This window comes from Rhea americana, unplaced genomic scaffold, assembly GCF_003343005.1.
Source record: "Rhea americana isolate MKP2758 unplaced genomic scaffold, rheAme1 scaffold_0, whole genome shotgun sequence".
Taxonomy (NCBI): Eukaryota; Metazoa; Chordata; class Aves; order Rheiformes; family Rheidae; genus Rhea; species Rhea americana.
The window spans coordinates 10,821,513-10,955,660 of record NW_028185037.1 but is presented as its reverse complement, the minus strand read 5'-3'; the positions used below and the strand labels follow the sequence as shown (position 1 = coordinate 10,955,660).

Below are 134,148 nucleotides of genomic sequence, written 5' to 3'. Positions count from 1 at the left end.
TGGCGGGGTCCGCCGGAGGGCGCCGGGCGGCTGCGGCGCCCCGGCGGGGATGCGCGTTTCCTCTCTGGGGGGCACCGGCGGGGTGAAGCAGGATGTGCGGGCGAGGGCAAATCCCCCTTTCTTCCCTGCTGTTGGCTTCTGACGTTCGCTCGCTCTTCCAGTGCTCCGGCGTGATGCATTGAGGGCTCCTAGGTTTGGGTCCCTGTTGCTCCCTTCTCTGACCTCAGCAAAGTTTCAGAAGTCCCTGGTGTGAAACCAAGCCATCTGTCCTCGTTGTCCTGTGCTTAATTTGGGATCTATATATGGTTTTTTTGAGTGCTCATCTTGAGACAGTCTTGAGCTTTTTTTTTTTTTCAGAGGTGGTGAGATCTGTGGCTCTACCTGAGACCACTGAAATCATGCTGAAGTTGTCTTTTGCTGGGTACCCGAAGATGAGCTGCATGTTTGAGTGTCCAGCTAAAACTGTGGATACTGAAGCCAGTGGACAGCTCAGCACCTCTGAAAACCAACTCTATAGGCCAACTCAAATCAGAGTAAATGAGACCACTAGCTGTTTCTTAAAAGGTGTCTGTGTACATGCAAAGTCCGTTCCAAACCTTACGCCTTTTCATGAGTCCAGTAGTTTCCTTATGCACAGGCCACTTTATTGAATAGCATTTTGAAGACTATAATGATACAATGAAAGAAGCTAGTGGTCCTGGAAAAAAAAGTGCTGCTCCTTCTGTGGAAAAAGACTGAGCAATGTGAACAGGTCATGCATGCCTGATAGTGGGAAAGTAAATGGACTGCCATGCACCAGATGGTTTACATGCCAGTAGCAACCCCTATTTTAGTGTACTGTCTGTATTCGCTTGAAGTCCTTCTCAGTTTGTTTGCTAGATTCTTTCGGGTCTGTAATAATTTCTGTCATATCTGCAGTGTCTTCCATCTGAGAATCTCTAAAAGCTTTGTAAATATTAATGAAAGAAAGCTTTGCTAAAGCTTTGTGAAGCAGTGCTTCTCCCTCAGAGGATATGGGCTTTTTTTTCCTCTTTAACCCTTTCTTTCTTTATTCTTCCACCAGGATACGTCTCTGTTGCAGTGTCTCAAAATAGTTCCACTTGCCTGTATTTTCCTCTTTCTCTCTGCATTTTAATTTTTCTCCCAAGAATTTCTTGCAATCTTACTGCCGTGTAATTCTGTTCTCCTCACTAGCACAGCAAGATGACTGCTTACTTCTCCAGGAAAAGTAGCTGCATGACTGTGACTACTCTGAATGCAACGTGTGCATGTATAAGGCCTATTCTTATCCATAATTTTCTGTTGGGACTATGATTCTTTGTGTGACTTATTTTTATCTTAATGCATTCTTCGCAGTATCAGAGTCATGGGTGTGGACCATGTTCTTTTCATGAAATGTGCCTTTTGGCAGGTGACACATGACATTACAGCTTCTGTTTGGGAAGCTGAGAGGTTACTTGTCCCTCACTGCTCCAGTCTCCACAGTGTGTGGGTTGTGCTCTGCAAAAACTAGACGAAAGTAAAATTGCTGTGGAATTTTCTAACATGATAGAGTTTTGTAGAAAAATGTCAATTCGCTCATTTTTGAAATGTTTTGGACTTAAGATACACAGACTGCTTTTTTTTCAGTTGTTTGGTTTGTTTGTTTTCAGTGCAAAAATGTTTTCCTGATTTTGTGTTTGGGATCTTGGGAACGTACCCTGCTGTATGTCAGACCTGGGCGCTTGGAAATACAGAAAGCCTAGAAAAGTCTGGCTCAAGCAGAGGTTATCTGGCCTTTCAGTCTCTGCAGTACTTAGGTGGGAGCCTGGGTAGGGTGGGCTCTGTGGGTCTTCAGCCCTTTTCTATGAAGTGTCACAAGGCTTTCAGGCAGCTGGGCAAACTGGCTTTTGGTGCTACTAATGCACTAGTGGCCGATTCTAGGATTCGACTGGTCCCTGGAGGGGGTCCCTAGGTACGAGCGAACCACAGATCCTGGAGAATGGGAGTTTCTGGCCAAAGTTGACATCCATTSCCTGACCAGCCCTTTGCACTTCTTAGTGTGAGCCCATTTAGATGGGAGCACTGCCAAGGCAGGTTTATTTTTAGACCTAACTGTTTTGATGATGTTCCTTTAAGTGTTTTTTTTCCTTCTAGTGAGAATGAAAGAACTAGGTCAGAGTCAGTAGAAAAAGGCTTTTGATCTTTGCTACAGTGTTCTCAAAAACATTTTTCTTCTTGCTCTTGTGCAGTGGAGGTAAAGGGGGAGAGAAATGTGTGATATTTTCCCCATGTTTATTGCATAGGAAAGCAAGAGACTGACAGCACCAGCCAGATAACATATGGATGCAGGTAATCCCACACAGTTCTGTCATATCCCCCGCAGGTCTGACCTGTGGTACCCTTGAGATTCCTGAGTGAAAAAAACGCTAGTTATATCATGGAGTGGTTTCATAGTAAGTTTAGTCTGCCACTTTTATCTTATTTATATACTTTCCAAAGCCTTTACACATATTAATTACTAGTCTTCTCTTAAAGGTTAACAAAAAGTTAGTTCTCTACTGTCTTGTGACCCTCATTTAGTGGTCTGGTGCTATTGAGACTCTGGATTTGTATGCTAGAGAATATTTTTCATGAACTGGTGTCTTGCTGGCTTAAAGGTGACAGAATAGCTCTGGCCTTGCTCCTCAGTAACCCTGAAAGAGGATAGAGACTCATAAAGGAGGTTAGAGCCTTCTGGGATGTGGAGGCAATGTTAACTGCTGCAAGACTGATGTTATTTGCAGCCTGTAAGCAACTCACGTCAAAGTAGTCCTGTGAATTTCAGCCATGTGATATATTTGGGTGGAAAGCCTTCAGTGCTTAGCAAACTTCAACCCATATTGAATGTTGCCATGTATTTCCCCAGAGACTTGAGATGCTGTGAGCTCATAAGCTTGCTATGCCAATTCTGCCAAGGATGTTAAAGTGAGTTTAGGACCATCGAAAGGACAACTTTGATGTTAGCGTATGTACCTGTTATGCTGTTCCAGGGTGTGCCCAGAATTACAAAAATCTTGACAAGTATTAAGATACTCAACCTTGCTTTATTTCTGTACACATTCCAGGCTCAGGCTAGATGCACCTACACTTAAGTTTCCAGGCAATCTGATCTAATAGGTGTGTTTTCAGCACACCTAATTACCTGTGGAGCAAAGAAGTCACAAATCCTGTCACTGGAAAAYGGCATGTGCTTCCATCATTTCTTTAATAGTTCCCAACTGCTCCTTAGCTTGAGGGACACAAAGAACTGCCAGCAGGGCTGAGATAAGTCTACCTTTCCAGTTGAAACTGTCACATTGGATTGTAGCAGAGGAGACTGATAGGACCAGTGGTGGAGGCATACAGAGGGCAGGGAAGGGGAAGACTTGAGTTCCTTTGCCTTTGATCACAATACTGTTTCTCTGTATTATTTAGTGACCATTTACTGCAAAAATGCATTAAGCTGTTATGGGTATTCGTACATAAGTCTCTTCCCATCCCCTTCTGTTTGGCAGTCTTAGTCTTGGGTTACAGCATCTTGTCCCTTCTTTCTTGCTCAGCAACAGCCTAACTTCRGAAGATGGGTCTTGCCTTCATGCCCCCTCCTCAGTGTGCATACAGCTTGGTGGTAAAACATAGTCTTCTGCCTTGAACCACTTCTTAGAGTTTGCCCTCTGGGTTACTACCTTTAAAAAAGTCAACTCCATTGCAACTCATTGCATCTGTTTGTAAAAGTCAGTGCTCTCTCAGCTATACCCAMAGGAATAATGTAGCTGTGTAAGTCCAGGAATCTGTTTTGGACTGCAAATTCTTACTTTGCTTAGGTACCCTAAGCATTGTATAGGGAGCCTGTGAGCTGAAGTTCAGGAGGTGCATTCCATTCTGGCAAGCAGATACCTCCAAATTAAACTTTGGCTACAAAGAATGTCACTACACTGAAGTTTCTTTGGATTCATCTAGGCTGAATAGCAGGTGGATATGACTGCTGATTAAATGGTCATTTTTCCCTTCCTTCTTGAGACTTTCTTTGAGAGGTTCCAGCATGGTAGGTAGCATCCAAGAAGGCTGTGTAGTTTTGTTCCTCTCAAAGGCAGCGCAGTGCATGAGGCCAGGGCCAGCTGTGCAGATGCCAGCCTTTTGTGCTTCTGAGCATTACTGTATCACATGGGATATCATAGGAGAGCAGCAGTGAGAAATCAAAGAAATCACTGTAGCTAAGTGGTGAGTAAGTGCAGAGTTGCAGATCGATGCATGCTGTTCAGCTCATCACTCTGGAGAGGATTCTGTCCAAGAAATCTGAAGGCTTGCAAGTGGGTGCAGACTTAGGTATCTGGATAGCACCATGAGCTATGGTCCTGCCCATGGGACAGCTAGTTTGCAGAGGTAGGGCAGCTGGAAGAATATTGGTCAGTGCACTGAGCAGTACACTGTTCCTGTGTTTGATCAGTTCTCATGTAAAGAAATGTTTTGTTGTGTTGGGGTTTTGTGTTTCAGTTTATGTCCATTGCCTCTTGTCCTGTCACTGGGCGCCACTGAAAAGAGTCTGGCTCCATCTTCTTTGCTCTTGCCTCTCCACATATTTGTACATATTGCTAAGATATCCCCCTGTATCTTCTCTTCTCCAGGCTGAACAGTCCTAGGCCAGAAAATGGAGTAATTTTGAAGTCTTCTGAAACTATCTAGTTGGTGATAATCAAAATAGAAAATAGARTTTCAGGAACTATGAGAAATAGTTTTCAGAACAAAGCAAAAACCTTTGTCTCTATATTGTTCCATAGTGCTCTTGTATTTTGAATGCTTCATGCAGTTTTGCTTGTCTCAAGAGACATTATAGGACTGGAAAGAGTACAGAAAAGGGCTGATCAGGGACGTGGAATATTATCTAAGAGAGATCAGGAAGATTATGGTTCTTCAGCTTAGAAGAGACATGACCAAAAWGAGAAGCATTAGACATTGAAAAATGTTTTGGAGAAGGTGAAGAAGGAACTAGTTCATAGTGCACAACAATTAAGTTGTAGGGCTGTGTGCTTAAAATAAGCTTTTCATACGACACACAATTGCCTAGGCGCAGCCTTCAAGCTTGAGACACTCGTAGTTTGCCTAGGAAAGATCAATTGATGTACAATCTTCTCTCACATTTTTTCCTTAAGCAATGGCTTACTGGGCTGACTGTACTTTTAGTCTGGCCGAACCTGATCATTTTTATGGCATAATTTAGTTCATCTTGTCTGCATCCAGGGCAGCTTCACTCATCAATGAAGCAGAGCAATTGTAGATTTGGATTAAGTAACTGAGAACAGAATTTGATCAGRACAATCTAGGTAAGCAAAAAGGGATGAGGACTAGGGCACTGAACTACAAACATTTTTACAGCTAGAGTAGTGATATGAGATACATGGAAAAAGAGATGCATATGAACTGATACTGCTGTGCAACAGGGTAACATCAGCTCTATCAGATCAATGGGTTACGGCACAGGAGAAGGTAGAAAGAGTGGAGGGCAGGTCTAGTGTTAGGCTGCAGCTCTAGAAGTGTCACCCAGAAGAGTGACAGTTCCCTATGGCAGGTGCAGTTGCAAACTGCAGTACAGCCCTGCATAAACAATGTGAAATACGGTCCAAGAGAAACCTTCAGGAAAGCCTAAAGCAAATCAGTTCTATGACTTTCACCATCTATGGCTTATGTCTTGGGTATGTTTTAGGTTCCCTCAGTTTCGGATAGGTCCTCTTCATCTTCAGAAGCATCCTGTGGCAAAAGGACTATGAAGAATGATGAAGGAGTTACGATCAGTGGCTAGATGTTACCCATGTAGCGTGAGCTAAACTCAGCATTGAATAACAGGTTCATTACTCAACTCTTCAGAGCAATAATTCACCCTAATGTTTGCTACTACTGGGTGAGGCCAGCAGCAAGCAGGTGGGCAGCAGAACTGAACGTGGGTTGAAGTGAACTCTGTGTTCAATTATGTGATCTAAAAACCTTACAAAGAATACCTAACTGGATAGGAACAGGGCTTCACAAMGATATTTGAGGTGGATTTTAACCTCTCTTTAGTGCAATCTTATTTATCTCTAWATAACCTGGAACCTGGTTAGCTCATACTCCTCAGCTGAGGCTTCAGATCATTAGTTATCCCACTCGTTTGCTCATTTGCTTCATTTGCTCTCCTCTGCTTTTTTTTTCCCTTTGCTAGAGGGGATTTTAGTTGCATTGGGAGTGATTCTCTGCAAATAACCCAGTAAAAGCAAGAAGCAGACTTTTAATAATGCTGTTTCAGAAACGTGAAGAAAGAAGAATTGTAACGTGTGTAAATAGAAGCTTTCTYCTGTATTTTCCTCCAGCAAAATAATTGCATGCTCTCAGCCAACTGTTTGTTGCTACAAGAATCAGCTAGGGTATGGGARTGAGTAGGATACAGTGGTATGAGTAAGCAGTAGGAGGTGAAGAATTTTGCTGGGGAAAGAAAAGACAACACTTTCCAGGCCTTTTCATTAAATATTTAAGGAAAGGGATAGCCTCAAGGAATGATGAAGGTGACTTTTAAGATGAGAAAAAGCCAGAACTGAAAACAGAAGTCAATTGCCAGATCACAAAATAGTTATGCTAGTGAGGATGTATAACTATATTTTTCCTTTGCATTTTGATGACTTTGTGCATCATACATGGGATGACAAATACAGCCTGGATTCACAGCTGAATTGCAGCCATTTATGTTAGTTTTGTTCAACTTATTCGTCAATGACCTGGATGAAGGTACAGAGTGCTGCCTCAGCAAGGTTGATGAAGACACCAGACTAGGAGATGTGGCTGGTACACCAGAAGGCTGTGCTGCCATTCAGAGAGACCTGGACAGGCTGGAGAACTGGACRGAGAGGAACCTCCTGAGGTTCAATACRGGCAAGTGCAGAGTCCTGCACCTACGGAGGAATAACTACATGCACCAGTACAAACTGGGGGCTGAGCTGCTGGAAAGCAGCTCTGCAGAGAAGAACCTGGGAGTGCTGGTGGACAGCAAGATAACCATGAGCCAGCAATACACCCTTGTGGCCACAAAGGCCAATGGTATCCTGGGGTGCATTAGTAGGAACATTGCCAGCAGGTCTACTCAGCCCTGGGGAGGCCTCATCTTGAGTACTGTGTCCAGTTCTGGGCTCCCCAGTACAGGAGAGACATGGAGCTACTGGAGAGAGTCCAGGATAGGGCTACAAAGATGATCAGAGGGCTGGAGCATCTGCCCTGTGATGAGTGGCTGCAAGAGCTGGGCCTATTTACCTGGAGAAGAGAAGACTGAGAAGGGATCTTATCAATATCTACAAATACCTTAAAGGGGAGGGGGTGTCAAGAGGATGGTACTTGGTTCTTGGTGGTACTAAGCAATGGAACCAGAGGCAACGGGTGGCACAAACTGAAACACAGGAACTTCCACCTGAATAGAAGGGAAAACTTCTTTCCTGTGAGAGTGACAGAGCACTGGAACAGGTTGCCCAGAGAGGTTGTGGAGTCTCCTTCTCTGGAGATATTCAAAACCTGCCTGGATGTGATCTAACATGCTCCAGGTGACCCTGCAGGGGGGTTGGACTAGATGATCTCCAGAGGTCCCTTCCAACCTCAACCAGTGATTCCATACATTCAGTAGATATTTGTTTTTATGAAGTAGAACAGGGCAAAGCAGAGGTTTGTGAAGCATGTTTGGGACAGTAAGCCTCTACTGCAGCAGTTGCCATAATAAAAGATTTGCTTGTGTGCAGCTGATAGGTATGTTATGTGCTAGATAGGCTCCCTAGCATTCTGAAAAGGCTTCTGATGTAACACTTAGTGACTATAGAATTGAGTAATAGTGCTAATAGGACCGGAGATGAAGCATTCTTAAAAATGTAGGTTGTGGTGAAATGAGACTAGCTAATCTCTTGAGAAACAATATTTAGAAGGAGCTTATTAGGTGATTGCAGGTAAGAAATTTGTTTCAGGAACAGTGGAACTGATAAAGCCTTGTTTCTTACCTCATTATATTCTTTATCTTTTCTGTCTCCTTTCTCTGTACTGTAATACCACCAACTCTCCAGGCATCTGTGTGCTCACTGTGAAATTCTCAGTGGGCAAGAAACAGTACTTTATCAGGCATTTGTATAAGGCAGTTAGTTACTGGCAACTGCAAGATATGATGGATACTTTTCTTTCAATGAGAGCACTAATTAAAGTCTCTCCCTCTCTGTCTACTTAGTGATTTTTGTATTTTTCGTATGTTTCCATCTTATMTTCTGTAGCACACTCTCTGACTGCAGATCTGTACATCTCGCAAACGTCTCTGAAATCCTGAAGACTTATCTTTTCAGAAGCATAGTAAATGCTAGCACAAGCCTTCTAATTAACAAAGGATGAAATTAGTTTACAAAATTAACTACCAGCCATTTTGTACTGTGGTCCATTGTTCAAATTATGTTCCTGTATACAAGTGATGCATATGGTTTATTGTCCTTTATTACTGTGTCCAGTAAGATCCATTCTCCCTGAGCTAATTGCGTATCTCACTATTCCCTTCTTCACCGTTATTCTCCTGTTCTCCTGTATCTGTGCAGGATTTGTGGTAGACTTGCCGTACTTATTCTCCAAATCAAACGGTTTCTCAATGAGTTTCCTTGCTACCAGTGTGAATTCAAGAACTGCTTGTATCCACTGTACATTTATTAAAAYGGAAGAAGAAAATTCCTCAGAAATAATTTGGCTGTCCGGTCATTTTTTTCTGYTTTTTAACACACATTTCTGTTGTTGTTACAAAAGGCAGAACTTGCATTGGTAAAGTGCCAAGGTCTATCTAGCATAGTGATAATGTGCAGCTTGTCTCCTCAGGTATAACAGTAACTTAGGTTTAGAGTGTTTGCTGATATCTATGAAATGAAAGTGATAAAAAGTGGTTATTACCATACATAAAATGAACAGGTAGTTTCTAGTAGAAAAATTGTCTAAAATGCAAGAGTAAATCTTTTAACTTAGTAGACTTTAATACATAAAATGCCTGTAGGATGATGGACTTTAAGACAAAGGAAACCTAYATAAGATGATTTCTAATTTGGGGCTTATTGTTCTGTGGAGTAATAGGGAGTATTTAATCTCTCTCAATGCTTAGGATTTATATAGGCTTCAACAGAAGCTGGAAACTTTTCTGTTCAGTTTGATTAAAGATGAAACTACTGAGTTACTCATTTCCTGATACAGTCCTGATGATGCTCCCTACTACATCAGCTACCTCTTCTTATAGCTGAGGTGAGTGTAGAAGATGCACGTGGAGTGTAGTAGATTGTCTAATCCTGTCTCCATTTTTGTGTTAACCTTTGGTTTTAATTATGGGCACCTTCTTTGCTTTTGGATTATTCAAAAGAGCATTTCATCTACAAGAGCGAATGGRGTGTTATAGTAACTGGCATGATACCGTATGGGTAACTGTGCAGTTGTTGCCAGCTAGAGATGTTCAGTGCTAGCTGGCATCAGTAGTGCAGTTACTTTAAACTTTGCAGATGATGATTCAGAAGGCAAAAAAGGTTTAAAGCCCCTAAATCTACAGTTACAAACTAAAATGAACAACCTTTCTCTGAACTCTTCATTCCTTTCTGCCTATATCCTCTTTGTACACCTGCCCTCCTTGACCCAGTCAATGCCTGCTTCCTTTCTGCAGAGCCATCTTTTCTCTTGCCCTTCAGTACATCTCTCAGCTCCCCAAAGATGGAGGGTATATCCCACTGCTTGGAAAACACTTGACRGTAAACTTTATATGTTGTAAGAATTTGTCATTTCTTAAGATGATTAATCTGGTATATGATTAATAGTCCTGATAGAGTCTGGAAAATGAGCAGCTCTATGGAAGGATCTCAGGGGTGCAGCTGTATGCTGCTGTGTGTCCCAAGCCTTGCTGTCTATGTCTGTCTGAGCTTTAAACTCAAACCTTGCAGCTCACCAACAGCAGTACTTTGCAAGGCAAAGCTTTTGGCACAGCTTATTTATAATTGCTCGGTGCTGTTTTTTGATGGTGACTAATAGAAGCAAACAGTTAGACACATGCACTACTTTGACAAAGTACTTTAAGACTTCAGCCTTACAGGAAGTTCCTGATAATTAGTCCACATGTTATCTATACTGAAGTAGAAGATATCATGCCTGATTCAGGGCTGCTTGGCTGTGTAAATGCTACTGATTTCTTGGCCATTAAATTGGCAGATTCGAAAAATAAAGATAGGCAAAATCTTGAAGGCACTTCCTCAGCATGTTGCGAGCATTCCAGCATGTTGCCAGCAATGGGGATGTTATTGTAATAAAATGCATTCAGGCAGCAAAGCGGGTTGAACAGAGGATTACAAAGCCCCTCACAAAGAGCAGTGCCTGCCACTTCCCAAGCAGTCAGGACTAAAAGCTGCTCATAGAAGGAGGAACCAAGGACACAGTACACCACAGAAAATGAAAAAGGAAATCTGACATCTGCTGAAGGAACAACTCTGCGTTAAACTTCCACTGGCAGGGCTTTGAGATGCAAGTAGTTTTGTATTACCTCTCAGCCACGCTCAGCAGGTTTGTTTGATTTTTCCATCAGAATCCTGCAGCTCAGTTCGCTTTAGCAGAGGGGGAAGTTGCTGGGAAAGGGACTTAGAAGCAAGAATCTGTCAAAGCATTGTTTTATTTCCTACAGCACTGGCTGACTCAGCAGGTGTTACCAAGTGGCAACAGGAGCAGCAGGTAGGATTCCTTCAGAGCTTGGTCTACAGGTGCAGGTGGTCCAAAATGACAGGTCAGTGGAACTATGCTGACTTGCATCAGCTGGAGATCCTATAGGGAGAAGCCAGTCAGGCTCTCAAAACTGGAAACTGGCTGATGAGGCAGACAGGTTATTCGAAAGCATTGTATTTGTTCATTCCTGTGAATAGCTTTCTGCCAGATAAAGTAGTCAAAATAATTCTAAACCTGATGGTAATTTTAAAGACTATCTCTAGCTTTTGTTTTTAATCCTGTTTTCTAATATTGTAGAGGTGGTAACAACTACTTAGGTCAGATGTAATCTCTAAATTTAATATATTCTAGAGATACTTCCAGAAGTTTTAAATTCATTGGTAGTTTTGAGTATCAGAAGGGTTTTCAATGTGGATATCTCTTCCTTGTTTGGTGTAAGCAGCCATCTTAGTTTAGAACTAGATCKTTATGTGAATATCTCCCTGAATCCTTGACCAGCTAAAGCGGACTATAAATGCTATCAAGCAAAAACCCTGGGGATGTTCTTTGACTACTTAGTTTTGAAAGGCAGCTCATAGAAGCTTGTAGAAACCTAACTGAACAAGTTAACTGCCTAATTGAACAAGCTGACTGCAGAATTTTGCGTGGCTGGAAATTTGGCTGACCTTTGACAAAGAATCAGGCAAAGATGGAACAGACAGGTACAGTGAGACCTGCCACCCAAAGGTCTTGCATGATCTCCKTTCCTGGAAAGACTTTATAAATCTTCATGAGCTTCAAGTAGATTCAAGATGACAAAAAAAGACTTTTGGATCCTTTATATAGGGTCCCTGTTAAAATTTTAGATGTATTGACTAACTTCTCTTTCTCAACTATGTGGCATTTTAATGATGGGACTAGCAGGTGACTTATATGGATTTATCTCCTAGTATTGTACAACAAAATCTTTGGTATGAGTATACAAAATGGAGCTTGTTTGCAAGTGTTTAACATTTGAAAGTTTTCTAAGGTTTGTTAGAGGTTGGATGGATGGCTCCTGTCTCTGCTTTTTGTCTCTAAAGAGCAAAAGCTAGCACATGACTGATGCACAGAGAACAGGACAGATGAGTAAGAAGATGCTATTTTTACTCGATCACTTTTCAGAATAGAGCAATTGTTATTGAATGTAACTCAAGCACTTGCCAAATATGCTTTAATGTAGTCTTAATTGATCTGCTTAAAATTTTAAGCAGCCAGCAGTATTCCCACTGAAACAAGTGGTTATGAAATGTTTGACACAGTAGGCAGTGGAGTGCACTGAGGCAGTAGTTGATCATAGGTTTATCTGCTAAGCCTTAGGACCACAGATGGAGAGGCTAAGACTTTCCATCTGCCCTTGCAAAACTCTTTGGATGTTTCAAGACTATCTTTTGAGAAGCCTCTGAGGCTTTTCTCAGGACAGGGTTCATAGAAAGTATCCTCTAGTAAAATGCGAGGCATGCCCCTAGATGCCAGTAGCTTACTATTGCTCTTGGTGACTTTTTAACGACATCAGGCGTGCTCAGACAAGCTGTCTCTTGGCTGCTTGCCATCAGTGAGGCAGACGTATGGGAGGAAGGCAGCTAGGGAAGTATAGCATTTGTGCTGCCCTGAGAACTCTCCATTGGAACGGCATATGCATGCCGTAGGCATCTGCGTGGGTACCAACGTCTGCCCACACAAAGCATCTTCTGGACGGCAACAAATTCTCTTGCTCTGTCTACTGAAAAAAGACTTAGGTTTGTATTCTAGCCTATGAAAAAAATACTTAGGGTATTGTTTTGTTTCTTCTCTAGTTTTTTTAGGGCAAACATGGTCATCTTTCCATTCTGGATGTTCCATCTATTGTTTTCTCACAGAATTTCAGACTTCTGTAACTTGACGGATCTCAGAAGCCTTTTCTTGAAAGTTCTGGAAAAGCAGATGTCTTCAGGCCAGTTCAGAGCTTAGAAATAAGCTGTACCACTGAGCTAGGAGTACAAGAGCTTTTAAGTACCTTTGTTTTAAGTAATGTCTGGTTTTCTAAAAGTAATCTGTGAATGTGTGTCATTGAGTCTGCCAGCAAAATTCCTCATGTAGCCAGTGCTGTGCAGACAGAGCTATACAGAACATCCATCTACCCGCAGCCCTCCAGAAAAAAATTGCCACCACAGAAAGTTTTCAGTCCAAGTTCAGTAACAATTGCTGGGAAGCACAAAGAGAAAGATGTTACCAGCTGTTAGGTGGGTTTTTTAGCACACTGTCTAGTCTGGACATTGGGGATAAGAGAATTTCAAAGTGATCTGAAACTGGATAAAGAGTTACTGAGACATGTGGATGATAGACTATATAGAAGAATATTAGAAGGGGTTCTGTTTCAAAATCTAATAATACTATTGATATCTAATGGTATTAGGCTGATACAATTGACTCATTTAGAGGCAGAGTTGGTGTCTTGATAGATTTTTAAAGTCTGGGAATTTTAAGATTGGTTTGATATGGTAGAATGAAGAGGTGCAGAGAAAGTAGGAATATTGCCAAAGTGGTGGTATAAGGAAAATGGTCTGATGCAGAGGGTGTGTTGACATCAGCCAAGGTCAGGGCAAGGAGAGGTAGGAACCTAAACAAGTATTTTAGCAAGAAATTTCTGTGTCTGTAGTAAGTGAGAATCTTTTCCAGGAGAATGCCATGAAGTCCTGAAAAATGAGTCCTACAGTTAAGAAGAGTCAGCTGAGAAGATCATAGAGCACAATGGTACTTGTATCTTGGAGAAGGTTCAAAAGTAAAAGTTGACTTGTGATGAAGTTGGCAATTTGTGGCAGCCACGAGACTGATAATAGTATACATGCTCTTCTGTAAGAGTTTCTTAAATTCAATTCTATAGATTTTTTTTTTTAACCCAGGAAGCTGTCAGCCCTTTATATTTTGTATAGTTCATCCTGAAGTTTTGAGTTGGTATTATCTCGCTAAAATGATCTAAAAGGTACTGATTTAAGACGAGGTTGGATAGGTTATTATGGACCAAACCTTGACCTTTTCCCCTACTTCTAACAAATCTTGAAAGGGAACAATTACAGTTTGTGAACTGACATTTAAAAGGGGTGGAGAGCTCTACCTGTGTCTGTCATGGAGATGGAAATGATGCATMTGCTGTGTGGCAACAGGAAATAACACATCTGTGCAAGCAAATGCTCTTTCCTGCTTAGTCTCTGTGTGCCTGAGAGATGGAGGCAGCATTGGAGCGAAACGAAAGAACCAGCCACCAGATGATGACTCCTGAAAAAGAGAGATTAGCTTTGCCAAGTGACAGATAATACTTATTCTCACCTCTGTTTTCTCCTCCCCTTGCCACGCTGGGGATCTTGTTCTAGAGTAGTCTTCCGAGGGAACACAGTCAGTCGCAGCTTTGTCATTGGTAAGCTAAGCCTGTGACAGGGCTAAAGAAGCAGATTTCTTTTKTTTTCCYCCCCCCCCCCCCCAGTACACATGAAGATTTTTTTATTTCTTTTTACCCCCATTATTATATCAGTAACTTTGGAATGGCGTTTTCTGAGGCCATCTGCATTTTGAGCAGCATCTTGCCTTATGATTTATTTTTTTAACCTATCCAAGTGCTGCTTTTACTAACGTTATCAGGAATAYTGGGTCATTTGCTTCTTGTAATGCATGGTAAATCTTCTATAACCCAGAAGGCTTTTCTTTTGGTGGTGCCCCCTCCCTGTTCTGCGTTGTTTTGGTGCCCCTGGGAAGGGAGGAGCTGCAGTGCACAGGAAGCTCCCTGCTGGCACTGGGTCCCCCAGGGCAGTGCCTGGTCCCATTGTGCTCTGGGATTTCCTTCGAGGGAGCACGGAGAGGGGACTGGCAGCCAAAAGCTGCCTGGATTTGGATTAGGCTGAGGTTTATTAGTGGTTAAAGGGTATGCACAGGAGTCTTCCTCCATTGCACCATTCAGCTAAGCAAGATCTTTGCAGAAGATAGTTTGAGATTTTTCTTTTTTTCTTTTTTTTTCCCCCCCAATTTCTTACCAAGTGCCTTTCACTGCTAATTTCCAGCTGCTGCTGCTGTTCTGGAGCAGGGTGTGCTGGAAAGAAACCTTCTACAGGATAGTTGGGATAGCTCTCATTTTTTGTGAAGGAGGGGAACTGCTGACTTAAGTCTGTCTGGCTGCTAACAGACAGTTTCCATCTGCATCAGGCTGCGGAAAAGTCTGTTGTGGCAGATCGTATCTGTCTTTTTCTGTGGTCTGGAGCATAAACGAAGTAATCTTTACTAATTACTTGTTTCTTTCTGATAGATCTGAGCTAGGAGAGATCAGGTAGTTTTCTAGTGTCTTAAGACATACGAATGTAAATACAACCACAAAATAAGATCTCATTGAAGCATGCCTTGGGAGTTTAGAAGCCCCAAAGAGTCCTTCATTGTARCAGCTTGGCAGGGTCTAGATATCTGCCCATGAAGGCAGCACAGCTAGAGCAGGTGAATCCTATTAGCGTCACTGCAGAAATAAAACAAATTTTGCTTTTTCTCTGACAAAGAAGGAGATCTTGTAAGGGAAGAATCCAGCAGCAGCTATGCTCAGGAAGTTTTTTTCCCCTGCAGGCTTGTAGCAATGGTAAGAGCAAAATCAAGGAAGGGTAAGTGTGGAGTGTAACCACAAATAAAAGACTCTGAAGTTAAATGCCACTGCTGAGATTATTAAGATTTAGGTATTCACACTGTGATTTGACTCAGATGGTATGGCTGGGAAAACCAGTAGGTAGAAAGGAGTGACTGAAAATAGTCACTTATTTTCCCTTCTCATTGATGAGGTGCCATGGCAGAACTATGAGATTTGGTTTTGTGTTGTCTTCAGCCAGCCTACAAAATTGATTTGAACAGGGAAAGAAAGAGGCCTACYAATAACAGCTGAATTTAGACTTCGGAAGGAACTCTTTAGAGTTGCTTTGGGAAAGTGGGATCTGTAACAGCTCTTGAGGTGTCAAGAAGAAATTGCAAATGTCTGGCCTTTATTAAAAGGAGACAGGATGATATCCATAAACRTATATGGAAGCTGCTGTAGACCCCTTTTCCTTCTGTGCCCCCCCCCCCATTGATTAAAATAAAGTTCTAGTTTTTGATAAATTTGTACCTAAAGGAAACACCCAGGTTCCAAAAGACCTTGCCAGATGCTTTTCAATGATTTTTAAGGCAAAACTACAGCTATCTATGCTAAGCCTAAAMAAATGGAGGATCCCATATCGAAAAAGTGATTTTTAGCTGGAAAACCTCCTATGAATGTCTAGGATAGCCAGTAGATACCCTGCTTCACTTCTACAGACTCTGCATGGTTCCCTTCTGTGTTTYGCTCCCCAGTGGAAGGCCTCTGCATGGCTCAGATCTGGGCATGTAGGGGGAGACTAGATGTAAAGATTCCTCCTCTCCTGTTTCATGCTGTCTTTTAAGTGCATTAACTATTCCAAGAAATATCTCTGATGTTTTTAAACACTTGTAAAAGAAGTTTAGGACAAATCCTGATTGAGCCTTTGGGTTTCCTTACAGCTACTCACAGTAATACTGGAATTTAGTTCCCTTTCTATTTTTGCTTTAATTTACTGTTTCTTTGGGGCCAGTGATGGATTCCTTTTTTTCTATAAGGGGGAAAAAAGTAATAGCTGCGCTTTGTAATAAAATACATTGTACTTTACTGCTTTCTATCACTTACTGTTGTTTATGAACAACAATATTCTTGCTGTTAATGAACCCTTCATGATATTTCCTTCACTTGAAGATAGGAGACATTTTCATCTCTAATGTGCTGATGAAGTTGCTCAAGTGCTTGTCAGATCGTGCATATTTCACAAATATTTAGATATTTTTGCAAGTCCCAAGGAAAAAAGACAAACTTCCTGGACTTTGGTGTTTGCTTTAATCCTTCTCTAAACAATTGCTGTTATTTAACAGGCTCAGAGTTTTCGTTGAAGACTTTGGGATTTCAAGTATATATATATATATACACACATATATATATATATATATATTTTAAGTGCTGTAGTTGAAGAGCCCTCTACCTTCTCAGACTGCTTGAGCCTCTTTCCTCTGACAGGCTTTCAGGGCTCATCGTTAGGCTAGCAGAAATTGGCAGTTCTCCTTCCTCCTGCTTTCCATGCTTTGGCCAAGCAAGTGTAAAGTGGTAACTTTATTTTATTTTATTTTATTTTATTGGGGGGGGTCTAGTGAAGTCTGTGAAACATTGCACCACAGTATTTGAGCAGAGTTTTTTTGCATGCGGAGGAAGTTTGGACTGTTAATTATGAGTGGCACTAGAAGCAGCACAATTATCCGGAAATATGAAAAGAAAATTCAGATACTTGCATGAAGGACAAGTTGCTTCAGGATCTATACATTTGAAATTCTGTATGCTCACTAAAAGGGTTGTTAAGGCTGCCTTCTGCATGAATACTGGGACCGTGAAATTCCAGACAGAAAACAAAAATTAAACTATTGCTGTAGTTCTGTGTGCATTTCTGTGGTATGGTTTGCATTTATTTATTTTCCCCCTGACTGCTTTCCATATTCTGCTGTCATTAGTCCACATCTCATTATATTCTCCTAGAGAGTGCATCCCTCTTGCTTGTTAGGATGGTGAACATGGTAATTTGCAGTGGTACAAAGTACTGAAGGGGAGATAATCATCTGGGTAAGTCTTTGCAGGATGGGGAGACTGACCTTCTGACTTGCTGTGCACAGCTTACCTCATGTTGTTTAGGACACAGAATACTGCAGTTAAGGAAGAAAGTAATAGAAAAACTCTTATTTTTTTAGAAAAGAAAAAAAAAGGTATGTCTGAATGATAAATACGTGGAATATATTGTCCTCCACTAGTAACAGCTGTAAATTGAGAGTCTTGGGCTCAGCAGTAATGCCAGTAGAAAACAATTCAACACAGCAGCCTATTTTCTTTCTAAAATAGCCCTGAATCAGAGTCCAGCTACGGACAATTATTTTGCCGTGATCCAACCTGAGTCTAGCTACCATGTGGCATTTATTAATGTTTTGTGATAAATGCTTGTAATGTCAGGTTGTTCTTTCCTAAGTAGTATTTCCTCTTGTATTTTTTTTCCCAGCTATCCATTGCAGTCTGAATCCAAATGGTATTGATCATCCTGTCCCCACAGAAGGTATTAACCTGCAACTTGAAGGTGAAGGAATTGAATCACCCTCTGTTAAGAACACTTGTACGCCGAAAGGGCCTGAGTCAAAAGAGACACCCAAAAGACAAGTGGAGCCAGAAATATCTAAGGTAGGTTGAGCTGGATCCTTATTTGTTTGGGCGTCTTGAAGAATCCAAACACTTTAAAGTTCTTGTTCCTGCTTGAAAAGCATTTACCTTTGTACCTTTATATGCTTTTATCAGAATGATAATCATCTGAGGGGAGTGGATGTTACAGAGGGAGATACAGCAGCTGAGTTTTGAGTTCTAGCACACGCACTTCTTGTTTTTTTTTTTTTTTTTTTTTTTTTTTTTTTAAGATGATAGCAACAATGGAGTTGTTCTTTTCCTAGCATTGTGAAGTCCTATTTTTTTTTAAATTACTTGACTAGCAATCAGAATGGGAATAGATTTGGGGTGTTTGGGATTTTTTGTTTGCTTTTTCTTTTCTTGGGACAGAAAGKTTCTATGGATATATGGATATGTGGATTTTATATGAATAACTGAGTTTAATAGGCTGTGTTAAGTAATTTTAAGTAAAATAAACAGGGTCAGTTTTTCTGTATTTAGTGTGTCATTGAATAGACATACTTCAGATGTGAATTCTTTGAGACAAAATGAAATGTCTACACTCATTTGTAAGCTGGTATGAATTCTTCTGTTTCTTGTTCATGCACAATAGACATGACTATGAAATGCAGATGCATGTGTGTRCTGCAGTCATTCTGGGTATAGGACAGTAATTTGTTACTAGATATGTGTTTAACTAGAATGRAAAATAAGAGAATTTAAAATATATTTTAGGCCAGATTCTATAAAAGGCCCCGTCAGTCTTCTTGACCATGCAAGCTCTAAAAACATGCATTTTAGGGRTAATTTTTGCAGAGTGGAAAATTGGATTTTTACTGAATCTGACACTTTGGGAGTTAGTAGAGCAAATAAAATACGATTTTTTTTTTTAAGGGGGAAGAAAAAATGGATGCTATAACAATTATTTCAATGACTGAACAAATAAGAGTATTTCCCAAAGTCACCCATACAATAAATTTAACAAATAATACGCATATAGCTGTCATGAATTTTACTTTTAGAATAAATTAGCATTAAATATTTTGAGCAGTRGCCTTAACAATAAAGACTTGATATGAATTCTTTATTCTGATATTTATCTAAAATATCTAGTTATAAATGAGTGCAATTTCAACTCATTTCATCCCATCTTTAAATCATTAACTAGATCTAATTCAGGCTGGCATTGATCAATATCAGTGCTACTTGTAGTCTGTTTTATGGCTAATATTGAGCAAGTTCCTGATTACTCTTGAGCCCTTAAATGGGAGGTTTGTGCTTAATGATTTTAATTTTCCCTTTGGTAACAAGGAGGCCAACTTTTGGCTGGGCTTTGAGACAAAGCTCAGCTAGTACTGTGTTTACTTGGTCTTTTGCAGACAAAAGCAAGCTGACTCTGCCCATGTTTCAACTTTGCCAGGAGCAAACCTGCTCTGTGTTGAAAGCTGGAGAGGTGTGTTAAACACGAGCTTAAAGTCAACGCTTAGCTTGGGCATGAACTGCACTAAGTGAAGCAATGGGGCTTCTGATTAGGCACAGGCTAATCTAGTGGACTTGGAGCATAGACGGATGAGGCTCATCTTTGCAAAAGTTTCATCCTAACTGACAGTCGGAATCAAGTTATATCAGTAGGTTAATGCAGTGGAGCCTGTGTTCCTACTGTCTGAGCTGTACCTGTTTCATAAATAGAAAATCATTTCCAATGCTGTGTATCAGGAGATGGGCAGGGAGGGAGGAGAGAAGAGGAAGCATAGGTCTCTATGTAATTAAATTGGCCATTGGATTCCTGCATCTGATTGCAGAGGCCTTACGTAGAAAGAGTTGGGCATGCTTCAGATTTAATCCACAACAACAACAACAACAAATAGGCATTTTGTGTGATGAAATAAGCTTGGCATAACGGCATCAAGCGAATGAAGTTGATTACTGCTTTTTGTGCATATGTTGCTACCATGTTAGGTAACTTATTTTTTTTGTCTCCTTTTCTGTGTAGTATTGACTTAGTAGCATTTCTTATCTTGATTCATACCTTATAATGCGAGATAGTATAGTATAGCAAGCCAGAAAAGACAGACTATAAATTTCAAAATTATGTTGCTTTATCCTCCAAAAGGTGGATATAGAATTGGGTTGGTAACTTGGATGATTTTAGGAGTTGAAGTAAGCTGGTTGTTATGAAACTTGATCCATGCAATCATATCTGTCCAGTGGGAAGATGAGAGGGAACAGAGGAAGGTATTATAAATAAAACACTTCAGGCAGATCCATTTGTTTTATATTTCCTCATCACTCAGTTATTTGAATGCATAAGATTGCTAAGAAACCTTTTTTTAAACAATATTAACCCATACCTCATATCCACAGTAGAGAGATCTATATGGTACACAGCAGTGCAATATGTTAAATGCAATTTAGGATGCCTTATAGACCATTTTCTGTGCCCTTGGCCCTCTGATTTGTCTTCATTGGGCACAACTGCAGTACTTCAAACTGGAGGCAGCCCTAAGGTTTTTGCTATCCAAAAGAACAAACAAAATCTGCTCCCTAGTGGAGGGTGTCCTTCTGTCATCTGTTGTGGACTTGCAGAACAGTAATAATCACTCAGGCACTGCAGATTTAAACTTTCCTTTTATACAGCTACTGTATTGAAAATAGGGGAGTACAAGCATTTGCTTCTAAATTYAGGATGCACTAGCAGAAAGTGCAGCGTGGGAGAAGAAGCACTCATTTAGAAGTTCCCAATGAGTATGGCATTTAATTTTTAGAGACTGATAGAGATGAAACTTTAAAGGAAAATGCTTATATTCCCCTATGATATGTTACAAATATAAGCAAGTCGAGAAAAAACTGTAATTATTCATATCTGAACTGATGAATGCAATCCATTGAGACTGAAAGTACAAGAGAACAAATTAAGGAAATTAAATGTAAAAATACTAAGCCTTTTTTACTATTATTTCTCTGTATGTAAAAATGTGTGTTTTATATGTATGCATATACATGTATGTACACWCTCTCTTAGTTGGTAATTGATTTTTCAGTATTCACAATACATCAAATATTATAGGCTGTTGAGTGGATGGAGCATAAAGCTCTCTTTGAGAAAAACAGAGGATGATTTAGATATTTCATTTCTTTAATTACCACCTTCTGCATCTAACCTCCATTGTGTGTATATTTACTGGAAATCGTTATTTTGTTAAGATGCTACTGCAGACTCCTATATCTAGCCTATTGTCTTTTCTTTTTTTAAACAGAACTAGATTTGCAGATCTCTGCAACCCCAGATTTCCTGACTTATTGTGTTCATCCAGAAATAATTATTTATGATGCAGAATGTTTTTCTATACTTCTGAAGTCCCATACTACTCTGAGTTTTAGCTTGAACAGAAGAATGCTTTCCTAACAAGATCCAGAAAATAGTTTGTCCTACAGGAATGTTAACTTTATCAAGGCTTCTCACATATTACACTCATAAAGCCCTGTTCAGTGTGTACATGAGACCTGCTTCTGATCTGTCGCTTATTAAAAGAAGCATATTTATTCAGGGATTTATTCTTACATAAGGTGTGTATGTTTGATAACATTGCTTGCATTATACAGTAACCTCATAACAAATAACACAGCCATTTTAATGGCAACCACTACAGCTGGATTTTTTTTCTTTGTGATARTAATTGCAGTTTTATATCGGAGACGGACAAATTAACACTCCTTTAAAATGTTCATGTAAACTGTGAAAAGAAATAGTAGTAAATGAAGTGAGGTGTTTTTTCTTTGCCCTCTGTTGGAGTGCTTCATATACAGACAACAAAAAGTATAATCTACTGGTATAATGTGGCTCATTAAGTCTTTGGGTTATGTTTGTTTGCTTTCTTAAAAAAATATATATAATTCTTCAGAGTTACATCAAACAATGCTGGAAGACTGACTGAACTTAAGAGGATGAGAATTTATATGGGTTTACTGGGTCCAGTTCAATACTGATGGGGGTGGAAGCATCTGCTTTGTCTTCAAGAAAAGTTCTGTCTCCTGGGAGTAGCTGGTGTATGTGTTAAGAGTGTCTGAAGAAATATGCAAGGAGTGAGGCTTTTGAGTAACACGGATAAATAAAGATATTATAAAATTGTTTTTTTTAAATAGAAGTATTATTTTGTCAACTATTTTAAAAAAAAATKATGTTCAGGAACTGTTCTCTAGTGGAAGAACAAAGTTGGGGTTTGTGGGCTTTTTTTTCTTTTTTTTTTTTTTTTAAGGATCCTCTTGGTTTTTTAATCAGTAGCTATTGTTTCACAGTGATGTTCTTTTTAATCAAGTTTATGAAATGGCTGAGATAAGGAGGATTGTATCTGCCAAGTGGTAGTCCTGGCGATCTGTAACATACACATTCCCCACGCAGCTGCTTGGTATGCTCTGATTGTTTTGTTTTTGTTTTAAATTGGCTGAGAAACACTAGGGACCAYTGAGTTAATTGGGGCAATGCAATTTTACTATTTTGCTTTGTTTCTGGACTATCTCCTTAAACTTTTTAGTGTCTGCAGTAAACCTGAACAAGAACCCAGATGCGACTGGCTGAGGCTAACAAACATTTTGCCTGGCAAAATGAAAGTTCAGCAGAGCCCTGACTGCGCCGTCGTTCTTCTCTAAGCTTTGCTCTGACATGATACTAGGAGGAAGTTTGAATTGCAGACCTCTACGTGTATCCCAGTAGAGGTACACACCCTGGATGGTGAAATGAGTATTATACTGACAGAAAGTTTGCTTTTCTTAGTTTTTTTTTAAACCCCGGAGAAGTTGTAAATGGATTGCAAGTGGTCTAAAGGCACTGTATGGAATACCAGTTACTGATAGGAAGGGGTGTGTGTGTGTGKGGGGGGGTGTATGTGCATTTGTTGCTTCTTGGATTGTAATAGTGAAGTAACATCATTTACTGTATTGGGTCTTTTACAGGAGTAGCAAAAATAACTATAGAATCTCAGTGTGCAGTGTAGCTGAAGATGATTTAAAAATATTTCAGTTTGGTAAATATTAATGTAATTGGCATATACCTCAAGGCAGTGTGCCTTCCTAATGCCTTACGTGGTAGTTATTAGTAATACACAACAGTGGTTTGGCTTCTTTCTTCATTTTCAGTAGTACTTTATATCCTGTGTTACTTAGAAGTATCTACGTTGTCTTGCTTTCAAGTGTCTAAATTGGAGGGCTGAAGTGCTTGATACGTCCGTGTGTTTTCCTCGCTCTGCTACATTTGAGTCTGAGCAGCCTGGTAGTAATCAACTTGCACACACCTGCACACTTTTTCTCTTTAACTAAATACAAATTGTAACATTGAATTTATATGACTTACAAGGGCAGGTTTTTAGGAAAGATTAATTTTATCATATGTGCACAAATAGGTAATAAAATCTGGCTGGGGAGGCAAACTTTTACATACAAAAAGCCAATGTCACATTCACAAAAGCTTTCAATTTTTCCACTTTGAGAACTTTTTTTTCAACAAAATAAGCTTGCAATTCAATAAGGGATTACAACTTTAGATTGATACAGGTACTGTGTAAATCCCAGATGACTGCTTATTTCTAAGACAAATGCTTAAATGTTAAATCATGAGGCTAATAAAGAGTGAAATATAGATGCTCATGGGGGAGCTTCTTGCTTTTGTGTTCAGTCTCCCATTTCTGTAGATGAGCACATCTGTTTCCTTTCAAAAGTAAGTAATGTTRTTTTCACTGCTGTTATAGGAAAGGCATTTTGGACTCTAACTTTTCCACTAATGAAACATGTTCTTTCGGGTTTTGCCATTAGTTTTTAACTGTAGCCAACTTATCACTCATGATAGTGGCCTCCATCTGATGTCTAAAGTTGCAAAAGCATGCAGTGAACTCTTCTGCTTCTGTTCTGAGCAGTGAAATAGAAATGGAGGGTGACCCTGCATGTTTGAAGCAGCAGAGATTGATTGTTTTATTTTTTTCCCCCCCTCTGAGGATTTTACTGGTGGGAGTGAAGTGCTAGAGTAACCCTACCTGTAATGCAGAATATAGCTGCCTGTTTCAGAATCTGAGTTAGAACTAGCCAGGAGAACAAGAAGTTTTTCCGTCTGGGTCTTTAAAACCAGCTTACCGTAGGAGGAGAAATGCCTGATAGAGTCTAAGTGTGTTCACTGTGTAGCATCTTTTCCCCCTTGTTTTATCTTCTGCTCTTTTAATAAATCATGTAATACAATGACCCACCGTTTYATAGCGAAGTTTGTACATTCATCATAAAAGATCTGGCATCTCCTATTCATGCCTGCCCTGGCTGCATACCTGGGGATTCTGAAATACCAGCTACCCCGAGAGGAGCTGTGTATTAAGCAAGACATCTTGTGTGAGTTGCCTTGTTAGCCCTGCCCAGGGATGGCGAGGGGGAAAGAAGAACGCCAAAGAACCATTATTCATTTCTGTCTCTCTCCCCTCTTTCCCCATTTCAGATGGGATTAGTCTCCTTATTGATTCGTTTTTTCTTAATTGTTACCACAGTAGGTCAAAATAACTAGTTCAGGCTTGTACTTAGCTCTTTAGATGGCTGTAAGTAGGATAGCTAAAGTTTACCCGTAGAGGGCATGACAGCTATTGGCCTTACAAACTTTTTTAAAGGCATCCTTTATAACAATTCATCTGTACAGGCTAGTCCTGTCAGTGCATCGATATAACTTCCTCTTCTGTGAATTTCAGTCCATCAAGTCATACTAGGAACTGAAATTCCCCTGTTTGCCTGGCCTTTTAGAACTGGATTTTTGCCCCTCCCCAAAAAATCAGCAATGTAACACTTTCAGTGCCTGCACGTGCACAGTGCACGCGTGTGAAGGAAGGCAAGGTGTTGGCCCATGGGCATTGGTGTGGTTGGTGATCCTGGCTGCTGCGCTGCACTGGGTGCTGTGCAAGCACAGGACCAAACGGTGGTTCCTACCATGAGGAGTGAATGAAGCCCATGTATATGATAGGAACAACATATGGTTGCAAAGAGACAGCTGAGGGAGCATAAGGAGGGAAATGCAGGCTGTAGTGGCTCTTAGTGTCCTGTGAAAGCCATCAAAGTGAAATTTGTCATCTTTCCCATTATGCTAGCATGAAAAGAATCAGCAATTGCAGTATGTATTAGCAAACATAAGCAGTAAAAAGCAATGGTAGTACTCCAGAAATAAGTGGGATGTATATTTATTTATGTAATACTACAGACTCATATCGATGTAGACAGGTTTTTTTAGATGAGCTTCCTCTCTTCAGGGAAAAAAGAAATACAGATAAAAAGTTGGAGCAGCTTTTAGAGGAGAAAGCAATTCCATACAGTGTGCAGATGCATTATGTACTAATACTGCCACTTCTGCTGCTTAAATCTTTCTGAAGCTGCTYGACAAAGCCATCCAGAAATGTTCACTTTGAAGACACTTTATAGGGGTTCACAGATACTGCTTTAAAAATAAATCAGTATTTTAATGACACAGCTGCCTTGATGGGGAAGAAAAAGTTTAAAGAAAATTCTGATTAGAGGAGTTAGAAAATGTGTTATAGAATCAATTTAGCATTTAAAATAGGAAAACAATTTAAAGCTTCACTTCTAACTCTGCAGGTTTTGCAAATAGTGCATCTCATCTGTTTTATGACAATAATTTCATTAATCTACCACGTGTGTTCACTGGAGTCTTCTGACAAAACTAATAACCAGTTGCTGGAGGACTGTTACTTCTCTCTACAAGTGGGATCTTTCTATTTTGAAAAGTTGTATAATTGCTTAGCACTACAAGTCAAATGTGTCACAATTGCAGGAGGAGTGTGTGAATCTAATAGCCTCGACAAATATCTGAAGGGCATTTCTTGCACTATTATCTAGTCAAGCTTTCACTTAGTGCAGAGGTGCACTAAGGAAGGAAATGATTTCATTAATAGTCTGGAAAATGGTTTGGGGCAGAATGGAGCCTCTCCTATCCTCAGTTGGTGGGATTCATCTTGCTGATCAGGGCAATTTAATTTAAGTGTCTATGTGTAAACTACATCCATCTAAACTGCTATTTGTGAGAGATCTAGTAAACATACATAGCAGAGTGTAGGGAGGGATTAGATTCACCCTGAAGTGAGCAACAGCCAGCTGAATCTGGCTAGGCTTTATGAACTGTATTTACACCTGAAATTAAGTGTACTAATCTCAGATTGAATTCTGTCATATGCCTCACCACCTAGCYAGTGTTTTTGTTTGGTTTTGAAATAGTTACTAATGTCTAATGGAGGTGAAATCTTGCTTTAAAATATAGTATTTCAGAAACCACATTTAAACACTATGTTTTGAAAACTTAGGATAGACTAGATCCATGTATAAGTGTATGCTCGACACGTTCTTCCAGCAAGTAAATATTGCTTAATCTGAAAAAGGTCTGTTCTCTGGGTTTAAAAGGCATGATTGGAGTGTTTTTTTCTTTTGTTTTTTTCCTCCATTTTGATTGGTATTGGACTTCAGAAACCTGTTGCTCTTCACTGGAGGTAAAGTTCTTGATCTGTAGCTTAGTTTTTCTAAGAAGGTAGAAAAATGGTAATAATTAGGACTAGTTAAAACTAAATCTCAGAAAACTGAGATTGGGGGTAAAACCAATCAAATTTGCTATCAAAATTTTCTTTCCCATGTGTTTGTGTAAAGGTGATTCAAAAACTCTGCAGTGTGTGCCTGAAAACTGAAAAGCACTGACTTGTCCAGGTTGCCTGTGAGACTAAGAAGTGTTGCAGTGTGTTTGCTTCATATTCCCATTCTCCTCCACTGAACAGAGTGTCCAGCTGGGCTTGCCTTCCATGGTGGATAATGGTGACTACCTCCACTGGTGCTTTGTCCCCTGCACATCCAATTGAAGCAGGGGTTGGTGTATGATAATATTTAACCAGTTCCTAAAAAGCACAATGGAGCTTGAAAACACTTATTAGTATGTATGTTCTTCAAATCAGTATTAATTATTGATGAAGAATATAGATGGGATTTTTCCATTTTTTTTTAATGACTTTCCTTTGGGGAGGACTTTGGAGAACTTCAGTGCTTCCTGTGTGTCTTGCCTTCTAATTTAGACTGGAAGTATTTGGTGTATGGGGACTATCTTTACTAGAGTGCATAGTGTGCCTAGCTCTGAGGAATATTTTATCTTGCTTTCGGCCTCTAGTTACTGCAAAAATGCCAATCATAAAGGCCTCTGAAATGAAGGAGGCTTTCGCAGTCTGCCTTAATTTCACATTTTGCAAATACTGGTCCTTTTGGCTAATTTTGAATGTGCACTTAGGTCAGAACTGTTCCTCTTTCAGCTGTACTCCACAGTCAGCTGGAGATTAGTGTGTACTTGATGGGCCACTGCAGGGAGCAGGAGAAGAACTGTCAGAAGTTGAAGCAGGCAGTTTCTTTGAGGTTGTGTTTTACCAGTGGGGCAAGCAGGAGGCAGGGAGAATGTCATGTTTAATGAGAGACAGTTCTCCCCTTTTCCACTTCAAATTTTTGACTGAGTGATTTATAAGTATTAGTGAGGGATTCCTGTGCCATGGAGCTGTTAAGTGGCACTAGATAAACCTGTTGTAGTGATTCAACCTGGGGGTGGACTTAACATGCCTCCTTCCTACTTTAGCTCTCTTGGGTCAGTACTTAAAATTATGTTGACAGGAGTGCCTTTATTTTGTTATCTGAACRTTTTCAAGGTTAGTTCCAAAATGAAGAATGATACCAAAGTATGCCAGACTCTCAAATTTAAAGAAATGTCGTAAGTTTGCAGTAGGAGAGCAGAGAGGGAAGCAGCAGTGCAACAGTCTGTTTTTGAATTTTGGGAGGTGGTAATTTTAGTGCACAGTTGAAGCATTCAGCATTTGGGAAAGACAAGTGCTGTAAATGAACTTACACAGGATCAAACATCGCAAGTCATTTCCCTTTAAGAGGTTAGAGAAGCTGAATCCATTTCCTTCAACAAATCTCACAGTTTAGGAAGTAAAAAGACATTGCCTTTTGTTTTCTGGCCATTTAYTTATTTTCCCTTTGAATTGTCTCTGGCTCCGTATATATATCCATGCAAATTCATGATGAGTTCCATTTCCTAAATATATCAGCTGTTGTCTTTGGTCTGCCAGCTCAGTGAGAACCTACTCACTGACACATGGCCCACCAATATAGCCTTCACCGCACCTACCAAACTGATCCTGTTTTCCCCTAGTGCTTGTACTTTTTCTTGCTCACCCATCTTGCTATGGAGAGCAAGGAATGGGAATGCCCTGCGAGAGTGTCTAGAGTGGAATCGCGGTAGTGGCACTGTAGGCAGGGTAGGCTGAAGAAAAGAGCGACAACTGAAGAAACACATGCGTTTAAGGGAGGATTACTCAGAGAAAGACCATGTGTTTGTACTTAGAGAGGAAAAGCCAAAAGATTGACATTTTAAAGGAAAGAATAGAAGCTGGGATGAGAGAGTTCAAGAGAKAACAATTTGGATTTGTGGGGCTACAGGAGTGTTAAAACATTTCCACACTGATTTAGACCAGTATTATAAGGGGTCCTTTGCACTTCTTCCTTTGGTGATTGTAAAACAAGATGTGATCCATCTGCATGGCAGTGTCCCGTTATCAAGGACCTCCACCCCAAGGATGGGTGGAGGAGCAGTGCTGCCCTTTTGAGTGTCCCCACACTTCCTGCTTACCCAGAGATCAGCCGTGCACCTGCTAGCGGTCATTAACACCTCCTGAAGTGACAATTCTGCTGACTCCGTTATCCCCTAATTCCTCAGCCACAATTCATAGTTATTACTGGTGGGAGCTGTTCTCAGAAAATATATTTGGGCGAATTAATACTTTATCAGTGTCTAGGAATGAGTACTGTGATGATAGATCAGGCTGCACCTCTAGATTTAAATGTGTCCTTGACATGCATATCCAGGAACAGAAAACCTTCTACTCTGAACAAGGTGGGGTTACTACGCATCTTGAGGCCTTTGTTCCAGCCTTAACATACAGCATCTCTTAAGTGSGTATTAAGTTCTGCCTCTTTTCCTTTTCTCTCTAATGTTTGTAAGTGCATCCATCAACTACTGATGACTTAGCTGACCTAGACACCCTCTCTTTCTTTGTTTTTTTTTTTTCTTGCTTTAAACGAAAGCATGACAATAGAGTCTGCATCTAATGGTTTTAGAACTGCTATTAATTCATTTTTTATTCAAGGCTGACTGCTTTCAGTCTTAGCAGTATACCAGATTGTCAAGGATTTTGTGGATGTTCTCATTATGAGAAGGTAGATGTGACTGAACTTGAACATTTCTAAGTTGATGTATAGTTTTTTTWAATCTAAGTACAGTTTGCAAATAGATTTGAAAATACATATTAACTAATCAATATCCTTGATTAATTTAAAAATTTCTGAAGATAAAGGCCATTGCAGTTGTGTATTCTGCTTCACATAAAAGACTCTCTCAAACTTATTTCTGTTTTGGTGACTCAATTTTGCTTTTTATATAGGTTTGTCCTGAAGGAAGAAAATRTAGCTTTAATGTCAACATTTTACTATTACATGTAGTTTTTTGAAGTTTTCGACTTGATAAGGAAAATAGAGTGTTGTTTCATGTGCAAAGCCTTCCTGATACCTTTATTGTGGACTATAGAAGGAGAGTTTTAAACAGAAGTGATTAAGATTCATGTGTATTGAACTGCCGTACTGTTTGTGCAGAGGTCATGAAGCAGCCTTGCTAACTATAGTTTATTACACGTAGTGACTGATGGCTGAATGATTATTTTCGAAAAGTTGTTTTGGCTGAATGACTATTAGCYTAGCTTTCCTTACATGTTTTTTCATGTCCCCTTTTGTCTCTGGTGAAGTAATATAGTATGTCCAGGTTTTCATTTTTAAATAGTATTTTTGAAGGGGAAAAGAAACCCCAGGGCCAAATGACTGAGATGTTCAGATCAGGTAAGTGTTCAGAATATTGATAACATCTCAAATTCAGATGAAGTTCAATTAGCTGCATATGTTCATTAGAACATATTCATTAATCAAATGTCAAATATCAAAAATACTGATATTGGCCAAAAAGAAGAAGAATTGAAAAGGGAGTTGTCTCAACTTTTGATTCTAAAAAGAATGCTACAGAATGCAGTCAGATTAAATGACAGATGAGTAGGCCTGACAGTTTTTTTTTTTTTAAAAAAAGTACAGAGTGCATCCTATTGCTGTGCTCCGTAATACTTTATGCAAATTGCTAGTGGTTTTAAGAACCTAAAGTAAAAACAGCAGATGAAGCTGGACTTGAAAATAAAATTAGCTCTTCCATATATTGTACAATGATGTCAGATGAGATCAACTAGTTGTTGATGACTCTATTGTGTGATCATCTTCCTCTTCTACACACCTCTTGTTTCCTCCCTCCCYAGGGCAGGGAGGAGGGCTAATTTTTAATTCTGTGTGGATTCTTGTTTTGTTCTSTTTCCAGAGTTGATGCCAACAAACCTGGTTTGCTTCTGGTCCTTAGAGAGGTTCSTACCAGTGCGCCTTCGGGAGAGGGAGCAGAATGGGGTGGGAGTGCCAGTGTCTTCCAACCAAACCAACCTCATAATAATATATCACTAAATGGAGTGTTCCTCCTGTAGCAGTTGCAGTCCCCAAAGTCTGCTTTCTCTCATCTTGCTGAGCTGACAGCACTGTGTTTTGACTTCAGTGAGTTGATGATGAATTTATCATTCACCTGAATTGTATCACTCTGGCCTCTGTTAGTGATATAATACCCAGCAGCAGTTGGTCAAGAGCATCTGGTGAGAACTGTCCCATGTGGCAGCATTTCCTTGTTAATTTGACCTATCTTAGTCAGCTAGCCATACTGTAGCAGCTCTAAAGGGTGTTGCTCTGCTGATTTTGCTGCTGAAGAAATGCCTGTGGAACCAGTCTAAGTAGACCTAGAGAGAAGACTAAATCAAGATAAAATGAGGAATTTAAGGAAGGTATAAATCTAAAACAATAATAACCTTGTTAACCAAATGTTTTCTGATTTTTACACTGCTTCACTAAGCACTTCTAGTGTACTAGTGCATAAAAGAAGAGATTTGGGTGCTCTTGTAGGGCAGGTAATTGCAAATGTCCTTTCTTCAGAGATGTATAGCAGGTCCTCTGCGTCCGAGACCATAATCAAATAAATATGGGGAACTACATGTATTATGTGAGCACAGAGAATGGGAAGCAGTGAAATCCTACATCTCATTGCCTAACGTATATGATTGAGCTCAAAAGATAAAAGACAAAGCTGATGGAATCATAGATTGCAAGGTGGATGACAGCGGTCGGGCAAAATGATAGAGTCTGGGCAACAAAGGAAAATTGGACTGCAGAGGATGAAATATGGCATAATGGAAAAATAATTTGTAGAATGAATCTGAATATCTCATTGTATTTATATATCTGAGAGCTGAGGAAGAAACAGAAAATTATTGCTGAGGCATACAAATAGACTAAAAGAGTAAAATTTGACACTAACCCAAGCAAATAGGGCAATAAAACATAATGGAGCTTGAAACTTGTCCAGCTATTATAAAATTCTTCTCATTATTTTATTAATGGACATTAATTTGCCATGTGTATAACCGAGATTGACTATAACTTTTCCCTTAGTAAAAGTCGTATCAGTTGTCTGTCTTTTAATCCTGTTCTAAATTGATTAAGGAAATTTATTTTATAAAACCAGTGTATTGAGTTCCGCTGACCTTCAGAATTGAGATGAAATATAAAAATGTAACTGAGCTTTAGATGCATTATTAGTGTTTTAATCAGTGAAAATCACTGAAACACCACAAAGCAAAAACTGTGTGAATATTTCCTCTCTATTTTCACTGTTAAAATTAATAAGTTATCACAAGTGCTTCTTATGTTAGCAATTTGAAGGCCTGCCTTCAGTACCAGTGAATTGTGACTATTTTGTTTTTTTATTATTATTCTTACTTAATATTTTTATCTTTATATATATATATATATATATATATATAAATCTAGCTCCTATTGTGTTGTAACACAAATGTTACACAGTAACTAATTGCAATAGTGCTAGGAAGTACTTTCAAACTATGTGGCTTATAATTTGGTTCATTGCCACTGTATAGTATACCTGAGTTTAGAAGTGATCAAGATATTATATAGTATTCCTAAGGGATATTTCTGATCAGATTAGTCAAGAGAATAGCATCAGAACCATTTGCAGATAATGATAATACTTTCTTGTTGTGTCTCAGGAACCAGYCTTATCTCATGTTTCTCACATGTAATAATTTTATGTAGTAAAAATAATAAATCATTATTCATGTTATACTTCTGCATACTAAAATAATACAAGGTTGTAGTACTATGTTCAAAGAAATAAAACAGAAGTAGGAGAAAAGTGAGGAAGAAACCCACATCTCCATATATTCTCCTTTATGAGAAAATAGAAAGATATTCCATCTCATTAACTATCCCTTGAAGCTTTCAGTAGTCTTGTGGCAAATACATCTCGCCTAGGGATTATTCAAAAGCAGTTGACTTGAACAGAAAATTCTTGTTGACTCAGTAGGTTTTAGAAACATGTCTATGTAAGCCACTGCTAATAAAATGTTGATTTATAATTTTAAAATCATAGCAGAGTCACTGTTCTTATCTGTGYAAGAGGGAAGAGTATATAAATGTGGAAGGCTTCAAAGAAAGTGTGAAATTGGGGGAAAAAAAGGAAAGACGGGGGAGACTCACTGTTAGGACCGAACTGCTTTGTCTTGGAGGGAGTGGGATGCCTTGAGCCACAACTGCGAGGGTAGGTTAAATCGCATTGGAGAGACAGGGCAAGTGAGAGTGACAACATGACAAATATTATACCTCACTGGGGATAAAGTTGCATTCCTTAAAAGCTAGGTTAGCTGGGAGCCGTGTGCAGCGCCTTCCAAAACTGTTTGGGTCTGTCAAAATGCAGCCTGTCAGTAGATGGTGCTCTTTATAACAGCTGTCTGCTTATGCTCCCAGTGCTTGTATGTATTTTCATGTAAAAGGCCTGGTAAATTCCTTAACAGTTAATTTCTCTTATTTCTGATGTCTAGTAGATTAGAAAACTTGAAGACTTTGGAGGGAATGCCAAAAACAATTGCCTGGATTACTTTGAAATATCATTCATCTCTGATTTTTCTTTTTTTCGGTGACTACTTTTGCTTGTGAATGTATATTGGTTTGAACTTGGACAGATTCAGAAGCTTACAACATAGAAAACATTGAACAAACATTGAGCAATGGCAAATATATAGTAGGCTAATTCAGTTTTGTAGCTGACCTGGGAGGCACTGCAATAATGTAGCCTAAAATAAAGCTGCAAAATGGATTTGGCGAGTGATCTGCAGTTCTTAAGTTTTTCTTTTGCATATCAACATTGCAGATTTACCTGATCTTTCTGGCTAGATAGAGATTAGTTTATTTTTAAATGTTATGCTGCTTAGAAAGGACTTAAATGAATCAATAGAACTGTGAGTTTCATATGGAGTCATTTGTTTATCTGTAGCTGCATGGATATAAAAAGCAGGGGGGAAAATAAAGATGCCGTTTTACATGTGGTTGAAGTGTTACTGGACCTGCTTGCATTTTTCATTAGTTTTTCAGAAAATTTGCCAACTCCAGAGGAAAAAAAGTTAAATGTGTTAATTGTGGGGAGAGAAAAAAAATCAGTTGCCAAAGGTTATTGGTTGAAAGCAAAGCCCTGATCAGGAAAGTAGAATGACGTTGCAGATGTGAAGTGGAATTTGAGATGCTTAAAGTTTTATGTGTTTTTATGCAGTAGTGTGTGTATRGAGCATTGTCTACTTAATCAGAGTTCAGATTCTGACTTGTGTAGTGATGAGATGAATTTGCTCCTGGAGTAACTCTTGACAATGGCCTATTTGTTGCCTGATACTCTTTTTCTTTTTGCAAGCAGAAACCAAATAAATGTGAATTTTGCAGGTAGTCTTAAACTGCAAGCACATGATTTCAAAAAGAGAAGTGAACTGAATTCCTTTCAGAAATGTAATTACAATATTTTTAGTTCTTATTTGGGGCTGGTTTGTTGCCCTGATGCATTGATTCAGATGTCCCTTTGCAGRTCTCCCTCCAGCAGGGAAGTGTTGCATATACTCAACACATCACAGCAGATGAGTACCTGCCCTCACAATTCTTTATTTATATTCTGTCTGCCCTTCTTTCACACCAAATGCTTAAGACCAAAGTTCCTTACACTTAAGTGATAAAGTCAGTGATAAAATAATTGGCATAATGTTTGAGCTGGATTTACAGCTGGTACTTGGAACTGAAGACCTGAATCTTCACTTTACCATCATTTCTCCTGTGCTTAGACTCCGCTTGTTACCAGGGTGTTCCTAGGGAAGTCCCATTTTCCTGTGAATGGCCTAATCTCAGAGTTCAGAGCACAGCAATGGTAGTAATCTTCCCCTCTTCTTTTCTCCTTTCTTTTTTTTGTTCCCCCCCCTTCCCCTCCCCCAATGTAGTCTGCCAAGTTCTATAGACATGGGCTCTAGAGCTCCAAATCTTTTGATTTTTGAGAAAAGATGGTGCTACTGGCACATCTTTGTTTCCTTTTCAAATATGGACCTTTCTTTTGCTTTTGAGTTTATTTATATCACTAGAAAAAGAGGTGGCTCCTGTGAACAAGAAAAGAGGTCTCCCTTTGGCCTATGCTGGTGCTGATGTGAATATAGGATTTGGGCTCTGCCAGTTTCTCTGTATTTTCTTGTTAGCTAACTTAGGCTGCTTCTTAGTCAGGAGGGGCTGGCCTTCATGAATCTCAGTTTGAGATGCTTTGCTTTCCCTAATAAATGGGACAAAAAGTGCATTGTAATGCTTAAGCTCCCTGTACTTTCATAGAGGTGATAAAAGAACTTCTCTTATTAGGGAAAGAACATTATTTTTTTCAACAGTAATTAGCAAGAAACTAAATTGAGGTCAAAAGTGCCCTGAATGTTTTGAAAAATAAATATCAAGAAGGCAGGTATACTGAAGTTCATAAATCCTTTATGACCTTCTACACAGGCAGTGCAGTGCGCTTGCTTGAATCAAATAGCTGGAGTAATCTGCCTCTTCTAGCAGCATTTACCTTTTTTTCTCCCTTCTTTGCTGGAAGTGGAAGCAATATCACACTAGGTAATACGAGGTTGACCTGTCTGTTGAGGCTTAGGGACTTTTTCTTATTTATGCTCAGGTACATGTCTGGCCTGTAACAGTTCTGCTCAAAATATATTTGGCTGAAGATAACGTAGTTAAGAGTCAACTGGCAAAGATACCCAAAAAACTTGATTGCTGTTGGGATATAAAACGCCTTGGCTGCTATACTTACCTTCTGCATATGAATGAGCCTATCCATAAAGATTGGAAGTTGGCATAGAAAGGTTATACTACTTCATACAGTACAATCCTCTTAATTGGCACATCTGCTGGAAACAAAGATGCCAAAAATGTGATTTACTTGGAAGCAGTAAACCTTGTAAGAAAGCAACCTGTCATTATTTAATAGGGATTAAGATCCTCTCAGGATGTTAAATGGTCTCGCAGTACAAACATGCTGTTGTTGAGTTAATGACAGAATTAACCTCATACCTGCTAGTACTGAAATAGTAATTTGCTTTATTGTTCTCATCTAGAAATGCTTTGCTGTGTATGTCTTCAAGAACAAAAAATGGACCATGCCCTTCACCTCTGACATACAGCAACTATTAAAAAAACACAGCTACTGCCCAAAGCTGAGGCTGTGAGATGCAGAATATTTTCTCAAAAGAATACTGTAATTAGAAGTAGAAGGATTTAGGTGTGGTGTCTGTGATGGACAGATTTGTTTCGTTGGAGTAACTTCACCAGTAAATCCCCAGAATAAAAAAAATTCTCACAGAATAAGTAATTAAAACATCCAGAGAGACACTTACTCTCTTGGCAAAAGCAACTTTTATGCCATAGATATTTTTTCTTTAATTATGTCACCAAAAAGCACACATCCCACACTGACCCTAAGGAAATGTTTCTAAGATAAAATTAGCCTGTGTTTGAAGAACTTTTTGCCTAGCTGTTCTCATTTCAAAGCAGCCTGTTCTGCAATTCTTATTGCTAACTACTGCTTGTTGAGACATATTTGAAAGAATCCAATTAAATGAGTAAAGAATTACAGATGATGCATCACCAGGTGTGTTTGCCTGTTGCAAACAGTCAGAGGTATTGTCTGACCAACTTCCTTTAACTCTTAATAAAAATTTTGTAGTGTTCTYCAGACCTTACCATGTTTAGCTCTCTTTTGCTCCTTATTGTTCAGTAATTAAAGAGCAACAACATTTCAGTGTAATATTAGTATTTTCCAATGAATTTAAAATTTCTTCCAGTCTRGTTTGGTCAGTGGATTTTGCTTCTGCTCTAGGTTGTGTTTGAGCAAAATTCTTCTATATCACTTTAAGTATGTGAGGAATTCCAAGAAAAGAAGTGGACCTACTTATGTGCCTAGMGTCAATCCTATTTGTACTTATTTTAATGGAGTTACTGACAAATAATCTCTGTTTAGTTGCATTTTAAATACAGCTGTTTAGAATGCAACTTGTTAAGTTGCCAGGATTGGTTTAAAAAAAAAGGTAATAAAAACTCCTTTGTGATTGTCAGTTTTGTAGTATAGGTTGACTTTGGGTGTTGTTATTCCTTTTTTTTTTTAATTTTTTTTTATTATACCAGGAGAAAATATTTTGACAAATAGTGAACTTCCCCTGAAGTGAGATTTCAGTTGCCCTGAGTGTGTTTTTCAATTCAGGATACAATGTTGGAAAGGGAGACTTCTTCTCATCGGTGTCTTAGCGGTTACACTCCAGTTTCTTATTTCTTTCTGAATGAATTTGAACCTACAACTTAAATCGAGGGGAGGCATTCCTCTGTGCTTGTTATCAGTSTGAGTGAAGTATTCTGGGGATAAAGACTCATACAGTAAAGCTGATTCATACCGGGTTAAATATCTAGTCCATAAGACTGAATGAAAGTTGAGCTAGCCAGCTAACTATGGGCTCCATGTCCAGAGTGGATGTCTCTCAAGTTTCCATTCTTGCTAAAGTGGGTGATTATGTGCAATAAAGAACATATGCTTGTAATAAAGTTTAGCTTGTAATAAAGTTTAGTTAATTATTTGATGTCATTAGTACTTGGCTCTTCATTACACTTCATCTTGCTTCTTCTTTGGCTCAAGTAGGCTGGAGAAGTTCAAAGAGGAACCTTTTCTCTTTGTGATTGCACAAGCACACTTACGGGGCACTGGTTGTGTGAACAACTATTATCCCTTCTCCAGATTTATACAGTGTCCTGAGTAGGATTCTGTACGTTCATTTTATGATAATTGCAGCCTGTGATAGAAGGCATTCGTGGTTAGAGCTCTGTTTTGGACAGGGACTGTGTGGTTTGAATTGTGACAGGTACAGAAGGGGAATCAAATTCACATCAGCAAAGAAGTATCAAACAGCTAGTCTTGCATGAATAGAAACTCCTACCCTGACAGAGCAAATCTCTTCCTCTACTTTCTCTTGCAAATATCCAAAAGCAAATACTCAATGTTTTGATTGAAAGGAGTGTTCTGTACTGAGTGAAATGGATCTTCRGTTTGGAAAGATTAAAATGCACAGTGTTTTTAAATTTAAGTGAACTTTAAAACATTACACTCTTTGCTTTCGATTTGACTGTCAAACCAAAAATTGATTGTCCTCCTGGTCCTACTTGTGATCTTATTTTAAGCATTGTTGGCCTGTCTGTCCCTGTAGTGGTTTTCAGGGCTTTGACAGCAATTAACCTGATTCCAGACAAGTTTATTGACAATGCTGAAGAGTGCTCTGTCTTCACTTTTCTCATCCTGACACTTCAGTTCTTCAATTTGCTGATAAAGCCACTAGAATTTATCTCAACACCAACATCTGCCAGTCACGATTCTTGCATTCGGAGTGTAATATCTTATTGAATGAGAGTGCTTTTGCCAAAACATGTCATGTTATTTATTTCTGGTTTTAGTCTGKATGTTACCTTTAACCCAATCAGGATAATGCCCAGTGATACTTTATTTGACAACAGAGGCTTTCCTGTTGACAATTATGCTTGTGACAGCCTTTTAACTAGTYTAATCCCTCTATTACTTGTTTGCTTTCCAGATCAATCCTGTTGTTTTTCATCATTTGTTTCATTTTTTCCCCTCATAGTCTGTTTGTAACATATCCAAGTTGGAGGCACAAGTAGAGAAAGTAGTGGATTGGGTCAATCCAGGTATTGCTTGAAAGCTTGATAAACCAGCAGACAGGTCTTATCAGTCTTTGAGTAGGGAGTAGTGTTATGTTGATCTAGGATCCTGGTGTAGAAGTCACTCTTGCATAGGGCTGACTCTGCTCAGACGTCCTCCTGTCATGATTCCCATCTGTCGTGCCTCTTCCCTCCTGTGAGATCAGAGGGGTATTCCTGTTTGTCCAGTGGCTGTAATGAGGGGACCGTGATCTGTCTGAGTCCATTTTGTGTCTCTCCTTGAACTGCAGGTATGTACGAGGCAGCTAGGAGTCACCAAGGCCTGCAGTGTTCCTGGAGCCTTGAACATCTTGTCTGGAGTTCATTATGCTTGTCAGACACAGAAAGGTGGCTACACAGAGTTGCTTGCCTTACAAACCTATATATTTTGAGAACATAGATTTAGGTGAACCAGAAGGCACTGTGGCTCTACTTACTCTTCTACCATACAATGATGAGAAGTAAATCCCTTTTATATGTATAGGAAGTCGACTGTTGTTTGTGGGACACCACACGTGGACCCTGATGGCAGGCAGCGTGGTGTGGCCCTGCACCAGCGTGCCAAGCTAAGAAAGGAAAGAGCACTTGTGGGACTCTAACRTGCGTGACCAAGGTAGGGAAGGGCTGCGGTGCAGTTTGGGTGCCACGTCCGGAGGCACACCTTTCAGCATCGGCCGGCACTAACAGATGTGAACTACCTGCTGGCTGTGCAGCCTCCAGTTCCTGCCCTTGTGTTGTTGTATGATGCCCTCCACCGTGCTGAGGACATCACGAGTTAGGCCAAGCAGTTGCATTTTATGCATTGCTACGTGGAGCAAGCGAGCTTGGTGCTGGGATGCAAACATGAAATGCAAGCTTACTTCTCAGAGGGTGCAAGGGACTAACTGAACRAGTTTCTAGCATGATTGAGGAGACCTGGTAGGTCTCCCATGGCTGTGTGGCGTTCATTGAACACACAACATCCACTTTCAATCTTAGGTGTGTTTGTGTTGTACAATGGCCTCTAGAGTCGCTGTTTTAATCCTTCTTGGTGGCATTGATAGTAATTTATTTCCTGTTTAAAAACAAAGCTATTGCAAAGCAGGCCTTTAAAGCAGGCTTTGTTTAAACTAAATTGCAAGGACTTACTTAAAAATCTTTTATCTACTATACTGACTTTGGTTTATTTTCTGCAGTGACTTAAGTAATAAATTAGAATGTAGGCATTTGAATTTCTGATCCAATTAAAGTTTTAAGTACTCCAATTTTGTCATTATAAGAGGCAGTGTCTCGTAAAATGTTTTCCTTTATTTCTTTTTTAAAATAGAGGAACACACTTCCTTTTGTTTGTCATTTTCCTCTCTTAAATAAAATTCTATTAATTTATTTCAAATTAGATTAAATGAATTAAAATTCTGAATTATACCAACTGGAACATAACACAATGGAGGTTTCAGTGTTTTATGGGGTGTGCTTATTTATGCAATTTTTGTTAGTCTATGTTAGTCTGTTAGTTTGACTATCTGAGAAAGCGTATTTCTAAAGCAAAAATGTGTCCTTTCCAAACTCTTCAATATTTTAAGATATCATATAAAAATACATTCACAGCCCTTACTCATTTAATCTGTTCTTTCCAGAACTGAAAACTTGGCTTTTATGTTAGTCATTAATTCTGAATTTTATATAGGCAGTTTAACTTTGGAGAAGTAATATGGAAATACATGAAAAAGATTCTTACTTTCTCAGTTTTAGAAATACAGCCCAAGTATGTTCAGAAAAAAAATGATTTAGTGATTTTGAGATTCTTATTGGGCATTGATGCTTCTGCTGCTTCTTATAATAAATTATGAAAATGATGGTGTTAGTCTTGCTTCCTGAACAGCCTGACAGATTTGATAGTAACTTACCTTTTGGAGTTACATAGTTTAAGTTCACTGCTATACCTGCTTATATCAAATATACAATTTTATTTTTATAATTTTTAAATATATACATGAACCTTCATAATTTACTTGCAGAARGTATTTGCATTTTGATTAAAATATATTTCATTACTTCTCAACTTCATGAATAAAGTGATCCCACTTACTTCCTCCCATCCTCTTTTTGTCTGATCACAGACAAACCAGTGCTTTTCTGCCACATCATAAGGTTTCCTGCCCTAGTCTGCGTTACTCTACGGGTCACAGTCACCCATCGCGTACTCTCTGTCCCATCAGGTGGCAGTGACCTTACTGGGTTCCTTTGCTACTCCTGTGCCTTCTCTCGCAGCGTGCAGCCTCCCGTTCTCTCAGCGGCCGCGCTGGGTTAATGCCGAGCAGGTGTACTCGAGGTGTGCGCAGCGTGGTGGCTTCGTGTCTGAAACAGCTAGCAGAGCTCAGCTGGTAAATGATGGTGTTTCTCCTCCCAGCTTTGCCTTGCTCGTGTCCTTTGACCAGCAGAGCTGTAACAAGAGCAGCGCAACTTTGTCCTTTGCTAGTTTAACTGTAAACTCTGGAGCCGAGAGAGTCTCATGATGTGTGTTGGAACAGAACCTGCCTTCGTGCTTTAAGAAGCATCTCTTTTATTCAGGCTCTGTTTTATATAACTTTATTTGGTAGAAAGTATAGAGCCTGACTTTGGATAAATTTGTGGGTAAATGTGCATGGACTTTGCTTATGTGTCGATGATCACACTGTGATCAGTGTGCAGGCAAATTGGATGTCACAAATGGTATCAGGCCTGCAGTCTTCTAGGAGACTCGCTTCCTTGCTCAAACGAGGAACATGATCTCCAGGTTCGCTGGATTTTGGAATCCAAGCACACTCACAAATGCACAAAATACTTGATTTTGAAGCGATTTTTTCAAATAATTTGAATCGCAATGCGTGAAGTGTTTTTAATAGTTATGTTCAATCTGTTATCACTCAAAAACGCAAGTAGTTTTTTTTATTATTATTATTTTCCAGTGCAAAATACAGTAAGTGGAGAAATTCTGGTGAATACATTGACCTGACAATTGGAAATTGGCTGTAAGGCTGATGAAAAAACTTGTTTGTCACTGCTTAGGAAGAACAAGGCGTGGTTGCTAATGCTATTCTAAACACTGAAATACTCTGTCTAATAATGCCCGAGCTATTGATCTGGTTTATGTATTTATTTATATTTTTCTTGAGTTAATGATTTTAGATACTGTATGCTGTGCATCATGGAACACAGAGTGTGACATTGTGTTGTGTATTAAATATGCTGGGCTTTTTTTCCTCTTGGTGTAGTCATTTTTATAGCTAGATGTACACATAGCCAAAACTGTGTTTAGGAAATTTAGAGGAGAGTTTGATGCAAAATCTTGAAGAAACAGATTTTAGTTCAATATACAAAGAAAGATCTGAATACTGAAGGCTTTTATACATATTGGATCTATGTATGGCGCACAACTTGCATAGCGTTCTGCAGCATTAAAACTTATTAAATCATTGCTAACAAAGGGCAATTTTAGGATGAGTTTATGTTAGGAAAAAGAAACAGAAAGACCAATTTTTATCTTTTTATATCAGTTTGGCCCTACTGTTTGATTGATCTGATGATCAAAAATAAAGTATAGCATGATGTGTCTTCCACCTGTCTAGATTTTTCTTAGTGGTTTCTATACACTTAGTTTCTATATGCTTATTTTGTAGGTATGTTTTTATGGTCACGGTGGTCATGGTCATGTTCCTTGGATACTGAGAATCTTCTAATATAAATAAAATCTAGCTTTAGAGCAGGTTAGAAATTCACAGATGAGTATTGTGGTAAAGAAGGTTGACTTTATTAATAAGCTTAAATCTGGAGCGTCTAGTTAAAGAGCCTTTGGGTTATGACAACCCTAATAAAGGTGATGACAATACTATTTATAACCATTGTTTCAAAATGCCAATATTCTTCTAACTCATCAAGCCCTTATGAATTAGAAAACTAAACATAATGCTTGGTGTTGCTATAGTTTCTATGATTAAAAAAAATGCCCTATTTGGAGTGCAGTTACAGGCTTGTTGGACACTACGGTATCACAGAAAAGTGCAGAGGAGTTACAATTCTGAGCACTGACAGTAAAGAATTGCAGTGTATATTCGCTGTACAGTGATTTGTATATTACACTACATAACAACTACATTTGTAACCACATTTCAGTTCCACAGGCATAGAGAGAAATGTTACTTTGGTGCTCCAGTTGCTGATAAACTTGGTTATTTAGATATGTAATACAACAATGTTTAAGCCTATTAAAAGGAGAATAACTGCTGAACTGAAAACAGCATCCTCCCTCCAGTTATAATAAACATTTTCATCACCTGTGTACTTCCAACTAGGAATAAATAGCTTGTAAAGCTATTGTCAGTTATGTATATATTTGTATGTATATATTTATAATTTAGACATTTTTATGACACAAGAAAAGCCATTAAAATTTTATTTTTCAGGGGCTGACAGCTCTAGTCTTAAAAAATTTGAAAAACAATACTTCGAAATATCTTTAAATTTCAGCAGAAATTCTTAGAGATTCATATCTTCATATGTTAGTCTTCTAATCCCCAGTTATTGGGGATTTCTGTGGAATCAGAGACACTGCTACTATTATACAGCTATTTTTACTTTTTTTTTCCCCCTTTGATGTATTTGTAAAGGAAATGCATTTTTATACGCCTGTAATAAAAATTGGTTAACTGATTTCTTTTTTTTCTTTTTTTCTTTTCTTTTTTTTTTTTTTTGATATTGGACTCTTCCTTGAAATTCATTCTCTTTCTTGTTTGACTCGAGTAGCAGTAACAAACAGACTGGAGCCATTCAAAGAGGAGTCTTGTGTCTTCATAGCTGAGCAAGGTACGCTGATGGGACGTTTCTGTGCACGCAGAAGCTGTCCCTTCTCCAGATCTCTGCTGCGTCCTGTCTATCCAGAAGACTGGTCTCTTTCCTGGAAGGGCTAGCGGTAAAGCAAGCACCGTCCCTGTTACAGCATGGAGTAAACAGCCCTCAAATTTGCTGTTTCTGTGGCTACAAGTCTGTCGATCACACTTTTGCCTGCTCTAGGTTGGTAGGTGCCAGTGTACGACTAGAAACAATTATTTGAGGGGATATGTGGTTTTGCCCATTATTTTGAGAGCTACGTATTTCAATGGTGTATGCTTGCTTCTTCAGAACAGAATCCATGTTTCTAGTGAGTGTTTTTATTTGAAACAAACAAAAAAGGTTAAGCTAAGGGGTGTGTGTTTTACTATATATTCAACTACATTTTTTGTGCCATTTATTTAACTTTTACCCAGGTGGTGAAGGAGAGAGAGGGAAAGATGACACAAGAAATTCACAACATATTTGCCAGTCAGAATTTTAGTTCTTACATGTTCCCTGGATGTATGTTAGTATTCCTTGCATGATGTCCTTTATGGACAAAATAAGACGTGCAAAACACTAGCTTAAAATTGCTTCTGTCCTTTGGGTTTCTAGTAATGAAAAATTTCAAAGCAACTTTGAAAAGGTCTATCTGACAAAGTAATCTGCATAAATGTGGTAATAAACCCTGTCTGGCAATATCAAGGGAATCTGCCGTGGAGAAAAACGGTTGAGATGGCGTTCTTCTTCACCTCCAATCTTTACAGAAAAAAAACTCTTAACCATGTACCACAGCACCCAAGGAGCTGGAGGATAGGTATTTTGCATTTACAACATGGGAACAGATACTTTGAAACTGATTTTATTCTGGAGACCCAGTTCTTTTAAAAAATCATGAAGTAAATGGATACAATGGTATTCTCACTCCTATATATCAGCAATGTCCAATGTTAAATACTTACTGTTAGTAATAACTGCACATTTATGTAAAGTTATTTAGTCTGCTGGACAGAGACTGTTGCAAAAAAGATGGAATCACTTTGAATATATTTTCTGGGGTTTTTGTTTGTTGGGATGTACTGGGACTCACTGCCTGGAAAGGCTGTGGAGGCGCCATCCTTGCAGATACTCAGAAGTCGTCTGGACACAGTCATGGGCAACTGTAGGTGATCCTGTGTGAGCATGGGGGTTGGATTGGATAGTCTCTGGAGGTCCCTTCCAACTTCAGCCGTTCTGTGAACTATATTCCTGTAGTTCTGTTCTTGTAGAACTCAACATTTTTATATTTTTTAAAAAAATCTTTTATGTGGAAGTGAATTGTTTGATTAAATGAAATACAGCTTTATACATACAATAATACGATTGACTTAATCTGTGTGGTTTATATTTTTAAACTGTTAATCTATTTATTCAGCTAGTGTATTATAAAAACTATATTTTAATGAGAGAATGGATTGAAGTCTTTTTACTTCTTGTAAGGAGGTGACACTTGAAGTGGTAAGCAGGAGTTATTTCCACTTTGTATAACAGTGAATGTAGGAGAATTAAAGGATAAAAAGGAGGCTTAAAAACCTGAAGTACTCATAAATATCACTCTAACTTGGAACCATGTCAACTGAAATGCTCAGTGTGAATAGGTATCACTAACTCTACTTTCATTGGTGTGTAGTCTGCTATTCCTTGACAGAACCAGTCTTTAAGCTTGTTAGAAGCAGAATTTTGTAGCAAAATCTTTTCTGATTGTAGTTGAGGAACATGCTTGATGTAATAATGATACTCTTGATCCTTCTGTGGTTATATCAAAACTGAGACACAGAGATAGGTCTGACTTGTGAGTTTGGAGGCTTCAGCCTTGTCAAAGGCTGCAACTGTTGCCCTTTAGGTGCAGTCAAAAGTCTGACACTTCTRCGCTGAGGTTGAGTTTGCCTGCAAGAACACTTGCTTTAGGCTAATCTCTTTGGTCTAGTTACTGGTCTTAGCTCAGAGCTTAACAATGATTTACTTGGTGTTGATGACCTGTCTTTGTATGATTAATTTCCCACATTTGCATAGATGGAAGAGCTCAAGTTGCCTGAGGGTCCTTTGGTTTTGGGTGTTGGAGATGGGTGAGGAGGAGTATGTAACTATATTTAACTGTATATGTAGTTGTGAGAGAGAGCACCAGGGTTTGGCTCACAATAATGATTGCAATRTTGAAACAGTCATTAGGGGGGCAGTTATTCCATACCGTTCCTGATTGGTAGTRCTGATTGTAGTCATGTGTATCTCTAATTTTTCTAAACATTTAATAGTAAACTAGTCAACCCTCCAGTTGTTTGTTTTACAGCTAGTCTGGCTATCATGTGAGAATAGCTGTATTTTAAGAAAGTTCTGATTTACATTATAATGTGATTTTGGTTTGAAATGTGATTACCTGAAATGGGCCCTGTGTGGGGATCAGTTGTTCAGTGGTGCCAGATTTCACTAGCTTCTGACTTTTCATAGGGCTGCAGCTATTGTCTGTCATACAGTTAACAGATCAAGAGATTGTTCTCCAAGCCAGCACTGAAGTTCAGGCTGGCTTCTTTCCATTAGGACTGTTCAGTTCTCTGTTTTTATCTCTCTGCTGTATGTAATCTGTTCCTTCTGCAGCAACGGAAACTGCACAAGTGTGATGAAGAGAAGAAATAGGCTTACATTTTTAAAAGTCTRTTTTTCACCTGTAAACTCACTGTGTTTGTTACAAACCATAAAATGCAAAATCCAGAGCTTCCCTATGCCAAATGTACCACTGTTATTTTGAGCAAAATCACATTTTTTTTATATATTTATCTAGGAAGTTTATGAGTAGGTAACAAATAGATTCTGAACCAGTAGTTATACTTAGTAGTTCTGAAATGACTTAAAATACAAGACTGTAACAAAAACATAAAAAAATACTCTGCTGTGCTTTTTTTTTTCCTTTTTTTTTTTTCCCCTTTTTTTTAAAATAAGACCAGGACTTTTAACATCTTGGCAGTCCATGAAGTAAAATACTTCTGAGCAACGTATAGCATTTATTATTTTAATATCTTACATGGATTTGACCAAGCCAAATTTCTGAAATGTGTGTGGACTAAATATCATTTTTCATTCTGTGTTTCTAGTCTGGCACTGTGAAGCTGACCAAGCCAGTAGCTCTGTGGAGCCAGCAGGATGTCTGCAAGTGGTTGAAGAAACATTGCCCAAATCAGTATCAAATCTACAGTGAGTCATTCAAACAGCATGACATAACGGGTAAAGTATGCAATATCAGAAATATTTTACTTAAAATGGGGCAAATCATATTTTACATTGTTGTTTAGATTTTAACTGTACACTAAAGGCTTTTTGTTAGTTGTGTGACTCAAGAATTGTTTGGAGTAGTGGGAATATACCATCTTGCACTGACTGTAGTGAGTGGGTGAATATTTACATCTCTCAAAAAAAAAAAAAAATCAGATTGTTCAAGGTTAATATAATGAGAAAAGAAGATGACAGAGTATGCATGTGGAAAGGAGTTGGACCTGAGACTACCTACTCTTGTGTTTGCAGCTTGTACTGTTAAAAACTTGGAATTTGCTTTTGAAATGTTCATCCCAAATCAAAACAAAAGCCAAAACATTAAGAAAAGTCTTATGAGGAAAAATGTAGAGGGAGGGGTGGGTTTCCACTTTTTTTTTGAGGTGTTTCACTTTAAAGAGATCATATTCTCTTTTGAGTTTTTCTTTTGTTTTTTGTTTTTTAATTCAACTTAAAATCTTTGACATGTAGGATGCCAAGGCAGCCCAGCTGAGCTCCTCCCTAAGAGTGAAGCAGGATCAACATATCAGACTCATTTCTTAGATATTTGTCTAACTTGTTCTTGAAAATTTGCAATGAAGATCTTTACATCTCTGTATTCCAGTACCTTATGATCTTTAAAGTTAATATTTTCCTAATGTCAGTCTAAACTGTTATTTCCTACCAATGAAGCTGATTTCTGTCTCAAGTGTAGCTGGAGTAAAGGCCATCTTCTTTCCTGCAGCCTTATCTATATTGGGTGGGAGGGGGTCATCTCACTTATACATGCTTTTCTTCTCTAGTCTAAAAATTATTTCATCTTTCTACCACAGCTTGTCCTTAAAATACCACCAACACCTGCAAACCCTCAACACTTGGTTTCTTGTCTTAAAATAATACATTAAAAAAAAATTGTATTGTATCTTCCAGTTTTGTTCAGAAGCTAATACTGATTTTGTTGATCTAGTTGACTTGTTAACTCTTTTTCAGTTTGCTGTATTAGTATTTTAGCTGGCCACTTTGAACTGACATAATTTTGTTAAGTAACTGGGTTAATAGAAACACAAATGTAATTTGGGAGTTAATGCCTGGGATATAGGTAAAAAATGCTATTTAATTTATCTGTAAAAAGTTTGATGTATAATATTAATTTGTTCTCTGAAGTGATGGTATCAAACATTGGGAACTGACATTCAGTCATTTAATATCAAGCAGAGATTTCAGTTTTGCATACATTCTCTTAACAATAATGTGTTAACTAATATGTGTTTTAATCAGTATCTGTTTGTATACGTGTACTTGGAGTGTTTTGTATTTTTCATTGACTCCCACTGCTGCTCTTTACTTTCTTGTACTATATGAGTGATTGCCAACATGGCAAACTGAAACTACTGATCTTCATTGATTACATAGCCTTATACATAGATATATGCTTATGCAAGAGAGAAGTTTTGGTGCTTAACCATGGTGCTTATTTCCTCTGTTTTGTCATCTGTTTCTCAGTATCTTAAATGTAATCCATAAGAATGTGGTCTGTGCCTCTACCCATGTGTGTAGAGCTGACTGCCTCAAGCTACCAGAAAGAACTTGAAATTAAGATCTTTTTCACTTTTTCTATACTATGTTACATGTTGTCTCTTTCTGGAATTAAAGCATTGTGAGAAGAATTTGAAAGGAAGAAAAGGTTGTTTTCCTTTTGATATAAACATACATGGAAGTCCTATAGCGTCTTTGTAGATATGCAAAAAAATGGAACTTTATAGACCTTTATGAGAAAGGTGAATCAAGATCAATCTTTGATACTTTACACAGAAGAGATACAAGGAGAGTGTTAGTATAAGTGTTAGAAAGTAAGTATGCAGTAAAGAAAATGGCTTCAATACAGTAACTGCCAAAGAAAGAAAGAAATATGATCAATATTTGTAAAGATTTTAAGAAGTATACTGTGAGTATATTAGTGTACTATGAATGAAATCAATAACTCAGATGATATTTACAGTGCTGTTGGTCCCTGTGATCACAATTATTTGAAATCTAACAAAGTGATAGAATAGTGGATCGTGACCCAAAAATGCAAAACGTGAAAAGAGCAAGACAACTGTTCTAGCTAATATGTAGATTAAACTGAGGCAGTGTAACTATTTGTGTACACATTAATATGTGCACTATGTACCTTTAATATGGCTATGGAAAAGTGATGTTATTGTTGAAAATTCTTTGGAATTTTAATGACTTTTACAACCTTCTTTAATATGGAAAAATATGATGGAAACAAAGTGAAAATGATTTAAAAAAATGGTATTTAGACCTTGCTTGGAGATAAAAATCTAAGGCATGGTTATAAGCCAGGAAAATACTCTTGGGCAAAAACATAGCTAGCAGCTGTTAGACATACGTGTTGAGAAGTCTGGCACCTTAAGTATTTGAGATTATTAACAGCTGATTATAGTTAGCTGTGTTAGGGGCAAAAATACAAAACAAAGTGTATTTTTTTTTTTTGTATAGAGCTTTTTCTTTTATACCACCCCAGACAAATAACCAGCTGTAGATGCGTAAGAAAAAGATGCTTACTCTGTTGATACACACAACAACAAAGAAGAAAGAGCTTCATATTATCAATGGCCTTGAAGAGGTGACTGGACAGAGTGCACTCTCATCAAGTGTGCAGGTGACACCAAATTCTGAGGAGCAATCGATACACTTAGGGGCAGGGCTGCCAATTCAGAGGAACCATGAGGGCAATCAGGCAGTGGAGCAGGTTGCCTAGGGAGGTTGTGCAGTCTGCATCCTGGGAGAGTTTYAAGCAGCAGCTAGACAAAGTCCTGAGCAGCCTGCTCTAGTCTGATGGACCTGGTTTTAAGCAGGAGCTAGTAAGCTTCTAGTAAGAAGCTGAGTGTGGTTTTTCTTTTATTATTTTTATTTTTTTATTATTTTTTTTTATAGACTCCTCTAGAGTTCAGTGAGTGGAGCATCTGGTTAGGTTGACTTAGCAACAGCTAGGAGACCATTTCCATGGTGTTTATCCCAAAGACAACCAAAACAATTTGAAGGACTGACAGTGACAACTACCAGTGGAGAAAAAATACAACCATAAAAAGGGGTAGGGACAAAGGTGATTGTGGAACCAAGAAAGCAGTGTAACATTAGGACTTGTCACCAGAGGATTTATAACTACTGGTGGCATTTACATTAGTGTGGGGGGTATAGAATGTTGCTGCAGTTGGCCAGCTTTTTACATCCACTTTACACCAGTATAGTCCAAGGAATAGGACAGAGGAACTGACTTGTGCTTTCAGTGTTTGGTTGTGGATTTGAATTGGCTGGATAGCACTACTTTTCAATGTCAGGGGAATTATTTTTGAGAGATGAGTTGTTCTTTAATAATCTTATCCACCACAGAAATAATTTAAGATTTTTGTTTTCAGCTTAGTAGGAGCAAGACTGGACATAGAATGACCATTTGGAGGAAGGTGATCCATTGAAAAAAATAATAAAGATGCCTACCTAAGTGCTTATTGGTGTGTRATTTTTTGAAAGGAAGCAAGGAAAAGGAACCTTGTTTCACCTCTTGTTTTTAGATCATGTTTCCCAGTGTGTTAATGCAGGTCTTCAGAGCATAAGGCTTTAATGCTTTTATTATTAAATAAACCTCATTCTGTCAAAGTAATACCCAAGAGATACCTTGGTCCAAGTGAAGGAATTTGATAGGAGGTACTTGAAAGGACTCAAGCCTTTTTAAATTAAACTTTTAAGGAGAAAAGGAACAGGACTCAGAATAATCTTTTTTTAGTTTTAGAAGGGAACAGAACTTATGAATATTCATTAAATACTAAACAGCATTTCAGAAAACGAAATATATGAAAACCTGCTGCAAGTAGACTTAAAATCTTGCTAATTCAATAGCCTCCAAAGATGCTTGCATTATATCAGCTGTATTGCCTTATATTTTTATGAAATACCCATTCAAGTCCTGCTTTTGCTTTAATTTGTTCTCTTGAATAATATACTTGCAGAATATTGGGGGTTTATCATATCAGCTTAAATAACCCAGGTTATATAACATTTTGGTGAAAAGATAGTCTTGTGGTTTAAGATAGTACACTGGAATTTGGAGAATTCCTGGCTTTGTTTCAGGTTACTCGTGTATCCCTATGCAGCATATTTAATTCTCTTTCTTTTCAGTGTTATGTGGATGTATGGATATTATCAGAGTTAYGTTTGCCACAGTCTTCTCTGTTTTGTCCCAAAACTTTGGCAGRTTTTGAGCATTCCTTAGTGTTCTCATTTATCTCAGAAAGCATCTCAATTTATTTACAAAGAAGAAAAAAAATGTTTTTTAATAGAAACAAGAAGAATCTTCATTGTGTCCAAATGGAAAGTATTTCACATAAAACATTAGTTGTCTTGCTTGTTTTGCATGTGGCAGTGCTCCTAAGCACAATAGATCTCTCTTCCCAAGCAGCATTCATCTGATAGTGGTTTTGTAGAAGACACTTCGATTTCGAGCCGTCTCTGGGAAGCCCTTCGCTATGCAGTGGTGCGAAGGTGAAGCCAACCTTGGCCACGTTCCTTCGTTGTACCTCTGTTCCCCACTCTTTCTGTGAAGTCTGAACAGCATTGTTGGTTGGTAGGCTGTCAAAGCAATCTAGACTACATCCGTCCGTGATTTAAATAAATAAATAAATAAATAAAATCACTGCTTCACACTGGAGAGAGGTTATATTTTGCTACCTGGATAAGATCAGTCTTATTTGCAGCATTCTTCATGGACATGTGATGCTTGTGTTGGAAAATGCGAGGGATCCTGTGTCATATTTGTCTGCTCTCAGACTTTTAATATGGAAGTATTCATCCTTCGGGATAAGGCTCCTGTTTGCATAATACGTGGCAAAACTGTAACTGTTCTTTTTGCATAGAAAAATATCAGAAAAATACTAACTTAACCTTGTGCTGATATAGTGTAAAATTGAAAGAAATTGGATRAGCCAAATACTTGGAAAATGTGAGTATGTTTTTTCATTACTGAAGCTCTTACTGATAAAGAAAATTTTGCATGGAAATGGTCTTCTGTCATGTCTCAGCAGCGGCTCTTGTGTCCAGCTTTTCAGTTAGATTATAGCTCATGCAATATACAGTGCAACTCCCGCAACAGGTGGCAAAACTATAATGACTCGTGAGAGGTCTAGTATGACCAGGAAAGCTATTCTGTAGTTGAAAATGGAACAACGAGGTACCTAAGTTACAACTTCCATGAAGTGTCAAAGTAGTGCTCCCATACTAACATAYTTAATTTTTTCTGACAAGTTGACTTTTCTGTGTGGAAAAAATCTATGGACTGTTCTGGTAGAAAGGCTTTTATTTTTTATTTTATTTTATTTTATTTTTTTTAAGCTGGGACAGTAGAATATTTTCTAACTAGCTGCTGTAACAAAATGTTTGTTGTTAAAGAGACCTGCAGCTTGTGAATAGGGGGAAGTAGGCCCTGTGTGCATTAGCTGAAATTTAGTGAATTAGTCATGGGCTAGGCCTAACTTCATTTCTGTGTACAAGCCAGTGGGGAGGGTCCAGTCCCATTATTTGTTAAATAAAACTGTGTGGAGGAAATGGTATCATCATCTGCTCAGTTGAATGTGAAAGGGAAATTGCTGAAGGACGATTGAGACTTTTTTTTTTTTGGCCTTGCTTGCCAATGACATATTAGAGTTGCTGCTTCTGTATCTACTAAATTTGTAATGAACAGTTTCCATACTCGTCCTCCATTATCTGATGTGAGAACTGCTGTGCAAGTAGTTGATGAATGTTTAACATTGTTTCCTGTCTTGATATTTCTTGGATAAGGTTGTCTTGCTTTGATAAGGTCAGTTCCAGATTTCCATCATGCTCTCTCCACTTGGGAATACCTCCTGGAAAGATCTTGGTTTCCATAAAGGATTCCTCTGCCCTCAGAAGGGCATTGCTCCCCAGCTGCCTGCCTGCCTCTTCTTTACCCTATCACTGTGTATGAATTCAATAAAAGACATGGTGGCCAGATTTGCTGTAGCTTTTACTTCTACCTGATATATAACAGAATCCAATTTGTCTTTGATCTGAAAGGTATATTTTTTGCCATTTAGCTTAGATTTGCAGTTCTCTGTCACAGGAGGTATATTGCTCTTCATTTGAAGCAGTGTTTACTTGGACTTTTGCCTCAGTACTTATTCCTCAAGTCCTATCAGATGCTGGGGAATTAATGCTTTGTAATTAATACAGAAATAATATGATTATTCCTTCCCTGTAACACAATCTTTTTTAAATCTAATTTTATGTTAGCATACCAACTAGAGATCATACCATCTTTTACTCTTCTCCTTGAAAAATCTGACTTTAGTACAGGCTCTTTGTAAACCTGCTTCTTTAAGGAAATACAGATCCTCATTAGTATCATGCAAAACTTGACCCCAGAACCTCTCCCCTTAGCAGTCAGTTTCAAAATGTTTCCTTACTCAGAGGGGAGCTGAAAATGGGAATTAGGGTAAGATATGGAAAGCCATATCAAATGTCTTAGCAAAGCCTATTTCGGAAATTTTCAAACCATATTGTAAAGCTTTGTGGTATTTCCTAGCTTGCTGATAAGGCTGCACAGTGTGTCTGCAAGAAGAACTGAATACTGACTGTGATCTAGTGACAGAGCCCAAATGCTTAGAAGTTACTCACTTAGCTGTGGGACGTTTACCTCATTGTATCTTGGGTGTCTCAGATGTTCAACTTGTGATTCAGAAGACCAAGAAGAGAATAAATTGCTGAAATAATCAATGGAGGGGAGAGAGATACCTCCAGACAGATTAAATTAGTGGACTAAATGTAACCTAAAGAAATGAAACGTTTTATGTTCACTTTGTTTTCTCTGTCCATTTACTTCTGTCTTGCTTCAAGTGGGTTTTCTTTTTTTTTGCAAACTTTGAAGCAAATTTTTTTATCAGCTGTTTTTTCTTTACATGCTTTAGGTAAAGTATTGACTACTATATTAATAGTTACAATACGTTGCCAAATATTGAAGTATCACCCTCTAAGTTTATTGTCAGCTTTTTTTTTTTTTTTTTTTTTTTTTTTTTTTTTTTTTTTTTTTTTTTTTTTTTTTTTTTTTTTACTGGTCTTTGGAACAGTTTCTAATTGTTAGTGATTAACACTATTACTTTACTATGGTTCTTGATTAGTAGGCTGTGTGATCACGTTATCTAGAAGCTAAGCAGCAAGGTGGTTATTGGGAAATCTGGGAGGCATAGGTTGATGGCATAGGAAGTAGCACTGTTAACTCTCTTGACGACASTTCATTTCCTTTTGTCTTTGTTGTTAATAATGATGGAACTACTTCAATATAGTGCTTAAGAGATTGGAGCATTTTTATTAAAACAAAACAAAACAAAAAAATGGAGTCCTTAGTTTAGAAGTGGTCATTTATAGGCTCTCCTATGAATAGCAGCAATTCGAAGTGTAGTGCTCCAAGCAAAGTTTCATTAAGCTGTATTTCTCTGTCACTTTCTTAAAACTTTTGCTGTAGTGTCTGTTGAGTTAGGAACTTGCATTTTGCTAGGCAAAACTGCTTGTTTGTGTATGATAGCATTTTTGAGGTTTCAGTTCCCTTTCTCTTTGGAATCAGGAAAAAAAGGGAGGTGTCAGAAGATCTCCTTCCAGATTACTTGTGTTGTTGTCTATGAAGAGATATTTATTTTCTTGTTCTGCAGTGAAGTCAGTTTTATGGCAGAGTTGTAGAGTAAGGAAACTTGGATGGGGAAACTGCTTCAGTGATTAAGTGGAGGAGTTGTTAGAGGGCATTAAAATACTCCACTTTAAAGAAGCAGTGAATTAATTTGCTACTTAGTGGGTGGGTGTTTGTGATATCAGTGAGCAGCTACAGCTGATTCTTTTTATTTTAGCTCGTTATTTGCCAGTGCTATTCATGGTATAAGATTATAGCCTTAATGTAATCTTATTATTTGGCAATATTCCCCAATCTAATAACATGGCTAACTTAATGATAAAACATAGAAGGAAACTCTTAGAGCAGTCCTGAAATGCCAGACCTGGAGGAAGACAGCTCCAAGGGCTGGACTTGTTTTGTGACGCAAAAAGGAAGGATATGTTTAATCTCACTCATCCTATCTGTCTGTAATTTCTTGTGTCCCTTCTTTCACCTCAGATTTTAACCATTGTCTAATCTGCTGACTGTTTCCTAAGCAGAAGCCCTCAACCATCTATGCTGTGATTCCATCTTCTGTGCTGTGTCTGTGATGTTATCTGAGTATACTTCGTTAAACAAATCATTTCTTGTTCTATATTTCTGACACATGGATTTCGTGTCTTTCATGGCCTCGTGTTCTCAACTATTTCCTTCTTTCTTTCCTATGGACAGTTTGTCAGGGTTGTCGTGGAATTCCCCCCCCCCCAAATCAAACATATGCTGTGCAAATGTTCTGCTCCCTGAATTCCCCCGATGTTAGTGAATGAGAGGTAATAGCTGTTCCTAGCTTTCAGTACTTTCCAAGTGTAGTTCGACTGATGCTTAGGAAAAAGTGGAAGTACACTTGGGAAGACAGTTTTATTTTTACCTCTTTATTTTACAAAACTTGAACAAAAGTTCTAAAATGARCTGGAGAGACCTGATTCTTCTTGTCTCACTGCTAAATGTGATAGAAATATTCCTTCTATAGTTGAGTTCAAGGACCTCAGGAATACCTGATGTACAGTGCAATAATTCTTAGTTCCTCAGGGGGGAGCTTACACACAAGCTACCTAACTGATTTTAAGGCTCTGAGTTGGGCTTCTGGTGAACTGTGTTTTCAGTAATACTATCCCTTTATAATCCTGTATTGKGAACCTGCTTTCCAGTCTGAAGCAAATTATTGTAGCCGCTATAGGTTACTGCAGCAGGCTTTATCCCTACAGAATATCAGCATTTGTGCAATCTTTGGTCTGTGACAGCTCCGCTCAGGATTGTGTAAGCCAAGCCAATATCTACTCCTACTTTCTAAGTCTCTTCCAATTTGTAGACCATTGCTTGTCAGTTTGCAATTTTTTCATGTCCCTCTTTGAAAATGGTTCAGTTTGTGGAAATCTCAGTCCAACTAGCTGAGCCTTTTACAGAGAACAAAGAGACTAGAGGGAAAAGCGCTCCTTTCTTCCCTGCCTCCCACATATTATAATAAAAATAAAACCCAAAGCTGCTACTTTTTTTTTTTTTTTTAACAGCTCACATACTGAAACAGCTGGCCTCTGAAAGTCAAGATTTTCCAAGGGAATAGCCTTCAGTGAAGAAAAGTGTCTCCCACTGTTCCAGTGCAAATTATTTTGTGATTTGATATAGTTAATTGAACAGGTTGAAAGTCTGACAGGGTCCACTGCGGTGCACTTGACACTGAATTTTATCCTTGTTATTGTAGATTGCACAGCTAACGGAGGTCACAAATATCTGGCTCTTTTAGCAAAGATGTGAGCGCCCATCTCCAGTGCTTACCTCTTAATTCAGTGAAAGGAGCTCTTGGAGCAAAAGAAACTGGATTCTGTCCAATCCCTTACTGCATTCAGGAATTTTTTTTTTCAGCCTTTCACCCTGCAAAGATCTGCACATGCTCTGTGAAGTGTTTAGCTGATTCTCCAGATCCTAGAGATGATCAGTGCTTAACTGATACAGGAGAAGCCTTACTGTCATTTCTTTGTGCAGCAGGTTGAACTGCTGCTTTTTTAAGAAGAGCAATTGAATGCTACAAACTTGGGCCTTTCCATTGACTTTGCTACTCTGAACAGAAACCCTGCACACATAAATGTAAGCCTATGCAAAGAAGTGGAATCTTATTAAGTCGTTTTTGTCTGAAACATGGACACCTAGGTTAAACCATGAACCTTCTTAAGCAGTCACATGCCTTTTGTGCATCTTGCTAAAAAACAATGGTTTCATAAAATGAAACCATTAACCTTACTGAGCCCAAATGTATTTGTCAGAGGTGAATTCCGTTATGCAGCAATCAGTATTAAGTGGTTAAACTCAGATAAAATTTGGGAGATTCCCATTGCAATGGCTAATTGTTAACGACAGTGACTGTCTAACATAATCCAATAGGTGAAGTCCTACTTTTAAGGGCTCTGTGTTGGTGTTGAAGATCAGGTGTTCTGTTCTCACTGAACTTCAATGGATACTGGTACATTTTACTATGCATTCAGAAATATCTTGCTACATGTTTACTGCAGAAGCAGTGTTAAAGGATAATAAACATGTCAGAACATGAGCTGTCCAGCAAAAGTCTTGAGGTGCTCTTTCATCTTATCAGACCTCWTGCTGCTCCTGAATAGCTTGACAGGAAATAGGGAGAAAATCCTCTTCGCCATGTGAGTGAGAGGAGTCTCCAGGTTCCTCAGACAGAAAGAAACATCACTTCTAAATCACTGGCTTAAAACAAACAAACAAACAACAACAACAAAAAAAACTCTCCCAAAGGGAATTTGAGGTTTTGTTCTGTTTCACAAAATGCTTAACAATTGTACACAGGAGCAAATAGGTATCTTTTTGTCAGTGAACTATGGATTTAAGACAAGCCATCAATGTAATCCAAGTCTTATCAACTGTGTAGACTGGGCACCTGCATTCCATAGGGCCTGGTGACATTATGCTGTGATTGGAGGAAGATCTTCTAGAAATTATTTGATTTCCCCCAATTAAGTTTATACATGTAAACCCCGGTTAATTTCTCTGCAGGTTCTGTTGTGTGCAATGAATTGCAGAATTGAGATGACGTACCTATTCTCAGGTCAAAGTGATATATTTGCCACAGGTTTTCATCTGTGTTGACTTTATAATTTTGAATGTCCGCTTTTTAATGTTTATTTTGCATAGGTTACATAGTTTTCTTTTTTTATCTTGCAGAATGTGTTCTTAATCTAAATAGAACAGCACTTAAATAAAATTTGAAGATGGATTAATAGATTTATTCAAAAAACAGTACCAAATATATGACACGCTCAAATGGCTTACAAGAAAATGTTTGTTATGTGTTTTATTTTTTTGGTGTCGTTGTTAATGTAAACACCCTCTGGAAAAATGCTGAGAATGTGAAAATGTGTTTCAAGCATTTTAAATATATGAAAGTACAGTAGTCCAGTCTGTTGTCAAGTACTAGTTAAACCACAGTGCTAAAATGCTTGTATCTATTGGTTTATGAATGTTATATGCAAGTAAATAAAATTTATTGTATATTGGTTTATCAAAAACAAACAGGAGTGTTTGATTGTGATGAATGTCACCTGTACCCTTTATTGTAAGCTAATCTGCTTCTCAATTTGCTGTTCACAGATGTATGCAATCCATTTTGATGTCACATATTCAGACTTGTATTATATTGACTCTTTCCAAAAGCTTCTGTCTGCTCAAAAATGATCTTTGAGATTTTTTTGTTTTAATTACACTCAACACAAGGAGCTACAGACCTGTTAACCTCCTGTCAATTCTGCCAAAATAATGGAACAGTTAATTTGTGTTTCTGTCTACAAAGAATTGTATTGTGAGCTAATACCAGTCATCTCGATGTGCAACCTGTCAAACTAACCTGATACTTTTATTGGTCATTCTTTTTTCTTTTCCTTTGGCGAGCTTACAAGTATAGTAGTTAACAGGTACCATGTAGAATATAATATATTTTGATTTCTCATTGCCCCCACAAAGCTTGCAGCTTAGGATCATGTCACATCTTAAACATCTGGCTTTTAAGTCCATATACTGTGCATGGGAGTCAAATTGGTTCACTAACAGATGTCTGTGTGCAGTAATGAAAAGGGTCATTATTTGTGTTTCTTGGGTTGACTGGCTGTGCGGTGCCATTCAGATTTTTTTATTGGTTACCTACATTTTGCAGCCAGGAGCAGGACAGGTTAAGAGTACAATGTCATAAAAATAATATGGCTAAGTGATCCTAACAATTTATTTTACTGTAGTCAAATGTAGTGTAATATATGAAAAATCATTGCATCCCGCAAAAAAATAGCCTGTTTCTTCTTGGAAAGCTGTCTTGAAGGAGAAGATGAATTAAGAGGTCTTGTGAATAGCCAAGTTACATGTACTCTAAATGTAAAGCTAATAGGACTAATTTAATCTCTGGTTTTCTAGTGAATAGCAGAGGCTGTTATGACATGCACAGGTCAGGTCACTTAAGACCTCTGCTGGGATACTATGTGCATTTGTGGTGTTTTAATTCTTAGAATAGCACAGAAAGAGATAGAAATGGGAACCCCAACTTTTCCGAGGCCTGGAAGATAAGCCTTGTGTTGTGATGCTAGAGGAGATGAAACTATTGAAAGGAACAATGATAGGTGACTTGGTAACTGGGTATAGGGGCACCTAGCAGGACAACAGCATATGTTTGAAAGCTGAAACTGGAAGGTTGGATGACCCAGTAATTGGAAAATGAATTCTGGCTTTTCTGGTCACTCAGCAGTTGAATGGCTTACTAGGAGAAATGGTGGACACTGATGGAATTGAGCTTATAAAAGGTGAGGGAGATGGGTGGAGAAATACCTGGTAACGTGTTACACACAGCACTCGGACTGCACAATCACAGGGATCCTTTGGCAGAAATATCTGGAGTCTGTGTGCTCCAGTGTACTTTACAACCTTTTCATGTGAATTTGGAGAGAGCTGTTTTCTTTTTGTGGTTTTGTGTTTCTGCTTCTTAAGAATCTAGTCCTTCAGAAGCAAAGACCCCTGGGAAGCTCAAATGAGCAACCATGCATGCCACATAGTGTGAGAAACTAATTAGCAAAACTACAGATAAAATAATCTGCCTAGTTACCAGCTGTTGTTCTTGTTATCTACAAGTTTTTTTTCCTACTTGCTTAATCAGTAAGTCAGACTGGATGCAGGTAAAACTTTCAATATAGGGCCTTTGTGTATTCAATAATGTGTGTGTAGTATATGTTCTTACATGTTCTTATATGTTCTCCCAACAGTTCTCCTAGGGCTTGAGTCTATTATATTTTTGTCTGTGTGATCAGAAAGCATGTAGGTTAGATTCATATATTATTTAAAGGCTAACTGAGATTTAAAGCCTTTCTCATGTTCAGTTAGAAGCCCCTTATGACTTGAGTTTTGCAAAACTGAACTGTGTTCAGTTTTGTTTGTCCTTTTTTTAAGGACAGTAGGCTTCCAAGAGATTTTATCTTGATGTGTAAATTTTCTTTAATGAAAACAGAAATAATCACCTATTCAGACAAGGTCGGTAGTGTGATAATTGTTAATTTCTTTTGAATTGAGTCTAAATGTTTCTTCTTATTTCTATGAGAAATCTCAGGTAAAAGCCTCAAATTGACAAAATATAAATGTATTTCTGAAGTTCCTCCTTGATAGGTGACAAGTTTAGTTTAAAGACCATTCAAAGAATCCAGGGGAAAACGGGTAGAAAACGTACTGTTGAACTAGAGTAAGTGCTCTATCTTGCACTGCATCTTTTCAGCTGTGGCAGAAGCCCAGCACCTGGGAGTTCTTCAAGAGATGTTGTTTATGGGGGGGGCATTTTCATTGTACACAAGTTGTGCTGCGACACTAACCTGAGGAGCTGGAGTCTGTGTGTGATGCATTTGTGGGCGGAGAGGCAAGGATAAAACAAGGAGTTGTCTCTTCCACAAGGCCTTTTAGTAGAAATTGTGCTTTTGAGATCTTTTTGCTAACAGTCAACATGCGTTAGTAATGAATTAAAGAGCTCACAGCTGAAGGGTAATGTATGTGAACTTTCAGACTGATTTGTTTCGATGTGGACTTCTAAATCTTGGATCCCGTAAGTGTTTCCCAGTCAAGGCTTTGATTGGACAAGGCAAAACACTCCAAAAATGTGGGAGAATTCCTTTATAACTTCCTTACAGTCTAGCTATTCACAGCCCTGAGTATGCTGTCAAAAGAATACAATGGCCTTAGAGCTGCAGAAGACCCTTTTTTTTTTCTTTCTTTCTTTTTTTGTTAATGAACAAGCTAAATTTTAAACTAGGACATGAATTGTTCAAGGAAAAACTCTAATGCTGGGTCATCCGAGTCAAATTTCCTGCAGCTTTAATATCGCTTTCATAGGTTGTAAGATCTGCACTATTGCAGCATGACACAGCTTTGCCTGAGAACTGCTCTCAGTCTAGATTAAAGGTTGCATAGAGTGTTCATAAGTAGTCTTTTCCCTGAGCTTTGAGGGAATATGTGATACTGTAGTGGAGGAATAGGTATCGTAATGCATATGCACCAGCAAACTGCAGCTTTAACTCAATATTGAACTGCACTGACTCCCATATTGCTCCTCAGCAGAGTTAAATTCGATGGGGCTGTTCATGACTGCTTTTGGTGTTACAGATGTGGATGGTGGCTTCTAAGCTTCTGCAGGGACCCATCACTGCAGAACAATGAGGGATTCATTCTTGCCAGTGAATTTTACAGTAACTGGCTGACAGTAGAGGAGGTCTCAAAAGTCTTCTATTTCAGGTATTGATTAACGTCCATTTAAAAGATGGCAAACTCWTGTTTTGACTTGGTCCTCTCAGACTGGAACTGTCCACCCTTTCCCCAATCTCAGTCTATTTCAACCTTTTTTTTTTTTTTCCTGTGTTCAGATTTTTGGCCTTTATATTGAACAGTTGTCTTCTTTCTACCTAAGCTCCAGCAGTGGAAACCTTAAAAGTGTGGGAGAGAGAGTTTTCTTCTCTTGCTTTACTGTAGCGGGTTCCACAAAGGCGCTACCTGACTTGGATAAGCGATTGTGGATGAAAACCATCTCTGTCCTTTAGCCTGGGGTTGGCCATGCACAGTCTCTTGAAATGATGCTTTGAGTGTTTGCAGGCAGAAATGGTGTAAAAATTCTAATATGGAAAAATTTGGGTAGATCATCATGAAGCCAGCATGTTGGCACAAAGGCAATTCTCTTTCAAGTCTTGTGTTCAAAATAGAAATTTTGATTTGTTTTTCTTCCTCCCATGGTTATTTTACTCTTTCAAACTCTTAAGTGTGATCATTTTCCTTGACCTTGTGTTGGAAAAACATTGAAATTTTGGCAAAACAATTAAGTTAACAAAAAAATCAGTCTAATTGCAAAATAAATGACAGAAATTTTCAGCCTCAGTGGTTGTGGTTCAAGAATACTTGGTGATTATGAAAGGTGTTGAGTAGCTGTAATTATAGTTATCATGGATCATAGTATCTTTAAACTAACAATATAGGTGTGGTGATGAGCAGGCTGCCTCAGGCCAAAGGTCCATCTAGCCTAGACTCCTTTTTGGCCAAAAGTATGTGCTTAGGAAAAAGTATGAGTACAGGGCAAGCATGTATAATAGTGCCAGATGTTTAAGATGTGACGTGATCCTAGTGTCCTCCTGTCCTCCAATAGCTTGTTGCTCACGGACTTCCACCAGGTTAGRTAACTCTTACATTTTTGAGGAGCAGATAGTCAAAATGTCTGTGGTAATACGTATGAGCAAAGGATGGGGATAAAACTGCTCATGTAACCTGAAAGCTGACATTTCACAGAATGGTGGAGGTTGGAAGGGACCTCTGGAGATCATCTAGTCCAACCCCCCCCCCCGCTCAAGCAGGGTTACCTACAGCATGTTAGACAATTTCCTGATTTCTAAGATCTGAGCAGTGCAGCTTTAGTATGTTCATATGTTCAGTAGTGATGGTGAATTTTGTACTGGAAAAAAAGGACATTTAAAGGTGAAGATGTAATAAGGATGTTTTTGGGGAAAAAAATAGCATCTGAAAAAAAGACCAATAGAGTAGAAAACTGCACGTCTCTTCAGTCTATAGTTTGTAATCGCGTTATTTAATGTTTTATTAGAAAAATGGGTTGTCCAGATTATTTGCTGGTACAACTATTTTTACTGCCATAAAGTGCCCACTAAGTGAGCACCATATATGCCCATGTGAGTTTTATCTGAGGTTTTGTATGTGATTCAGACTTGTGTTGTTTGAGACATTTCTCTGAATGTTGTTGGAAGTCCATTTTGAAAAACTTGCAATGTTTACTTTCTGTCCTGACGGCTGCATTAAGTTCTGACCTTCAGAGACACCACTTTTAAGAACTCAAAGAGCCTTTTTGCTTTGAATTTGATGGGTAATGTCTGGTTTCATTTCCCTGACAGACTGTTTTTATTTTTTACCAGGTGTGTTTCAGGACTGACTCTTTATTTGTTTGTTTTTCCCCTTTATTAGAGAGCTAAGTAGTTGTCAGTAAAATAACAATTACAGCACCTGAGCGTTTATTACTTGTTCTGGGACTCTAGATGTCAGAATATAACTTACAGGAAGAGATGGAAACTTGCCTTCTTCTTAGTCAGAATAGTCTTGAAAATTTAAGTCGGAGTAGAATATGGTTCTTTACACCCCATCTAAGTGAAGCTTTCAGTAGTAAACAAGTATTTGCGTGCTCTTTATGTAAGCAAACTCTGGCTAAACAGCATCTACTAAATCTTGTACAGTCTATTGCTGCCTTGCAAAAATTGCTGAGAACTGTTACACCAATGTGATCATCCATCTGGCAGAAAAAAAAAAAAAAAGATGTAAACTGCAGTGCCATTAACACTTTTGTATGGAAAAAGCTCTGATGTACTGGATCCATTTTATACCTGAATGAATTGCCCACATTAAAAGAAGGGTATAAACAATCATAATTTGAAACAGACTCACTTGTACAAACCTGCAATTATATATAGTGGTGAGAGAGTACACGGGAAGCTGTATGTTTTGATAGTATCTCTCAAATACATGTAAAAAAGATTTTTAAAACTGTTAAAAAATTACTTAGCTTCCCCAAAGCATTTGAAGTATCTAGACCGATACATAATTAAAACAAACAAACAAACAAACAACCTCCCCAAATAAAACAGGTTTCCTCTTTTTTACAACAATTAATGGCTTTCTTTAAGCACAGAAAAGACAAGAATTCGTAGCTGAACTCAAACTGCAGTGACCAGTCATGTAAATTCTCCTCTGCAGGAGGCTATTGAAAGCACTGGAACTGACTGCAACTGCAGCGGCCCAGCACGGACAACCCCATGCGTCGAATTAGTTTGACTCTACTTTGAATTGTTTTGCACTAACACGCCTTGTGTCCATAAACTTGGTATGTCATCTAATTGACATTGGAAGTAGATTGAATTTGCGCTCAACAAAGTAGGTATGGATGCTCTTGCATCCTCTTGTAATTCCTGCAAGCCTATCAAAATTTCCAAGTAGTTTCTTATAACCCATRCCATCAGTAAAGCAGCGTCTAGTTGTGAACTGATGTGTTCTCCTAGTCCAGGGTCATCCAGGCAAGATTTCATCTCTACTGTTAGGTATCTGTGTGTGGCTGTTACCATCCTGTGCAATTTTAGCTTGTGGGGAGATCACGTATGTTTGTCATACTCCCAAGCGCTCCCCAGTTGTGCCTCAGGCACCTGCATTGTGGTCAGGTACTGGAAGTGCTCAGTGTGTAATTGACCCCTGGAGAGCAGAGCTTTATCTTTGCCAGGTGTCGGACAGTGACTTCACAGAGAAATGAAAACAGGAGTCAGGACATGTGCTGAGTAAGGGGATAACCAGGACTCACTTCAGTGCCTTTGTGAAATGGAACGGTTGTGATTAAACTACAGTAGCTGTATTGACAATTGTCGCCTAACAATTCAACGAGACGCACAATGCTGTAACCTGAAAATCTGTGTGTCTTTGTTCGATGGGTCTCCTTGCTTTCAAAGTTTGGGGCGGTATGAATAACATAACTTGTATCCGAACCCAAGATACTGGTAACCTACCAAACCGGATGGAGTCATAAGAATCTTCAGTGGTTCCCAGTTAGAGCAGGAACAGAAATCTTGACCATAGGTACCAATTCAAACTGACATACTTCTAATTCCTGTAAGTGTTTAAGACTATGTAGAAATAGAACTTAATGGGAGGAGAAATAATGTATGAGGGTTGCCTTCCTTCCATGCCACCACTGGATTGAATGTAACAGCTATGCTAGAGATGATACAACTTCTTTATTCCTCTTTTAGGGTGATAAGAAAGCTTAGGAGGAATTATACTTATTTGTCTTCCCATTTCTGTGTGGTTTTTCACCACATTACAATAATAATAATAAAAAAATCATCTAAGATTTTTTTAAAAGGCACTGAAGATAACTTGAGTGATTTATTTTTCATTGTACTATCAGTGTGAGAAGATAGAAACTTCCGTGCTAAAGAAGCAATTTAGCCGCCTTAAGCTAACATCATTCTAGCTTTGCACAGCCTTATGACTCTACAATAAAAATGTTTTAATGTGAACAACTTTCATGTTGGTGTATTATTGAGTTTTTTATTAAAAATAATAATAATCTGAAATTTCATTGCATTTCTCATTTGAAGGCTTTATACTCCTCTCTCTCCCTTTTGAAGCATTACTGCCATAACATCCAAGCAAACCTCATAAGAAATTCTGAACAAATACTATGTGAAAATAACTTTATAATAAATAGCTTATTAAAAATGGGGATATAAAATACAATTGAAAGCTTGAGCTTCTCAGTTATGATTGATACTTTGCATGCATTCACATACAAATAGAGAACTATACGTGAACCTGTGAAGTATGCAGTATTTATCACACAAGTAAAATTTTCTTATCTGAAAACATGCATTTCCCACTAGCTGCTCCTGGATTTGAGGTAAGAGTATCTCTCCCTGTCTTTTTTTAATCACTTAATTCCGTAGAGACTGTTTCATGTAACTGAGATTATCTGATACTCTACTGAAGTGCCTCTCTCCTGCTTTCAGGAAAGTCTTGATTGCATTGCAGCAGTCAGTCATAGCAAAAAACATTGCTGTGTTAAGAGCCTGGTCAGCTAGGTACTGATCTATCCTTTTAGCTTTCTAAAAGCCATTTCCACCAGTCACTCTGAGATTTTTAAAGGTAGATTTGAATTATTTCTCTTTTTTTAAGCAAGTGTTTAGTGAAGGATTTTGTAAGCTTAGAGAGTACACTGAAGAACTGGCAATTCCAAAATGCTACAAGTGTTGAGATGCCATCTCTCTTCATAGATGCAGATGTTCCGTTGTCAAAGTGTGTGTGAGGCAGTGAAAATCAAGAAATTTCTAAAATCTTGGCATTATAGCTCTTTCTAACCTCTTCCATCACCCCTCTAGTTAAACCTTTTGCAGTGGTCAGTACAGTGTTCTAAAGCCTGATTTAAAAAAAAAAATCTTTAGGTAAATCTCAAAACTTTTTCTGTGTGACTTGATGATGCTTCAGGAGTAATACTCACTTTCAGAGGTTAGAGTTGCAGAACTCATTAAAAGTGCACCAAAGAGTTAGTGGTTTGGCACAGGCATATCCTACAACTAGTTTAATGATTCCAGTAAAGCACGCAGAATATATATGTAGAAATCCTTAGTAGGTCTTCTGAATTGTGCAAGGCAGTACGTAGCATGTTGTCTTTCAGAAACAGTCCAAAATTGGACTCGAGATTGCTGCTGTTTGGGCTCTCTTTCACACATTATCTCTTTACAGGACATTTGAAAAACAGTATTTCTAGAAGAACTGTGATGTAGCCTTCTTCAAACACAGTATCCCAGTCATTAACCCCTCTTTTCTTTCTCTTCTTGATTTCCAGTGTTTGGAAATGTTAGAATCTCTTTCTCATGTTGGATAAGTTAAGAGCTGAGACAGACTTGAAAATAGGAGGATGCATCAAACACTTGGATGTGAACTATTAGATCAAAATTAAATCTAAGGAAAAACTGCTACAATCACAAAAACTGACCCAGACATCTACTCTCCCATTGTCTTTCTTCATTTCCATTGTTAAGAGAACTGAATTATTTTAATGGATAAGAAATAGCTGAAGGAATCCTTTGCAACTGCTCTGACTTGTACCAATGGGCACACTAGCATTTACATAGAGAAAGCAGTTTTATCTGATCTCTGAATCTCTGAATTCCAAGAAACCAGCCTATTTTCTTAGTTTTTTAGGAAGAAGCAAGGAATGCTGTGAGTCCTCCTGTTTTTAAGATTGGATAGACCCTATGTAGCAGGTATATTATGTCGGTAGACCTGGTTGGGTTTTGCCAACAGAAGTGGCGACTCTGTAATATTGCTGTGTTGATGTCAGTGACATTTCCATGAACATCTGCCACTGAAGCTAATGGGCTCAAGTCTGTACTGCTAAGGACTTGTACTCTTCTGAACATGGTGGCTATGTCAGACTATCCAAGAGGAATAACCCCCAACCTATGCTTGCTGCTATACTAGAAATTTCCAGGGAAGCGTTAGGTTAATTTTCTGGTATGGACATAGGCAAAGAATTCACATTTTTGGAACCAGCAATAGCTGTTTTTAGAGCATGCAAGATTAGGTGAAGTTGAAAGGACTGAGTAAAATTTCAGAGTCAAAAAAGCCATGTTTTACATGCTTAATATCTCTCATCCTTCTGCCCCTCTGACCTTAGTATTCCTGTAGTATTTCCTTTATTAAAATCTGATGTCTGGATACTCCTACTGAAGAATACAGTATTTGGCTTACACTGTTATATGAACAATTTTGAGTAAGGTTCCAATCAGATAGGTGTTGGGTTTTTTTATCTGTCTCCATAGCTTGCACATTTCAGTCAAATATATTGATATAACAATTATGTAAGACTCTTGTATTCACTAGCTGCTAATTGTGACCTTGCTAACTATTGAAGCACAGGCAGCCAGATTTTTACTGCTGCTGTGTATTTTCATAGAATAGAACCATGGAATCATTGAGATTGGAAGGAACTTCTGGAGAATGTCTAGTCCAATCCCCCTGCTCAAGAAGTGTTGAGTAGAGCAGGTTGCAGAGGACCTTGTCCAGTCAAGTTTTAAATATCTCCAAGGATACAGACTCCACAGCCTCTCTGGACAACCTGTTCCAGTGTTCAACCACCCTCACAGTAAAAGTGTTTATTCTGAAGTTTAAATGGAATCTCCTGCATTACAGTTTTTGGCCATTGGCTCCCATCCTGTGACTAGGCACCGCTGAGGAGAGTCTGGCTCCATCCTTTCGAATCTCCTCATCAGCTATTTAAATACATTGATAAGATTCCCCCAGACCTTTCTCATCTCCAGGCTGAACAGCGCCAGCAACCTCAGCCTCTCCTCAAATGAGAGATGCTCCAGTCCCTTTGTGGCCTTTTGCTGAACTTGCTCCATACCTCTCTGGTATGCCTTTCTGGTAGCCCAGCACCAAACCCAGCACCATGCATGTGTCTCACTAGTGCTGAGAATCACCTGCCTGCACCTGCTGGCAACACTCAACCTAATGCAGCCCAGGAGGCTGTTTGGCCTTCTTTACTACAAAGGCACACCGCTAGCTTGTGTTCAACTTTTTGTCTATCAGGACTACCATCATGGAAGATGTTTCCTACAACACTATAGATGGACCTTATGTGATCTCCAGCTTATCATTTAAATAGCACCTAGCTGCTCTGAGCAGGTGAATGGGAGTGCCTGTGGCTCTCTATATGCTGCAAAAGAATCTTGAGCTTCCCACCTTTGAAGGTCATCAGAAAATTGCTTGGGAACAGACTAGGGCTACCTTGATTTAGATGGGCATCTCATGCAACTGTACTGAAGAAGTAGTAGCTCATATTTCAATGTGTAGATAGCTATGATCCTACTTCCTATCTAGCTGAAATGACATCTGTGGTATTGACAGGATTTCACACTGTCAGTGCTCACATGGCCAATCCATAATGTAAAACATATTCCTTAATCAGGGGAGTTTTGCGAAACTGGGGAAGTCTGTGAAAACTACAGAAAATAAGTGGGGAAGAAAAGYAGTTAGGGAAGAAAATAGTGAAAAATAATGAGGAAAAACAGGCATTAAATGTATACTGAAAGGGACTCAAAGGAGAACATGAAGGAGAAAACACAAGTGAATTAAGCAGGGAGTATTTACAGATATGAGTATTTGTTTTAATATTTTAATCGTACCCTGGAAGATGAACTAAATAATCCTGTAGTATTTGTTATTGCTGTTGGAGTGTGTATTGCTGCTGTTCAGATTTGCTCTGTGAATGTTGTTACCTGCAAGTGTCTTGCAAAGCTTGCGTCTACAGATGAGGAAAGACAACTTAAATGTTCATTTAGTATGCAGAAACAAGAAATTGTTTTTCATGCATAAGCAAAAGTACTTTTGAAACTAAATCTGAAGCGATTTGGCTCTTCTACTGAAGACTGAGTGCAAGCTAATGAACGGTGATGGAAATAAATAAACGATTTAGTACTTGCCTAAGAATTAAATTTATGGCTCAGTGGTAGTACTCAGAAAACGTTCTCCAGATCCTTATGGCTCAGGAAAGTTTGGCCAGGCTGAAAATGTTGTGTTTCTTGTCTTTCACTCTGTGTGTACACCAGTGGAAAAATGATTTTGTGTGTTTGTGTCTGAGCTCTGGAGGAATTTCCACTGAAGCTGTTAGAATAGTCTCTGTTTGTGCCAGGAATGTATCTGGCCCTAGACTTAATCAATGTCCCACTGCTATCTAATATATATTCCTTAAGTAAAAGGACTTAAACAGTGGACTTAAACAGTGTGTCATCTGTTCTTTTGGGTAACTTACATAGCCAGTCTTTGATATTACTGTGAAGTATCGATTGTAGGAAATTTCTTTGATGATAGTTTTCAATTTTACTTCTCTGTATAAATTACTACTTATAAACCATTGATATGGACTATAGTATATTCACTAGCCAAAATTGTTGCTTTTTCTCTAGTTTGATTTTAGTGGCTGATTAATATTTGTTGAACTCAAAGCCTCTTTTGAAAATAAGTTAGTAGTTCAAGTCATGTGTTCTAATGTGTCCCCTTCATACGTTCTCTGTTAAAAACAAGGCGTAACTGAAGATTCATAACACAGTGCTTTAATGTTTACTGTTCCAGAGCAATGTACACTTTCACTGAAGAGTTTAATTTATAGTAGAAAGAAAACCACTTAAATTTTCAGAAAGACAATAGTTTATAAAGCAGAAAATATTTTTGAGGTTTGGAGGTTCACCAGTACTTGTTTTCTTTATATTAATTTCTCTATCTTCCTCTGTTACTTTTTCCTACATTTTTTTAAAGCCTTTTGGAACATGAGGTTTTATGCAGAAGTAAACAACTTCCCAGTGGTGCTAGCTCACTCTTCTTTGATCCCAGTAACCTAAGCTTGCCTCAGTTGTCTTTTCCAGAGGCTTGATTTGAAGACTGAAAGGAATTGAGAGTCACACATTCACAGCTAATTTGCTCTGATCATAAATTATTCTCGTTATTGAACTCTTGTGCCTATTTTCTCATTTTAATTAGTTTATGGTTACCTTGCAGCACTTGATTCTTGTTTTGCCCCTTCCAACTAATTCAAAGCATATTCAGGATAGGGGAATTATTCTACTATTTTAAGTGTTGTTGAGGCTCCTCTCACAAGCAGCTCAGTCTTTCTAAAGTCACTGGAAGCCATTCACTGACTTTAAGCTCAGCTATAGCTCAAATTAGCCAACTTTACTTACACTAAGTAGTCCCTAAACCACAAGCTTTTGGAAGCTGAGAGAGTATTTTGGCAAAGTATTGCTATATTCTTGCTTTGCTCCCAAGCTCTTTGCTAAGCATCTGCTACTGAGTAGGCAGAGGGTGAGCTGGAGGGACCTAGTATGGCCATTCCTGTGTTTGAGGACAAATCCAATTATGGACTTTGGTGTCTAACACAGGACATAGTGGGATGTTTTAGACTGCAAACTGAAACCCTAATTTATAATCCAGAACAGTCATTTGGGTGGTTGCAAAAAAAGCCTGGAGGTGCCTGTACACCATATTTTCCTTTTTATTTTAGCTGTAAAATTTCCTGGAGTTGCTTCTTTAGGTGTGTCCAAAATTGTCTCAGTCTCAGCGGAAGAGCAACTCTGTCATATTTAAATCTGGTGGTGATTCAGAAACCAAGTCTTTCTGTGCCTGAGTCACTCAAGAGCTCAGACTAGCTTAGGTGCCTGGTCTATGTCCAATACAGGCTGTCAAGATCAGACTCCAGGCGAAATGCCGTTGTGCTACTGCTTTTGGTAAGGGAGGGAGGAAGGCAGACTTTGACTGCACAGTTTTTACATAGCTACGTAGTTGTTAAAATATTCATCTAGAAACTAGGAGAAATAACGTTGGTTTCTTCCTCAGCCCTGATACGTTGGCGCACGGATATAGGAGTGTGTGATTGAGTAGCTCAGCCACAAGGACACTCTTCCCTCAGGCCTGGAGTCCTGCTCTCTGCTTCTGTTCTTGGAAATACATGGTGTATAGGACACAAAGTTTTTGGAAATAAGGTCTGGATTCTGTTACAATGCCCCAGTGTTTACAAATTAGATATAGTAAGTCATTGTTTCTGTTTTATTTCTGGTCCAAAATGACCATAGTCCCTCAGGCTTCTGTAGGTCTAGTGTAGGTATTTTGTAGAAGAAATAACCCAGCCATATAAAACCCTGATTTCCTGATTCTCCTCGTAATTCTAGTGGTAAAAGCTGGAAAAAATGCAAAGGAGCTCTTGCAGAGTTTGTCATAGTACTAGAGCAGCTACGCACCAATAGATATTAGTATCTGTTGTTGAAAGACTGTGCACATAGTTGCCCAGAGGTGACTCTTACACTAAGAGAATAGGTTTTAAATTGATCGGCATACCCTGTAAACTGAGGGCCCGTCAGAGATCGTGCATGCAGCTTGACGGGTGCCAGGCTTCCACTTAAAAGCCCCTGAAGAGAAATGGTAGCACTTTTAGCACTCCACAGGGGAAAAGTGGACTATCCTGCAGGTTAGGAGAGTTGAGGCAGTCTGCAGTATTTAAACTATGAGCATACTGCTTTTAATTTTACATTTTTATTGATGTTAATTATTAACATCATGAATATTAACACAAAACTTTTCTCAATTTAATTTTTTATTAAAAACAATGAAAAGTCAGTGCAGGCATGGAGGAAAGCAGCACTGAAAGCTGTTTGGAGATAACAGCATGGAGCAGAAGGGAGCTGGGGATGCAGCTTAGGAAAAGCAGCAATAATGTATGTTTCTCAGCACTGGGATATGAAAGCTGATTTTAATAGGGTTCAATTTTACTTTTTTAAAAATAAAGCAGTAATGGAGAAAATCTTGCTAGAAAATATAGGTTCCTAAATGGTGGTTTACTGAACCTCTGAGGGCTCACAGGATTTAGGTAAGGTATTATAGTAAGTTATTTGGGTACATGATATAGGTCCTCCTTGCTTCCAGCAAGTTTTGTGTTAAAAGTTCAAAAAATTTATTAAAGATACTCCATATACTGCTTTTTCATATAGGTCTTTGCCTAAATGCTGCATGCTGCTTAGAGTAGTCAGGAAGAAGAAGGGCAGACTGTCCCCAGCATCACAGAAAGAACGGAATGGTTCTTGAGATAGCTTTCTTAGGTATTGCAAAAACATGAAAGATAACTGCATATAAATGGATTGTCTTCCCCCATCCTTCCATATATACATAGCAAAGGATCTGGATGTTGATACGTATTTTGTGCTCTTAACACCTTTGGGTTATTGTTCGGATTAATTATTAACAAATTAGAGCAGGTCACAATACTTAACGATAATTTTTGTCCCTTGGTTCCTGGAAGCCAGATCCCAGAGGGTGGTCTTCAGCCATATGAGTCTTCCAGTCTTGTGCACTTAGCTTAAGGGGTACATGTGTATATGATAGAAGCAGATGTTCTTCCTCACTTAACTAAATGGCAACTTTTTGAATTCATGTCTATATTTCACAGGGATTGCTCACCTTTACTGGGTGCACACACCAGTTCTATTTCTAGAACCACAGAATCACTTTTACTTTACAAATGTCAAAAATTAAGTCTTTTTTCTGTGGTTTGCAGAACTTCCCAGTTCCGGTTGGGTTGGGCATTTCAAGAATGAGGCTCTTTTTGTGTTTTGTGTCTGTGTTTGTTTTTTTTTTCTTGTGGTATTAAATTATGCTTTTCTGCTGGTGGAAAGTGATTTTTGTAAGGTCCACAGCTAGTAGTTACGGGAAAGGTTCTTGTTTGAATTTTCTGTAAAGAGTTCAGTCAATTCTAATGCTTTCCAAATTGGCTTGCCCTTTCCTAATCTATTCTGTGTAAAAGCTACTCATTATAATATATGAATGTGTGTTTACTCCTGAATAAATTAACAGGAGTTTTGCCAGCAGGCATGATCTAATGTGATTTTTTGTAATTAATAAAGAAATGGGATATCTAATGCATAATGGGTTGCATACTGAGCAACATTAGATTAACAAGGAATCAAAGAACTGTGTATCCTGCTGATGATAGAGAAAATCAAAGGTGTCGACAGATTCACTCTCTTCATCACAAACAAAAAAAGACCTTGAAGGTTGTTTATTTGAATAGGGAGACCATAAATTTACCACACTGATACTAGCAAACAATAGTCCTGGCTTTTGTTTTTTTAAAAAATATCATGTGCAATACAAAGGAAGTCCGTTATTACATGTCTTAATATTTTTATATATAGCTGCAGATAATATATAATTTTGTATGGCCAGGAGATAGGTTGACAAATGTGTATACAACAAGTAATGTGGATTTATAGGCTACCTACTAAAGGTTTACATTTATCCTTAATTTACTATGTGAGTCCTGTCGAATCCTTCCTGAGAGCACTAAAAATGGTCGTCTTGCATTTTACAGTACGTTTTAAAAGTGGTGTAATGTGATTTGTGCCTGAATTTATATTTCAGAGGGGAATTCAAGTTATTACTATTTCCTCCTATTAAAATCATCAGGTCTTGAATATGTTCAGCTGAAAAACAGGACTGTCTAACAGTCTTTTACCCAGGACTGGTAAGGAATCAATATAGTTCCCATCAGTAGAGTAAATTACTTACTGAACCACTTCCAGTAATCATGATGCACAATTTCTTGTTAACCCCTTCCCTTCTCTGGACAGAACCATTATTGTCTTAGAATAAAATTATTTCAGAATACATCTATAACTCTTTGGACTCCAGAGTAATTAATTCAAAGTGTGATAACTCAGTTTGCTCTATGTGAGAATGTGTGGTGCTCCCGGCTAGGTAGTACAAGATGAAATACTTTTATGAAAAGATGTGGCTGAGTCCAAGAGCAGGAATTGCTGGCTACCTTTGTTTATGGGAGAAGTTGGGAGTCAGGAGGTTCTCACCTCTGGAGCAGGATTTTTGTCTTTAGTRTGACTTTTCAAGATACTTAGACAGTTCTGGGATGTCTGGCTAGAGGAAAGTGTCTAGTGGGGAAGGAGTAGGGGTGCACTACTGATTTTAAGCTGTTCTTATATTTTAAAAAATATGATCTCTAAAATTAATATATTAGCCCCACACTCTAGCAGTTGACTGTCTTTCAGTATTTTACATGAATTCACCATTATCACAGGCTTGTTGATTTCTTTCAGTAGCATAAATCCAACAGCTCTGTGACTACATTCTTGACCCTGCCCAGCAGAATGTAGCAGCACCTAAGGTAATGATAACTGCAGATGAGAAGCAGGAAATTGCTAGCTGGGAAAGATGCTTGGGAAAAGCCAGGTGAAACCAAGAGTGCAACCGAACGATCTCCTAAGGTGCTTCATTTTCAGAGACCATTGAGGAGTAGAAGATATATTAGCTCACAGGGTTTAGTCCAGAATTAAAGTAAGATATAATAATGGTAAAGCAATGACAGCCTACTGTGTGGAGGGAATTGGGAAGGGCAAGGGCAAGGTGAGAGGAAATTACCCCAAACTAAGTAATTTGAGTTAAATAGCTTCACACATTTATTACTGACCACTTAATAGAGTTGGTCAGAAACAGATAATTTCAGAAGCAAAGTCTTACTTTTGCTGTTGCTAATTTTGAATTTGAAAATGCAGCTAAATTAATGATGTATTGAATTACTTTTCTTTCATGTTGTGTTCGTGTGTCTACTTCAGAAGGATAGAGGAAGATCAGAAAGGTGTTAGAGAAGAGTTGAGACTTGAGAGGGATTTTAAAGAAATTAACTGGTTTTATTGTAGACTTACTGGCAGTAGTAACAGTAGTCATCACTTCCTTTTGTCAAAAGTGTAAACAGACATGACGTGAAGAGAAAGGATGTAAGTAATATTCAGAAAGTGCCATTGTTTACATAGCTGCTTTGTTGAGTTTAACTAGACATTAATTAACCAATATGACAATATGTTTTCTTGCAAAAAAATTACTGTAGAATTGGCCTCATACCGCTCCAACAAATCATGAATGATAAAAAGCAATAAAGTCATTTTATTCTAGATTGATGATGTTATTAAATAAAGGCGAGTCCAAAGCTGTTTTGGTTTATGAAAGAGACTGAAGTGCCTTCCTGTGCTTTGCACTGGAGGAACTTTGGTGCCATAGGTATCTCCCATTCCTGTGACTTTCCAGAAAGTAATTCCTATAGCTCCGTGGAGGTTTGCTGCATTTGCTAGCAAGATGAGAAAGCACAAGATTACTGGCACTGGTGTTAGAGAACTTCCAGAACTGAAGATCTCTGATACTCGTCCGGGTTAAATAGGCTTTGTTCTTTCTGTTCCCTATCATTAGAAACTGTTGTTCCCTCACTTTACCTGAAACAGTACCCCTTATGTCTCTTATTTAGCAGTTCATGGTCTCTGTGTGAGTCCTCAGTTGAGAGCTGTTCGTTGTATCAAGAGTAAAAATATCAGGGGTCTGATCACAGTTTTGGAAACTAGTGGTCCTTTGCCTATGCYGGCAGCTGCTATTGTAACAGGTAGATCAGTAAAATGTTTATTGCTATGGTGAGTCCAATCAAAAATGAATCCATTTTTACTTTTGAAGCAAGCGAGTCTTCCCTGATTAGGGAGATAATAGGTAGCTAAAGCAGAGCAAAGATGGTAATGAAAGCTGCAGTTTGCCTGCTGCCTGCACCAGTCTTAGATAGGGCTACAGCAGGTATTGAGACAAGCCGGATCTAACTGCCTTTCAAGAAAAACTATAGGTTTGCCAAGGCATTCATGACCAAATGACTGATGTGTCCGGTTTGACTAGTGATGAGACCGACATGCAAAAGAGAGACATGCTCTTTAATTCTGATGTAGGAAAAATGTAAGACTGCAGAAGATCTCTAGGTTATCAAGAACAGCCCTATGAGGTCATGTCAAGTTTCTCCTGAAAATTCAGTTGATTTCTGTTTTTTGCTACCTCTTCAATTGTATTCCTATCTATTTGTTCTCACTAACTTTGTTCTTTAATAGCTCTTCTCTTTCCCTTGTGCTCATCTCCCTCAACTGCCATCATGAGGTCATTCTCATTCTGCAGTTGACTTACTACATTTTTCTTAGCTCCTCTCATAAAATAAGTTTACCATTCCTCACTATGAAGTCATAGCCTCTCTCTGTGCCTGTTCTTACTTGAGTTCAAGAATAGCACCTGACCAATGATATCAGTGTGTCTCTCTCTCATGGAAGTCTCTTCTTTGATAAGTCCTTGGACATTTGTTTTTAAGTACTGAAGTGAGGAGAAACAACCATCCACCTGTATGGGCAGGAGAAAAGCTGTGATCAGACTATTTCAAGTAGAAAAACCCAGTGAGTTAGAAATATTAATATGTCTTATTAATATGTCTACAAAACTAAAAAGACAAATATGGAAGCAATATGTTTGAAATTATTCTACCCAAAAACTAGTTAAGGATGTTATTATCAATTATGTAAGAATATTCTATTGTGTCAACAAAAAAACAATTTAAAATGGTGTTTGTAGCTCGTGAATATTTTTTCAAGTTTTCAGCTTGAATAGTTTAAGATCTTAGTGAATCTGTTCTTGCTTTTCTCAGTTTGTCAGCTGAGTCCATCTGGAAATATGATTAAGAGATATATGATTGAGTTTTACAAAATCATGGAAGCAACTGATAAGCTGAATGTGGAATTGCTCACCAAATATTGGAATGGAAGAACTAGGAAGCACTCCATACAATTAAGTAAGAGATCAATATAAAATGGATAAAAATGGGCAGTGAGCTTCTAGAACAGGAGATTGCAGAGGTAGACAGTATCAGCAGGATCAAAAAGACAAATTTGTAGACATGGAGACAATAAGGGGATGCTAAAACGGATACACTGTCTAATATCCCTAGAATAATGTTTTAGATGCTGAGACAGTACATCAGTCCCTTTCAGAAGTAGTCTTCCCGGGAGTCTTCCTAAATACATCTCCCACTGTCACTTTGAATACAGACCTGGATGGGCTGTTAGTCTGGCCCAATAGAACGTTTTTAATGTCCATGTCCATTCTTCAGTTAGATCCTATACGCCATGATAAGTATACTGAATATCTTGTCTTGATATTCAGGTATGCCTATCATGTTGTACTCAAGAGACAAGATCACTTTTCCCAGCCATATTTCACAAATGCATCACTTTCTCCTACTAGTGATTTGTCATCTTCATCAACTCTAAATTAGTGGTAGTTTCTTTACTTCAAAGTTTTGTATGAGACTAACCTGTTACTATCTACTCTCATTTCCTTTCATTTCTTCAATTCTTGCACACTTCTAATAAATCCTTTTTGTATTTATTTATTCATCTCCATTGCATTCTAGCGTGCTATCCCTCTAGATATCTATGGACTGGCAGTCAATTTGGCTTCACAGGCTTGGAAAAAAGACAAGCAGTAGGCTGTGACAACAGGGGGAGGTATGAGCGTTTTTGAGTGGGTACAACAGACCCTGCCACATTTCTTGCTCTAGGGCCAATGCCAACCTCAGTGGACCAATGCTTATGCTCATATTAATGTTCTATGGCATGTGCTGTTTCTCCATCCATTCAAATTTTCTTCTAATCTCAGCTTGATCAAATGAGATCTGGAACAGCTAAGTGATATTAGAAAAAAATTAGGCCGTCAATCCATTATTAAGCTGGAATGTATTTTATATTCTATCTCTGCCCTCGGGGTGTCTCAGCACATTCCATGACTGATCTTTTCTGAGTATTAAAGGGCTGGGTTGTAGGTGCTAAAAGATACATGTAGATACTGACTGAGATCTTTTTGAAAAAGTTATTTTCCTGCCTCACAGTAAACTAGAACTAGCACAGTTTGTGAATGTCCTGCTATCTACTGTTGATTTTTATGGTTCTTTTTGTCAAGATGCTTTTGAAAAAAATCTGCTAGCTTTTTTTATGTATACAGCTGCTACTTCTGTGTATATAGCAGCCTTTAAAGAGGTAGCACCAGTTCTTTAATGTTGGCGATTTTTAATGAGAGATGAGTAAAGTTCCTTTATTTGCGTCATAGGAAAGATCAGAGTGCACTGTTTGAGAACTTTATGTTTGTTATGTGCTCTACACTGGATAATGTGTCCTCTACAACATACTCTGAAAATTAAAAATCTATTCCCAATTTTTACTGTATACCCGTCTTTTTGTTTTATCCCTGATGCTTGCTGGAATGACTGTCTTTTGTGTATGCTTCCTAATTTCCTTCATTAATATCTTTTTCAATAGATTTTAATCTTGAGATCCTTTATGAAACCTTATTTCTGAGGAGGCTGAGTCATAGAATCAGAATTACAAGACAGTTGAGTTTAGAAGGCAACTCTGTAGGTTGTCTAGCCTGACTCCTATGCTCTAAGCAGGGTCTACTAGAGCAGATTGCTCAGAGCTGTGTCCAGTTGACTTCTGAACAACTCAGAAGGTGGAGACTCCACAGCCTCTCTGCACAATCTGTTCCAGTGTTCAGTAACCCTTACAGTCTTTAGTAACAAATGCTAACTCTTTCTGATATATGCAGTAAAGAAAGCAAGTYATTGAAGCATCTGAAATCACTAGCTGGTTGTGAAAATCTTGTCTTTAGTAACTATCTCTCTTTGGTGATTGTGATCTGTGCATTAGCTATATCTTTTCAAAGGTGAAAGCATGACTTAGTACCATAACAATAAATTATTCCAGTTCTGACTTGGATGTTCTTGTTTTGATGGTTGAGGGGAAAGAGAGCATGCGAAGGACTGAATTTTCTTAGTTCAGGTCACTTACTGCATTCTCGAAGTGCCATCTTTTGCCTTTGGATGTTTGCCTTCTTGCCTCATCACTGCCTTAACATGTCATACTGGATTTGGTGCAAAAAAGAGTTAATTTAAATCAATTTGTAAAAGCTACTGCAAATAGTACGAGTATTTTTTTCCCAATAGTATTGTGCTTTGAGCCAAATCTGTGGAAGAACTGGCATGCCAGGAGTTGAAAAGAGATATGTCCGTGTTGTGTGCGCTCAATGTCCAGAGGGTTAGGGTAGCAAATCTACCTGAATCTATCTGAATCTATCTGAATATGAAATAAAGAAGTACCCAGAAGAAATAGAGTAGTGGCTAAACCCTTGGCCAAAAGGAGGTGGAGGGAGCTGGATGAGATGCATAGCCTCTCTGTCCTGTCATATTAATGTTGCTGAGTCCCTGCCCTAAGATGACATGCATGCTGGCAGTCTTTAAACTGATGACTTGTTTACTTTTTGCTTGCTTTCAGTTGCTAGATTGACATTACAGGCCATATTCTTAGACTGCTGTACATCCTTTGTAAATTGCTTTGAGATGTTTTAGTGTGATAAGACGATATAAAAATTGAAGTCATTATTACTATCTCTACCACCAGGGGAATTGGACAGCTGGCATTGATTTGTAAGAGAATAATTTCTGTATTTCGATATTACATTAACCCATAGAATTCCTCTTGTTTAGGACTACAAAGAAAGTTTTCTTAATCAGAAGGTCATATTCCTTAGCATAAAGGAGTGCTTGAGAAACATGGGAAGGCAGAAAATGTATGAACACTGCCGTTTTCTTATCTGACCAATAAATCTTATTTTTTTAATAGTGATATCTCAGTTTTATATTTGCATCATACCAGGATTCCAACCACGAACCACTTTAAAGAATTGACCTGCTTATGAGTTAAATCTAGTAGTTAGTGATGAAGATACAGCTAACTATTGGGTTTGGGGCAAATACTCCTTTAAATCATTAGCATTTGATTTATCTTTAATTCTTTAATTAAAGTAATCATAAAAATTCTGTATCCATATAGCTGTTTTGTAAGAAAAGAAATTGAGTAAAGGCCTTATCTTGCTGTGTTGAGTAATACTTTATTATGAGCTAAATTGCACCATTCATCCAAAAGCCACAGTAATGGGTAGCACAGACGCTGTTGTGTTGTTGCAGAGGGAGTAACTACTCTTTACTATCCTATTCTGGTGTCAGAATAAAACTTGAGAAATCAAAGAAGGGATTTTTAATAATTAAAAGAACTGGAAGTCAAAACTAGAAGAGGTAAAAAGTTCAGTGTATTTAAAAAAAAGAATCAAGGTGACATTTTTGCAGGTAGTATCCATGTAGCTCCAGTGTGCTTTGCCAGTATTGACCAGGGCACCTTTAGATAGGCAAATACATATACTGCAAGGTTCAGTGGAGGGCCTCAGGACACAGGTCCCTATAGTAGCTTACAACACCTCTGAAGACCAAAAAAAATAAATTTTGTTGCTCTGCGTTATGCTTTGGTTCTCTGCTTGGTCCAAATTCTTTGTTAGTGTTGGCTCAGCAAATGTAGTGCTTTCTTCCTGTTTGCTTATAGCATAGTGGTGCCCAAAAGATGGAGTCACAGTTCCACTAGTAGCATCTGGAGAGTTTGGATTGTTTGGTTTTGTAACATGTCTTCTACAATGTCTGTGGGACCAAAGTTCAACGTTCTCCTAATGGAAAACATAAATGATGAACTGGGAGTGATTGCCTGCAAGGCTTTTACACTCTTTAAGAACAAGCTGGGCAGACATCTTTTTCAGGACTCGTTTAGATAAAACTGATCCTACCTGGGGCCAGAGAAGGGAAACCTGGATCTTTTTTCTGTTCTTCTGTGATAGTTGACTGTTCAGAAGGATTTAGAAGGCTGTTTCACAGACCCCTCCTGAGAAATGTCATCCTCAAAGTATCTAAAATTGATTAAATTGGTCACATTCACTTCACTGGTAATTTATGGAGAGTAATTTAAATGATGAAAATAATAGATGTGAAGAGCCATTTTAGACCTGGGCAAATAGGAGACTTATGGGGGTATTCTACCTGTGGGAGACGAGATGCCACTCCTGAAGGGCATGTATTGTATTTATCTACCAGGCTATGGGAATGTATAAATACCATTGTCATCTAAAATGGCACAAGTCACCTATTTTACATGCTTAAATGGCTCACAGAGCATCAAAATAAAATACAACTTCAACAGAAAAAGAAAAAGTAGAACACGGATCTCTGATTGTAAGAAGTTATCTAGCTGATGAAACAATATCCTTTCAGATTGAAGTATTTCAAGGCTAAAGATTTTTGCTGTGGCAAATCAACCGGTCAGAGTGAGACTATTGCATTTATGGAAATCCTTGGGTGATTTTTCTTTTTACCTTTTTCATCTAGGCCGTGCTTTGCTGAGGCTCACTGACAAAAAGCTTGAACGAATGGGCATTGCCCAGGAAAGCCTGAGACAGCACATTCTGCAGCAAGTCCTTCAGCTGAAGGTGAGAGAAGAAGTCCGAAACCTCCAGTTGCTTACACAAGGTATGAAAAATAATTTTCATGTGGGCAGCTATTTGGATCAGGTAGGAGAAGTTTGCCTGAGGGCATAAAAGATGACTTGGCATTTTCCCACAAGAAATGATGTGTGAATATGTCTCACAGATTCCACATCCAAGTTGGGAACAGAAGGTAAAATAATGCATAAATAAATAAGTATATTCAGTTGCCTGTTTTGCACGATAAGTAGGCTCCATCTTCAGCTTGGTGGTAGCCTTACTCAAATGCCTGCTTACTAACATGAACATAATAACATACAAAGGGGACTATCAGACAATGTACTGTCTTTATAGACATTATGCATTTTGCATTAGTTGTTTACTTTCAGTGTTAAATAAAAAAAGTAATTTCTGTAACTTATTTTATGGTAAGAGCTGTCAGTGGAAAATTACCTGTTGGACTCTGCTTTTTGCAGATGGCTGATTCCTTTTTCATGTTGGAAGAATTTTATTGACTTGAATAGAGTTGTTTCTAATTTATGTTGATAAGAAAGAGCAAAATTGGGCTCAATATGGAAATCCTGATTAGAAGACAGGGAAGAAGGAGTAGCAGAAAAGCTTGTATATATTTTCCAAATACAGTTAAGACATTTTATAATGGATTATTATATAATCATTATTATGTAATGAATTATTAGTTCTCTAATAAGTTTTTTCACTGCTCTGGTAACAGAACAGAAACAGTCATTGTGATGGCACTATAAAGTAAACTTTAGATATCTTCCAATATATATCTGCAGTGATTTCTCTCTGTTTAGCCTTGTTTCTTAGTCCAGCAAGATCACATAAACCACACACTTCTGCGTTTCACAGAGCCCTCCACACTTCTGCGTTGTTTTGGTTCAGTGCCCATTATATGTCACATCATATGAAAAAAACAAAGCTCTTTAGTACATGCAGTATATTTTTAACAAAATGTCCTTCACACATGACATTATGTTCCTGATGAAGCATTGCTTACTGTGTTCGGGGATCAACTCCCTGATTAGTTTGAGTAAGCTGTTTTTATCTGTCTCAACTGAATTGTTCTTTCAGACTTGGTTTCATGTGGATTCTGATGAGGATAGGATATAGCTGTAGGGCTCCTTCATATCACCAGAATCTGAGAATGTGACTTCACCTTATCTTCTGTCACGTCCCAATGTATGTGTTGCAGCACTCCTTTACTAGAGGTATAGAGAGCTCTGCTTTTTCTCTTCATCCATTATTCCTACATCCTTCTGTCTCATATTAGCTTGTTTCTGTCTTCTCCTATATATGGAATGTTATCTGAGTTTGTTGGGCTAGTAAGGTTTGGTCTACAGGCACTACTGGTTCAGGCCTGCTTACAGAAGTTGGGACTGTGTGGATATGGGACAGTGAAAATCTATTAGCTATAAGTTTGGGCTAGTTGCTCCCTGTAGTCCAGTTAGGATTCTCCATATGTTGTATTTGGTATTGAGGATTAAGCATTTCCAGGCTTTTCCTTTATTGTTCTCCTCTGGCTCACCTCTGGATTGGACACATCAACTGGTGGTRTGAGTCATGAACAGTCAGGCATGTGATGGCCATTTCCAGGAATTTAGTGCAACGTTCATTGAGATTTATTCCTCATCCGTGCAACTGAGGATACAGATTTGGGTTGTGGTAAGAGCAAGAATAAAATCATGCTGGATCGTAAAGGTCAGATTAGTGATAGTTAGATATCTTTTGCCTTGTACAGATGTGCCTTTAATGAGATCTCTCTCTGGCATGTAGAGAAGGTAGTGTAATTTAGTCTGATCGTATGAAGGCGTGCCATCATTTGCTTTATGAAAGTAGGCACAAACTTACCAAAAGATGATGGACTGCAGCTCTTACTTTCTTCCTCTGCAGTGGCATTCAGCTATTGCACAGCACTTCAGTTCCGTTCCAGCCTTTTTAAACAGAGATGAAGGGATGCAGCTGCACAACAGTCCACAAAATGGTACCCTGTGCAGCAGATCTGTGTTCATCCTTTGATCCCAGAAGTGGGGAAAGGATTGGTGGCAAAGCAGCGGTGCTTTTGTTCCGTATTACCTCATTTATAACACATTGGAGTGTGTATTTGTTACAAGTGCAAGTACTAAGGTTAAGATATAGTTTATCAACCACAGTGCAGTCCAGAAAGCTTTGTGAATTTCAGATGTTCTCTGAAACTGGTGCTGTCTCTTTGCCCAGTTTCTTCAAACTCTGTCCACACTTATTATGGCTTATGCATTCCTAATCAAGCCTGAAATTAGAATAACTTCCTTTTAGCATTTTTCTATTTCAGACAACACTTGTTCTCTAACAGTAAAATTTTTACATGCCAGCAGTTTCTGTCTTTTAGAAATTCCACTTGCAAAATACAAGTCACAGTGTAGCCATGCGTCTCCTTTGTTGTCCTCCAAATTGTCCTCCAAAAAGGGGAGGGGGGGAAGGAGGGGAAATACCCTCTACCTCTAAGTGCCCACCTCAGGAGATCTTTAGGTCAAAGAGATAGTTAACAAACTCTTTCTGAATTCAATTAGTGCACGTGCTTGCTTGCAAGTAGTGAGGTCCTAAATCAGAGTCCATTGATGTCAGCAGAAAGACTTCCACTGACTTTAGTTCATAACCTGATTGAAGATGGAGTGAACACGGAAGGTTTTGGAAAAAGTATTATGTAGTACTTATCAGATATTTTAAGTGGTTTTCTGTTCTGTTGTTCACAGAGAAAGTTAACCCAATTAAAAAAAAAACCATCAGAGAAATACCATCTACTCTGTTCTGGAGATCTTAAAGCTAGAATAGTATGTGACTGTGTAGTTGAAGACCTATCTTCAATTTTAGGAAGACTTTTTGTAGGAGTAAGGACTGCTTGATTGAGGTTATTACCAGCAGAAATGCTGTTCCAACTTCCACCAGGCTGGAAGGGCACAGGCCCAGCTAATGATCTGTGCTTTTTTTCCTAGACACTTAGTGAAGCAGAGGAACTAATTTGACAAAGTATTTTCCATTGTCTCATGGGGAGAGCTTCACACTTTCGGAAACATTGTTATTGTACTGTTTCCATTCTAATCCTGAGCTGAAAGATAATTTCAAAAAAAGAAAAGAAGAGCTTTACATAACTACACAGGGAGGAAGTTATTTTGAGATTTTCAATATGAGCCGTGCTTTTGGCTAGCATAGGAAAGTCTCTGTCTCAAAGTGGCAGAGCAATGCTATGTGTGGTTCTGAGGAGAGTATCCATAGACAGGAACCTGCTAACAGGGCTGAGGTTATGACGCACGATTGGTTTTTGGATCATACCTGTATTTAAGATGACATTGGCCATCCTAATCTTCTATGCGAGTCTCTCTAAGGCAAAGTACTACTTGTATATACAGCCAGCTCACATATACTGACATTTTTTTTCGAGATTTCTTCTGCTAGCAAAGTGTATTAGAATAAAGGTTTAAGCTTCATTAAAAAACATCATAGCTGTTGATACCTATTGACATTATTTCTTCAGTAAGGTTTCTGTTCATCCTGCACTGGTGCTTAGCTACTGGAAAACATACGCGCACAATGATGAGACTAATATTTTCCCTTTCTTCAGATTCTAAAACAGTCCCATTCAAAAGCCATTATGGTACTCTAGTATTGTATTCCTCCAGAAAATGAACTGGAGAACATTCAAGATGCATCTCACCTTCTGAGGAAGAATGAACTGAGACCCATGCTTTCTAGTGATGCATGGTTCACTGGGTGGTAAAGGAAACTTGTAACCAGAAACTGCCTTCAGGGTGGATGTGGTCAGAAAACCAGGACCATTTGAAAAAAAACCTGCTGAAACAGGTTATAAAGATTTTTACATTATTAGCAGCATCTTAATACTAGGGTAAAGGAAGGCATGATCAAGCAAAGAAATTTTCAGCTGTTTGCTGCTGAACCCTCACAGACTGTCAGAAACATTACCCTGGTTCTTGTTCACCTTATCTGTTTCCTCCTTGTGATTACTGAGGGTGGAAAAAAGCTGAACATTGCCATTCCAGCTTGCATCATCATGCTTGAGGAGGTTTACTGTCTTTTTCCATAACAAAAGCCTCTAAGTACTAGACTCACTTGCACATTCTGAATTCCCACATACAAAGACCTTCACTGTTGTGATGCCTCATGTACACAGCAATGTTTGGAATTACATACCTGCCTAAAAAGGCACTTGAGTAATCAAAAAATTTGAGAACACATGACCTTGAGAAACAGACAACTGGAAGGCCATTTCAATTCAAGGAATTTCCAGCTTGCTCTCTCGCTTAGGCCTTCTGGATACATTCCTATCTGAACTATCCTTGTCTGTTGTTCGTCATGTTTCTTGAGATGCATTGCCTGACCTGACCTGAAATCAGGACATTTCTTTGTCATCCCTGTAAAGAAGTCGTAACTGAAGTTTGTGATACAGGATGATCCTGTTACACTCCAGGATGTTGCATTTTCTTTCCTGGGAGCATTCTGGACTCAAGGTTTTGGCGCCTGAAAAATCTTGGAATCCTTCTGCCAGAAATACTCTCTTTCTTATCATGAAAACACAGTAAATGTTGCCTTTGAGAAAACTCAATGTAGGCAATGTGTTTGCCTTCACAGAGAGATTACAAAGTAGGTAACAATATGGCATCATGTTTTCATCTCTGTAGTGGTTTTCTGAGATATGCAGTGTCTGAAATATTGACGGTCTTTTTGCTCTCTCACCAGGGACCCATTTTAATTTTCATTCTCTTGACCTAACCTTTCCCTTTTCCGTCACCCTGAAGCTTCCAGCTAGTCAGCAAGAGCCCATCTTCTTACAGCGTAAGTTATGCAAATGTTTCTAGCATATACTGCGTGCTTGACATCCATCCAAAGCACAGGAAAAACATTTGATACTTCAGAAAAGCTCAGACAAACCCGGTTCCTTTGCCCTATGCTGCTTTTATGCTACAAAATTTCTGAGACCTCGTGAGTTGAACACAAAGAATAGCATGGGTACACTGGCAGATGTCCAAAAATAGTACTTTATCCCTTGTCATAGCATAAAAACTGCATTCCAGGGCTCAGGATGCAAAATTGCCTGAATATATATAAAGAATTTTTAACCTTCTCTATATTGGTTTATTTTCACTGTATGTCCATATCCCTTTTAGTTCCTTTCATTTTATGTCCTATTTTCCTTTACCACTGTAGGAGTCTTAGCACTACTCCTATGTTAACACTTCTCTTTCAAGACCGTAAAACCACTTTACTACTATCAGTTAGAGTATAAAAGAGCTGTCTTCATTGTGCCTTTGCCCTCTCTGTTGAGGACATATGCAGCACTTAGAGAGGACCTAGTCTAGTCTAGGGAGTCAGAAGCCATGGTTGTTTCTGAGATGTTTTCCAGACTTTAGACACTGTTAAGACTTCTGAAAATCAAAATTTTCAAGTAGGCGTTGTGGATTTCCCTATAGTTTTTGTTTGTTCTAGCTGAAGCAGAACATCATATGGGAACTGTGTATCAGTGTGCAGATAAAACGTTTAAAATGGATGCCTCAGTGAAGATAAATGTCCAGTTCCATCTATGCCATCAGTTACTTGTATTTCATATGTCTGATTTCTAACCTGAAGAATATACTTTGCAATGCAGCCAATTTTTTCAGTCCCTGATAGACTATTGAATTACTGTTCTGGTAGTTACGTTTTACTTGTTGGAGTGATGCTAATACATATTCATATCAAATAATCTAATGATTCAGCTAGCAGATAGAACAAGTTCCAATACACCAAACAATACATTTTAATGCACTTTGAATGTGTTTACCACAGGATTGTCCTTCAATATGTGTATGTCTGGAATATGAATAAGGAAACATATATGCAACTATGAAATTTGTATTGATGAGCATATAAAGCAAGACTTTAGTTGTATAATGTTACTATGTGCTTACATTTTAAAATGTTTTTATAAATAATGTTGCAACTCTGTTGAGTGTAGTTTTGCCTATGTGTGATTGCAATGTCATGATTGCAGTTGCTTGTTTTTTAATTATTTTATTAATGTTAATCTTTTTTTATTCCTGTTTTTCAAGTTTCTTAGAAGTTGGTCTACTGGAAAATTTGGTCTGGAAAGTTTGATCCTTCAGAGCTAACACATAACTAAAACTGTATTGCATATTTAATTCATTTATGTATATGTATATATATATATGTATATGTGTGTGTGTATCTAATATATCTATATATATATAAAAATTTTTCCCACTTATTTAAATTTTAACGAAAAGCAACAATTTTGCTCCAAGTTTAAGAAAAAGAAAATTAAACATTACTGTTTGTGCTGAGGCCAGTCATGACAGACTTTCAACCAAACAGAAAAGTTAAGAACAGTCAGAGGCTGTGATATAAAAACAGCTGTTTGTGATCAGTGCCAGTAGAAATCACTTGTTTTTACCCAACTAAAAAATGTAAGCTGGTAAAAGTGATTCTATTAACAGGTACAATCTTTCACACAGAGTTTAAATCAATCAAGTCTATATATTAAGGTGGTGCCATATACAATGTAACATATGTGTCATTTCTAATAAGATTTTTCAGACATCAGGCATAGAACAAAAATTTGGATTTTTAATTGTTTTATAAAATAAATGAGGAAATTGGAATCCTTAATTCCTTCCTCCCCTGTGAAAGTACATGGAAATTTTCACTGCTGGGCTCCTGGTTCAAAAACTGTCTGTCTTAATCAGCTAACGCCTTTATGGTCAAACTGGACAGATAGAGTTGGAAATAAGAAATGCACATCTAGATCATGCCAGTATCCATCTGTCTTGGGGTATTCTGCCTTTGACGGTGTCAGCAGCAGATGCTGCTTAGAGAGAGTGCAGAAGCCTGGCCCCTCTCGGTGGTCTGCTCTCCCTATGCTCCCCTGGTATACAGAATTGTTGTATTAAGAAGGGTACTTCCCTGTCTAATTCTTGTAGTATCCATTTAGTATCATTCTCGCTTTGTCATTAAACAAGGTTGTTGAAATCAGTTTTTTTACAAGCTAAAATGTAGTCACTGACAACCTCACTGGAGCCAAAAGTGCCAACGCTTAACTTAGTGCGCCTGCAGTTGGGTGTGTATCAGCTGCCTTCTGCAGAGACTTCAAGCAATCCTGCTATCTGATGTGTTCAGTACAGCCACACATTCTCTGTATTTCTAATATACTATATCATATCTCAGACACATCAAGTAAGTTTTGCTTGTTTTTCTCCAGTGATTGTTATAGAAACTCAGGATGATTGTCAGATGTATTTGTTTGGTAGCTGTCTAAACTTATGTGAGATCAGTTCCTACTCAGTATGCCTAGATGTGAATGCCCACAGTGAAAAGCGTTGGTATGAGGGCTGAATGAATTGCCCTGTTTACTTGCATCAGCTTTGGTAACACCATTTTTCTGATTTTATGAAATGAGTGTTGCTGASGCCTGCATGAATATGCTCTGTTAGCAAAGTGTTTCATCATATTGGCACTTTTAACAAACATGAAAGTTACTTAAAACCTTTTTGAAAATATGTAATACAGTTTTGTTGCTTTGAATCCCTGGAGGTGAATGTTGCCAACTAGTTCAAAAGCATTTTTCTTCCTGTTGTTACTAGCATTTATTGCCTGTGCAATAAAGATTTATAATTACTGGAAAGATGCAGGGGGAGGAGGGAAACCYTCTCCATTTTATGCCTTTGTAAAATTGCTGTTGTAAGTTGTATAAAAAGAACCTGTTTTATTTAAGAGTTTTTCTCTTTTTTTATCTACATTTTTTAAAATTCTTTCTGTAATACACTTTTAAAAATTAATGTGGTTTTATTCAAGTAGAAGTTCCCTCTTAATGGCTTTTATGCTTCATATGATAGAGTACCTTCATCTGCTCAGTTATACATAGGCACTCAGTAGTGTTATGAATTGCTTCTTTATTGCTAGGCAGTATGTAGATCTCGGACATCTTCTACAAAGGAAAGAAGATGTTTTTTAATGTCTTTATTTGACATGACCATAACGCATGTGTATTAGCCCAGTGTTTTATGACATGGTCAAGTATGATAATTAATTTAACTGTGCTAGTTCCCCCTTAAGATCAATATTATAGAATTTTTCCAGTCAGTATTTGAATAGTTTTTTAATTGAAATTGATTCCCTATAAAATAATATGTTAGAGTGTATTATCAATGATCTTGTGGTCCTTGAGGTTAAGGGGTTGTGAATTGTACCAAAATGCTGAACAGTTTTCAAAAAATGCCTGATTTCTTCTACGCAGCGTAAGTAAGCCTACTACTCAGAAAGTACTTTTTTTTTCTTTTTAAGTGCTAATATCTAGAGGGTGACAACATAAATACAGCAGCTGTGATTTGGAACATGTGTGGAAATGTGGCAGGGAATTGTTCTTTTGGGGATAAATGTATTTTTTGTTTGCAGTTCAGCTACAGCTTTGTTGTGTGAGCCCAACCTTTGTGCATAGTGTTACCTCCACAGAGATTGGTAAGTTTTTAGCAGTAAAAAATAGCTCCCAGTCACCTGAGTTATCAAAAGTTATCTGTTCAAAGAAAGGATGCAGGGTGATATATCTTCAGTGAGTAGCTCCTAATGAACCTCAGTCCTTTTCCAAAGGTATCACTTTTAAAGATGTTGAGTTAGTCTGTGTTCTTCTCAGTGTCAGTGGAGTCAAGTTGTAGGCTATATTTACATGGCAGTACCATATGATTCTGGAGCTTCTCAACCACACTAAAGCTTCATTCACACCCTGGAGCTTATTTTCAGTTAGGTTTGTCCATACTGTTGGCAAAACACTTGGTTTACATACATTTGACTTGTAGAACTGGCTTTCACCTCAAGGCAAATTGATTAGGAAACAGCCTGCTTGGGAGTGCTCACATCACTTTTATATCCAGACAGTTTGAAATGAAATGTCAGGACTCTGGCCTGAAATACTCATTCAGTTACCCCAAGAGGGCCAGAGCTYATCCTCAGGAAATACCATGCTAGAGACCTTTGCATGTGAACATAAAGGGATATCAAGTCTCCTCTTCAAGTTTAAGAGCAGACTGAAAGTGTATTGTTGACGTTGTCTCAGAATTTTGAGTCCTCTACTGCCAGGAATAGGATTCAGATCTTCTCAGTCAGTTCACCTTGGACACCTAGCTGTTATCAGCTGGCATTTGACAGCATAAGATGGATTTGAAGCAACTCCAACACCTTGGCCTTGAAACAAATTATTTTTCCATATTCTTTCATTCTTTACTGAGACCATTTCTGAAGCTTCTTGTCAATAATGTCACACAGCTAACAGACTCTGAAGTTCTCTTCTGCTTAGTTGTGATGAGAGAGCACTGTTGCGTAGAACTCTCGGGAGCTGGGGTTTGAGAGAAAGACTGAGAGACAAAGATCTTGCATGGCAAAGAAAGGGCGTTCTTACCAACTAATTATGCCTTTTTTCAGGGAATGGTAAATGAAAAACTTCTGTTGTTAAAACTTGTTCTCCCAAGTCCTTTAAGCTTTATGTTTTTTCTTTTCTTTTCTTTTCTCTTCTGTATATGTCAGAGGAAGAGATGGAGAGGGAATGGTAGTCACATTTCCTCTTTCCTTGAAGCATTGTGTCATTCTGGCCTTATCAAGAAATAAAGAGGAGAGCCTCTTTTCTTCCTCTACAACTTTTTGTCTTTCAGTCCCTCAAAAAATTCTGAGTAACTGAGGATTGTTGTTAAAGTTGGGTGRAGAGATTAATAGCTCCTGCTCTTGTTTTACTTTGTGGGTTTTCCTTTAGCCTGTGTGTTTAAAGGGCTGATTAGACTGCAGTTGTCTGCTAAGGAATTTCTTTAGCTTGTTCCAGAGGCTGTAGGTATGTGAAACACTCATCAGCCATTCCTTGCAAATTTCTAGCATAGGGCATCAAGATGGTCCAGCCATATTTAAAGACTCTTGGATGCTGGAAGAAGCAATCAGCATGATGTGAGGCAATGGACCAGCTTTTAAAAGTTACAGGCAATTAAAGGTGCAGATAGACCTTTGAAAATTCCCTAAGCTCATCACTTCCGCAGTATTACGGTAATTTTAAGTCTTGGCCTAAACTTTGAAGAGTTTTTGAAGCAAACCATATTTTGGATGAAAGGGACAGGAAAAGAAAGGAAGTGATAATCCTTTCTCTAAAACTCTAGTGACAAATCAGTTGTCACCTGTGCACTTTCTGAATGCATCTTTCTGTAGACTCAAGAATCACTTCCATGCGTCCTGCAGTGCAGCTGCCTTCCATTCTGTTACAGCTGTTAACTGTGACACTAATCACTTATATCATTGGCTTTTGTAGATCTCTACYTAAACCTGAAATGTAGGCTTTTTAGGATCATAGAAAAATAGCCAGCCCTTAAAGCCCATCCAGATAATAAATATCCTTTTGCTGGGATACAGCTCCTTAAAATGAGACATCTGTGAGCTTTTTGTCTTTTTCTAGAAATATTTCTTCTAGGCATAGAATTTGTTTTCAGCTATGATAGTGAAAATAGTCTTGCATTTTCTTGTAAACCTAATGAGCTCTTTTCAGAGTGAATTATTATTGTTTACTGATATTTGTTTGCTGGTATTGTTAGATGATAAATTCTCTTTCTTCTTTCTTCAATATTAGCCACTGTGTTAAGCAGCTGGGATCTGTGAGTGTTGCTTTGTCAGCAACATTTTTTTTCCTTTATTATACTGTAAGTGCTCTCCTTGAAATCTCTTTGGTTCCCTCCAGTAATCAGACCTTTCACTGTGGGAATTTTACTATAGTTCTGCATGACTTAGCTGATCACATGATATTTCTGGTATAAGAATGTGTATGTTTTACTGGTTCCTTCAGTGTTTTCTCTTGATCCAGATGGTCAGAGCCCAGGTTATTTAGGTGACAAACCTAAATAACTAGTGCTGGGAACAGAAGAGAGAAGTGCTTCTATCAAGACTGTCTCTAAAAATTAAGAGCAGTTAAAGCTGGTATCTATACCAGGATATAGTCTTTGGGGAAGTCTTCAGCTGAGTCAAACCTTGATTGTGGATCCCTTTTCATGGACACCTGGCAATTCTAGCACTATGAGCAGATAGCAAGAGTGGTTACTTTATTCAGAAGAATGTAAAYTTTTATGTACCATAATGTTTATTTTATACCTCTATTTTATACCAATAATCTACCAAAGGTAGATTAAATCTTCAAAGAAGATTTGAGACCTCAACTTTGCTCTTATTTCTGTGAGGGCAAATGAAGGAGTAATGCTCCATTAATTTCAGCGAAATGTGCAACTAGTTAAGATGAGAACAGAATCAACCCCATTATTTTCCTCAACAGCATGAGACTATAAAGCCCATTCAAATCAGTGAAGGGTACCAATGACTTTGGTGAACTTTGGATCAAATACATAGAAGTTCTTAGTAATTTAATTAAAATCACAAATACAGAAACATAAGTGTTCTGTTCTTTAACGTAACGTAGGTCTTGCTAAAGTTGAAAAACATTGTGATCCCTTGCCAATTTTATTATATCAAAAATACAATTTGAGTATTTTGTTTTCTTTAGAACATTGTTCTTAATTCTATAAGACCTAATTTTTACTTGGTCTCAAATCCTCTTTTGATAGTGTGCACTGCCTATATTATTTGAAATCTTAAATTCATAATCACTGGTGAAAATGAAATCCACAAAATCTGCTTTTTATTTTTTATTTATTCATGCTCTTTACTAAACAGCATAAGCAAAAATAAAAATCAAGTGTAATGTCTTTTAGCTTGAGCAGTTTAAATGTCTTTATCTCATCTTACATTAAACATCTAAAAGTTAGGCATCTATTTGAACTCATTGCTCACATTTCTCAAATAATCAGTGAAGAATAATAGCCATCTCCAGAGATAACTTGCGCCTTTCTAAAATAGATTCCTATGCAACTCATACCACTCTGCAGGTTCTTGCCTCTRTGTGCCAGCTAGAGGACTAGCCATCTAATTTGGGATAGCTAAAATTGAATAAAATCTAGACAGTAAGTTTTCCTATTTTTTGCTTATCAGCWTGAAACCAACATAAACCAAGTGAGTTTAACCACTTCTAAATCACCACCAATCTTACACTGCCTTAGTATATTAATTTTTCTGATTTTATCTGCGCTGGTTAGCAAAATTCAGTTAGGCTAATACTCTTACATTGCATTTTTTTTACTGTAACTGATAACATCGTATTTCCTGTTCTATTACTTATGAAGAATTTTTCACCTTGTGCTAACTACYGCTCACTAATCATAGAATCATAGAATGGTAAGGTTGGAAGGGACCTCTGGAGATCATCTAGTCCAACCCTCAGCGTGGCCCCGGACAGAGATTGAACCCGCGACCTTGGCATTAGCAGCACCATGCTCTAACCAGCTGAGYTAAACCTGCCCCYCCATAGTAGAACTAAAGAAGCAACCAGAAAGATGAAAACTAATGAGCTACAAGTTCTGGTTAAGGGGCTTTGAAGTTGATTTTTTTACTTGTATTTTAGATGCACCTTTAGTCTAAAGCAGAGAAAGACTCATTTTATTTACTRTCTTGGGGTAGGGTTATAACTTACCTGTGCTAGGCCATTTTTCTCACGTATTCTTTAATAGCTACAGTTAGATCYTATTCCTCTGAGTTCATCTTTTCATCCAGATGTGGTTAATCCTGATACCAATATTGTACTGTTATGGTTATTTTATCATTGTGGCTTTGTTTGCCTCTGTGGAGTTGGTTGCAGTCTTACACAGAGAGGCCAAGACCAGGCTGAGAGTCCCAGCCGAAGTGCTCACTGGAAAACGAACTTTTTGCTTTATAATTCAGAAAAATTACTGAARAGTTTTTTCTCTTTCATATAATTAGGATAGGCCATGAAGGTGAAAGTCTCTTGAAAACTATGTACTGCATAGGTTTTACCAGCTTTTCCATTGAATTGAGACTATCTAAAAATGACTTGAAATAATAGCACAGAAAAGTGAATGAAGAACTAAGCTTCTTCCTATTTTGTTTGGACCTTCTGTGTCTCCCTTAAAGTTCTCTTGCATTCTCATGCAGCTCCTTCATTTTATTGAATGCTAAAGCCTTTTACCATCTGCCAAAAGGTTTTATTTTGGGGTTTCCTCTCATGTGGGAGGGTGGTTTCCTCCTTCCCTTCGTGTTAGTTTCATTGCTATCTTTAGGACTCAGAGCTTACTGGAGACCTTCCTGTCTCCCTTTTATAACTTATTCTCATCCTTCCTTGCTTCAAGTTCCTGCCCCCTGGGGCAAAGAGTAACATGAGAACTGAAGCTGCCTTTTAAAGCTGCCTGGCTGATGCAGAAGGCTTTTGTTTTAAACAGGGGAGACCAGTTCCTGGAGTGCAGGTCTAAGCATACTCATTAGAAAAGTCCATGGTGTGGRTGTTTTTAGGAACAGTTCTTGCACAGAGGTACATGTAATTGCCCAGTTCTTTGGCTACAAAAATCAATGGGCCCCTGAAGAAGGGAGCTGTAACCTGTAACCTAGGGAAGCATTTAGCCTAAAAGCAGTCTACTCTTCTCCATTTGTTAGTGCACATTAATCCTCAGCACATTAATCCAAGCTCTTCTACCACTGTTACGACATCTTTAGCCATAGCCCTTTAGTTTCTTCCTTTTATAGGAAGTTTCAGATGTTTTTCTCTAAACATATTGATTTCCTATCTTTACCTTTCTTGTGCTGTAGAGAAAATGAAGTGAAATTTGAGGCGGTATATTTGCAGAGGGATAGAATTGCATCTTCTTTTTTCTTCTTCTTCTTTTTTTTTTTTTTTCCTGCTCAGAGCAACATAAAGAGGATGGCACTCTGGGGAGTTTCAGCATAGCGAGCTCTCAAGGATGCAGGCAATACAGCTACAGTGAGATGTGAGCACCCAAGTGCCCAGCCACATGCATAGAAGGAGGCATGCCACGAACATGGCAAGTGCTGGACTCTATTTTGTTGTGTGCCCTGGAGCTCTTGCCCTGGGCTCTCCTCACAGTAGATGCTCTGGGGGAAACAAAGGGACTTGCTTTTTCCATTCAGCCTCTGCCTGCTGAGAGTGAGAGCAGTTCCTGCCTGAGACTGCAGTCCTGTTACTGCCTGTCCTCATTTGCTGTACAACTGAGCCTGCGACCAGAGGCAGTCTGGATGTAGAGGGCTCAGGCAGAGAATTGCTTTGGGAGTCAGATCACGGCCTGAGAGCTCTGCCAGGATCCATATCAACCACATTATGCCTCTGCTGAGTGGATTTCTGACTCTCCTTTTTTGATTTTTTTTTAATCACTGGCATTATAGCAACCAGCATGTGAGGTAGTAATAGGTATGTAATGTTATTTTATTTGTGATTAGCTCATTTCTTGGACTCTGAGATTTTCTATTGCCYAGCCTTCCATCATCACCCAGCTCTCTTTGAAGTTCTACCCTTCTTTGGTTTATTTACTCTCCCTCCATAATAGAGAATTTTATTGTTGATTCCCATGAAAAATCATCAGTGCCTAAAAATAAATGAGCTATTCCTTCAGTGCATCTAGTTTTTATGACYATAGGAATCTATTGAAATATTGAAGTGGAGGTGAGGAGGATGACGGTGTACCAAGGCATTTTTTAAATGTCTGATCTACAGATGAAAAGGAGTGCTGGGATTTCTGTTCAGGAAAGTGCCCATTTCTTAGCAGTGGCTATTTTAATGGCATTTAATGCCAAACTCTTGGTTGAGCATTGTATAGAGAGATCAGCAGTGCTCATATCTAACAGCAGAATGGTGCAACATGGCATAGCTAAGTGACATTCTCCTAAAAAATAGGAGGCCTGCATGAGAAAATTTCAAGCAGAAGGAGGCATATATCTCCTCACTTAGTAAGCAGTTTTTTTAAACACTCTTGATGTTTGGAAGGGGTAGCAGTTTCCCTAGAAYTGATAAGGGATGGAAGAAATTTGTTCCCAAAGAACATCCAGTCATTGTACTTCCAGGTGAACACAATTTTCCATTCTCTCTCTGTCACACACTCATACACACATCCAATATCTAATTGGATAAAAATGTAAACACTATATTAAGAATATGATTAAAAATTAAACAGCCACTGCAGAAACCATCAATAGTAAGTGCTTATTAACTTACATATAACTGCATGCTGGTATGATAGCTTCAAGCTGGATGCTGGATGCTGAAACTGATTTGCAGCAAAAAAGGCCAACTTTCCAGAAGGGTGTTTCTGGGTTTCAGGATCAGACCCCAAGCTTTAACTGCTTSTTTCTGTTCCTTCTCATTTTTGTCAGCATTTTTAAGAAACCGATAATATGCATGACTTTCTTGAACTACGGTGGGTGATGTGCTTAACATGATGTCCATGGCCTCTGGTGCTTTAGCAGAATGAGACGATGAAGTTCTGATCCAGCTTTGGCCCATCTCCTGCATTGTGAGACTCCTATGATTTGCCACTCAYCTCCATGCCCTTTTTCTGTGAGGCTTCATGCTAACAGAAAGATAGGGGCTTCACCAGAACCTCTATCAGTTCTGTGACCCACTATGCTGGGTGTTTGTTTATATATTCGTTACATGATAATTTGAAGGTCAAAAGCTGATTTATGTGTATTCCTTTGCCCGTCTTGAGCTCTACGTACCATGTACACAGCTGTGATTTACAGACTAGTTGCATTTGGTACTGCATGGCAAAAGCCGTTGTTTTCTAGAAGGGGCATTCCMCCAGCTCTGTGGTCCCATCTCGTAGTATTTATGCCCTGCTCTTTCTTGTAACCTGCAGGTGGAGTCCTGCGTATCAGAGGATGAGGCATTTGCCCATCTTGCTTTATGGGAGTCAGCATGGTTGTGAGTTAGAGCAAGTCATTCTCAAAATAACTGTTACTGCCTACATTCAGCACTGGAAATTCAAYGCTAGCATTAAATATTTAGGGGGAGGTTGAAACAAGGTTAAAGACTTCTCAAACTTTGGACAAATCTGGCCGGTCCCAGCAGAGCAGAGTCTTTTCCAGTGTGCTGTCTTCTTGGACTTTTACTTTTCAGAAAAGTTAGATAATACAGATAACATGACCAATAAATGGTACCAAGGAGCTTTTGCTTACTTGTTTCCTGTCTTCCTTTGGCTAACACTAAGTGCTGCGCATTTAAAAAAGCAGCTGAACTTTGTGCTTGTTAGCTGGGTCTCCTGTGTTCGTTCAGGCTAGGGACTTTCCTCCCCTTTTTCTCCTGCCAGTCAAAGGTGAGAAATGAACGAATGTTACTTGAATTCAAGATCTGTAGCCAGCCGAACATCAGTGGATTATATATATCCTGAAAGAAACCTTTATTTTAGTTCTACCATAATGTGAAAAAGTAGCATGTTCCCTGAATGACTGCCAAACTACTTCAAAATATATCTACCTGTTTTGCTTTTCTTAAAACGTGGCTKGGAGGTAGTTCCTGTCATGAACCTTAGCCTTGTCAACTGTATATTTTCTTGTTCTGCTCTGTATCTGGAGCCTCTGTATATACAGTGGGCAGCTCTTTGGTTGCTAGTGATGTTTCGGTTCAGTGCTGGCTACATCTGTTCTTTGGGGAATTAGACAAATGAGTAGCTAACACAGTAGCAGCTACTATCTCTTCCAGTTTGCCTTTAGTTGCTTAGATTCAGTGACTCTGTGAGGGGTATGAAGGCTATCCTGATGGGGGATTCACTGTGGGGAGTTTCTGSGTGTAGCTGGGAAGTTACATGAGGGACTGGGACGAGGACAGTGAGAAGGRATGAGGTAGCTCTAAGAAGGTAGCAGAGGACATAATGGGTGTGAACCAGGTCTGAGGTGCAGATCAGTGAGTCCAGCTCCATACTGAGCCACTGCCAGAGCCAGGATACTGGGTTAGGTCAATGCTGTGGTAAGGGCTTTTCTCTTGCTTTCTGTATTTTTTGTTTCCTGCCTTTTCTGAAGCCTTTCACGTATAATTGCAYGCCGTCCTTGCCACCAGGACTCAAACTTTGTAGAGCAGGGAGAGGAAGCCGCACAATGTGCCCAGGTGGACCACAGGAAACAAGATTGGAAAGCTACAGGGTTAGACGGGAGAGCTGAATTGCTGTCAGCAGCAGAAGCACACACCTCCAAAATGGTCTCAAGAGTACAGAATGCCACMGGGAGCAATTCCATCTGCTCTTTAGGACATAGAGAAGAAAAGGATCTCAGATGTTATTGCCGTAAGCGGTATTGTTTTATCAGCACATCAGATCTAGATGCTGCCAAAGAGAAAATAAAATTAATCCATGCTCAGTTTTATGGGTTTTAGCATCGCTAGTTCCTTTTTAGAACTTTTTTTTTTTTATTGCCCAACTTATCCAGTGTACAAATGAAGGGGTATTTTCATTTAAAATTAAGTGAAGGTGTAGACAAACTCTTACAATTACAAACCAGTCTGATGAGCTTTAAAAGCAGTGTTTGGCATCTTCAGCTTTGTGGTTCAGACTTACATCTAAAGTAGGAAAAGTGTCAAACTCAATGCAGAAAACTTGGGTGAACCATACTGTCAGCAGTGAAGCAAGATTTAGTATATGCTACAGCTTAAATAGCTTGAATTTTTAAAAACTGTGTTAAAATTGTGAAAGCGTGAAATAAAAGCTTTTTGAGGGCAATAACATGTTTGTTTTAAAGTCATTGCATCGTAGTCCTGAATATTGAAACATGACTTTATTCGCATCTATCCCATGCCTATTTTTTCTCCCCAGCACACACTTGAATTCTGTGGGGGGTAAAGGGGTGAGTGTTTCTGTGTGTTCTTTCACAGCAAGGCCTCTGTCAGATTTTTTTATTCTTCCTCTTAAAAAAAAATCAAAGAAAAATTGCTTTAAAATACTGCAGTATTTCCAACAGTTGCAAACTCTGCAGTGCAAAGTAGGTATAAAATATTTAGTGTGATTTTAAATTGAAACTGTGCTACCTATTTACTTTTTAAGGAAGAGTAAGTTAAATTTATTTGAACTTCAGACAGCAGAGTAAGGTTAGATCTTACAAGTTCTCATAATTATTTAAATTCATATTTTTTGATGTGTAGCAGTATTTGCTGCTGAAATGCAAAGGAAGTCAGGAAGCTGAATTGGTGAAAGTCATTGGTTAAACACCTGTTGTTGAAATGCTAAACTCTTTTTTGACTTCTGCAGGTGCAGAGATAATATCTTTTTCATGTTTATTTAGCTATTTCAATTCAGTGACTCGTTCATTCAAAGGTAAGAAACCACTTGGGAGAAGAAAAAATTGAAAGCTTCTTTTCAACTTTTAATCTGTGAACAAAATCTGGGCAGTAAAGAATATGATCTACCAGTTCTGAGATATTCAGAAATGTGGTAACCAGAACTAAGACATTCAGTTCTCCAAGTGAAGCTAATACTTCCTTGTTTAATAAGACAACTAACTTACTTACAAAAAGTATAATGATAATCTTATTTTTATCTTGTTTATGTAGCATATTTGGAAAATAGTTTTTCAAATTTAAGTGAATTTTCTTTTACACACTCAGATCTATTTTACAAGTAGAGCTTAACATGAATTCCAAATAAAAAAAACATCTAGTGTAGTTTATCATTGCTTGTGCCCTAGTATGATAAGAATTTAAGGAATGAGGATCAAGAGAATTGTGTACAAAAGTTCTAATCATGTAAATAAATATGTGTAGGTTGTGTTAACTGAAAAAGAAATGCCATATTTATTGACACATGCTATATTTAATTTTGTATCAACATACTGACAAGTTCAGTATTACATCTGGGGTCTACTGTCCACAGCTAGCTTAGGATAAGTACTTTCTATATTTTTTAAAAAGTTAACAGAATTATTGATAGGAAAGGACAACGGGATAAAGAGAATTGTAACTACCAAGAACTACTAGCAGAATGCAGTTGTATGAAGGACACAGGATAAATTCATCTCTTCTGATTTAGAGGTCCAGGCACGTGAAGGTAGGAACAGCCAGCAGGAATTTGCTTAGGGCAAAGCAACCCCATTGCCTTCTATGATGAGATGACTGGCYGTGTGGACTAGGGGGAAGCAGTGAAYGTTTTATACCTTGACTTTAGCAAGGCCTTTGATGTAGTCTCCCACAGTATCTTTATTGTCAAATTGTTGAGATATGGACTGTAGGTAGACAGTAACATACAGAGAATCATCTGGACTGTTGTGCTCAAAGGGTTGTGATAAATGGCGTAAAATCCAGTTGGTGGCTTTTACTAGTGGTATCCCTAAAGGATCAGTACTAGAGCCAATGCTAATACCTTTTTTGGTGACCTGGATGATGAGACAGAAAGCACCCTCAGCAAGTTTCTGGGATGATACCAAATTGGAAGGGAGCACTTGATATTCTGGAGGGCAGTGCTGTCATTTAAAGGAGCCTGGATGGATTGGAGAAATAGGCTGACAGGAACCTCATGAGGTTCGGGTTTTGGCGAACAGTTATTTGAACACAAAGCAGCAGTGTACTCCTGCCTCAGAGGACAAAAACATACTGGGCTGTACAAGCAAGAGTGTAGCCAGCAAGTTAAGGCAACTAATTCTTCCCTTCTATTTGGCACTAGTGAGATCACATCTAACCACTGTGCCTAGTTTTGGGCTCCCCAGTACAAGAAAGACATTGACAGACTGAAGTGAGTCGATGGACAGGCCACCAGGATGATCAGGGAGGAGGAGCCCACCATAGGAGGAGAGCCTGAGGGCTGGATTTGTTCAGCCTGGAGAAGAGAAAGYTCAAGGGTATCTTACTGCTGCCTGCCAGTACTTAGTGTGAGGGTGAAGGGAAGATGGAACTAGATTCTTCTCAGACATACASAGGGACAGAATGCAAGGCAATCAGCACAAGTTGCAATAAATAAATTTCTAACTAGATATAAGGAAAAATAAGTGTATTCTGGGTGTGGTGAAACAGCAGAACRGGGACCCAAAGAGGTTGTGGATCTCCATCCTTGGAGATATCCCAAACTCAAATGGACATGGTCCTGAGCAAGCTGCTCTAACTGTGCTTTGAGTAGGAGGTTTGACTAGAGACCTCGAAAGGTCCCTTCCATCCTACATGGTTCTGTGATTTGATAGAGGTACTTGTGAGCTCTGTCATGTGACGTACTTGCCAGAGCTTCCCTTTATGTTCATTGTAGGAAAAATAGGAACAATTAGAGGTGTTTTATGTGATACACTTAGGCATCCACTATAAAATAAGTTGTATCTCACTCTGGGAGGTCCTAATACCCTCTCTGAAGTGACAAGCTGAATATATGCATACCCTTGGTCAGGTGAATCTTGTCTAGATGATCTRATAAGAATTAAAATCTCAAGAGAGCTATTTCTGTTTCTGAGGGCAAAGGAAATTACTGCAGAAATTTACTTTATGCTTGATTCTGATTCAGAAAGAAGTGGTTGAGAATTTGAAGGCAGAAGGCAATGTGAATGAAAATGACCACAAAACAGAAGAGTTTCTGATCTGAAGGAAAGGAATGAGTAAAAGCAGCTGAATAATGTCAAAGGACTTTAAGAAGGCTGGTTTCTTTGAACTTTGGAATTGGTAGGCAAAGTGTGGGTAGGCAAGGAAAAGAAAGTTCAAGGGAACTGATGGGTTTTTAAAAGACRAAATATTACAGACATGGTAACAGACTGTCCTGATAAAGGAGAAAGATATAAAGTATCATATGGCTGCTGTAAGACCTCTTCAATGACTTGCAAATCAGGAATACTACAAATAAGGGAAACAGGAGAATGTATTTCTAAGGGAAAAATCTGAAAAAATAGCAGAACATAATATAATGATTAATATAATAATATAATGAGTTGCCTAATATAGTGAATTGTCACTCCAAGGAGTATTAAAAGCTGAGTGTTTGAAGATCTTAGAAATAAGAGAAAGATGAAGGAAAATGAAGTTCTGTTACTTTGAGGAAAAGGAGGGGAAAGCAGATCTCAAAGATGGGGCTGAACAGTTCAGCCTTTCTTGACTTCAGTTTTCACAAATAGCTTAATTGTGACCAGGTGCTTGGCAAAGTTAATTTTAATAGATGGAGAAGAATGGAATAGGGAAAAAATMAGGTTAAATGTATGAAAGTAAGTTAATTAAATGTAGTCAAGCCATCAGGATGTAATGAAATTAACCCTAGAGGACCAAGAAGTCAGGTGGGATAATCTCTCAATTGTAAGCTTTTATCTTTAAGAACTTGTGAAGGATGAGGAAGGAAAACTTAAACTCTTAAAATGAAGAAAATGATGAAACCTTGAAAAATGCTTCAAAAATTATTAACCAATCTGTAAACTCCTTGAAGATAATAAGTTAATAGGAAAACAGCCAATTTGGATTTGTTAAGAAAAAATMTCTCTAATTTCCTCTTTGAATAGGATAACAGATATAGTAGATAAAAAAGAGGTAGTAGGTGGATATATTTTTACTTTAGTAAGGCTTTTGACTATGTTGCAGAAGGCCAAGCAAGCAAACAAGGAAAATAACCATCTAGATGAAATTACTGTGAGGTAGGTGAAGAGTTTGTTGAAGTGCTGTATTGAAAGAATAGTTACTGTTTGCTTGTCAAATAGGGAGGGAACCCGAAGTGCAATTCTGCTCGGTTCTGCCTTAGGTTGGGTGCTATTCATTATTTCCATTAATGTTATTGGTGATGGGCTGGAGAGTACAGTGTGCAAGTGGCTCAAAGCTCCAAAGGGTTTTGGGTACATTGGAGAGCAGGTTTAGAGTCCAAAGTGATCTTGATAAAATGGAGAAATGTTTGAAATGAGGAAGATGGTAATTCAGCAAATGTAAGTAAGAAGACCTGCAATGAGGAAGGGAAAATAAATGTATGAATACAGATGAGGAACATCTGAGTAAGCAACAGTAGTGAGAGAGAGCATGTGGTATTGCGGTATCACAAGCTGAATGTGAGTCAGCAGCCTGATGCTGTTTGGGGAGAGAAGGCCTGGAAGATCAGGCTTCAGTATTAAGTCTAAGCCATAGCTGATTATTAACTCCTTTTGGCTCTGCTAGAGTAGTATCCAGAGTTGGGCTTCACTCTATGGAACAAAATAGACAAACTGGAGAAAGCCAGGAGAGAGCTATAGGAATGAGCACCGAGATTTAGAAAAGACCAGTAGGCAAAGGTTGAAAGAGCTGGGTTCAGGACACAAGGACAAAGAGAAGCATGGAAAGAGACACAATATTTCAGGTGTATTAAAGGGTTTGTAATATGAAATAGTAGCTATATGTGTCCATGCCGTCTCTCTGCATCCAGAGGTAGGATAGCAAGCAATTAACCAATGACTTCTTAAGCAGTTGTGAAGTGCTAATGAAATAGTTTGCACCAAAGGAGATTTAGTTTGGATATTAGAAACTTAGCATAGATGTGTCCCAGAGTGAAGTATTTGGGAGAGTCAGGGTAGAGGGGAGCTGTAGGTTTGAGGAATAGGTAACAGTTACCTGTCAGGATATTCATCTCTGCCTCTGAGCAGAGGGATAGACTAGATGATCTTTCTAATGTCCACTTCAGCTTTATGTTTCTATCTACCAAAGGAAAACAAAATAAAAGAGAAAAGCGAGAATAAAATTGATTTAAACTAAGGGTTCCTATTTGATAATTTGAATTATGATTAATAYTCCTGGTTTAAATTAATCCATCCTGTTGCAATAGTAGCATCTTTAAGTTATGAAGGTCTTTTCACAGAATCACAGAATGGTTGAGGTTCAAAAGGACCTCTGGAGATCATCTGGTCCACCCTGCCCTGCTCAAGCAGAGTCACCTAAAGCATGTTAGACAGGATTGTGTCCAGGCAGGTTTTGAATATCTCCAGAGAAGGACACTCTACAACCTCTCTGGGCAACCTGTTCCAGGGCTTTGTTACCCTCGCAGTGAAGAAGTTCTTCATTATATTCAGATGGTACTTCCTGTGTTTCAGTTTGTGCCCATTGCCTCTTGTCCTGTCTCTTGGCACCACTGAAAAGAGTCCGGCCCCATCCCCTTGACACCCCACCTTAAAGTATTTGTAGACACTGATAAGATCCTCTCTCAAGTTTTCTTGTCTCCAGGCTTAACAGGCCCAGCTCTCGCAGCCTTTCCTCATAGGAGAGATGCTTCAGTCCTCTGATCATCTTCGTAGCCCTTTCACGATGCTTTTGTATTTATTAAAAAACAAAAATAAGTATTTTCTCCTTGCGATAATCTCTTTTGAGTATGGGTGGCACAACTAATAATGAAAAGACTAGGATGTTTTTAAAACTGTTCCGAGGTATTTGCTTTAATACCTTAGTTTTTCAGTAAATTGGCTGTAAAAACTAGACATCTCTTGAGACAATGTACAAATTTCCTAAATATGTAACACTTACATAAAGAAAGATGGAATATCTTCCCTCTGAAAATGAACTGTTCTCTAAATACACACATTTCATCCATACAGTAGCCTTGTGCATCTTATTTTACACAATGCCATACTAGTGGCATTAATTCAACAAGGAGACCAGAATGGGAGACTGCTAGTTATTTTTCATGTTTGATTTTTTTCTTTATGAATTTAATATGAAGATGGCTATGTTAAGCTAATTATACCTCAGCTTTTTATTTTCTGCTGCTGAGTGAAATCATGTAGAAGGTTTTTTTTTTTTTCTTTTTCCCTGAAGAATGGAACATTTGACCACAATTACCATTTTTTACATTAGATAAAGCACCTTCCTGTCTATTACCAAAAGTGATTTATTAGTACATAGGGCACACTATTTCAGAAACAGTGTCTGACTAGCCAATGAGACATGAGTAATCACACAATGCAGTGCTTGCAGAATCAAATTATGTTTGACATTTAATATAAACCCAAACACCTAACTGCAAAATATGACTTTAAAAAAACCCAACAAAATCCTCGATAAAAAAGAGAAACAAAAAGAAAATGGAATCCAGGTGATTGTTGAGATAAATTTTCTTCTTATTGGAAATCTGTGCTGAGCAGAATGACCAAGGCAAGAGAAAAGCTGCTTTTTCCCCTTTTGCATTCTGCTGTCCTCAGCTGTCCTGCTTCCTCTGTCTGTCTCACTGCACATATGTGCCACCCACCTAAAGAAACAAATAGGAATGATTGGTCCCAGTGTGGCACTTTGATCCTTCAAGTTGATTCTGACAAATTTCTTGTGTGTAAAAAATAGGTTATACACACTGAAGACTTGTGCTTATGTCATGAAACCTCATGCTCACCCATTGGCACACAACTGTTATCCTCCACTGAGCTCCTTTTAGACCAATGCTCAACAACTTTCATTTGAGAAAAACATTCTTAACAGCCACTGTTAAAGATGCTTCTGACTGGTACAGCATATTAACAGTGGGAAAGAAAGAGTTAATTCATTTTCCATCCATAATTTTTTCTTTGTAGAACTGATTTGACACAGTCTAGCAGGGTGCTGTTATTGAAAAATTGAAGCACCAGGTGTGATTAAATAAGATCACACGTTTCATTCCCTCTTTAATTTCACATCACCCTTCAGCAGCTGTATCCCTTTGCTTTCCTATAGCTGAGAACGCATTGCATTTATAGCAGGCAGCTTGCCGCATTGGTAGCATGCACCATTGAGCTGTTGTGAATCAAATCTGTTTGTGCACACAAATTATTTATTGTTTGATGGACCAGGCTTATTAATCTGTTTATTTCTCAAGAGCATAAAGTACAGAATGTGTTTGGGTAATGGAGACAAACCTGGCCTAACTCCTCAATATGTTTGGAGGTTCATGCATGCATCAGAACAGGTTTCATTCCACTGCAAAGAGAGTAGAAAAGTAAAGGGTAGAGAGAGTGGTGGCCTTGGGATCCTTTTGCTGTTATGCCAGTTCTGTAGGGTCTTATAAAGTCTCCTGATGTGCTGAGGTTTCAGTGCCCACCACTGACACAAGGAGGCACAACCATTGCCCTTTTGGCAGCAATACTGCCACCATATGTAAAATTTATCCTGGCCTCTGCGCCACTGGGTCAGAAAGGTTGCACTTGGGCCACAACTGCTATTTATAGGTGGAACATGATACCAAAAAAAGAAAATGATCACTGATGCATTTTTAGCTTTCTGCTGCTGGAGAATAGCATTCCTTAAAAAAATGAACTGTATTGTTAGAAGATGACTGCTAGTTATTGCAGGCAATGTCTCCATTTCCAAGCTCTGCCTGGCCTCACTCCTCTGAGGCCCAAACAATTTCAGAACAATGAGATTTTTCCTTCCTTCTTTTATTCTCAAAGGAGAATGGGGTTGCTTGCTATAGACTGACACTGTTACTTGCTGTAAAAACGTCGTGCCCAAGTGACCCTGGCAAGACCTAAGAAGTTTCTGTGCAGTTCTGCTGAAGTGAACCCAAACAATAGTCTATGTTCTGCCTTGCATAAGGATATGAAGTTACAGATTATCATCCTGTGGTGTAGGCACTGAGGTATCCAGTTCCTAGGAACAAGATTTGGAGTGTTTGGAAGAGGTCTAGTGCTGCTGTTTTGGCTCATTTTTGCCTTCTTGCATCCCAGATGCTGCACTCTTGTGGTTTGCTACTGTAGGCAGTGGTGATATCACACATCTACAGAGATGCAGTATGTGTTCATGATGCAATATGGAAACGTTTTCCAGCAATTCTGAGCATCACTTTCCAGCATTCGTAAATAAGCAATAGGTATACGAGCAGCATTGCCTCTTTTTTGTCTTGTGGTGATCCTCGCCCTCTGTGCAGACATGCAGTTTTGCTCACCAAGGATTTGTCTGAAAGGGGTATATCAAAATTAATCAAATGAACTAAGTATGTTAAATAGTTTCTGAAAACCTCTCATACCCAGTGAATGCGTTTTGGTTTGCTTTAATGTAATTCCCACATAAAAGGAAAAAAGATGCCAGGCCCAGGTCACAAGAGAGGTTTGCAGGTTCGAGGGACACATCTGGCCCTGTGTCTGAGTATAAATAATGCCTGTGAACACCTGTCTCTTCTTAAATTTGATCTGAGAAGGAGCACTGGGACCAGCTCTTATGATGTCTTCCATTTTAAATTGAGCTCTGCAGATAAACTGGCTGCATGTAGTGCAAGCCAGTCTTAAAAACGGAGCTGACATTTTTATATACATGACAGTTCATGCAAGAAAAGATATTCTTTGATCTGCAAGAGGACAAAAAATAAAACTCCACAAAACTCCAAAGAAAACGCTTTTTCTTTTCTGTACATTGGTAGAAAAGTCTTCTTGGAGATGAAGGAAACTGTTCTGACCTTCTTTTCCCTGTGTGAGACAAACTGAGCGTGACTGTTTCATCATAACTGAAGCCAATATCAAATCATTGGTTTGCACTAACTTTGCCAGTTTCTATGTAATTATTGCCGTATTCAATGGGACGCCTTTTCTGCAAATGCTTCTGCAGTAGCTCTGGGTCATCTAGGATTTACTGCTGCTAATACAAACAGCGTTATTTCTTAAGTGCATATTCATGTGCACACAAAGGAAATGTTACAAGAGGTGAAGTTATATTTAAATAATTGTTTATTAGGATTTTTCTTTTTTTAATATTATTTGTTTCCAGGTAGCAACAAAGGACTTAGGAATATTTCTCTCTGGGTTCTGGTTTCTTTGCATGTTATCTAATAATGTCATCCTAAAGTATTGAACAGTCCAGTGTTGAGTCCCATCAGAAATGATGAGGTTTAAGAAGAACCTACTTTTTGCTCAGTATGTTTTGGGAATCTGAGTCTTTAGGCTAGTCTTTGATTCAGGCTGAAGCATTAAACCCTTTTAAAAAAGATAAAAGTAGAAATGTTCATGACATTCCCTGGTTTGTAGAGCCATTTCTTTAAGGGAAAAGCTAGAGTAATATTGGAAAAGCCGGCACTAGTGATCGCTCCTCCTGTCAATGCATACCATTTCTTTAGGTAGAGGAACTTATCTTTTTTCCTCACCAAACAAGTGTTTTTGCCATGGCTGCTGGTTTTCAAGCAAGGTCCTTTAGTACCACTCTTTTCCTCTCGACATGCAAAGCATCCTTTGCTCACACCTGCCATGTGATAGGATCCTTCTCCCTGAGGAGATCACAGCATCTGTTTTGCTTCCTAAATGGAGAAAGAGAGAGACATTCTCAAGAAATTCTCCTGCTTTCCTGCTTGCTAACAACAAAAATAATTTGAAAGCATTTGGTCTTTCTGGAGAGAGGAAAAACAGTGGAGCCCTAGACAGGAAAAAACGACTCTGGAAAAATAATTTGAATATAATTTGAACTATAATTAAAGGTCTTAAAAAGAAGCCAACTTGCCAAGTTGGAAAGAAAAATGTGCATTTTTAAATTAAATACCTTTATGGAAAGATGTGTGTGGGGTTACAGTGTGGGACATTTGAGCTCTTTCTGCTCTGGACTTCCTGGGTGATACCAGACAAGAAACTTAACTCTTATATCCCTCAATAATCTGTATGTAGAACATGGATAGCTCTACAGTGGTACTGTGAGACTTGATATTTCATACTGCCTGTATGCACAAAGATGTAGAAGTTCTTTAAATAGAAGCTGCTGTGGCATTGCAATAATGGTAGCTTGCTGTTCATTATATTAACAAGATTTCATATCCTTTAAAATATTAAAAGCATTGTGAAACCATTTGGTATGTAACTGCATCCCTGGGGTATCTGTTTGCTGTCAGCATACTGTAACCTGCAGCTTTTGTAAAGGTGGGACTTACTTCAGAATGAATTAAAAAATAAAGTCAAAAAGAAGTGTTCCATAGAGAAGGACCCTGCAGTCTGCCTGCTGATGTTGTCAGTGCACACTGCACATTGCTTAAAAGTAGCAGATTTTGCTTCTTTCAATCTGCTTGCTAGTAGAAGGCAAATTGAACACAAAGGCTCTGAGCTGAGGTGCCTGTGATCTGGATAAGGGAAGATTTCACATTCATAAGATTGCTTTTACTATCTAATAGGAAGCTCACAGGCTTCATCATGTGATCAATGGGAGAATAGGGCACCCCCGCTGCTGCCTGGAATATCCGCATGTGCTGCTTTAAACTACAAATTTGCGAGTGTTATTTACCTACCAACAATGGTTAGAACTTGTGTCTTGGAGATGACTGGTTCCATCATTCAGAACTTCTTAAATATGGATAGATCCAAAAGATATATATATTTAAAGGTGACCTGCAACTCCTCAAACTCCTTTTTTACATTTATCRTTGAATACCTCAACCACTCTGACAGCAATACCGATATGCACTCAGCAAATCTGGATTTTATGAGACAAATGAAAAATCTAGAATGTGCTGTGACTTCCTTCTGCAGTATAAATCAGAATAAATCAAAGTTATTCTCTCTTATTCTCACTACTGGTATCAAAATCAGCAGGGAAAAGTAAAGTAAGATTTGGATTTCAGTGGCATCATGATTTAATATTTTTATAAAATTATAATTTATAATTGTAAAATTTCACATTCCCTCGTGGTTATTGTGTGTTTGAAAAGCTAGTAAAAATTAAGTTTTCAGTGATGTCAAAGCAGAATATAATCTTAATGGTATTTCAGGCCTCTTAATTTACCAAGCAGCTTCTTTGCATTTGTTTCTGCAAATCAGTTTAAACAATATTCTGTATTTAAAAATTCAACTAACAACTTCACCACATGGTATCAATCAGATAATTTAGTGTATATCCTAAACTGCTGAATATGGGACATGTGTTGTGGTGTAAAACTGAATAGTCCTGTTGTTGCATCCTTTGACTGCATTGACTGTAACATGTAACACRTTAGAGTAGCCTGAACTTTGGGCTACCAGTGACGATTCTGTCCCTTCTCCGAGGCTCAACACGGTACCTGCATACATTTCCCAGAGCTACTGTTTGCCTCCACTGTTATCTCTGTGGGTTGCTAGAGAAAACCACCAAATTTCCAGCTTCGCTGAGGACAGTAAAGCTTGTAGATAAGCAGCAAAGAACTGTGAAACAGAAATGCTTTGAAAAAAGTAACAACCAAAAAAACCCTGACTACTGGAAACAGCAAATTCAGGCTTAACGTTGGTTGAGTTGCAGCAGAAGTAATGAAGTGTGAAATGTGCTGTTCCCCACCAGTACGCCATGCTGCTTTAATTTACAGAGTATATAATTGTATAACATTAACATTCTGATACATCAGTCTTTGACAAAAATTGAAATGAAAATAGACAAATACATAAATCTATTTATAAGACAGTTATTGTAATAAGAATGGATAAGAATATAAACTTTAACTATTTTCATTATTTTAAGATTGTGGTCTTAAGATTCCTTGATTTGTGCCCTGGTGAATACTCACTCACTGTTGCAAACCAATTTAGTTTAGTAAGCCTTTACTAACTGCTTCTAAAAGCCCTTCCAGGGTACTTGCAACCTCCTCTGAATCACATGAGCGTAAGTCCAGATCTGCTAAGAGATATGCTTTTGAACTTCAGGGGAAAATTACATGTGAGCTTGGTTTTCGCAGTCAGGCCGTGCTCCGTCCAGACCGACATTCTGCCTTTGGCGGTGGCCCCAACGAGCTGGTTAACCAAACATGCAACGCTGAGGCAGTTACAATGAAAAACACCACATCCCATCACTCCCGGCATCTGTGTTAACCGCAGAATGCTTAGAGTAGGAGATGCCCTTTTATTTCCTTTGCAGAGAGATGACAAATGTTTATTATTAATGATTCTCACTAGATGATTACAGAGGAAGAGGAGAGAATCCTTTCCTAATCTCTGCAGGCAAATTTCTCCTCTGAGACTCTATTAGGTCCTAAATTGACCTACTGCGTATGTGGTGCAGTCCAAGTATCTGTTATTTAAACTAATTTTAAGAAAATCCACTGAGGGGCTGGATTGCTCAGGAGGCTCTTAGTGGTCTATGCCGTCATTTGCTTCCATGCAGCTGAGGCCAGAAGTAACCAGAAGATTAAAATCAGATTGGTTTTGGATGACTTAGGAAATGAATATGCTTTTCCAACATGGCCATTAATAGACAAGTCTCCCTGCTGCAAAGCTGCCACAGAGGCATCTTGCTGCCTTCAGAAGGGCCAGGGAACCCGCTTTGCAAGGCTAGTTAGCCTTACCGCCTCCTTCTTGGATATGTTACTTCCTCATACGTGTGCATTTGAGCAGGGAATTTAGGAGGCTGAAAATTGTATTTCTTTCTTTAGGTTTTTGTTCTGTTTTGATTTTGGTTTTTTTTGCTTATACCTTAACATTCTTTTCAGCAGAAGAGTAAGTCCCTGGATTTGATTTTACTGGTTTTTTTTTACTTGTTTGTTTTTGTTTTTTTTTTTTTCCCGGGAAGAGCTGCATTAAAAAGCAGATTAACTTTCATCCTTCTACCACTTGATAATGATTTATACTGAGTCCATAGACATCCTGTGGGATAAAGAGTGCATATGCAGAGTTCTAGTTGGGTCAGAAATGACCTTTCTGCGTTCTTGCCTCAAGAGGAATGAGACTTGTTTGGTTTCTAGGATGCTAACAGGACAGTGCTGAGAGACAAATGAATTTTGGTAGCTTCATGAAGGGACAAAAACTGCTGAAACTTAATGACCTTCTCTGTGGTAGGGAGGAAGGCTTTAGGCGTGAATATACTAGTAAAAACAAGGTTGTCATCTGGAGAATGGGGAGAATACAGAAAAAGAAATAACTGAAATACAATATGATGTGTTGGAGTTAACTARAAAGTATTGTTTTGGCGTAGAAGCACAGCTGACAGGGTAAAGTATGATTGTCAGCATACCACACCACTGTATTTAAAACGTAGCTCTTGATCCTTCACAAGGAATGAAGCAGGATTTTTATCAAGAAATTGCTAAATTCTAAATTCCTAAATTTGCATGTCTCACATCATCAGATGCATCAAATCGTAGCAGCATTGCATATTCTGCATCATCAAACATTGTGTTATAACCAGGAGGAAATTGTGGAGCATGTGATAGGAGGTTGTGCTGAATTTGGGGAAGTGGGTTACATTTCTGACAGGAACAACAAGAAATTCATGTTATTGAGATTAGATTAAGATGAACAGATCTATATGTTTTCTTGGGTATAATATTTGAAGAGGTGGGTCTGGTTTGAAAAACAAAATAAACTATCTAGAATATTTTTATGAGCAAGGGTTGAACTTATATGTACAAGTTATGACCATTTTCACACAACAATAAATCGTGGCATGGAATGATGATGTTTGTGAACAGAATTATTCTTGGACCATAAAGTTCACTGGAAAAAAAGTCTAAATTGAAAACAGATTTAAGGGGTTTCACAGATCATGTGGTCCATCCCTTTGYACTGAAACAAGGTCAATGCCTAGTTGTGTCTGTAGTTTTATAGTTATATATATCTAAAAAACGGATGGAATTATTTTTAGTTGGCAATATTAATGGTTTTGTAGCATATCACAGATGACCTCTTATAATACTGATTAGACAAATCATCTAGCAGCCATACAATTGCTGAAGGACATGATAATGGAATAGCAACTTATTCAAATTCATTTGTCTTTACCCTCCCATGCACTTGTGTGATGACCAAGAGAAATAAGCTTRTTCTTATAGCATTGGTAAGGCTATAGATACACAGGAATAGAAGCCTGAATACTGATCCCAAACGTCTGATGTGTCTCTGAGAAGAGATGATGTTCCTGTACCACTATGGGGACTCTGATGTTGGAGCTGTTTAATGCAGAAAGGGGAACACTGTGCCAAAAAAGCTGTTCAGAGAAGGAGCGGCTGTGATACTTCTCTAGGTGGTATTCCACATTAGACAGGCAGTGCTGGGTCTCGTGGGAACTCCCACTGTGCAAAAGGCTGGCAGATGCTTTGGGTTGACACAACAATAATACCAACTTTTGATGATATATGTGTCAGAGGAATTTAACATATCCCTAAGCGAGCTCAAGTCTTTTGGTATTCTACTTAAAAAATATTGACAAAATGGGCCGCCTTATCACTCGAGTCATTAATATATAACATATAAAAGACCCTGGGTAAAAAAATAAAATAAAAAATAAAAACTCTAAACCAAACCTATTTTCTGCTCCTATGCTCCTTCTGCTGGTTATGCAGAAGCAGTAAACAAACCCTATTCCCAGGGCTGTGCTGACAACACTGATGATGGTGGTGCACAAATTAGGAGGTAAACAAAAAGCCGTGTTAATTTCAAGCTCCATTAGAAACACAGGCGGTAAAAAAAATCAATGTCTCCCAAACAGAAAAGGTCAAAATTGGTCGGGGAAGAAAGTTGGGTTTTTGTTTCGTAAAAGACTTTATTATTATTTATTTTAAATTAGACATAAGCAAGAGGAAGCTACTGGTCACTATAATCTTAATGACTAATATAGTGAAAATAAAAAATTCTCAAATTTTTTACATTCTTTATAACGAAAAATATGCTTAGTTTGGCTGAGGTTGAAATTGTTGTATTTAAGGACTGGTTTCTATTTTAAGTTTTGCCTGTAGAATCTGTGGATATTTGGTTACATTTATAATCTTGGCATGACACATTTGAAAGATCATTCTTTTGAAAAGTGTAATCATCAGATTTCACTGTTTTCTCTTGGCACAGTCTATTCTTGGATCAGGATCCTTGGGGCCTACTAGTTTAAATTTTAGGCTTTGTTGTGCATCCAGATTAAGGCTGGAAATACGTGTGTATCACTTTGTTATCAAGTTGTCTGGCAGATGACAGGAAGAACAAATGCTGTTTTTTATGTTTTCATTTCATGGTAGTGTGTCACCTTCAACTCCACTAACATTAAATGTTTATAATTTCATGTGATCTTTGCTTTGTATACTAAACTGAATTTCACGTGGCTATGTTAAATTATATATGATGATGTTCTGAGGCRTGGTGTTAGGAACCACCTCTTGAAATGTGAATGCATATGCAAAAGCGTAGGCCTKTAAGCAACACTGGAGTAAGTAAGACCTCTTGCAAGAGCTAAGTTACTCACTTTCTAAGTGTTTGAAGAACTGATGGTCTTAGTGCAACAACAGATGTTCTGAAAATCTTTACTCTTAGCTTCTTCATTATAACTTCTATAATTATGAGTRTTCAGTATAACCTCCTTTCAGCAGGAGCAGTGTTTGGAGCAAGGCTGTTAACAACAGCTCTCTGTTCTCCGGCACCAGCTAGTCATATCATTTTACAAATACTCGTTAGTGTTCATCCCTGTGTATCAGGGGACATTCACCTTCACGAATTAGAAGCCAAGGCCCAGGTAGGTCAAAACCCATGTTTTATATACAAAAGCTCTCCATGTTTCCTTCCAAACAGCTGCCTCTCCTCCTTGCCACTTCATCTCATCCCTAAGACACAGCTTGCAAGTCTAATTGTCGTTCCCTTTGGTGGACATTAGCATACTTGTTAAATTGGCCATTTGTTTCCCAGGGCTCCCATGTCTGTCCAGTGACTCACACAAATGTGTATTTTGCACACCTTGTGGGCATCAAGTTATCTCCATACCTTCATCTTCTTATCCTAAAAGCRTTCTACACCAGATTCAGTTCTGCCTTACTGCTCCATTAACCACTTCATACCACAATTATTGTCAGCAAAAAAAAAATGACTGTTAAAGAGAGAAGAGCCTAAAAGGATATGTTCTGTCCTACTGACTTATGTATCTTGTTGGGTTTTTTTTTCTAATGAGTTACAAGAAGCCTTTTTCCTCCCTTACTGTGCTGCCCTGCCACTGTAACTTGACTGATTTCTGTTTCTTAACACAATCACTAACAAAAGAGGCTACCTGTGGCCAATAGTATTGGAATTAAGGCATGAAGTCGCATTTAGAAGTCAGTTCACTCATCCATAGTTGTATTAGCAGTATATTGCTAACAGCAGTCAAAACTTGTTGGTCAGGAAAGTAAGTAGTTATGATGTGAACATGGGTAGAAAGCTGACAGATATACTCAGGCCCAGTTTTAGACTGTTGCCGTGATCATGCTCTCTTTAATTCCATGTTAAAGTTTTGTCTCTCTCTGTTAGTGATGGTCCRTGCTGAGAACATGACATTTGTTTTTGTTTCAGAAAATGATACTTATGTCTTAAATAGACACTTACATGTTCTATCAAAACTTCGATTATAAATGCTTCCTCTACCCAAGTATGAGGCCAAAATCTGCTGGTTGTAATCATATGAGAAATTAGCTTCAGTCAGTCTTTGACTTTGACTAGCTGGTTTCTGTGTTTACCTGGTAATAAATTATGACTGTTATGCTGAAAAAGTCATTCTTAAACAAACCTTCATGAAATGTAAGTTATAATGATTTCTGTGAAGCTTGAGGGCATACAAAATGCTCACCATTTGTTACTCCAGTGAATTCTTTCACAAGGCTTTCCTCTTTTGCAGCACAATTAATTTTACGTTTCATTTACTGACACTGGCATGCACTTTGCTTTATAATATTCGTTAAAATTRGTTGATGATGTCAGTCTTATTTTTAGCATGCTGAAAGCAGGAAAATAATTGAAGTGTACTGTTATACAATTTAGAGCTTGTGGTGGACTCAGAGAATATGAGATGAAGCGATGAGGAAGTACCATTCTTGGTTCAGTCAGTGTAGAGGGAATAGCTCTCGTCTTTAACATTTCATTGTAATCTTTCTGAGGATGCCTCAGAATGTCAGCTTGTGCCTCGTAGCTTAAGTTAAGCTCTTCCCAAAATAACTTGTGATGTACTTCAGAAGTTTAAAAATTAAATCTCAGTGATATACACGAACACCACATTCAAATCTGAAAGGCTGTTGAAATTCAGTATATCATTCATTCCATTTTAGTTCTTTTTCCAGTTTTAAGTTATCTGCTCTATGTTGCTACCAACAAACTGGCTTTTTAGATTGCAGAGAACAGTTAGTGCTAGTTGTGCTGAAAAACTTTAAGTTCAAAGCTGTATTCTAGTGAAGCCTTAGGAACTTTCCAGGGTGAAATGTAACTAAGAAGTATTTTATTTGGAATTTTTTGCTTGTTTTATGTGATTCTTCACGAAGAATAATAGTGCTTTGGTTTTAAAATGTTTGTTTTTCTAATGAAGATATTTCTTAGCTTTTCTAGAAAGAAATAAGTGTGTTAGAATGAAGTGTCAATTAAAATCTGGTTTGAGGATCTTGCTGATTTCCACAAGCTTTACCAAAACCTTGTGATGCCTTGGAGAAAGGGACATTCATAAATGCTTCTTATGAGGAGTGATTTCTCATCACAAGTTGAAGGAGGAACAATACTGAGCCAGACGCATGTGAATGGAATCGTGCTTGACTTGCCTTCAGGGAAAATAATGTATTTAGATCATAAGGCTGGCTCTGTTTTTAGAGTTTATGGAAAGTTTTTTTGTTAGGCTTGTTCAGTAACTTTCATGTGCCTCATTTTCTGATGCCTCTGTTTGCTTTTCCCTATGAAATAAAGCACCACTTGGAAGCACTGGAATTCACAGTGTGTTGGGATACACAACATGCAAAACTCAAAGAGTGGTAAGCTGTATGTGTCAGCCCATGTACTGACCTTAATTAGTTTTTTGCTGTTGGAAGAGTAGGTTACTTTCCAAAAGGTAATTTTGAACTCTCTCTATAAAACATAATTTTTCTTCTGTGCTTATATCTAAAAGTTATCTTTTTTATTGCCATCTCTATCTAAGATATTTCAGGCTAATGAAGCAATATGATTGTTTTTACATTGAAAGTATTTCATTCCTATTGAAGAATATCATACAGTAGAATGCATATCTAACTCTGAGCAGATATCTCTACTAAGCTGCTTTTAAAAATGAATTAGATTAGGAAAGAATTGGCAGATATACACTGAACATTTTGTGAGGATCGCTGATTATGAAGTTGTGTTAAACTGCTCTTTCTCTAAGCATGTGCAAAACCAGCAACTTTGGAAATCCTGAAGCTGTATCTTTTTCACAACTGAAACCATGATGAGACTGCATGCTGCATTCTTCCCTCTTTTCCCCTTTGAAAGCTGCACAGTGCCTTGGAACTTCAGGAAACATGAAGCGTGATACTTGATATAATTGACTATTCAAGAAATAGGTACAGTGTGCCATTATAACCATTACCCAGCAATTAGGGTTTGCAGCGTTGAGTCTCCTTCCATATTTATTAATGAGGTCGTTAACAAAGATACGATACAGTCTTCTGCTACTGTTACGCAGGCAGCAGAAATGAAGACTTCAGTAATTATCCAGCCTGTATTATTGTCTTTATGAATGTACCTCTATGACACCTGTATGCATAACCAAAGAGAGCTTCAGCAGTCTTTGGTAAGTTGCCCAAAACATAGTGATTGGGAATCCTTTTCAGRCCTGACATTTTTCTACATAGGAAACCTAAACTGCTTCTCTTTTGTTGCATCCTTTCTTAGTTTCTCTCTCTCACTAGYATCTTTTATGGAAGAGCAAGGTCATTCTCCATTGCGGCGGTTCCATTACCCATTTCTAAATGTGTTCAAAATTCTGAATTTAGAACATTTCATTTTCATCGTGTCTTCATTTTTAAATGTTCTTCGCTGGGAAAAGTTCCCTGAGAGCTACCACAAAGTCACCCCATGTTGTCCTTCAGATCCAAGCTGACAACTTTATTTTATGACTGAAAATTTGCAAGTGTTCGAGCTACTGAAGTGTGCTAACTRCTTGATATCTCATTGACCAGTATTGTCTCATCATTTCCTTGTGTCTCTGCATCTGCTGTGCCTACCTCATCTTCAGCTTTCTGTGCTGTCTTCTGCAGAGAAGTCTACCTGCAGGAGGAAAAGCTTTGTGCTCTGCTCCCGTAGCTACTTTTCTTGAGTCAACTCATTCAAATTTCAGTAACTCTACCATATATTATGCTCAAAAACACAGACTTTCTGTTTGTTTTGTGTTGGGGCAGCACTTGCATATGAAATGGGGAATATTTTCATTTCTAATAGCCAAATATACTTTCACATGAATTAGAAAAGCGATATATTAGTATACGTTGCAGAGCTGCCCTGTAATAATGGAAAAAAGAGTTAGAACTCACCTTTTCTTCACCAGTTCGAAGGAACGTCCTGAATCATAGAATATGATCCATAGCATTGGTAAGGTTGGAAGGGACCTCTGGAGGTCATCTAGTCCAACCCTCAAGCAAGTGACCCATACAGGGATCGAACCCACGACCTTGGCATTATTAGCACCATACTCTAACCAACTGAGCTAAWCCTGAACCCCTTTGGGCCCAATCTTGTGTGTCTTGCATGGCTTCARGACACATCCAAAGCAACAGGAAGCTGCAGGCTCCCTCCATCTTCATAGGCCTTACAGTAATACAGTTAGTAGGAGTGTAATGTAAGAATCTTAATTTTTCTGTTAACATTGCTGCACAGAGAGCAGTAGAGGCTGATATCTKAATGAAAACTGCCAGTTTGGCATTTCCATGTCTCCTGAGTATTTTGATAAATGTATTTTTTTACAGATCATTTCCATTTTTTTTCTTCTTGATACTGTTCAGGTTGGACCTAAGAAACACCTAACTGCTCTGTGGGGTTTTTTTTCTTATTAGCTTACTAGAAAAAAATGGCAGTAGAAAACAAAACCTTGACATTTTGAAAATGTTTTCCAACTCTTTTAGTTATTGTTTTGTATCACTGTTGTATCTGCCAGCCCCCTGGTGAGAAGAGCCATATATGCATAGTARAAGGCAGTGCCTGTCCTAAACAGCTCATATACTAAACAAGACAAATGGTAGGAAGCATAGCCTCAGGATTGCTCCTTGGAGGATGAGGCACAGAAGCATTAAATGACATGCTTTGGGCTGCACGGGAAACCTGTACTGGAGCCGGGAACTGAGCTCCCACTTCTGGAGTGCTGCCCCGTGCTTTAGCTCTGAGTCCATCCAGCCTTTACTCCTGAGGAAAATTCCTCCTCTTCAATATTTTTCGAATTCCATCCAGTAAAACAGTCATCTAAGAATCTTTGTGGGCAAAACCCGAAGAAATGCTGAATATTGTGGCCCCCTTGAAAGTCGGTGCTCTCGGTATCCTACATTTGTGCTGCTTTCAAGAGCACTAATGAGATCTACCAGCGTTTTTCTTCCAACCTGTGAGCTGAGGACTGGAGGAAGATGTGATTTATTAGATAGGAGCAGGACGGATAGCATCATAAATCTCCTCTAGACTGCAACAATTAAAGTCGCATTGTAGTTTACCAAATGGAAACTGCACAAGTCTGACCAGATATGACCAGCTTCTTCTGCTAAATGCAACTGTTGAAATGACCATCCAGAGTTTATTAATAAGTGTATAAATCTGAACTCTAAGGGGAAAAAAGATGAACTGGTGCTAGTATATCTGTGACATATAGTTAATAATAAAACTTAAACTCTTATACAGCCTGATACAAATTACTTGCTCTACTGCGCCAGTTCTGCCACAGATACACATTTCATCTTTGTGATATGCCATGTGGCCGCTCAGCTAATAAGTGCTGAGAAAGGATAGTAATAGATAGATAGATGTATCTTGTATTTATAGAGGACTGTTTTAATGGTGCTAAAAAACTGATGTGCTCAGCGTTCCTTACAGCAGCAGTTGCGTTTTTGTCAGTAATCCTATCAGGAGGGTTGCTAGTTTTCAGAATAATTAGAAGCCTGAAGCAAATAACCACCAAATGAATTTTTTTCTTTTGAAGGTATTTTTTTTCCCTTTTTTAAATAGCCATTCTCTGGTATAATTATATACCAGTCATTATAACATTAAAAATCATTTTAAGTGAATGGATGTGATTTTTGTTGTTGTTACTGCTGCTTGCTAATTATTACAAACTAATTGCAATTTAGGATAGTCTTCTAAAGATCTCATTTCATTACTGCATGGCCTCTGACTTAGACTGCTTCCTGCCTTGATCGCACAGAGAGCAAGTAGCTCTAAGATCAGTTCATCTAAGCTGGTCTAGTGGCTTGTAACAAATATGGATGAGGTACAAGGTGCTCAAAGACATTTTAATAAACTGCTCTTCCAACATTTAGGCCATAGGTTAAATATAAATTCATGATACAGTGTGTGCTTGGCACAAGGCAGGTGGCCTTGTACCATAGCATCATACTGTGTGATAATATAGAGAGGTAACATTTTCCTATCTGGCTTTTTGTGGCTGATCTAGGAGAATACATTGAGCCCTGAGCAGCTTGTTTCCCGAAAGGTATTGGCAGGAGTTCAGAGGACAGTAACAAAACACGCAATAGTCTGAAGCAGGTTTGACTCTAAACTGTTATATCTCCGCCATTTATCTTGGTTATTAATTTTGCAACGTTTGTGGCTTTAGTCAGATCGTTTGGATTTGTGCTTAGGTATGCTGAGTTACAATGTATAGGTACTGAGTCATCTTTATATAAACTGTATGTTCTGGTTTGCATTTTTTTGGCTCTTGCAGTAAACTCTTTTCAAGATAAAAAGAACAAAATAAGGATCAGTTACAGCTACATAAGCAAATATGTATTAATTTACATTTACTAGTAATGAGGTATGAGAATGAAAAACCTACTCTACCTCTCAGATCCCAGCTTGAGATTTTAAGATTGGCTGTTAGAAGAAAAATGTCTTTGTACTCACAAATTGAACACATTCAGTCCAGCGTTACTAGCACATAATAAACATGGAAACATCTAGTGACACTTTCTTTAATGGAATCATTCTTCAGAGTAGAACCACAGTTTTTATAATTCAGATTCTTAAAATACCTTTTATAATGTAGTTTCTTAAACAGCCTTAGCTTCTCTTGTCCTGTAAGAAAATTCCCTCCTGCCAGGATATGTTCCTGACCAAGATGTCACAGCCCTATGGCTGCAGCTTGACATACTCACATAAATACCTCGGAGAGGTGTTGTGGGGATAGTAAAGCTTCATATGGTTCAAGTATTTGTAGAATGTAATTCAAAATGGAGTTCAGTAGTACTTCTGTAGTAATACTTGTGCTGAGGACTTCCCTTTCATTGTAACCCCTCCCACAATCGTTTTTGGATGAGAGAGATTTATATCAATAGAGCAAATTGCATTGGTAAATCTAAGCTCAACTTTCCAATCAGTTGTCACAGAGCAGGGCCATATACACACAAATACAGAGAATAAAGATAAGCCAAATCAGCTAATACTTTAAGTCAATGCAGCTGAGGTAAAGCACATAAAATCTCTTTAGGAGAATTACAATGTAGTGAGTTATGATTTCTTTATGCATGAATGAAAAGCATCCACTTGTAGGCTTAAGGCAGACAACATCAGACACATGGTTCAGTCTTTAAGGTGATTTACCTTAATTTTCCTGCATGTTTCCGTGTTTTAAATTTGAGCTCGTATATGCTGAATTATAGTTTATAGGCTTTGGGTCATCTTTTTCTGAACCCTATGTTTTGTCCTGCTTTTTTTGCTTTTTGGCCTCGAAAGACATCTTCTGAGGAAAAAAATGCGGTTTTGTGCTTGTGATACATTTCAGAGGCTATTTAGGTAATAGTTTCTTGTCAAGGAGGTGTTTATGTTTTTTACCAAGTCTTTTGTTCCAATTATGATAAATCTGTGCTGTATAACAGTGAAAATAAAAATGCCATAGTTTTTTTTTTTTTTTTTTTTGAAATGAACTTAGGATCTAATCATCAAAATGCCTCATGCTGTCAGAGAAACCCTTATCATCCACTGTTGCACACACTTCTGCTGATGCAAGAATTTTTAAGCAGTGAAAGCAAGATATGCTTCAGAGGTGTGCATCACTTCATTCTCCAGTCCCAAAAAGAAAAGGGAATCCATTTAGAGGGGAAAAATCCGTTTTTAAGAAAAAACAGAATTACTGCAGAAAGTACTAAAATCTTGCAGTGGTCTGCCAGGCGGTAAATCCTGGAAAATATCTGATCCCAGATAACACAAGTGTGTCTGGTACAGGCTTCTGACTAATATCTTCGTCAGCTAAATGTGGAAGATAGAAGTGAAGCAGAGGTAGAGAGTTTAATCATCCAAAAACACACACATCACATATGCGCTCTCTCTCATCCAAGAGAAAATGAACATAGCAGTTCACTTAGAGTCATGGCAGGCATGAAAAAATAGTTTCCTAGTCCAGAGAAAAACCAACAGTATAAAAAAGGATGTTCTTATTAATTTTTGCCCTCAAAAATACATTTAAATTTGAACATTTTAGATGCAGTTTAAGGGACAGAAGAAAGAAAAAAACCAGACTCATACTGTGCTCCTTACAATTATTCATGGTGCAAAATATGTCATTTGTAATTACTGCACAGTGTTGGAAAGAGCAGCATGATAGCGAGTCCCAGGTAGGTCTTTGATGAATAAAGCAAAGTTATTTATAGTGTTACACAGTGTTGCATTCTGCCAGTGTATTAAAGGTGTGAATTCAGTGGTCATGTAGATTTGGAAAAAGACTGTTATGCCAAGCTGTTCTGGGCTGATTTTGGGGAGAGGGAGAAAGAAGAGAGGTGGGGTGACAATGTCTATCTTGAAGAAAAAAAGGCAGTGAAATGCTACTCTTTTAATTAAAGGCTCCCACAAAGTAATTTCCCCTCCTTTAGCTTGTGATAATAAGCTTTTGGCAAAAAGAGTAATGCAAACAGAACATTCTTCCTTATAAGCAAAATCAAGGAGGGCAGCCAAATTGTATCCCATAGAAATTCGTTGAAGAATTTGTCATTTGTTTCTGAACTGCGCTTTGAGCTGGACAGTAGGAGCAGGGTGGGGATTTTTGTGCTTTGAATGGCAGTAGCAGTGGGTTTTGAACCTTTTAGAGGAGTCCGGGGATACTCTCCTCTGGGAAGTTATGGAAAATACCTGTCATTCTTAATGGAAACTCATCATTCCAGAAGGAAGGTAATGCGCTCTTTGGAAGTGCATTTTCTCAACCTTGAGTCCTCTCTGTGGCAACATAGAATAAGGTAAATATAATAGAGGTAGTGAAATCTCGTGAAAAGTCTCCCCAGCTCAATACAGAATTTTTTAAAAAGAGCTACATAAAATTCCCTCCAGATATTTGAACAAGTCATAAATAAGGTCAAAGGTTGTTATTTTTTCCGTATTTTGATCATTGCTGATACATTTGTTCCATATTATCTGCCCAATTTGTGAATCCCCTGGACTTTGCAGGCCTGGACTGCACCAATACACATGATTTCCGTTTTCCATTTTAATAGCTCTTTTCCTTATGAAATGACCTTTTGAGAACATATGGCTAGAACAGGCAAGTCCCTTTTGTTTTCCACTATATGGATAGGATTTTAGTCTGTATCCTCAGTGGTATTAGAGAAGTGCACCGTTCTTTTACAAACACACATACACACACGCGCGCACAAAGATGTGAGGAAACCACAACTGTATCAACCCTGAATTTAGCTTATTTCACTTTTCAAAAAATAAAAAGATACATAGGATGGGAGAAAGTATAGAGCTGAGATAGCTTAATTTATATATTTTATCTCTCATCATAGAGTCTTTGCATAATAAGGCACACAAAGCGTTTTCTGCAGTGGTGTAATGCAGCATCCTGTTGACTAGATAGGCTGCTCAACTGAATGACCCTGAAGTGCGTCTGCAATTAGTGGAAGAGCAATAGCCGGGAGAAGTCATGCTGCATATGACACACAATACCGGGCTCGCCAGCCAGAAGAGACACATGCACAGTGCTAGGAAACAGCTGATGGCAAGCCTTCCTGAAAGAACAAGCTGTAACACAGCAAAACTTAATCAGTGCTGTCCTTCCTCTTTCCTGATCCATGTGTCTTTATTTCTTCCTCATGCATCTGCTACCCGTATTGAAATTTCATTAATGTTTAATGTCTAAAACAGTGATCCTGCAGAAGAGACTTGCAGCTTGATGTGTTTAGGTAAAGACTCCGAGTTTTAGGAAACTGAAAGAGGTTAGGGATACAATAGTTATTGTTGCTGGAAATCTGTTAAAACTAGATGCAAATTGGAGTCTAAAGACATGAAGAAAGTCTAAATGCTGTGCTGGTACCAGATTTTATTATCATACTGATCAGAATAGGGTTAGGTTCAGTATGAAAGACTATCTCAGAACAATTTGCAACTGAATCCTTCCCTTTGATCTGCTGATCAATTTTGGTCCCTTTACTTGAATAATCTGAGTTTAAAAAAAAAAAATGTGAAGTGAACCTTCAATCCAGTCTTTCAAAAGCAGATGAGTCATTACTGCTCTGAGTGTCCTCAAATCAGCTTAGAGAAGAAGCCTGAACTGAAAAGCAGAGGATAGAAAGCTGATTCTGACAGTGACTTTAATAAACCACCTAACCTTTCTGAGCCTCAGTTGTAACAAATAATTATGCATTTGTCCCACAGTAACACCATCTGGGATTTTCTTTAAGGCTCTTGATAGATTTTCACTGCAGAATTAGCTCGAGTAATTCTTCTCTAACTATCATAGCTCAGATGAGAGTGGCCATAGTGCAAATTAAACCTCAGGCTACTGCATCCAACTTGTAACTTCTGGAGTCACATTAAAGCATTCATTGTGCTACTGTAAATGCTCATAAATCCCGGACAGAAGGGGTAGAGCACTGAGTGGTTGTCTGCATGTGTCACAAGGTGATAGTAGGGATCATGTAACATTTCTAAGGATTGTTGCAGTTCTCATGCTGGCTCAGACCCCCATTCCAGGGTGCTAAATTTTTCTGTATGGACTCATTGGCAAGCAGTATTTCCATCTCATAGGCAATAAGCAGCAAGAGATTTAAACACACAGAGATTTATTGAATGGGAAATGGAAACAAAATGACATCTTAGAACAAATGAATAAGGAAGTTAAGATCTTTGCTGGTAACAGAAGCCAGACCTCCACCCTACACCTGGGGTGGCAGAGGCTGCCCTTTCTTCTTCCAGGTGGTATCCAGGCACACTTGCTGCCTGAACTAGAGAGGTAGTTGAGGAGGTTGACCCTCGGTGCTCCAAGATGTGTGCGGTCTGGCAATTGCTGACCCCAGTGAAGTGACTGTGTATTTGACAGTGTGTAAACAGACTCTGGAGAATCTCTTCAAAAAGTATTGCTGCTGTTTTCTCTGCTGCTCTGAGCCTGGTGATCCTTTTGTGGATCTCTAATACTGATCAAAGCAGTTTGGGTTTTTGTTGGGTCAAGACAAGAGGGTTTTATACCCTCTTTCCTCTCATGGGAAGACAGGAAAGGCATAATCTATCCAATCTGAATCTTTAATAAAATTTTCTCCCCTTTTCTTGCCCATAGCTCTTTCATCCTGCTACTACAGATGGAGTTCTGACCTGGTACATTTGACTGGCCATTTGAAGCTGCTTGGTGATTCTAAGACTATATTATGACATTCATCAGCTAGCATCTCCCACAATTTCCCCACTTTTAAGGATGTGTTGCTTGCATTTAATTTTGCAAAAGCTCTTTCTGTTCTGCCTTCTACTTGTAGTTTGAATATTACTGAGTSTGCACTTCTTTACAAGTCTGTTAATGATACTTTGCCCACCTACCAGAAATTCCAGAGGAGCAAGGTGTAGGATATCACGTCCATTGTGCAGGAATCTGAAGCTCATCTTTCAAACTCCAAAAGTCCTTTTAATGGCAAATCTTCCTTTTTTTTTCTTTAATGAGCCTCATTACACCTAATTTGTTCAGCTTTTTGTGAGCTGCCGTATGGCATCAATAGAAACTCAGTGAAAATGTATTTATTATCTCACAAAACATGTATAAAGATGTCAAACACACGTAATCAAAAGAGTTTGCTTTGAGATATATTCTTACCAATTAGCCACCTGGAGCTTCCAGACCACGTCTTATCAGCTGGCTGGCAGAGGATATCTTGAAGATATGTATCATGAGGCAGGATGAGATATAGAACAAGTGTATCAGTAGTGTTATTTCAGGTATCACAAGCTACTTCTGAGTTCTCAAAGTTCTTGAGTGACGTGTTTCATTCTTATCTCTTTGGAAAATCACTCCTGCCACAACAGACAAAATCAGGCACAATGAAGAAGTGTTTCGTTCCTCTGTTGGGAGTGTATAGTCATTGAATAGTACAGCCTGGATTCTTACCATCTAACTTACATTAGTTACACACCTGAAATTAGGAGACAAAACTCCCTTGTCTTTCCAGCCAACAATTCAGAAAGACATCCAAAGGGCAGTTCAGATTTCAAACAGTATTCTTTCAATTTAGAATATAAAGTAATTAGGTTTCATGCTTACGAAGGCAAATGCATTCAATTGGGTGGGATGGAGCCAGGCTATAAGGTCTAGCTCTGAAGGGTGATGGAATTTGCTTGGATAAGAATTTGGGTCTTGGGGGATCAGGAGTTACAGATAGAGCTTTACTTAGAAGGGTTTCTTACTCTGTAGATTGTTATAAATATTATAAAAACGTTTGATACAGCTTCTTGCTTTTCCAAGACTGAGGTCAGCTGGTTCATTGGTTAAGCATTCTTCCTAAAATCAGGCACATCTTTCATTCTCCATTCATTAACTCATAGATTTTTTGTTTGTTTGTTCCATTTGCCATGAATGTAATGTAAAGTAAGTTGTGAGATCAAACTTGTGCTGAAGCAGGACTAATCAGCAGCTGCTTTGAAGTGCTCTGCACCTAGTACAGTAGACATGTCCATAGAAGCACTGAGATCCCCATCACAATTTTCCCTATAGTGTAGTTCTGGGAAGGTTTAGTCTCAAGTTTTAAGATGTTTCCATGACAATTTAAGGCAGTCGGAGTAGAGGTTGCTGCAGACTTCCCTTCCCCAACTTGTAGCAAGTTCCTACCTCCTCTCTTGGAACTCAAATAAGTATGGTGAACTGATTTACTGGGTTGGTCTACTCAGAAACTAATCATTTTAATGACTACCAAAGCATTCAGATTTTTGTGCACTGAGACATTCATTGTTCAGGTTAGCACACCTTGCATCATGAAAATATGTTCTCACTTTCCTGTACACCAAACACAAGTCCGTGCATGTTCAGTTATGGAATCTAAACTGTAACATATTACTAAGATCTGACATTCTGATCCCTGATTCCATCACACATCAAAATACAGAAGGGTTTGTGCTTTTTGAAAGGTAGGACCTTCTTTAGCTGGGCTTCCAGGAGTTGCTGCAAGAATTTCAGTGCTTTTTCCGCATGTTTTCAGATATACCATGTGCAGCATGTTGGTACTGGTACAGTGTATGCTGGATTTGGCTGCCGTGAAAATCTATACCAAAATATTTGATGCTGTGTTTGTAGCCCAGCTCGGTGGTGGAATGCATACCCATACACAGGGTTTTTTGTCAATTTGGTTTGCTCCCTGAGGGTGCTCTGTATCCCTGTTTGTGTATGCCCTGCATACAGGACAGGTCACCTGCAGGCTATTGGAAAAACAGCTCTAGATTTCTTCTGAATGGAGGCTGGGGCAGTTCAGGGGTTATCTCAATCTGTGGAGGGCTCCATGAGGCAGTATGGATGGGAGGTACTCTGGGCAGATTAGTGGATGGGTTGATTAGTGGATTGCTCCGTGCAGCAGATCACACAGAATATAGACATAGACTGCATGTGGGTTTCACATTGCTAGCTTAGAAGGTAATAGGTAAAAGGTCTTTCCTTACAAACTTACCAATTGCTGATTAGTAACAGGAGCACAATTCAGAGAGGGGGCACTGCTTTCCTGTACCCACCTTCCCACCAGTCTGTACCAATGACTTTAGTAATAACTGCTCATCATTACAGAATGCCTTTCTCCTTGCAATGCTTCAATTAAAGTCTTCAATTAAATAAGCAAGTCAGGGAAAATAGGGGGTGGTTGCCTAGTAACCAGTTGCCTTGAGATCTGGAAAAATACAGCAGAGTTAAGGGTTAATTTTTGCAGGTGGAAGTAGAATTGTCCAGAGATGTGGGTGGTGAAGTTTTTAAACTAGAAAGATCTAGGACATGTTTCAAAGAAGAAGCAGAATTCCCACAGGATTCTCTCTCCAAATAATAACACAAAAAAGAATGGTGTTTGTTTAGTTAAAATCCAGGCTGATAGAGATTTAGAGAGAACACAAACAGATCACTGTTTGATGGTACTTCCTTGACTGTGATATTTATATAGTTTGTCACATTATTGCAACGTTTTCTATCAAGACATCTATTTCAGAGTTCAAAGCTTGGCTTAGATAATTGGCTGTAAATGGCTGCATATCTCACAAAAAAATAGCAATTGCTTTTGTGCACACATTCCATAGGACAGTCTAACTTTTCCAAGGAACTTACAGGTGTCAAAAGAGCACTATTAAATCTTTATAGGTTTATTTGGAGAGACTCTGGGTCTTCGTAGAGCTTTTTGGGTCTTCAAACATCTGAAAATCAAGCAGCAATCGTGCTTCTTCAAAACTTCATATTTACCTCATTCAGTGTATATTTTTCCTTCTTATATACGTCTTAAATACTTTTGGAATGGAATTAACAGAGAAGAGAGACAGTTTATGAGATTTTCTATGCTACTTAGTGGAAATATCCTTGGCATATACTGTTTGGCATTCTTGATCTGAAGAACCTAAATGTGGGGAGATGTAGTTCAGATGCAGGGAGTTGGGTGGTCTTTCAGGACACCAGCATGCCTTTTACCTGTGCAGGGAACATTTGTGAAAGGGCCAGTAGCGAGGCAAGTCACACACTCAGGTGCCTAATTGAGCTCYAGGTTGGACCCTGTAGGGTCATCAAAAAGAATAAGGAAGCTAATTTGCAAATAAGTGAATGTAATCATGAAGTGTCTTGTACAATTTCTTCCTTGACCATTAACAGGCATGTGTACTCTATCTACAGTATATCCTATTTATTTTCTGTCTGCATGCAAGACTACCCTTCTCTTGCTGATGAAAAGCGTGCTTTTCTAAATAGTAAAAGTTGTTTCAGGAGTTGTTATTATTTCTGTGTGCTGATTTGTATTCTGATAGCACTTCAGAAGACCTCCTTGTGGCCCAACATCTCACCGCACTAGATGCTGTATGAACACAGAATGCAAAGGCAATCTGCCCCCAGAAGATAACATGCTAAATATATCAGAAAACAATAGGTAAATGAAACAAATAATACAAGAGCATAATAAGACAGTAGTTCTCTTATAATAAGCAACAATCCCAACAAATTTGTCTTGTTTTTTAGACATCATGGTAAAGGAGCATTTTTAAAAATAAGAGTTTTTCAAGGGGACGGTGAGATGTGGCCTTGCAGATGTTCTGAAAAACATCTGGGAAAAAACTGGGACATCTGGGACACCAGCAAAGGCTGATGTCACTGGCAGAGTTGAGATCAATAGATCAGTGACAAATAAGAAATGACGGGCAAAGATAGTCTGTGCTTGGAGGGACCTTGGAATTCTTCAGGCATTTTTGTTTTAAATATGAATCCATTATCATCAAAGCAAGGAAACAGGAAAACAGTCTTCACAGTAGTGTTTTGAATGGGTGGGAAATAGATCCAGGAGAATCTGTGTAGTGTTACAGACCAGAACAGGTGGACCTTGACTCTCAAGATTTTCACAAACTTGGACAAATTCTTATTTGGTGTTGGAGGTAAAAAAAATGCTATAAGGGCATCAGGGAAATCCTGCCAAGAGTTAAACTTATTTTAATCTGTACAAGATTGTCCGAGACACTGGTGGGACTCTGTTTGTACTGTCACATTTTTAAAAGATGATTGGGTTATTGTGCGTCAAATTTTATACACACTGAGTCAGTTGTGAGTACCCTAAAAATATCTTAAAGCTACCAGCTTTGCATTAGTGCATCCTGGCAGGAGAAGGGGGATGTGAATGTGTGATATTTTTTCACTCTGTTATCGTGAAATCTTTTTAGGTGTAACTTAAAACAATTAAATGTCTCCCTCCTTCTGTTCCCACACACAGAAAGACGTGTGCCACTTTTGCTGTGCAATATCACACATATACAGAGACAGCCACTGTGCACAGAATCGCTTTCCTGCCTGACAACTGTATTTTGCGTTGAAATTCAGCACTCCCAAAGCACATCTCTGTGTATCGATTTTCTATAGTCAATGTTTCTAAGTAATCAGCCTGCTCCTGAGCAAGGAAGCAACTTTGTTGGTAATCATATGATCTCAAAGCATGAGGTGTGCTTAATGTTGTTTATGTAGGACCTACAGGCAATAAGTTTTTTTAATTAACTTACTTAGTCCAAGAATGAGGTTTAATTAAACATCATATTAAACAGACTTAAACAAAAAGACATTTAATAAACCACTATGCAAATTTCAAGGTAATTAAAATTTGAGGTCTCTCTGCTTCACACTGTCTCCTTAATTGATGCTAAATGTGAACAGATCAAATAAGTACACTTTTTATTGTGTTTCAGATTTTTTCATGTGCAAACTCTGATTGGTAATGATTCCTTTAAATTATTTCTCTATCTGATCCATTGGATTCATCATCAGAGTGCGTATCTTTGGAGATGGTCGTTACTGGTTGGTTTGGATGCACCAGAGAAGTCTTGCATAATGCAGAGGTGACAGGGCACACATTAAAGAAAATGAGATAAAGTATTAACTGAAGACAGTAAAGAAGTGAGTCTTAACGTGAAATGTTGACTGCATGCTTTCTTAGTTAGGCTGAAAAGAGAGGCTCAGAGGGAAATGTATGTGGAACCAATAAAGTATAAAAATGGTCTTCRAGAGTTTCTAGAATTGGAACGGGACCAAAACCAATACAGCAGGACTGTATCCATATCAGCAAGACAGCTGACTAACTTAATTTTCAAGACTCAGGTCAAGTAAGCAGTGAGCAATATGCATCATTTTCTATACAGGGCTGACAGTCCCTTGCTCCCATGATAAATAATCACTATGCATTCATTAGGAAATGTAAATAAATGCCCACAATTAGGCCAGTGTGGCCCCAAATGTTGGCAAAACTGGAAGTACTGTTTGTGCTGGTAGATAAAATGGGTGGTAAGGAGAGCCCCACTCCACCCGACTCTACAGAGACAGAGTCAAAGACGAACGAGATGTGGGGGGCTAGCCTGCACTACCTCTGCAAAACCCAAGGCTTAACCAAGCCAACACATTTATGTGTTGTAGCATCTGTTACTACTGCTTCGTACTCTGCAGCAGTTGATGTGACCCAGCTGCAGATCGGCATTTATGAAGGAGCTGAGGATTATGTGCTCGATATCTTTTCAATACATCCTGCTGAGAACTGTGCTGATTTCCAGGGAAGGCCTCCAGAGAGCAATCTCAATGCTCAGAAAGCTGCCAGCTTTTCCTGTTGTTGTCCTCTGCATTGTCCTGCCTCTTCTGCTCCCCTGCTGTTCCCCTCTTACCTTGGGAATTCTTTCATCCCCAGCCACCTCAAGAAATGATCTTGGTTTTTAACTTTCAAAGTGGCAGTTCTGTGTCACAGAAAATTATAAAATAACCAGAGCCAGTTGAACAGATGGGATTTAGGATGACCTGCGGAAATCTAGAGACAGAAAAAAAAAAAAAAAAAAAAAAAAAAAAATTTTTTTTTAAAAAAAAAAAAAAAAAAAAAAAAAAGGTGAAAACAGTGTGCTTTCTTATTTACCCTCCAGATTACAAAGGAACAGAATTCAGTTCTTATTGTATTGAATCCTTTAAAAAGATCTACCTTTATCAGCATTTTCATAAATTAGGCTGACTTTGAAATTGTGGTTTGTGGATGGTTTCAGAGGTGAAAAGATGAGCATTATTTGCATAATAAAATCACAAAGGGAGTGAGTATGCAAAATTTAATTTATTTAAAATTCACCTATCCAGCATGCTGGGCACAGGTGCAGAAGATTGATAATAAAAATAGTCACCTGCAGCATACAAATTAATGGCAGTGTCCAGAATGAAGGACTTCCTTCCTCACACTCAGAAAAAGCTTTGAAGAACAGATAGGAAGCAAGATCTGAATGTCGTGAGTTGTGTTTGACTACAGAAAGGGAGAGCGGCCAGCTCTGTGCTCCGTTGGTTAAGAGCAGATCAGTTATTATGCTCCATTTTGCTTTGTGCAGGACTCACTGAGCTGCTGTTGGGCGGATTATCTGACTACAGGGATCTGAGTGGCAGCAGTAGGCCTGCTGAGCGAAGGACGTTTTAAGTGTCTTGAAGGATCCACTCTTGTGTTCCAGAGACGTAAATGTATAGCTTTATTCTAAATCATATCTCTGTAATCAGTTGACACAAAATGGATGGCAGGAGAGTATTTAGTAATTTCAGGATCTTGTTAAAAATAGGTGGTTCTTCTGTTACAAGAGCCAGTGACTGTAATACTTGCAACAATGCCACTACATTTCTGACAAAAACTTGCTGAAGAGATGGTGTTCTATCAGTATTATTTATATTACATGCTTAGTGATGAGTTACACTTGCAAAGCCCGAACTGAGGCACCCTCATTTCTTTCTGTGTGCACTGCATTTCCTTCTGGACAGCTTCCAAGGCTCCATGCCAATGGGGAGTGTTTGGCACAGGGAAAAGGAAAGATGTTTTGAGTTTGGGTCTTATAAAGAGTAAGTTTGGCCTCTTCTCTCCTGCCTGTAGACACTAACAGTGTGCCCTACTTCTCGCCTGATGTAAATACTTATTTCCAGATGAGATGAGATGAGCTGCACACCAGAAGCGTCTATTGCTCTTCATTGCTGAAGAAAGAAGGGTAGCCATCTAACCCATGTCTGTTACTCTACAGACATCTGTTGTTGGCTAGATGAATCTTATCCTAAGGGGATTGAATTACAGCCTGAAAACATTTAGTATATAACTGTGCTATGGTATTGAAATTAAATCTGTAAGAGGATGTCCTAGGAGGCTTCGTAACAGAGATTAAAGCATCTGAATATAAAGTGCATGTAAAGAACAAAGACTGCTGTTAGTTTTTAAATGGTTTTGTGATTTGAATATATGATTTGCAACTGTTACTGGGTTTATTTTGGCTGGTTTTTTTGATCAAGTCCATCCCAAGAAGTATGTCCCAAAACTCTGCAAGCAGCTATGCGTAGACAAGGATTRTCTGTTGACTATATTTTGTATACTTTACTGGTGTGTGGTCCATTGATATGAACCACTCCACCCACTAATAATGTCAGCTTTGTCTGTCCTGTGGGATTCGGTACTGCTTCCCAGTTTCCTGTTCTTACTACACAGGTGCAAGACCCACATGTTACCTCTTCTCAGTAGACCCTGTTGCCCAGGTTTCTATTCAGAGAAGGCCCATGTAGATGGACTAAGATGGAGTGCAACAGGATGCTCCAGCTGGCCCCTCAGGTGGGGTGTAATTGTGGGATAGGTGCATTTTATAGCATGTTTCTGCCCAGTATCGTAAACAGAACCATAGTGATATAGTTCACTCTGGCAAAGATCACACACATGCTGTTATGAGTATAATGCTTGATTTTACTCCAGAAGTCCATCGTTCAAAGTTTTATAGAATAGCTCAGTAAAAAATTGGTTAACATGCAGACCARTCAGGTATTTTCTTCCTGCTTTCCTTTCTTTACCTTTCCTTTTCTTGTCCCTCTTCTGAGCTGGCGTGTGTTTTATCTTTCTCCTCTAATCTCAGTTCTCCTCACAAGGCAGAAGTGCCTGCTAACTGCTATCTCTATCCTTTCTCTCCTTCAGCAGGCTTAGCTGCTGCAGAGATGTTTGCATCACAGCAGTATCTGAGCAGCCTACCAGATAAAGGACTCCCAGCTTCAATAGTTGACAAATCTGTAGTAAATGATAGCTGAACAGAGTTTACAGCGTGAAAGCAATGATGTGGTGAATGAGTGGCTGAGGGACAGAAGAGTGGTGAACTCAGTGTGGAGCTGTTACATGCAGTGAGCCAGTCAGGTGAAGCATCTGTCATCAGAAGAACAAAGACCAGAGCAAATCTTTCTTTAGAACAAGGAGACTGGGACAGAGAAGATTTCAGAGAGCTGTAGTAGTGGGGTAGGATGTCCATGGGTGGAGCTATAGGAGATGTGTGAAGATGATGGCCCTCATGGAAACATTTTGAGTGCAGTAGAGAACTGCAGCAATACTTGAAGAGAATTAGGTGGCAGGTGGAAAATGTGTGATATGATCAGAGATTGGTGGAGAAATTTCAAAGTGTGAACAGCATGTGGATTAATAGATCAGCAAGATCTGTAGTAATAGAGTTGAGACCAAATTGTGCCACCAGGACTGCTGTGCAGCTAGCTGAGCAAATGCTTAAGAAGTGGCACAGCCATGGGAAGAACTCACAGAGCAACACACCGTGGAAATGAGGAGAGTGTGAGAAAGGCTGATGAGGAAACAAGGACCCTAGTGACTAGACTTCCCACTGTTTCAGAGAAATGGCCTTGTGTCTGGTA

At 38.5% G+C, this 134,148-nt stretch overlaps 1 protein-coding gene across 1 annotated transcript; it reads left to right on the top strand.

Moving 5' to 3' along the window:
- Positions 1-12,639: 12,639 nt before the first annotated feature.
- Positions 12,640-101,661, top strand: SAMD12 (sterile alpha motif domain containing 12). The gene is made up of 6 exons (XM_085299565.1): positions 12,640-12,664; positions 17,814-17,989; positions 46,213-46,342; positions 80,800-80,940; positions 99,062-99,127; positions 101,522-101,661. Exons 1-6 carry the CDS (start codon positions 12,655-12,657, stop codon positions 101,659-101,661), a joined length of 663 nt encoding a protein of 220 aa, XP_085155691.1. The 5' UTR covers positions 12,640-12,654.
- Positions 101,662-134,148: the final 32,487 nt, after the last annotated feature.

Excerpts from the sequence above, each read along its gene's own strand:
- SAMD12 (XM_085299565.1), top strand. Across the intron at positions 17,990-46,212 it reads TGGAGCCAGAAATATCTAAG|TCTGGCACTGTGAAGCTGAC; the intron begins GTAGGTTGAGCT and ends CTGTGTTTCTAG. Across the intron at positions 80,941-99,061 it reads CCTCCAGTTGCTTACACAAG|GTGCAGAGATAATATCTTTT; the intron begins GTATGAAAAATA and ends TGACTTCTGCAG.